We start from the raw sequence: 144,179 nt of genomic DNA, 5'->3' as shown, positions 1-144,179 counted from the left end.
ATTAAAATTTCCTTAATTTGTATTTTTAAATTTCTTTCACTGCTGCAAATGGATACCTGGTTTTCCTGGTGACTCAGTGTGAGGTTAGGTGTGTTTCTCCCTTGTTGGCAAGTGAGACTAAGATGCTCACAGAGTTTGAGAAAGCACTGTCTGTGAGCTAAATACTTACACAGTCACTATTTTTCACAACACAAATATATCTTCCTAAGAATTTAGAGTATTTACTGTCATGAAAGTCTGTGGTATTCATGAAACTTGAGGATAAAAATGGAATAACAAAGGAAAAAGAAAAACACAACAAACTGAGCATTACTCTTAGTATGACAGGTGATAAGCAGATCACAAATATAATCCTTATTCATAACATGTTTGCAAAAGGTACTGCTAAATCATATACAAATGAGGACTGCTTTATATAGTATGCAATTATTTACAGGGTACATTATTAAACCATAGATTGAATATAAACATAGATACCTAAACGATTTTACTGAATCTCCTAATGATAGAACACAAGCATGTGAAAAATGAAGTGTTAAGTCAAAGTCAACAAGAGTTAAAGTTTGTCCACCATATCACTCTTTTGATGAGATAATTCCTTGCTACTGAATCTGCTCTGTATAACATAGGATGCTCAACAGTATGCCTCTCTCCCTGGTGGTGGCTTAGTTGGTAAAAATATGCCAACAGGTTCAGTCCATGGGTAAGGAAGATCCCTTGAAGAAGGGAATTGCAACCCACATCAGTATTCTTGCCTGGAGAATTCCATGGACAGAGGAGCCTGGAGGGTCAGTGGGGTCACAAAGAGCCAGACACAATTGAGCAACTAACACTAATACCACTAGGCCACTACATGCCAGTAGCAATTCTCTAAAAGTATGCCTTTACAATTAAAAACTTTTTTAAAAAATAAGTGTTCAAAATAAAGATATGCTTGGAAAGTGTCACAATATTTTATTTTACTTGTAAAATATTTAATTCTCTTATAAAATATCACACTCCTACAAGGGAAGTAAAACAATCATGGTTGATGGAGTTTTTATCAACAAATGTTGCAAGAAATTTTATTCTTGATAAACATTTTATAGTAGATTTTTTGATATATTGACATATAGATTTGTCTTATTATTGCAGAGCTTATTAGTGATGACCCTGTGCCAGAAACATTTCAAGGGCATCTGTTGTTGACACTTCTCTTTATGGTTTATAGGGTCAATGCCAATAATGTTCATGTGGAAATAGATATCTTTGTCCTCCTGCTGGCATGCCTTTCCCATTCTTTCCATTTTTCTAGTTCACATTAAAAACAGCATAAACATTATCCAGCAAACTAATCCATAAAGTATATAAAAATTATATATAAATGAAGAATAAAGATAGAACTAAAGTTATCTCAAAAAAAAAATCTTTGGCATGAATAACCTATTTTACAAAGTTCCCATTTAGTTTTCATCCAAATCGTAGAAAAAAAGTTAGTGAAAATTCAATGATGATTCCTGTTTTCACTTTTCCTTCCAATATTTCCCTCTAGTACACGTCCCATTGTTGAAAGTCGCTGAATTTGTCATTCATGAGGATTAGAAAAATGACCTAGACTGATGTTGCTAGGGACATTTCTGTTACTGGGTTTTTATCATGATGACACCTCTGGGGAAAAATGTATCCTCCTAAGGTGTTTTCTGCTCTTGCTGCAGATTTGTTTGGCCCTCGTAAATAATGAATACCCAATGTGAAAAATTTCAAGTTAGCCTGGTTTTTATGCATAATATTACTAGATTTTTAAACATTTTAGATACATTATTTCATTTGAAAATGTTATGAAATGTATTATATAGCATTAATTCATAAGCAGTAACGATATTGAAAAGAAAGTTATTGCTCTTTTTACTTCATTAATTATACTTTAAACATTATATTTGTCTTTAGATGTTAAAAATACCTCATTTAAAAATAACAAATATTTCTTTCCTTGCATTCCTCTAATGTGTTAATTAAAACATTTTTCAGAACAGACATCTTGAAATAATTTTCTACATGGGTGTACCTACAGCTGATTCTTGTTGATGTTTGAGAGAAAACCACAAAATTCTATAAAGCAATTATCCTTCAATTAAAAAAATAAAGTGACAAAAACTTTTCAAAACATATATACATTAGCATTTATGGTTTCAGAACATGAGAGTACCAAACTCTTATCTAGTTTTGTTATGCTTACTGCAGATTGAAATAATAAACAATATAAATAAAAAGAATCTTGATGTTTCATTATATTTAATTTTGTCATTTTATGAAATGTCAAAATATACTTTGATTCAAATTGCTTTTATCCCATATAAATTCATACAAGAATTGAATTTAACACTAAATTTACTCCAGTAACTGGAAGATATTATGGCTATGTATAGAGATATTTCAGTTAAAGGCTTTTAGTTAAATAACCTGAATTAAGCTGACTTAAAGTTATCTATTCAGGATTAATTATGCTGCTAATGAATATAAATTTGAATTCATCAATGCCACTCCTATTTATTAACTATTCTGATAATTATCAATTTTCTAAAATACATTCATCATCATTGCTATATCATTATTGATACTATGTTGTTTTGATAAATCCCATCATGTCTCTTTTTCAAAGAGAATATTACAAAGTTAAAATCATGTTAAAGGTAAAATACAATCTTCTAATGTATGCTTCATTAATTCAAAATTTTGTACTTTACATAGTAATGCAGGGCACATTAATTATATTTCTTTTTCAAAGTGAATTCATTTCATGATTATCTATACCTTAAATAGTCCATACAGTTTTTCATATGCTTTTAAGTGGACTTACTGGTGGCTCTCCAGAATCAAAATAACTACTTCTCAATTTAATCTTTTCCACATAGATCAAATCTACTTATTTAGTTGGCACTATTTCAATTCTCCCACTTCCTATGTCCATATATATTTTGCTAACCATTTCTTCAACTACTTGTTTTTCTTAAATCACTTCAAGACTTAATTTGGTCAGTTCTAATCATTGTATTTAAATTCCAATACTTTGGCCACCTCATGCGAAGAGTTAACTCATTGGAAAAGACCCTGATGCTGGGAGGGGTTGGGGGCAGGAAGAGAAAGGGATGACAGAGGATGAGATGGCTGGATGGCATCACCGACTCAATGGACATGAGTTTGAGTAAATTCCAGGAGTTGGTGATGGACAGGGAGGCCTGGCGTTCTGCGATTCACGGGGTCGCAAAGAGTCGGACACGACTGAGCAACTGAACTGAACTGAACTGAACTGAATCATTATATTGTATATAATTCTAAGACATTCTTGAATCAATGACAACAAATCACCTTTTTTAATAAATGATATATAAAACTGATTCCCAATATATTAGAGGAGACAGTAATAATGATTTAAAAACATCTCATTAGTAACAACATCTCCTAATAAAGACAATGATTCTTGAGGAAATATGTGACATAAGAGGGAGAAATAGAAATTAAATTTTTTTCTCATTAAAATAGAGTGTAAAAGAGCAAATGTGATGTGAAAACAATGCTTAATTTTAAACATAATGCTGAGTGCAAATTTTAATCAACTATAACCAGGGGATAAACATTTAAACTGTGCCCCAATGTCCTCTAGCTATACCATCTGGAATCTTTATCTGCCCAGTAAGGAAGGAAAACACTAGATAGTTTTAACTGACAAATAAATTGGTCCAGAACTGATACCCATCATTTTCCTAAAACCAGATACAGTTCTGCCTAACTTCCAGGGGTCAAACAAGCATAATACTCCAGTTTTCCTGGAAAAAAAGGAGAACCAGATGTGGATAAACAATAAAACTTCCTACCAATGAAAGTTTCTGCGATAAAAACCAAGATATAAATGCACAAATCACAGAGCAAATCAGGAGGGATCACATCCATGTTTAAGAGAATCCTAGCTGTTATTTTGAGGAGTCTGCTCTATGATAGAATCCTTGGGTGATATTTCAGGCTCAACCATCGGTAATCACAGTTTGAAGCTGCCCACCTCACGTGAGATTTGGTGCACAACAATGCCTTGTGGTTTTCTGCAGGGCATTAGAGTTGAGATTCAGTACCTTACTCCAACCCCAGACCAGCCATACCCAAGCACTTGATCCTGGAACCTCTATTCAGAGGCTGTATCAGAGGAACTGGCTAATGGATTTTTCCATATTTTGATTCACTAGCGTTCTATTCCTAGCCTTTCCAAGACAAACAGGTCCATAAGCAGGTAATCACCCTTTTGGGGGCTCCCTGGCAAAAAGAAGATACCCCATATCTGTGTTGCATCCACATGACCCTTACCTGGTGCCACTCTGTGAGGGGAAATTGAACATTGGGCAGCTGGCCCCTTGCTTTTTTTTCCTTCTTGCTTACACTGTTGTAGTAAGTGAATAAAGGCCTGATTGTTACTTTCACATTGACTCATTGCTCTAGCTGACCAACTTGACACCTGGGTGTTTGGCATTTTGAATAGCAGAAAAAGTCTTGTGAATCTTGGGAAAGAACTAGAGGTCTCTTTGGAGAAAGACGTACTCTGAGATTGCAGATCTGAAAAAGAAAAATTGAGCTGCAGATGTGGAATGTTAGGAAGTAACACTCTAAGTGAAGTGTTGCCTTCTCCTGATGGTAAACATTACTTTAAAAAATGTGGATGATAGAAAGTGGCTAGTTTGATTTTTAATTTATGAGCATGAATTGAGAATTGCTTCTATAAGATTACATGTATTTACACCGCTTTCCTTTACTTTTTAAATGTTCACCCTTATTTAGTGCAGAATATGTTCTTGAAATACATGAACATTTTTTTAAAACAACTAAACATTTAGAAAAACAACTGTTTTTCTAACCATAGGAGGACCAGTTATATAAACCATACACCACTAATAGCAAATAAGGAATTTGACTGCCTCTCTCACTTGTAAGTATTAAAATAATCGTGTATTTTTCTGGACAGAAAGGAAATTTGAAGTTTTTTTCATGTTCTATAGCAGTTCATAGGGTATGGTGAACTCAGTTCTAATGAATTTAAATACATATGGCCATTTAAAAATTAAACTATGTTTCAACTTAAGCTTCTGTAAATTGTTATCAACTTTTTTCTACTGTGCATTTTCTTATCTCCCAAAAATTAAACAATGTCAATGGTAGAACATATTACTTTCTGAATTTTAAAATTTATGCAAATATTAATTTTACATATTTTAAAATAAATAATAAAGAGATCACATAAACTTATCTACTCTAAGAATTAGAAACGTTCAGAATCTGCAACATTTCTATGACTGCTTTGGTAAGATGGCTGGGAGCTTATCAAGATTCATTCTCTACCACTTTCCTGGTTAGAGTTGCAGCAGGGATGGGTTGACGGGCTGTGAATTTTCCAGCTCTTATGAAAGCTAAGTGTAGATATTTGATTTAGTTCTTCCCAATGTTAGATGAGAAGAGATGTATACTTCTACACTAGGCCTAAAAAACAAAAAAACCCCAATATTTTCACATTTGTTCTTTCTCTTTCCACAAACTAGAACATGGAAGTACCCACAAAACAGCTTCATACATAAAAATGAAACATTGAGAAGCTGGTGGAAAGACAGATGAGATTTTGGTCCATAAATAAACACGTGAACCAGAGCCACATGCCATTTGAAATGTCACATATTAGAGAAATAAGTGTTTATTTTTCATTAAGCCTATGAATTATTATATTTGATTGTTACAGTTGAATTTTACAAAGCCAGCACAAATACACAAATGACTAATGTCATGGGATATAAATACTAAATAGGCGTTATGACTAAAATAAGTTTAAAGAATTAGCACAACACAAATGATCCCCTGAATTCTCATTATCCCACAAATAGATACACTAGGTTGGGCATAGCTAGACAATTACTCAACAGCATCATCAATCTGGTGCTTGGTACTCAATTAAAAAAATACTATATTTATATTTATTGCTCATTTCATTTGGTATATTCCCTATTAATTTCATCTCTTTTATTAAGTTCTATGTGCTTATTAATTATTTTGTTTTATATTTTGATTTGTTAAGTTGAAGTTTTTTTTAATTTGACATTACATTTTCAATAAAAACATCTAAATAGCTACACATATTTTAACGGTATACTGAAGAGCCGACTCATTTGAAAAGACCCTGATGCTGGGAATGATTGAGGGCAGGAAGAGAAGGGGATGACAGAGAATGAGATGGTTGGATGGCATCACCGACTCGATGCACATGGGTTTGGGTGGACTCCTGGAGTTGGTGATGGACAGGGAGGCCTGGTGTGCTGCGGTTCATGGGGCCGCAAAGAGTCGGACACGACTGAGCAACTGAACTGAACTGAAAGTATTTAAGAAGTATTATTCTTATTATTTCTAGATAATATATGATTTCAGTTTTAAGTTTCTTAAAAATTATTCTTAAGTAGTCTTATTTGACTTTTATTCTCTACATATTTAGTGCAAAATGTAGGTACAATTTCAAAGATATAGGAAAAGCACCAAATTGGTTGAATATAAGGATAAAGAATATTATTTTTTCTACTTCACTTTTTTTCCTGCTAAACTTGTTTTCATCATATTTTGTTCTGAAAGAATTTTTTGCCTTCTGTATTTTACTGTTTCTATTTTACAAAACCATTGTAATTTTATTTTCCTTGCTTTATAATGCTTTTAGCCTTAATTTCTACTTTTTTCCCCCCAGAATGCTGGAATTTTTATTTATTTATTTATTTTAATTTTTGTTTATTTTCTGTGGTGGGTCTTAGTTGTGTCATGGAGGATCTTTCATTGTGGCACACAGGCTTCGCTGCCCCATGGCACGTGGAGTCTTCCCAGACTGGTGATAGAACTCTGCATTGCAAGGCGGATTCTTGATCAACAGACCATCAGGGAAGTCCTTAACTTCTACTCTGATATTAATGTTTTAGGCACAATTTGTATCTTTATATTATATTGGAATACATTTTATTTTATTGGAATACAAACAACATTATCTGACAAGACTTTCTTCTCATTTAACTTACTTTGACTGTCTGTAGAAATTATATTTACCAGTTCACCTTTACAAGATGCCAACACAACATCACCCTGTCACTGTCGTAAATTCTCTTCTGTTGGGATCTTTTCTCTAGTTCAGGAATGTCAGAGTATTGACCTCAGACAATGCACAAGAGGTACAGCAACTTAACCCCACTTGAAGAGAAGTTCTGGAATGCTTCTCATTTTGAGTGCCATTTGATCAAAAAGTTCACAATATCATCAGCATTTCTGCTCCATTTCCTAGCAGTAAACTCAATTTTGATTTTTGTAGTGTGCTTCAATTCTGAGTCATCTTTGCTGGCAAAAACAGACATGTTATTTAATTTAGAGAAATGTAGACTGTCTGTACTACATCTCCTATTAAGGAGCAAAGTAACATTTTTTAAATACTATGCCTTGTTCAAAATATTTGTTTCTTTAACTCAAAATGTTTTAAACATCTATCCCTAGAACTATATGTGTGAGTAGGGTGATGCTATGCCCTAGTAAAAACACAGTCTTCCTGTGAATTTCTCTGACTACTAAAGCACAATAAGGAGGGGGGTGATTCTGCCAATGAAATTAAGGATATTATTGGTAGAAGAAAGGAGGCATTAAGTAATGATGGGCAATCTCTATTCATTACAGTAGGCAGATAACAGGATAATCTCCTCTTCTTGCCTAAAAGCTTTTTATAATACAGTTTATTCTTGGATATTGTTGATTATATTTTATCCTTGAACTATTAAGAGTGTGACATGGGTCTATATATGAGCCATTAAAAAATCAAAATGATAAGTTGTTTAAAAGAAACATGATATTTTAGCTGGTATTCTGAAGCATTTAAGAAAATATTTTAAAGCATGTGTGAACACTAAGTAGTATCAAAATAAGGACACATCTCTTTTCACAGTTTCCTCCTTTTTGCACCATGTCTCTGTCAATAAAATGTATAAAACATACTAAGATCTGTATATAGCCAAACACTTTATAGGACATTATATTACAAAATATATCAGAGATGAGATTTCTGGGTCCTATTAAAAAGTCATTCAATACCCAAATTTTATAATATTTCTTGTTACATTATTTCAAGGAAAATTATTATTCCAACTGAAATTTGTCCTAACGATTGAATAAGAACTTGATTCTCTAAGGAACACAATTGGTTTCTATATCTGAACTGAAAAACAAATGGTCTATTGACATATAATAAAAGAAATATATTAGTTCAGAAATGGCAGATGATATAAAGAGTAGGATGAATTACTAAAGTCTTTTTGTTCTTTTCAATTCTTAATATCGATGGTAAGGTGACTACCACTTAATATTTTATCATTATCTCAGATTGTGCTTATTAACAAACTTCAAGGTTGGGAAAAAAGTAATATGCTAGGGAAGATATGTGATTTTATTATGACTTTTTAATATTCAATTCTGGTTGGTTTAAATATTTATGGGTAACAAATTAATGAACAAAAGAATAAAGACAAATATAGAATTATAAAACTGTAAAAATAAAAAAAAAGAATAGCTTATACTTCAGTCTTATTTTTTAAATACAAATTATACTAAAATAATTGAACTATTTTTGCATGAAATTTGCCATCTAAATGCAAATGTAAACTTGTATTTTCTGTGTGAAATTAGAATAAAAATAATACAATTATCATGGCTTATAAAACATATATAATTGCAAAACCATGTCTATTACAATTCCAAATGCTTTGGTTAATCATGAAAGATTCATGGGAAATAGAAGATTTACATCACACAGATGGCAGACTGATACCATTCATCATGATTTTAAGCTTCACATTTTGGCAGTTGTCAAATATTTCACCTCATACAAATACATACTAATGTTTTTACATAATTAATCTTATAACATTAAAAATTCTAACATATATTTACCTCAAATTTTGCCTTATCTAGGTTGTTAGTGTTGCCTTGTTTTCAGATTTTCTTAGATGATCTTCATCTTTTACTAAAATTCTTTACATATTAAAAATAAGTTATAGATTTAATGCTTATTTTACCTAGAATATGAGAAAATAGAGAAACTTTGCAGTATGATGCATCTGGATAATTTTTCTGCTGTTGCAATGTTTCACGGTCTTTTCCTTGGAGAAGCCTGGTGCTCCTCAGAGAATTAGGCTCTTATTTGATTTTTATGACAAATTTAAGTTGGAATAATAACTTTTTTTGAAATAATATAAAAATTAATATTCTCAAAGTTGGGTATTGGTAGTACATGACCACTTTTTAAAGGGCCCAGAAATTTAATCTCTGACATATTTTGTAATGCAATGTACTTATTAAATTTTGACTATATATAGATCTGCTTATAGAACCTACAAAATATGTCTGTCATAACCAAATAATGAAATGTTTATTTTTCTTTGTTAGAATGATTATATTATTTAACAGGACAGTAAACTATTTAAAATAATGAAATAAAGCTTTATCACTGATAATACTTTACCAGTATTAACTCCTATCATCTTAATAATATTATTGTAAAATTCAAACATTATAAATCTAAAGAAATAACCATACATATCATGGATTGGAATACAGGTATCCCTGAAGCATGTCTAGCACTCAATTGACTACTATGTTTTAATAATTAATCTGATTAATTCAAAAGATACAAATATTGTATCCTTTAGTCATTTACTTGAATTTACATAATTGTAAATCAGTTAATCTTCACATGAGTTTATAATTTATTATTTTAATCACATGATTGGTGAATAATTTTCAGTATATTCACACTAGGTTTCAACTGGAAAGAAGTTCTGTATTATTTTATTATTTATTATAGTTATCCCTTTTTAAAAATAAAAGTGTAGTTGATTTACACTGTTGTGTTTGGTTCAGTTGTACAGAAAATTGGTTCACTTATATATATGTTTATTTACATATATTTATATACTTGTTCAATTTATATATGTGTATGCATATATATGCATATATATATTTTTTTCAGATCCTTTTCCATTATAGGTTATCACAAAATATTCAATATACTTTCCTGGGCTATAAAGTAGGTCCTTATTGGTTATCGATTTTGTATATAGTAGTGTGTGCTAATTCCAAACTTCTAATTTATTCCTTACATTCCCCTTTGGTAACCATAAAATTGTTTTTTATGTTTGTGAGTCTATTTCTGTTCTGTAAGTGTTCATTTGCATCATTTTTTTAGATTTCACATGTAAGTGATGTCATATGATATTTATTTTTCCTTGTTTAGCTTTCTTCTCTTAGTATGATAATCTCTGGGTCCAAGTATGCTGCTGCAAATGGCATTATTTCATTCTTTTATATATGGCTGAGTAATATTCCATTGCATATATATATCATATTCTCTTTATCTATTCACCCAAAACCCATTGACAGATAAATGGATACTCATTGCATTTAAATCAGATATAATTATCATATATTACTTTATATGGCAGAAAGTAAATACTGAATTCACAAGTTAACAGATTGCTAATAAATGTAGAAAAATGTTTTATCTAATAATTTATGTCTCAAAATTTTTACTCTCTGAACATGTTTCCTTTTATATCATTAAAAAATCTACAACCAATAAGTGCTGCAGAGGGTGTGGAGAAAAGGGACCCCCTTGCACTGTTGGTAGGAATGTAAACTGATACAGCCATTATGGAGAACAGTATGAAGGTTCCTTGAAATCCTAGGAATAAAACTATGTTATGACCCAACAATCTTACTATTGGACATATACCTAGAGGAAATAATAATTGAAAAAGACACTTGTAGCCCAATGTTCATTGAAGTACCATTTACACTAGCTAGGATATGGAAGTAACCTAGATGTCCATCAAAAAATGAACAGATAAAGAAATTGTGGTACATGTATTCAATGGAATATTACTCAGACATAAAAAGGAACACACTGAGTCATTCTAATGAGGTAGATGAACTTAGAGTCTGTTATGCAAAATAAAGTAAGTCAGAAAGAGAAAAACAAATATCACATATTAATGGAATGTATATGGAATCTAGAAAGATGGTACTAATCAATCTATTTGCAGAGTAGCAATGAAGACACAGACTTAGAGAACAGAGTTGTGAATGCAGTGGGGGAAGGAGAGGGTGGGATAAATTGAGAGAGTAACATTGAAACATACACATTAATACATGTAAAATAGATAGCCAGTGGGAATTTGCTGTGTGATGCAGGGAGCTCAAGCCCCATGCTCTGTGACAACGTAGGGGGATGGGATAAGGTGGGAAGTGGGAGGTAGGTTCAAGAGGGAGGAGACACATGTATTCCTATGGCTGATTCATGTTGATGTATAGCAGAAACCAATAAAAAAATTTAAGAAAAGAAAATAATGTGGTATTTCACCCAAGAATTTGTAAAGATCAAGAAAGAAATAAGAAATAGTCACTCAGTCGTGTCCAACTCTTTGTGATCCATGGACTAGTCCATGGAATTCTCCAGGCCAGAATACTGGAGTGGGTAGCCTTTCCCTTCTCTAGGGATCTTCCCAACCCAGGGATCGAACCTGGGTCTCCTGCACTGCAGGCGGATTCTTTACCAGCTGAGCCACAAGAGAAGCAGAAATCAAAGACACCATCAAAAATATAACAAATATATTTTCCAAGGAAAGCCTATTCAATTGATTCCATCATGGTTAGATAGAAGATACCATGACCAACATTATTTAGTCTGCATTTTATTAATAACTGATGCTTTAAATAATTTGAGGATTGTCAGGTGGGAAAAAATGTATATATATTAAAAAAAACACACTGTTGAATTCTACTGGACTATTAAGGGCTTCCCTGGTAACTCAGTTGGTAAAGAATCTGCCTGCAGTGCAGGAGACTCTGGCTGGATTCCTGGGTTGGGAAGATCCCTTGGAGAAGGGATAGGCTACCCACTCCAGTACTCCTGGGCTTCGCTGGTGGCTTAGATGGTAAAGAATCTGCCTGCAGTGCAGGAGACCTGGGTTCCATCCCTGGGTTGGGAAGATCGCCTGGAGGAGGGCATGACAACCCACTCCAGTATTCTTGCCTGGAGAATGCCCATGAAGAGAGGAGCCTGGCAGGTTAAAGTCCACGGGTCCACAAAGAGTCAGACACGACAAAGAGTCAGACTGAGCGACTATGCCCAGCACTATTAAATTGTATATTTATATATGCACGATGGGCATGAGTGTGAGTGAACTCCCAGAGTTGGTGATGGACAGGGAGGCCTGGTGTGCTGCGGTTCATGGGGTCACAGACAGTCGGACATGACTTAGTGACTGAACTGAACTGATATATATATATAGAATGGACTCTAAATATATAAATATATATATAAGTGGGCTATTAAATGTATATATTTGAATATTATTTAAACGACTGCTATGATGTGCTGTATGCTGCTATATTATCAAATAATTTAAGATATATACTTTTAATTTTATTATAAATGAAAAAGTAATGCAAGGAGATTGTATGCTTTGCTTAGAATGAGATAGTCCAGTGTAGAGTTCAGCTACGCACTGAGTTTACAGCAAAGGGATAGGCTTATAGAGCAGCATAACTTCAGACAGACATTTTATGGGAAATTCATTAGATGAAGGAATATTATCAAAGTATGATATCAGGAAGACCCAATCGATATTTGACATTTATGAGAAATAGGAACATATGAATCAATGTGGTTATAAAATTTGCATTACTTTGTATGCATTGCAGTCTATATTTCTTCAAAGAAGAGAATATAGAGACAAATTTTCTTCTGACTACAAAATCATACTAGGTAACATTTCCTCATGTAAACCCAATTTAGAAGTTTCATATATTATCCATGAATGTTATTAATTTAAATACTGCACTAACTGAGAAAACTGGCAGTAGTTCTTCCAAACCTGTTATAGCTCATTGAGTGGCAAATTGGGCAAAGGCAGTTCTTAATTAAATTCATATGTGGTGGCTCTTTGCTAAATTAGCAACGAATGAGGATACTCAAGATTTTCTCTTTGTTTTGAAAAATAAATAAATAAATAGCAATTTCTCTAAGTATTGTTTCTCTTATGAGAATAATTTTAATAATACAAGTCTGTCTATATCACAGAGCACATTTGATAATGAAATCCACAAAAAGGAATCAAAAAAGTACAAATTCTTCATAGTACTTTACTCATTAAAGGACTCAAGTGGGCACCACTCCAACCTTTTCTCATTAAAATAATGATTACAAGGTAATGTTGTCTACACAGCTTTATATTAAAATGAATAAAAGAATAGTCAAGTTTTAAAGCTATTCAAGTATATTTTCTTTTAATTGACTTTTTATTTTGTAGAAAAGACTGATTTTTAATGTATTATATAAATTGTAGCTTGTCTTTGAATTTAGCCACATGTGATGACAATAATGCAGAATAATTTTATACTCATTATAGATGATATATTTACTATCTCTATTTCTTCAGAAATGATCAATAATATAAACTCCATCAGGGAAGATCAGTATTTTATTCTTCCTCTCTATACCCAGAGCTTAAAATGAAGCTTCACATCTAACTGGTATTTAACGAGTGTTTTCTGAATGAAGGCACAAGGGATATTACCATTCATTTATTGCTCCTTTGTGCCAAGTACTTTCCTAGGAGTGGGATAGAACAGTCAAAAGTTACAGGGAATCTTCCTATCATGGCTTTTACATTTTTAAAGAGATAGAGAAGAAACAAATTCATGGAGATTCTCAATATATCACTAGGAGACTAAACCTCATTAATACTATAATAAAGATTAAAGCAGTATAATGGGATAGACAGTGAAAATAGATTAATTTCCATAACATATAAAATAATTTTATTATTTTAATTACACTGTACATCTCCAAGTGAAAAAATATATAATGTAGCATGTCATCATGAATGGTTTTTATTTTTGCTTTCAAAGAACTTTTTAAACTGGTGTTTAATAGAACATACATTGGATATGTCACCACAGTCATCTTTATGAATTGTACCCTATAAGAGAAAGCATCTCTTTCTTATAAACTGTCACCATAAATATTCCATTGCAATATTGCTAAAAATGTGAAAAGTGAAAGTCACTTAGTACTCTTGGACTCTGCGAATTCTCCAAGCCAGAATACTGGAGTGGGTAGACTTTCTCTTCTCTAGAGGATCTTCCCAACCCAGGGATTGAACCCAGGTCTATCCTCATTACAGGCAGATTCTTTACCAGCTGAGCCACAAGGAAAGCCCAAGAATACTGGAGTGGTTAGCCTATTCCTTCTCCAGCAGATCTTCCCGACCCAGGAATCAAACTGAGGTCTCCTGCATTGCAGGTAGATTCTTTACCAACTGAGCTATCAGGGAAGCCCCCAATATTACTGAACTGACTTTTGCGTATTATTACTTATAGTGTTATTTATTATTATTTTATATATTACTATATTGACATTTATTATAGGCTTTACAAAAATTACAATATTTTGGGCACAGCACTAAATACTAGGAATGCAATATTAAATAACATATACTCTCCTAAAAGAGTTCAGTTCTTACTAACATTTTCTCAGAACCGAAAATTCAGTATGGTTTAGAAAGAAAGTAAAATCTCTATGTAGTCAAAACACAAAAACAAGGTTCCACTTCTACTAATGACTAAGTTCCTACAGAACTGTTTTCTCTGAGGAAAACAATTATAAAACCTAGACATAAGGAAAACCTGGAGGATCTAGAGAGTAAAACACAGCAAGCAAATTCTTGTTGAGCATACACACTCAGAGGAGCAAATCTTACTCAGTGAGTTCTTGCTTTCACAGTTTTTAGCCTTTTGCCAGTCACACTCTAGTGTGACATCTGGGGTGTTTGTACTGGTGGAAAATATGCATTTATTCATGCCTGAGGAATCAGAAACTTGAGCTGAGAGAAACTTCTGGGTAAGTAGCTAGGGAATCTCAGGTAGAAAAAAGCCATAGAAAAGATCCCCAAATTCTCCATACATTTTGGCGAATATGAAGGAAGCATATGTTAAACAGAGTCAAAGCAGCTCAGTTAAAAATACCATATCTGACAAGACTGAAATATTTGATCCTGAAATCAACTTTGGAGAGTGATGTCAGCATGATGGAGGAATAGGAAGCCCTACCTCACCCTCTTCCACTAAAACAATGACACTGATTCTAAAGCACCTTGAAGAGAAGTTCAGTATACGGCTAAGGCGCAGACCTCCGGAGGAGCACAAACAGCCGTCCAATTTCAGCGGGTACAAAGAACTATTGCACTTTCTCCCTGACAGTCCCTTCCTCAGATCTGCTTTGTTCTGAGAAGAGGTTCCTCTGTGATGTGATCTGCGGGGAACGTGAGGTTCTGGACTGAGTCCTGGCCTCTCGGGGCATCCTACATGGGGCCAGGTTCTACATCACCTTATCTGGAGTCCTGAGCGACCTGCTCTCCAGGCCACTGCTCTCACCGACGGGGAGGAACAAAGGGAAGGGAAGGGAACTCCCCGACAGCCAAGTACAGCTCTGTGAGGCTGGGGACAGGGACAGAACAGAGGTTATTTTTCTTCAGCTAGAGCTAGAAGGAGTTGAAGAGCCATATCCCAGCATTTTAGAGCACTCTCCATGGAGCCCATATTTTCTTGCTTCATACCAAACAATGAACAACCTACAGAAGACAGTCACCTGGAAGTTAGCAATAAAGACAAGGTGCAAACATCCACTCTGCTCTGCATCATTGGGATAAAAGCACAGAGCTGAGACTTTTCCTATGTAAAATTATATATATATATATATATATATATATATATATATATATATATAGAGAGAGAGAGAGAGAGAGGTATATGAGCATTTACACAACATCACTAATCATCATGAAAATACAAATTAAAACCACAATGAAATATCACCTCTACCTCTTAGAAGATTATCATAAAAAAATAAAAAGATACAATTGTTGGTAAAGATATGATGAAAAAAACCCTATTGTACTGTTGGTGGGTCTGAAAACTATAACAGCCATTATGGAAAACATTATGGAATTTCCTAAAAAATGAACAATATGATCCATCAACCTACTTCTAAGTAGACAGGAAATAAAATCAGTATATCAAAGACATATCTACACTCATAAGTTCATTACTGCATTATTTACATTAGCCAAGATATGAAAACATGCATTCAGAGAAAGATTTATAAATAAGAAACATTTTATTATATTATTGCTTTTAATAGAGTTTCATACAGGTCAAATATCCATCACAGGTAAATTAAAAGATAGTGTTATATCTACACTATGTTCCTGTGTTTATCAATTTACAGAGTAGACTACTTATGAACTAAACATGGATAATCATCGAAAACTGACATGTGAAACACCAGAAGTACATACTGTATAATTTGATGCCTATAAAATCTAGGAAAGGAAAATTAGTAATTGAAACAGAACTGTGGTTGCCAGAGCAGAAAGCTGGGGGGGAGCTCAACTTGAAAAGCATAGGAGAAAATTAAACTTGATGTAAATATTCTATATTTTGATTGTCATGGTGTTTACATGACTGTAGAAATGCCAAAATTCATTAAACTGTATATTTAAAATAGGCGAGTTTTATTTTATATAAATTATACATCAGTAAAATCAAGGGAAATACAATAGTTGATTAAGCAGAATGTAAACACAGAGAAGACAAGAAATATATCTAATTTAAACCTCAATCCCTCACTGTACCTGGAATATAAATGATAATCAATAAACAATAACTAGACAATTAAAAGTAGCCATGAATTATATCCTTGCCTGTCTCTATAAAATATATACAATGATTTACTATTTGTACATATTCTTTTACAAACTTTTGAAGTCTGAATATATTTGAGGTCAAATAAGATTTAATTTCCTACAAAGAGAATATGTGAAATTAATTATGTAATTTAATAATGGAAATTACAAAACTGATAGTGGAAATTACAAAACTGTGAAAAATTCTTAAAGAGATGGGCATACCAGACCACCTACCTGCCTCCTGAGAAATCTGTATGCAGGTCAAGAAGCAACAGTTAGAACTGGACATAGAACAACAGACTGGTTCCAAATAGGAAAAGGAGTACGTCAAGGCTGTATATTGTCAACCCTGCTTATTTAACTTATATGCAGAGTACATCATGTGAAATGCCAGGCTGAATGAAGCACAAGCTGGAATCAAGATTACCGGGAGAAATATCAATAACCTCAGATACGCAGATGACACCAGCCGTATGGCAGAAAGCAAAGAAGAACTAAAGAGCCTCTTGATGAGATAGAGGACAGTGAAAAAGGTGGCTTAAAGCTCAAGATTCAGAAAACTAAGATCAAGGCATCCGGTCCCATCACTTCATGGCAAATAGATGGGGAAACAGTGACAGACTTTTCTTTTGGGATCCAAAATCACTGCAGATGGTGATTGCCGCCATGAAATTAAAAGACGCTTGCTCCTTGGAAGAAAAACTATAACCAACCTAGACAGCATATAAAAAGCAGAGACATTACTTTGCCAACAATGTCCAGTTAGTCAAAACTATGGTTTTTCCAGGAGTCATGTATGGATGTGGGAGTTGGACATTTAGCTCTCATAAAGAGAGCTGAGAGTTGAAGAATTGAAGCTTTTGAACTGTGGTGTTAGAGAAGACGCTTGAGTGTCCCTTGGACTTCAAGGAGATCCAATCAGTCCATCCAAAAGAAATCAGTCCTGAATATTCATTGGAAGGACTGATGCTGAAGCTGAAACTCCAACACTTTGGCCACCTGATGTGAAGAACTGACTCATTTGAAAAGACCCTGATGCTGGGAAAGATTGAAGGCAGGAGGAGAAGGGGACAAAAGAGGAGGAGATGGTTGGATGGCATCACTGACTTGATGCACATGAGTTTGACTAAGCTCCAGGAGTTGGTGATGCACAGGGAAGCCTGGCGTGCTGCAGTCCATGGAGTCACAAAGAGTTGGACACTGAACTGAATTTGATAATAGATTCTTACAGTTTGTCATTTTGACTTCTTGCCTTGTGACTCTTCTTAGAGTCAATGGTTTACTGATTTGTAAATAAAAGAGTGAAATAACAGTTCACTGCAATCGTGGTGGAAACAGATTGCTACAATAGAACAATAACCAAAAGCTTTTTTTTTTTTTTTTTTTTTACTGTGCTTGTTTCTCCCCTAATCCCTTGCTTTTTTCAGGACTTATTTTTTCCCTATCCACAGTAAATCAAAGCCAATGATTCATAGAAAACACAGATCTTAGTGTAACAAAAAGTCTGACTTGTAGAAGAAATATTTCATCTTTAAGTGTCTGAAAGGGAGAGGAAAGAGAGAAGCAAGGTGCTGGGATACACTGTGGAAGAGAAGTATTTAGTTTATTGGAGCCAGCTACCACAGAGTACCTCAGAGACAGCGGAGGGACTGTGAGGATAAAGTACCATTGGGTATGCATGCACCTCTTGTTTTATCTGTGGGCTGCCTATACTGTCACAGTGAAAGACATTTCTAAGCATATCCCCTGCCCTGTTCCAAACCAAAGGAAGAAAGGGGCTTTGTACACCCTGTGTGTGGTGGTGGCCTGAAAGGAAAACCTTATCCACTAACCAGGGAAGAAATCAACAGAACCACAGGAGAAACTTCTCATGAACATGGGCAGCGCATGCCATGTACAACTGTTATTCTTCTTGTAGAAATAAAGAAGAGCCTCTCCAGTCTAATCAGATCCACTTAATGTGGTTCGCCAGAAAGAATGAGATTCATGCCCAAAGAGGCAAGTTGAAATACTTGGTTTGACATCCAGATGCCTCATTTCAATGAATCAACACTAGTCATCTTGTGACTTCATCAGGAGAAAAAAAAAATCTCTTTCCCATTATATCCATATGCTACTCAGAAGTTTCTTGCCTGTCCAAAATTATTTTTGAACATTTCAGCTTCCCCAGCAATAATTTGGCAGGGTTAGCAACCTCCACTAAGTCATTGCTGAAAAAGAACAATTCATCTGTGCTGGCTTGGGCATCATTTTAATTTGTTTGCCACTGTTATTTCTGTTTTCAACATCTATGCCTTGGTGAATTCAGCTGTGTGTTGGTGCATCCTGATACTATTTCTCCTGCCTTCATTTAAAAAGAAAAATACCAGCTGTTCAGATGTTGTGCTCTACATCTGTCTTCTTATCCTGCTCTGCTCTCTAAATTCTCAATTCTATCAAGATCATTGCTATTCTTTCCAATCACTCTGGATCACAATTTTAGCATTACTTTTTTACTCCTATCACTGCTTCACCTCCAATCAGATTACTTATCAAATTTTCTTTGTTACTGGATTCATTTTTTTCTATTTGACTTGTTAGAGCAAGATTCTCCCATCTCTCTTTCTTTTGCATTTGCCATACAGATGACTTTTACGCTGTTTCCATATTAACACTCCATTTAATATTGCTTTCAGCACTTATTCTCTTGGTCAGAAACTTTTGCTCCTTTGAATTGTCCAGCATATTGGACACAAATGGCTTGACCTCGCACCTAATTTTTTCTTGCTGTCCTTCACCCTGCTTCCCATGCTTTCTTGTATTTCTAAATGTATAGTCCTTTCTTGACTGTGAAGTCTTACCTAAGAGAGATGTGTCTTCTCACCACATACATACTTAAGTCACAAATTTTGTTTTCATGGTGATATATAGCAAGTCTCCTCATTTGTGGGATTTGTGTTCTGTAAATTTGCTGTGAACACTGAATTACCGAATGTTGGAGCATTACTCCCAGGAGAAATAATATAACCATATCTATATACCTATATCTGTACATACTTGTCTCACACAGATTATAATCTTAAACCTTAAAAATAATTTGTCCTGGTAGTGTACATATACATACACTAATTTTACCAAAGAGGAAACAAGGTTTAGACACTTTAAGGGACTTGCCTAAGGCTAAGTCTTAGGCTTGTGGCCTTTGAAGGCCAAGAAGGCCAAGCATTTCTTGTACTCCATGCCCCCACTGTTGTGGACACAACAGTGACAACTGTTTGTGATCCCATGGACAGTAGTCAGCCAGGCTCCTCTGTCTATGCGACTCTCCAGGCAAGAACACTGGAGTGGATTGCCATGCCCTTCTCCAGAGGATCTTCCCAACTCAGGGAATCGAACCCAGGTCTCCTGCACTTCAGGCAGATTCTTTACCATTTGAGCTATAGGGGAGACACTTACACGAGCTTAGGGTGACCAAAATTTTTTGCTACTCTACATATACCTGCAAATGTCCTTGAAAACACCGTGAATATTAATTTTTGAGTTACAAATACCTTGCATACAGTAGGAATTCATTAATGCTGCTGCTGCTGCTGCTAAGTCATTTCAGTCATGTCTGATTCTGTGGGACCCCATAGACGGCAGCCCACCAGGCTCCCCCGTCCCTGGGATTCTCCAGGCAAAAACACTGCAGTGGGTTGCCATTTCCTTCTCCAATGAATGAAAGGGAAAAGTGAAAGTGAAGTCACTCAGTCGTGTCTGACTCCTAGCGACCCCATGGACTGCAGCCTACCAGGCTCCTCTGCCCATGGGATTTTCCAGGTGAGAGGACTGGAGTGGGCACCATTGCCTTCTCTGAATTCATTAATAATTATGATCAACTGAACATGTCTCCTCTGTGAGCTCATAATTTAATATCTGCAGCAGCAGAAAAAAATATGAATTCTCTCCAATTCTGTTGTATTTTTATCTCACCACATTTTTTAGCAGTTAAGTTAACGGCCATATAATGTGTGTGTGTGTGTTTCAAAGAGTGCTAAGCAGTGGTAAGAATACAGTAGATACATCTATTAAGCACCACTATATAACCAGCTGTACATTGTTGTCATAAGCCTTTTCAAAACGCTCATTGGCCAGACTTTAATACAAAACTATTCATCTTGTAGTCATAGAATGTAATTCTTAGGGTAGCTCTTGTAGAAGTTTTCATTTAAAACCTCTGCAGATGACCTTTATGACATTTGTGTTAGTAATGATAATGACTTCAAGTGTTTAATGTATATCTACTCTTTGACTGAGGTATTATCCACAGTGCTTTATATACAGTAGATTTTTTAAACTCTCATCAATGTGACCTAAGTCCTTTCAAGTTTTTTATGTCAAATACTTGGAAAAGGAAGGGCAGGCTACTAGTGCAGGTTTTCCTAATTGTAGAAAACATCTGAAGTGCATGTCTTTGCATACAGATATCTCAAAATCCTCTGCTGATAATCTCTGTAAAACTTGACAATGTGTTGTTAACAAAAGTCTTTTAATACTAGAAAAGTATTCTGAATAATTTTTAAGATTAAATTTGAATGTGCTGATTGAACAAAATCAAAAGTCTCCAAGGGATATATGGTTTTAGCTTGTAGATATAGAGTGCTTGAAAGGGTGTCACTGTGTTGCTCCACATAATAAGGAAAAAGATGCACAAACTTCCCCTGAAGTCATCAGACAACTGAAGTCACAAGCAAAAAAAAAAACAACAAAAAAAAAACAAAAATAAACTTTAAATTTGGAGAAATATAAGCACCTGCAGGGAGAATAAAAAACTTGAGAATGTGAGAACCTGCTGCCTGGAACAGATTCTACTGGATGTTACACAGGTAGTATTCAACTAGAAATGTTCTTTGTTGTTGTTCAGTCAGTCATGTCTGACTCTGTGAATCCATGACTGCAGCACGCCAGCCTTCCCTGTCCTTCACTAGTCCCTGGAGTTTGCTCAAACTCTATCCAGTGAGTCAGTGATGCCATCTAACCATGTCATCCTCTGTGATCCCCTTGTCCTTCTGAGCTCTATTTTCCCCAGCATCATGGTCTTTTCCAATAAGTCGGCTCTTCGCATCAGGTGGCCAAAGTATTTGAGCTTCACCTTCAGCATCAGTCCTTACAATGATATTCAGGATTGATTTCCTTTGGATTGACTGGTTGGATCTCCTTGCAGTCCAAGGGACTCTCAAGAGTCTTCTCCAATGCCACAGTTCAAAAGCATCAATTCTTCAGTGCTCAGCCTTCTTTATGGTACAACTCTCACATCCATACATGACTACTGGAAAAACCATAACTTTGACTATATGGACCCTTGTCAGCAAAATGATGTCTTTGCTTTTTAATACACTGATTAGGTTTGTCATAGCTTTTCTTGCAAAGAGCAAGCACCTTTTAATTTCATGGCTGCAGTCACCGTCTGCAGTGATTTGGGAATCCAAGAAAATAAAGTCTGTCACTCTTTCCTCATCTATTTGCCATGAAGTGATAGGATTGGATGTCATGATCTTAGTTTTTTGAATGTTGAGTTTTAAGCCAGGGTTTTCACTCTTCTCTTTCATCTTCAACAAGAAATGTCTTTAAAAGGTGTTAAAGACTGATTGTGGACTAGCTGGGTACATGAAGCTCCTGGGAATCACAGAAATAGGGAAATTTTCACTACCTTAAAAACTTTTCTTCAAGAACCCCAAGGGATTCACAGAAAATATGGGTGAGAATCTTGAAAAAGTTTTCCCTGTGGTGCTGTGGACAGAAATAACAGCTACTGCCAAAATAAACCTAGATCCATTTTCCTTCTTTCCCATATGGAACAGCAGACTTTGCTTATAGGGAGACTGCCAAGGGAGAAAGTAGCCTGGGACACTGGTGGATACCCACTGGAGTTGGGGAGCAGAATAGCAGAGACCACTGAAAATATGTCTTTATCTATCTTCTCTGCCCTAGAGAACAAAGAGTTTTACAGTGCAGGGAAAATGGAAACAACATAATAAGTTGGAACAAAAGTATAAATCCATTGCAGCAGGAGGGAGGGGAATAGGAATCAAACTAAACAAAGAAAGATAAAGAAGTAAGGAAGGAAGCGACGAAGGCGAAAACATTATACTCGAAGGGTCAGTTATATCCTCTATGCCCAGGGTTACTTCTGGAGAATGGATAGGAACACCAATTGGTGAAGTCCAAAACTCACAATGCCTTCTTAGGACTGAGGCTTACTCAGAATTACAGAGACTGACATTCCTACCTCATACCTGTCATCATGCTAAGGAGCATCAAGTGAAAACAAAAGCAGAATACATTTGGGGAAGCTGCAAGTGATGGAGTTTCTCTGTTAAGAACCACAAATAGAAAATCTAGAATCAGATGAGAAGATGTAAAGTCAATTAAGCAAAAAACATTTAATCCCAGCTCAATTTCTGACTACATGAACACTAAAACCCCCACCAAAGGCTAATCAGGAGGACAGCATACTCATCTTTATGCATAAAATAATATTTATCTTAGTTTCTATATATCCCATACAATATGGCTGACTTTCAACTAAAATTTATATGATGTAAAAAAAAAGTAAGAAAATCACAGTCAGAAAATAAAAAGGAATAAAAAGACCCAGACTCAGATATTACAGAGATCTTAGAACTATGAGACAGAGAGTTTAAATGAAGTAAATACATATATAAAGGCTATAATGGCCATGGAAGACAGCATGCAAGATCATACAGGTAATTTCAGCAGAAGTAAAAGTCATTAGAAAATATCAAAGAGAAATGTTAGAAACCAGAGACATATTAACATACCTTTGATGAGCTTACCAGTAGGTTCAAAGAAGGAATTGGTAAGTTGAAAAATAGGTTATTAGAAGTTATTGAGTCTGAAATGCAAAGAGAAATGGGGTGGGCAGAGGTAGAGTGCCTCCAACAACTGTGTGACCGTAGCAAGAGGTCCACAAACTGAAGCCTCACAAAGAGAAAACAGAAAAATGGGGAGAATAAATGTGAAGAAATCATGGCTGACAGTTCTTTTAGTGACAGATACCTATTTATAAAACCAAGAAGCTCAGAGAACATCAAGCAGAATCAAAAGAAACAAACAAACTCTAAACCATACATGTCATTCTAACTAACATAACATACATATTACCTAAAAAGGAGTAAGTGTAAGAACTATAGAAAACTTCTTATCAGAAACTATGCAAGCAAAAAGATGAGTGATACCATTAAAGTAAAAACAATATTCAAAACAGCTCTTAGAACTGAGCATGCTAATACCCAGTGGAAATATTGGTCAGAAATGGGGTTTTTGAAGACCTGTTCTATAATAAATATTAAAATAATATCTTCAGGCAGAAATGATACAATGTGGTCAGAAAGATTGATCTACACAGAGAAATGAAGAGTACCAAACATGGAATAAGTAAAGGTTAAACATCATTTTTCCTTACTTTTTGTTACTGTAAAAGATAGCTGATTGGTTAAACCAATATGAGAAATGATGCAGCATGTGTATGTAATATATACAAGACCAAAATATATGAATAACAGGGCACAAAGATGGAAGGTAGAAATACCAATTTTTGTAAAGTTTTTCAGGAAATAGAAGAGAGAATACTTTCTTGTTTATTTTATGAGGTCTGCATTGTTCTAATACCAAACACATTACCATAACAGAGAATTAGAGAACAATATCATTTATAAATGTAAAAGCAAAAGCCCTTGACAAAATATTAGCAATTTGAATCCAGCAATATATTAAGAAGATAACATAGCATAACAAGATGGAATTCACTCAAATAATGCAAAGTTGACTCAATATTTGAAAATCGGTTGATGTTATTTCACCATGTTAACAGACTGAATAAGAAACTCATAGTTTAATCAGTTAATACAAAAGTAAGGTTCAATAAAATTCAAGATTTATTTATGATAAAAAAATTCTCTTCTAAGTAGGAATAGATGATAAATTTTGTAATCTAGTAAAAGACATCTACAAGACAATATAAAAAGACATAAAGAATGGTGAGAAACTAGATGTTTTCTCCCTAAGATCAAGAGCAAGGAAGGAACACTTGCAGCACTTCAATTTTACTAGAAAGATTGGCGATTTTCATAAATCAAGAAAAAGAAATGAAATGCCCAATCAGAGAGGTAGAAATAAAACTACTTCCTTCTTCATAGGAATCATAACTATCTGTGTAGGAACCCCCCTCCCCCCGATCTATAAACTTTAAGAATAAACTGTATTTTTAAATAGTCTCAAAGTATCATTTTAAAAATATTCATTAATATTTGTGGTGGTTTTACCATATATTTACAGATATTCTACATTTTCCTCTCCAGGAGGTAGAGCTTAATTACCTTTCCTTGAATATACGCTGGAGTTAGTTATTTGCTCCCAATGAATCGAATATGAAAACTGAAATATAGCTACTTTAAAGTAGAGAAACCTGAAGAACACAACCTTACTTAAGAGATGAAGATTAATATCTTCAGCAATAAGTTATGCTGATATCATGTACCCTCTACTATAATATAAGAGAAAGGGCACGTCTCTCTGGGTATTTCAAATTGAATTTGAGAGATAGTCCACAAAATACTTAACTAATATTCCATAAAGTACCAAGGTCAGGAAAAACAAGGAAAGATAGAGAAACTCTCACAGATTAAGACTATGGAGATGTGATGACTGAAAACAATGTCATATCCTAGACTGAATTCTAGGACATAAAGAGGATATTTGTAAAACATCTGGTATAAGACTCAAGTCTGTGGTTTGGTTAGTAGGACTGCAGAAGCATAAATGCTAGTTTTATTAGATATAAAATAATTGTGTATGATGTGAATGGGGCTTCCATGGTGACTCAGTGGTAAAGAATCCACCTGCCAATGTAGGAGATGCAGTTTAACCCCTGGGTCAGGAAGATAACCTGGGAAAAGAAATGGCAACCCAATTCAATTATTTTGCCTGGGAAATCCCATGGACAGAGGAGCCTGGCAGGCTACAGTTCAAGGGGCCACAAAGAGTTGAACACAACTTAGTGAATAAACAACAACAACATACTGTGAATACTAAGGGAAACTGGGGGAAGGGTATACAGGAGCACTGTTCTGCACTTTAGTCTCTAAATCTAAAATTATTTTCCCAAGAAAGTTTTTAGAAAGTCATGGAAAAGGAAAATGTGCATTATGTCTTTACTAATAATCATGGCTAAATTCATGAATTCTCCATATCCACCACAGTTTAAGAACTCATCAGAAGCATTTAGTACACTGGCATTCTAGCATTCAGGTGACTATAATGAACAAGTAAAGAGACTTTTGACTCTAAGGCCCCAAATCAAGGTATGATTACCTTGTGCCTCTTCAGAAGAGAGCAGAAATTTAGTTAAATAGCAAGAATAATTAAGTTTAATGGTAGAATCAAAAGACTATTACTGAGTCCTACACAATTTTGAGTTTTAAAAATTCTTTTTATAAGAAGTTTTTATGTAAATGTACATAATTAACTTGTATATAATTTTAATACTGGAGTAATTTTGAAAATCACTTAAATGTCTTAAATATAACAAAAATCTGAGACTCTATGCCCTGAGAAACAATATTCTGATTAATAGTCTAAATTTCTTTCTTTCTTTCTTTCTTTACAGTATATCCCTTAGTGACAGCATTACATAGTGATTTCAATCATAAACTACTTCAGTAAAACAGACTAGTTCAGTTCCAAATTCCACCATGCTAATGATGAATAAATTTGTATATGTTTCTTAGCATATTTTGATCACTTTTTTCATTTCTTATTAGATGATAATGATGATGGAGATGAGGGTATTTTCTCCACAGAGATAGAAAGTTGAAAGACAAAATATGTAAATCACTTAGAAGAATGTTGCATGAAGTTTAGTTGCCATAATTAAGTAACATTCCTAAATGCTATGGACTGAACTGTGTTCCCCTACAATCCATATGTTGAACTCCTGACTCCCACTGTGACTGTATTTGGAGAGAGGGCCTAAAGGAGATAGTTAAATAAAGTCATAAGCATGGGACTCTGACCTGATAGGAATAGCATCCTTCTAAGAAGAAACACAAGAATGCTTGCTCACTCTCTCCCTCTCCACATGCACTCACCAGGAAAAGCCGTCAGAGGACCCAGAAAGAAGGTGGCTATTTCTGCAGGCCAGGGATAAAAACCTCATCAGGAACTGAAGCATGCTCAAACCTTGGTCTTGGACTTCCCAGCCTCAGAACCATGAGAAAATAAATTTCTGTTGTTTACGTCACACAGTCCGTCATCTTCTGTTAAGGCATCCCAGCCAGATGCACCAAAGATACTAATTAGTCTCCAGGAACGGCTTCTTGACATTCCCACACTGTTTACGTTCTGTCTTTGGTTTGACCCCAAGCATTGTGATGAGTGCATCATTATGAAAAGCATAATGCCTAAATGTGCTCATGGATAACACTCAACCCAACAGTATCAACTAAAAAAATACAGGACAGTAGCCTGCCAGGCTCCTCTGTCAATGGGCTTCTCCAGGCAAGAACACTGGAGTGGGTTACCATTCCCTTCTCCAGGTGATCCTCCTGACCCAGGGGTTGAATTTGGGTCTTGCTCATTGCAGGTGGATTCCTTACCATCTGAGCCACCAGGGAAGCCCTTCTATAGGCCACCTATTATAATTACTGCATTTCTGCAGCAGTCATAATTTTTCACATCATTACATAGAGCTTCCCTGGTGACTCAGTGGTAAAGAATCCTGGCAGCGCAGAAGACGCAGGAGACTCTGGGTTGAATCATGTGTTGGGCAGATCCCCCGGAAAAGGAAATGACACACCACTCCAGTATTGTTGTCTGGGAAGTCACATGGATAGAGGAGCCTGGTGGAATACAGCCCATGGGAGTCACAAAACCATCAGACACAACTTAGCAACTAAACAACGTGTGCATGAAGAGCAAATTCAATCACTTACAATAATTTTATTCTCAATTTTTAAAGATTTATAGTATTCTATTTGTTACTTCAGTGTGATTTGCATACTAACATAATAGTTTTGTTTTGAATTCAGTATTATTTTAAACATTAAAATTTTCTCAGTTGAACTTTTATGCAAATTTACAGGATAAAACTATTAAGGGATAAAAACGGCAATGCATTTAGAAGTTGGGACAGTTTTGTTTGCTTTCTTTGGTGCATAAATAAGTAATAGTTTGTTACAGTATAAACTCACTTCAATTATATGCAATCCAAGTCTTCTCCAGCACCACAATTCAAAAGCATCAATTCTCAGGCACTCAGGTATCTTTATTGTCCAACTCTTACATCAATACAAGACCACTGAAAAAAATCATAGCTTTGACTATATGCACCCTTGTTGGCAAAGTGATGTCTCAGCTTTTTAATACATTGTCTAGCTTTGTTGGACTGACGTTGAAGATGAAACTCCAGTGCTTTGGCCACCTGATGTGAAGAGCTGACTCATTTGAAAAGACCCTGATTCTGGGAAACATTGAAGGCAGGAGGAGAAGGGGGCTACACAGGATGAGATGGTTGGATGGCATCACCGACTCAATGGATATGGCTTTGGGTGGACTCCGGGAGTTGGTGATGGACAGGGAGGCTTGGCGTGCTGCGGTTCATGGGGTCGCAAAGAGTGGGACACGACTGAGCGACTGAACTAAACTGAACTGAACTGAACTAGGTTTGTCATAGATTTTCTTCCAAGGAGCAAGTGTCTTAATTTTGTGACTGTAGTCAATGTTCACAGTGATTTTCGAGCCCAAGAAAACAAAATCTGAAAGCAGGTCGGTGGGTGTCCAATATACTACTCGGGAAGACAGAGAAATAATTACAGAAAGAATGAAGAACCTGGGCCAAAGTGGGAATGATGCCCGATTGTGATTGTATCTGGTAGTGAAAGTAAAGTCCAATGCTGTAAAGAACAATATTGCACTGGAACCTGGAATGTTAGGTCCATGAATCAAGGTAAGTTGGAAGTGGTCAAACAGGAGATGGCAGGAGTGAACATTGATATTTTTGGAATCAGTGAACTAAAATGGATCAGAATGGGCGAATTTAATTCAGATGACTATTATTACTGTGGACAAGAATTCCTTAGACGGAATGGAGTAGCCCTCACAGTCAACAAGAGTCCAAATGGCAGTACTTAGTTGTAATCCCAAAAATGACAGAATGATCTCTGTTCATTTCCAAGGCAAACCATTCAATATCACAGTAGTCCAAGTCTATTTCCCAACCACTAATGCTGAAGAAGTTGATGTTGAACAGTTCTATGAAGAGCTACAAGATCTCCTAGAACACCAAAAAGTGATGTCCTTTTCGTCACAGAGAACTAGAATGAAAAAGTAGGAAGTCAAGAGATACCTGGAATAACAGGCAAGTTTGCCCTTGTAGTACAAAATGAAGCAGAGTAAAGGCTAACAGAGTTTTGCCAAGGGAATGCACTGGTCATAGCAAACACTTTCTTCCAATAACACAAGAGATGACTATACACATGGCCATCACCAGATGGTCAGTACCAAAATCAGATTGATTATACTCTTTGCAGCCAAAGTGGAAAAGTTCTATATAGTCAGCAAAAACAACTGTAATTAGGCATTTAAATTCAACTATGATTAAATATAGTCATTCAAATTGTTCAACATGTTCTTTTCATTTTCAAAATGATATAACTGTTGATGGCTGTGGTTTAATCTTTTTAAGTCATGTTCAACTCCTGGGACCCCATGGACTGTAACCCGTGAGGCTCCTTGGTCCATGGGATTGCCCAAATAAGAATACTGGAGTGGCTTGTCATTTCTTTCTTTAGGGGACGTTCCCAACCCAGGGATCAAACCCACGTCTCCTGCATTGCAGGTGTGTTCTTTACTGACAGAGCTATGAGGGAAGATTCCCATAACCGTTGATAGAAATCTTTTCTTAATATTTCAAAAGTCTTATTTTGAAAACTCTTTTCTAAATATTTGGTAGTTTTACCTTGGACTACTCAGGTTCTGAATGTGGAAATTGGGAATATTGAAGACAAATGAGCACTGTACCTCTGAAGATTCCTAACAGAGGATAAACAGTATTTTGCATACCTAAATATCTGACCATCTGTTCTCTGTAACTCTTCAAGAGAAAGTGTTTGTTTTAAAATGTTTCTTTATTATGAGATTAAAGATAAAATTAGTAATATATTAATAAGTACAATATTAAATCTAAGTCATATTTACTATTTCTTCATGGTATGTTGAGAATAAATGCATCATCCCACACAGAAGTAATTTTCTTTTTAATAAAGTCTGAACTTTGGGCCTGGAATATGATCTATGTTGTCCTCATAAACGTGTCTGGCATAACCCATGTGGAATGTTAACCTAGCTTAATTTATTGGACATTTTGTTGAATGGAATAACTCAGGGATCTGCATTATTCAGGTGATTCTGAAGAAAAAAACATTAGACAAGATATATCCATTTGTTCATTTTATCAAGTCTTTGTTAAGAACTTTATGTACAATTTGCTGTTCTTGGTTATAAGGACAGAGCAGTAAAAACAAAGTTCTATAATGGGCAATATCTCTGACAGTTCAATGTTAATAACGTTTAAATATATAAGGCTTCCTTATATTATATGTAAGAATAATGCATTCATAAAGACAATCATAGAAATTAATTCTTAGTTACTTGGATAAAGGTAAGATGGTAATATAAATCTACAAAAAGACAAATTGAGAGAAAACCCTAATTACCAGAGTGGAACAAAATCCATGTGTAATTCATGGTACATTCCATTTTTCTCACTGTAACTGACTCACTAGAATTCTACATAAAAGGGGGAAATTAATTAGTGGTATTTATTTATTTTTATTTTTTTAATTAGTGCTATTTAATATGCTTATTTGTAATTTCAATAGAAGCCCATTAAGGTTTATTTTTCTTCTTATCTTTTTCAACATCAGTATCATCACTGCATCATTACCATTGACAGTGTCATTATCATCATCATCTTCATAAGCATTTTTATCATTCTTCATTAAACATATATTGAATTTTACTGTGTGGTTAAGATATTTTGTGCTAAAGGCATAGTAGGAAAGGTCTCCCTACAAATTGATATCAGTAAATAATTCCCCAATTCATCTTACTGATCAAAGTAGTTTTAATATGTTTGATTCCTCATTATTATTATATCTTGTATCAAAAAGTGAGAGAGAAGTTGCTCATTTGTGTCCAACTCTTTATGACCCAATGGACTCTAGCCTGCCAGGCTCCTCCATCCATGGGATTTTCCAGGCAGGAATACTGGAGTGGGTTGCCATCTTCTTCTCCAGGGGATCTCCCCCACCCAGTGATCCAACTAGCATTGCCCACATTACAGCCAGACTCTTTACCATCTGAGCCACTAGGGAATCCCAAAATAAAGCATCTTGCATCAAATCCATCAGGAAGTTCTGTCTCTTTTGCTACCAAAATGAAACTGAACTTTCTTCTCACTATAACCTGTCCTACCCAAGTTCAAACGCCCATGACCTCTCCCCTGAACTACTGAAATACCTACCTAACTTTTCTGCTTCCACTCTTGTTGCCTACATGTCATCCTCCACAGTAGCTGAATACCTTTCTTAAAGTGTTAATCAGATAAGGTCATATTCCTCTCTGGACTCACCAAAGTCATCTTCACCATATTGTATTTGGTTTATGCTGTTGCTGTAAAAAAAAATAAGAAAAAAATACTATGTGCTTAGTATCTTAACACAGTGTGGATTTACGATGTTAAGTTTGGGAGTTGAGGAGTCTGAAACAGGTCTCAACGTGGGGGCAATTGTGTGCTTGTTGTGGGGGCTCGAGGGAAAATCTGCTTCTTTGGCTCTTCCAGCTTCTAAAGGCTGTTTTTAGAAGCTTCTGAAAGCTTCTAGGGCTTTCCTTGTAGCTCAGTTGGTAAAGAGTCTGCCTGCAATGCAGGAGACCTGGGTTCGATCCCTGGGTTGGAAATATCCTCTGGAGAAGGAAATGGCTACCCACTCCAGTATTCTTCCCTGGAGAATGCCATGGACAGAGGAGCCTGGCAGGCTACAGCTCACTGGGTCACAAAGAGTCTGGCACAACTTAGCGATCAAACCACCACCAAAGGCTGCTCATATCCTTGGCTTTATGTCCTCCTTCCATCTCCAAAGCCAGCGATGGCTGGTCAAGTCTTTTTCATGCTACAGCACCCTGACCCTGACTCTTCTGCCTTCTTCTTCCATATTTAAAGACCATTGTCATTATATTGAGTCCAACTTAGAAAATTCAGCTTGAGGTCATCTGATCAGCAAATTTAATACTATTTTAATGATTAATTTCCCCATAGCATATAACAAAATATCCACGATTCTGGGGATTGGGATGTGGATGTTCTTGAGGACTATTACTCCACCTACCACACACATTTATTATAAATTCATATAATCCACTCTTGGTGGACTTTCTACTTTTCATGTCATATTATTCTGTGCCTTCCTTGATACACTTAAGTTGATATAATCTCCTTTTTGTTCTTTGAAAAATGTGGATTTCATTCATTGGCAGGGACCTTATATCATTTCTTTCTTCCTTGAGGAAAATTGTTCTCAAAGATGCGTGCTTCATATTCTCCTTTGTGTTATTTCATTTGTTCAAATGTCCTGCTTTCAAAAAGTCCTTCACTACCCAACCTATGTAATACAATATTCTCCAAACTATCATTTCCTTACCCTGCTTTACTTTCTTCATAAAATATTTGTACTTATTTCTTTTATTACTGTCTGAGTCCCACATAAGAATTTAAGCACCATCGGGGTAGAGATTCAATATGTTTTGATTTACCTCACTGTGCTTATTAGCATCTAAAAAGTGACTGTTAGACAACAAGCACTCAAATATTTGTTATATAAATGGAGAGGTATACAAATGCTTGCTTTTCATGCTCAGATCTAAGGTAGGTATTTCACATTTGATATATCACTTGATCTTTGTGGCTTTCTGATGAAGTCATTTATCATTCATATTTTTAAGCCCAGATAACCACTGTTCATAGAAATGATTTCATCTGAGTCTCCACAGTAGCAAAACTGGGACACTTACTCATATATGTCTGATTTCATATTCCATATTGTTCCACAACAAAGTCTATGCTGTTCCACTACGCTATGCTACTTTGTAGAGATGAATATGCTGATCCATGCCTTCCAAGTGACTACAATTTTATTGGAGATGTTAGATATTTAATTTAAAGGATAGATATCAAGGTATAAAAATTAGACTATGGAAGAAATAGTAGAATATTTGTTGCATAGTATGTTTCCATACACTTTTATTGAATACTTGCTGAAGAAAAGTCAAGTGTTTAAGATTCCAGAGAAACTACAAAGGCACTAAAAGTTTGAGCTAACTGTGACATCTTCAGAAAGGAGGTACATTTGAACAGCATAAGAACATACAGTTCATGCACTTTGCCTCACCACTCTCACTTATGAGTTATCTGATGATATCATTGGTAAGTGAATTTACCGGTATTGAGCATCCTGATAGAGAACGGAGAGACCCTGGTCATGATTCATTTAGGATATTTTATAGTACAGTGATTCTCCACTCTGGCTTCACATTATAATCATATAATTACAAATACTTCCCCAAAGTAACTCCCCACATAAAAAGATTTAATTGGTACCAGAATCTTCAAAATTTCCTCAAGTGATTTAAGCCTGGGAACCAATGCAATAGTATATGTGCCATGAGAATACTTGATAAAGGCCAGAGTCTGCATTCAGTAAAAGAAATGCTCAGACTTAACAGGTTAATGGTTGCCTTAAACTATGATTTGTTGAAGAGAGAAGATTTAATAAGAACCATTGTACTGTATTAAATCTAATTTTTGTATGTAATAAATGAATACATAATTTAATCTACATATCCAATAACTGAGTCATGAAAAACCTATATATATATATATATATATATATATATATATATATATATATATATCTTCCCATTACTAATGAATATACATTAATGGGTTTTATGTATAAAATGATCTTTTCATGCCTTCAAAATAAGGTATGACTTCCTTCAAACTTTTAACTGGTATAAAATTCCCAGAAGCAATAATTTCTTTTGTTTTTCCTGGGTAGAAGTTTTAACATATGTATCTCACAGAAGTAGTTCAGTTCAGTTCAGTTCAGTTCAGTTCAGTTCAGTTCAGTCGCTCAGTCATGTCTGACTCTTTGCGACCCCATGAACCACAGCACGCCAGGCCTCCCTGTCCATCACCAACTCCCAGAGGTTACCCAAACTCAAGTCCATTGAGTCAGTGATGCTATCCAACCATCTCATCCTCTCTTGTCCCCTTCTCCTCCTGCCTTCAATCTTTCCCAGCATAAGGGTCTTTTCCAATGAGTCAGCTCTTCGAATCAGGTGGCCAAAGTATTGGAGTTTCAGCTTCAACATCAGTCCTTCCAATGAACACCCAGGACTGATTTCCTTTAGGATGGACTGGTTGCATCCCCTTGCAGTCCAAGGGACTCTCAAGAGTCTTCTTCAACACCACACTTCAAAAGCATCAGTTCTTCAGCACTGAGCTTTCTTTATAGTTCCACTCTCACATCCATACTGGAGAAGGAGATGGCAACCCACTTCAGTATTCTTGCCTGGAGAATCCCAGGGACAAAGGAGCCTGGTGGGCTGCCGTCTATGGGGTTGCACAGAATCAGACATGACTGAAGCGACTTAGCAGCAACAGCAGCACATCCATACATGACCACTGGAGAAACCATAGCTTTGACTAGATGGACCTTTGTTGACAAAGAAATGTCTCTGCTTTTTAATATGCTGTCTAGGTTGGTCATAACTTTCCTTCCAAAGAGTAAGCGTCTTTTAATTTCATGGCTGCAGTCACCATCTGCAGTGGTTTTGGAGCCCCCAAAAATAAAGTCAGCCACCGTTTTCACTGTTTCCCCATCTATTTGCCATGAAGTGATGGGACTGAATGCCATGATCTTAGTTTTCTGAATGTTGAGCTTTAAGCCAACTTTTTCACTCTCCTCTTTCACTTTCATCAAGAGGCTCTTTAGTTCTTCTTTACCTTCTTCCATAAGGGTGGTGTCATCTGCATATCTGAGGTTATTGATATTTCTCCCAGCAATCTTGATTCCAGCTTGTGCTTCCTCCAGCCCAGCATTTCTCATGATGTACTCTGTGTATAAGTTAAATAAGCAGGGTGACAGTATACAGCCTTGACATACTCCTTTTCCTATTTGGAACCAGTCTGTTTTTCCATGTCCAGTTCTAAGTGTTGCTTCCTGACTTGCATACAGGTTTCTCAAGAGGTAGGTCAGGTGGTCTGGTAATTTTCAGCAGTAATTTCATTAGAAATGACACATGGGATACTGATGTAGAAATCTGAACAACTGCGGGCAGACATCTTAAAAGTCTTATGTCATTCTACTGGTTCCACTTACTATCCTTGAGAGAATGCTTCCTCTAAAACCTCTGTAAATAAGGTATGAATGCAAGCTATTTTCACTATTTTTGCCTTTTTAAAATAATAATCATTTTCCTGTAAAGCCAGATATACTGAATGGCAGAATACAAATTAGCTTTAATAAAAAAAACTATTATATTTTAATACTTTAAAATGCTATTGTAATTATTATCTCCCCAGTCAAAGCGGTACTTAGTTACCTTAGTTAAAAAAAAAAAAAAAAGGATTGCTTAATTAAATAGAGTAAATTGAAGGTTATACAAAGAAAAGAAATCAAAACTTTTCATGTAATATAACTGAATGTCTGAATATGGTCACTATTTATATTTATAAATAATTACTACATAAAATAGCAAATAGCTCTAAATTAATATAAATTCCTATTTCTGCTGTATGGTAAAACACTATTTAAATTCGTGATTTGCTTAATAAATAATTTTCATTTCTTTCAAATTTTACATATTTGCCTTTCCTATTATATTAAGGCCCCTCATTTGTCTTCATGTTCTGTCACTGTTCCTCAAATGAGCAGTCTTTAACATCAATGAATGGGTGTCTGTTGACGAAGCACAATTGAATGCATAATCAAAAACCATGAAGAAAAAACTCATTCAAAATGAAGACTAAAGTCAGGCAGGGCAACAGCATGACCTATTTCAGGGTTTTTAAAACCATAGGTTCTCGGTGAACTTTTCAGTTTAATTTTCTGCAAGTGACTTACTTAAGCAGCAGACTTTTACATATAACATCCTTGCAAAAAAGCATAAATGAGAGTATGCTTGAAATTATCACCTAAAAGTTGAAATCAAATGGCAGTACCTATGACTGAAAAGTGAGAAACAGTGAGAAGAAAAGGTAGAGTTATAGATTTGGATTATGATTAACCAGTTATCAAGGTAGAAAAATACTTCATTGCTATAGCAAAGGGGCAGCAAAATGGACATTTTGAGATTAACTCAGCAGGTGCAGAAACCAGTCAATGCCTTCAAGCAGCTGCTCTGTACATGTCATTGGGAATAAATGTGGACTTGACAAACACATCTGAAAGAGCAGTCCAGCCAACTGAATGAATACTTGACCTCTTACTTACTCAGTTGTTTCTTTTCTCCCATTGTCTTTTAGATATAAGTAAACTACTCACAGAAGCATTTTAGGCTACATTGTTTAATTCTCTGTTACTCAGCTGGGACCTCACCAGGTACTTGTTATGAATAATAATGACTGTGGTATTGTTCTGAAAAAAAAAAAAAAAATTCTAACATGGTCTTTCTTGCTTGGATTACATTTTCCAATAATGAAAGGTGAGCTGCAGTTTCATTATCAAACTCAACCTTAAGGTTATCATAAAAACTTAGAAAATAATTTAACAGATTAATAAGAACTGAAATGGAGATAAATTTAGTAAGTTTTACTTGAAACACTGCATTTTTTCCCATTTTTTCTTCCTCTTTTCTTCTTTTAGCCCTACTACTCTTCTCTCATCGCCTTTTTTTTTCTTTCTTTCTTTATCAATTCCTGCTCTCCCAACTATTTCAAGTCCTTTTTCTCTCACAGTGGTGAGGTTGACTGTGGTCAAAGAAAGCACAGCTGAGCCTTGGCTATGGGCTAGGGAACGGCCAGGGAAGTGACGGCCATCTTAAGATCGAGATGGCTGCCTGGCCAGGCTGTGCGTATTCTCCAACAACTGGAAGCATTAGACATGCTCAAAGTGCTGACCTGAATACTTGTGTGTTAAAAGAAACCTTAGCATTTACATTGAGAAAATTCAAATAGAATTAGAAAAGACAGAAAATAAAGGTAGTATGACAATGAAAGATTTCATTAATAGAATAAGTTTTATAAAAAGTCTGACACAACTAACTTAGCATAACTGTGACTAACATATGCAATTTAATTATGTTTTTCTGGTTCAGCTCATCAGTCTTAGATATAGACCTAAGTACTGAAAGATATGAAAATAAATACTTTATTGCAATTTGAATAATTATCCTCAATTTTAAAAGAAAATACATTCTTTCATATTATTTCCTTGGTAACAACATTAAACCAAAATATTAAAGGTTATATTTAGCATTTCCTTGTAAGGGGCATAATGCAATTATTTTCCTAAAATTACTATTGATTATATATAAAATCAATTTCTAAAAGGTCATTTTAAATTGGTCATTCTTATTATTCAAAAGCTTATTATTCTGATTTGAATTGAAAAAGAACTGAACATTTCTTATTGTGGCATATATAGAATGTTACATTATGTATCATTAAAATCTCAATTTTTGTATTCAAGAAATACAAAAAATAATTTGGGTAAGTTTAAAAAGAATTTTTTCAAATATATTAATCTAATCTTGCTTCCCAACACTTTCAAATGATTTTTATCCATGGGCATTTGAAACATTCTTTATGTGGAAAATATGACAGAGATTGCACATTATCTATTGACAGTTCTTTCCTTTTACTTCAGTAACAAAAACTGTAATGATAGATACAAGAATATATGAATAAATTCAGCAATAAAAAAAAGTCCTTCATTTCTTGACTTTCCTTTGAAAAAACGAGTAGTCAGAACATATACTGCAAAGTCAATGGATGGGACTTTGACGAAGAGCTGCCTCATTCCTTTTCACTCCCCTTCACTTATTTTTCCCTGAGTATAATTAGGAATTAGTGCTTAAGACTATAGTATTGATCTTGTTGAGTAGAAAGAAACTTGAATACTAAAGATGGGTTCGACAGAGGACAGTGACATTGTTGAGACACACAACTAGTTCTGAGCTTCCTGCTTAAAAATTTAGTTCTATTTTAAAGCACTTTTATTTCAGGTGCATTTCTCTAGAAGCAAACACTATTAATCACTGATACACTACAAACATTTTAATTCCAACTACAGTTCCAGGTGCTTCTTTTACATTTGTATTCTGAGGGACAAAAATTCAGTAAATTTGACTGTTTATGGCGTGCTGATGACTCTGTTCTACCACTACCTAGACCAGTGAGTATTTTCAGATTTTCATGTGGGTAACATAAGTAAGAGGTTATGGAAATTTCAGTGACCGAACAAGGAGGCAGGAAAGTTAGAGTCTTGATGTTTATTGATTTAAACCTGAAATTAAAATATGAATTAGTAAATAAAAGTTTAACATGCAGACAAATAATCACATTAAGATGATTTTTTTTTAAAGATTTAAAGAACTATTTCTCTGGAGAGGTTTGTTTTTTTTCATAAACATTTCAGTATTCTTCATTGTACCTCATGAGTTTTTCCCCTAAAAGTTTGTTATGTTTCTTTCTACCATGTTAATTTCTATGGAAAAAAAAAAAATAGATGTATACTTTGATAATCTTAAATGTTATTCTCTTAGGTTTAATGGTATATTTTTATAGGACAAACCATTGTGTTCATATGTTATTCACACAGAAAAATATAAGAAACAAGAATGAGATAAGAAATCTGTATGTATTTGAGAATTGACTATTATACCAGAAAACATATTTTCAAATATCAGCATCATCTATAACTGTCATTTTTATAATTTATGGTAATAATATGATGATTGCAAGGTTTTACAGAGATGAATGCATTAGTTTTTACAGGAATGAAATAACATAATAAATGATTTGTCGTTCATTTTTGCCCTGTCACGTCCAACTCGGCGACTCCATGGACTGCAGCACATCAGGCCTCCCTGTCCCTTACCATCTCCCAGAGTTTGCCCAAGTTCATGTTTATCGCATCAGTGATGCCACCATGCTCTCAAATTATTCACATAAGTAGTAGTGAATAAACAATGTTACAAAATCTTAATAATTATTTAACCTAAATCATGGTTATATGGGATTTATTAAACTGTATTATTTTCAAATATGTTTTTAAAATTTTCTTTTTAATTAAAAAATTAGATTGAATTGGAAATAATGATAAAATCCAAGTATCAGCAGATCATTGGAGATAGTTTCTTAAATTAAAAATATATGAGCCAAACACCATAATTTTGATGCTCTACAATTTTAATATCTTTCTTATGTCACTTATGTTTCTTATATTTAACGTCATCTTATGACTCAGAGAATTTTACACAATATTGTATATGTAACCTGAGAAGTAAAATGAAGCTGGCCAGAGGCATAATATAATAAGCATCCTGTTTTCTGTGCTGTATTTCTATTAAAGGAGTCAAAAGCTATCATAGCAAGTTCACACATTCCTCATGCTAATAATTCATAGTATAGTTTAATCAATTATTTATTGTAAGATATATAAGAAAATAAGATAAGATGGAGTCTGATGCTGAACAATTTAGTTTCCATTTCCACAAGGACCATTTAGATGATGCCTTGTGCTGTAAGTTCTTTATTTCTAAACCCATTGCTTAATTGTTTCTGCAATAGCCCACTCTTCCAGACTGTTAGGTTATTTTTGATTCTAATATTTCCATCAAAATAATTTCCTGTTGTTCCTAACTCCTTTAGTTCTGAAAAATCTGTTAATGTGACTCTTAGGGTTTCATCCAAGTTTCATATAAGGATATATAAGCATGAAGTGTGCTACATTCTATTTAAATGTAAGACATTACTATTACTAATAAAAACAACAAGATCACTGGGAATGAAGACCTGGCCAACAAAAAAGCTATTTAAATTCACAATGGATTATCAAGCAGTGTCTCTAAAATATCATGAACTATGTAATAAAGTGTTGTTGTTTAGTCATTAAGTCATGTCTGACTCATTTGCAACCCCTTGAACTGTAGTACCCCAGGACCCTTTGTCCATGGGATTTCCCAGACAGGAATAGTGGAGTGGGTTGCCATTTCCTTCTCCAGGGGGTCTTCCCAACCCAGGGATTGAACCCACATCTCTTGTGTCTCCTGCATTGGCAGGCAGATTCTTTACCACAGAGCCGCTAACACAGATATAGATAAATGAAATAAGTATAAATAATGAAAGCTTCTGCTTGGTCCTTTTGTTTTTGTTTCCACTCTATCCACATATAGTTTCTATAATTTCCATGAATTTCTTCTGTTTTTTACTACCACCTTTCTGTATTCCTAAACTTATACTAACTTTACATATATACATAAATATACACACATCAACATATACAGTATATATATACATATATATATGTATATATATACTGTGTGCTGTGCTTAGCTGTTCAGTCATGTCTGACTCTTTGCGACCTCAAGGACTATAGCCCTCCAGGCTCCTCTGTCCTTGGGATTCTCCAGGCAAGAATACTGGAGTGGATTACCATGCCCACCTCCAGGGGGTCTTCCCAACCCAGGGATCAAACCCAGATCTTGCACATTGCAGGTGGATTCTTTACCATCTATATATATTTTCTGTGTTTTAATAGTCATATGCTTGATTGTAATTTATATATTCTCTTAATGTTTACTGTTAAAGTATTCCCTACATTTAATATGTAACAGCAATAACTTTTTCTCACCAAAGCTGATGGTCTACTATTCATACTGAGCATTGTCTTACCAACAGCAAAGGTTAATGCCATGGTCTTTTAAGGAGGCCAATCAACGTCTTTGTGACAAGCTGATGAAAGTGCATCCCTTCCACCCTGAAAATAGCAGCATTTCACCCTAATTGTGTTTGTATACATCACAGTTATAAGTTTGCCTCTCCTGAACACAGATTTCACCCAGCATCACTGTCAGAGGCTCGCAGAAGCCTCGTTTACTATATTGTGATTCCGCTTAGCATCCCTCAGACTCGAGCAGTCTATTTTATGGAGAATGTGGTGCTGCGGTGGGTACAGTACCAGGAACACACTGGTCCCAGCAAATGCTGTACTATTCAGAGTTTTCATCCTGAAAAAGCAATGGGAGAGCCTCTCTATAATGTAGCAAAAGCACCAGCTTGAACATTATATTACATGAGACTGGTGTATTATTTTTCATGGTACCGAATATTCCTTAAATCAATGGACATTTTACAGTTCTATCATTCCAACAGGTAAAATAAATGGGCCTGGGAACAAGGCATTGAAGGAGGAGTTGCCCTGCTTTCAAAGACTGAATCACCATCAGTGACCTACTTGGAAAACTGAAGTTTTCACAATCTTAGTCTTTGTGAGTGGAGTGTTATAAGAGGGACTTGAATGAAGACCATGATGAAGAAACATATTCCAGACAGAGGGAATAGCAAGTACAAAGTGCACATGTGTCTTAAGCAGTGTGAGCCAGACAGAGTATCAGTGTTCACGGGATTCTTCTGATAGGTTCATACCCAAAATGAAAAGTAGAAAATCCTGATTTTTTCCTAGTTGTGATACAATATCTTTTTTCCTTATTTGACCCTTTATCTGTGATTGTGTTCTCTCAATCAAATTTCTATATTTACATTTTCCACAACCATTAAGATTTCTAAGATTTCCCATATTCAAATTCTCTCCAATAAATCCAGTGATCACATGACACATCTAAACTTTAATCTTTAAATTATATAGAACTGTGAATTGCATATTGTTAACCATCCAATCCTTGAAATTCGTGTTAACTTCTACAATAAAGTGGTCTCCTGTCATTCAATAAAAGGAGCAATGTGGTTAGAAAGAACTAGCCTGGGGCAGATTTATTACTCCGTAATTTAGCAGCTTCACAGGGATGATTCTAGTTCTATCTTTGCTAGGCATATTAACCACTGACAGAATGGTTTACTTTATCCAGATGCTGGCCTAAACACGCATGATCTCTTAAGAATATGATCTTAAACACTCCTGCCCAAAGTGGCTGCTCTTCCTCACTGAACCATTTAGTCTCTTGGAATTAGTTTCAAATAATGGTTGTGTGAATACATTATTATTATTTACAGCATTCCTTTTTTTTTAACTCTCAGCCTGAAGTTTGTTCATATATTTATAAATCATTGTCTTCTTCCTACTGTTTTCCTATGTACATAATCTTATACTATTATTTAATTAAATCTAATAATCTCTCCTGGCTTTCATGATCTGGCATAATATGATTTTGCTATACTTGAGCGATGATATTTTCCACTATTTTTCAGGCACCTAAAGCAAGCTCCAGTGCAGTACATTTTTACCAGGATCGTTCCCAGGATTTTAATCACCTATTCACAGTTTTTGTTTTTGAATGACCACCAAGTATCATCCTCTTTTACAAAGCTTTTTCCAGTTAAGGCCACACATTTTTCTTCTCTGAAGTATAAATCATTTAAAAAAATAACATGCTTTCAGTTATTTCTTGTCAATATTTTATTATTTTCTAATTCCTAAGTCAATTCAAATAGAATACACCTTTTTAGGCTTTAAAGTGATTCCCAAAAAAGTATACAAATGTATTTGAGAGTATAATACTTATATAAAGTTGATTATAGGAGTCCATAAGCAAAGTAAGTCAAGGAAAGTATAAAAGTGTGTTCATAGTTAATTGTTAAATACACAGCATGGGATAGCAGTTAACTATGAACGAGATGCTGAATGTCTTAATCAACTTGATATGCCTTTGGTATCCCATTTAGAGTACATCTTTTTTTAATGCATTATGTTTTGTCTCAATACAACTCATGGCACTCAACATAAGACATGAAGAAATCAAAGCACAAAAATTTTCATAGATGCCTATGGGTTTTTGTTAGGGAAACATTTGGAAAATAAGTATATGCAATAAGTTAATGCTAAAAGCAATAGCTGTATTTTATTCTGAAATAGAGTTATCTGAATGGCATAGCGTTATAGGTAATTATAAAATATTCTAAATATCTAGGATCTCCAGCATTCCTAGGGAAGATCTGTTGGTTGTTGGCAAGCAATATTACAAGTGAAAGATCTATAAATTGAAAAAAAAAGCACACACACACAAAATGACTAGCCTTAACTACAAAATTAAGAAAACTGTCTAAAGGGAAACAACAACTTAATGGAAAAGTGCTAAATGAGACATCAAAATGAAATAAAAATTATAGTAGGTAAAAAGTCATAAATGTCAGAAGAGCTTATAGAATTGATTATAATAAAAATTAATCAAAAAAAGAAAATACAGGCATATAAGTAGAAAGAAAAAGTAAAACTTTCATTATTCCATTATGAAATGATCTTGCATGTAGAAAATCTAATCTTAAGGGATCCCCTAGTAAACTATTATAATTAATAAGTGAGTTCAGTAAGTTTCAGGATACAAAATTAACACAAAAATCCCTTGTGTTTCTAACCTGACAGTGAATAATTTGAAAAAAAAAATAAGAAAAGCTATATTCACAAGAGTATTAAAAACATAAAATTATTAGGAATAAATTTAACAAAAACAATGTAAATCATATAATCAGAAAACTACAAAATATTGTTGAAAAAATTAAGAACTAAATAATGAAAAAATTCCCATGTTAATGGACTGGAAAATTTAACACTGTTAAAATGGCAATACTCCCCAGTCCCTCAGAATATGGTTTTTACTTCCATTGATTTAATAAAAAGCCTTGCCAATTGACGTACACACACACACACACACACACACACACACACTTGGTACATGATTAGCACAATCAAAACACATTCATCAGCTCTCATACTTAACTCTGTGTGTGTGCATGCGAGTGTGTGTGTGTGTGTGTGTGTGTGTGTCGAGTGCGCAAGGCATACTCTCCCAGCAAATTTCAAGTACATAATACAACATTATTACTTGTATGCTGACATTAGATTTAGAGAGTTTATTCATAGTATAATAGAAGACAGAATTATAAAAGTTAAAAGAAGTTTAACTTTCAGCAAATATCCTTCAGCTCTCTTAAAAGTAAGGTATGAGCATGGTGGGTTGAAATGGCAGCTGCTGAAACGAAACCCTTAGGAGTTTCAGTGTAGAGTGAAGAGTGGTCTTACAGGAAAAGAGGAAGGCGTGGTCAGTAAGACTTTTATTTGAAACTATGAGGAGGTTAAAAAAAATGGGAATTATATATATAAGTAGATATATATATTCATGTGTATGTATATATATATATCTATATATATCTATATATATATATACATCCATAAGACTTTTATTGGAAACTATGTGGGATGTAAAGAAGCAATGATTAAATATATATATACATAGATAGATAGATGTGTGTGAGTATATCTATATCTGTATATATATATATACATATATATACACACATGTGTGTGTGTGTGTGTGTGTGTGTGTGTGTATCTTGGTTCCCAGATGGCACTAGTGTTAGAAAACCTGGCTGCCAACAGGAGACTTAGAGATGCAGGTTTGATCCCTGGGTTGGGAAGATCCTCTGGAGGAAGGCATGGTAACTTACTCCAGTATTCTTGCCTAGAAAATCCCACAGACAGTGGAGCCTGGTGGACTACAATCCATAGGGTTGGAAAGAGTGAGACACGACTGACTGAAAAGAATTAGCACAAGCAGATATGTGTATGTGTGTATATATATGTGTGTACATATATGTGTGTGTATATATGTGTGTGTGTATTTATATATAGTTTTATATTATTGTTTTATATATTATATATATTTGTTTATATATTATATATATATTTGTTTTATATAATTTATATATATTGTGTTTGTTTGTTTTATATATTTTATAGACAGAATTTTATATATTTGTTAGGGCCAAGGCTAACAGAGTTTTGTCAAAGGAACACAGTGGTAATAGCAAACACCATCTTCCAACAACACAAGAGACAACTCTACACATGGACATCACCAGATGGCCAATACTGACATCAGATTGATTATATTCTTTGTAGCTGAAGATGGAGAAGCTCTACACAGTCAGCAGAAACAAGACTGGGAGATGACCATATCTCAGATCATCAACTCCTTATTGCCAAATTCAGACTTAAAATGAAGAAAGTAGGGAAAATCACTAGATCATTCAGGGATGATCTAAATCAAATCCCTTATGATTATACAGTGGAAGTGACAAATAGGTTCAAGGGATTACATCTGATAGACAGAGTGCCTGAAGAACTATGGATGGAGTTTCAACACTGTACAAGAGGCAGTGATCAACATCATTGACAAGAAAAAGAAATGCAAAAAGTCAAAATGGTTGTCCAAGGAGGCCTTACTAACAGATGAGAAAAGAGAAGCAGAAGGCAAAGGAGAAAAGGGAAGATATATTCATCTTAATGCAGAGTTCTAAAGAATAGCAAGGAAAGATAAGAAAGCCTTCCTCAGTGATCAGTGCAAAGAAATAGAGGAAAACAATAGAATGGGAAAGACTAGAGATCTCTTCAAGAAAATTAGAGATATCAAGGGAAGATTTTATGCAAGATGGGCACAATAAAGGACAGAAACGGTATGGAAAGAACAAAAGCAAAAAATATTAAGAAGAGGTGGCAAGAATACACAGGAGAACTATACAAAAAAGATCTTCATGACCCAGATAATCACCTAGAGCCAGACATTCTGGAATGCAAACTCAAGTGGGCCTTAGGAAGCACCACTATGAACAAAGCTAGTGGAGGTCATGGAATTCCAATTCTATATCAAATCCTAAAAGATGATGCTGCGAAAGGGCTGCACTCAATGTGCCAGCAAATTTGGAAAACTCAACAGTGGCCATAGGACTGGAAAAGGTCAGTTTTCATTCCAATCTCAAAGAAAGGCAATGCCAAAGAATGTTCAAACTACCACACAATTGCATTCATCTCACGTACTAGTAAAGTAATGCTCAAAATTCACAAGCCAGGCTCCAACTGTACATGAACCAAAAACTTCCAGATGTTCAAGCTGGATTTAGAAGAGGCAAGGAACCAGAGATCAAATTGCCAACATCTGTTGGATCATTGAAAATGTAAGAGGATTCCAGAAAAAAACATCTACTTCTGCTTTGTTAACTATGCCAAAGCCATTGATGGTGAGGGTCACAGCAAATGGTGGAAAATTCTTCAAGAGATGGGTATACCAGACCACTTGACCTGCCTCCTGAGAAATCTGTATGCAAGTCAAGAAGCAATAGTTAGAACCAGACTTGGAACAATTGACTGGTTCCAAATTGGGAAAGGAGTACGTCAAGGCTCTATTTTTTCACTCTGCTTATTTAACTTATATGCAGAGTTACATCGTGTGAAATGTTGGGAGGATGAAGCACAAGCTGGAATCACAATTGCCGGGAGAAAAATCAATAACCTCAGATATGCAGATGTAGAAAGAAATGGCAACCCACTCCAGCATTCTTGCCTAGGAAATCCTGTGGACAGAGAATCCTGGTGGGCTGTTGTTCATAGGGTCACACAGAGTCAGACATGCATGAAGCGACTTGGCATGCATGCATGCATTGGAGAAGAAAATGGTAACCCACTCCAATATTCTTGCCTGGAGAATCCCAGGGACAGAGGAGCCTGGTGGGCTGCCACCTATGGGGTTGCACAGAGTCGGACACGACTGAAGCAACTTCCCAGCAGCAAGAGGAGATATGCAGATGACACCACCCTTATGGCAGAAAGCAAAGAAGAACTAAAGAGCCTCTTGATGAAAGTGAAAGAGGAGAAGGAAAAAGCTGACTTAAAACTCAATATTCAAAAAGTGAAGTTTATGGCATCCGGTCCCATCAATTCATGGCAAATAGATAGGGAAACAATGGAAACCGTGACAGATTTTATTTTCTGGTACTCCAAAATCACTGCAGATGGTGACTACAGCCATGAAATCCAAAGACACTTGCTCCTTGGAAGAAAAGCCATGACAGACATAGAAGGCATGTTAAAAAGTAGAGCTATTACTTTGCTGACAAGGGTTTGTCTAGTCCAAGCTATGGTTTTTCCAATAGTCATGTATGGATGTGAGAGTTGGATCATAAAGAAAGTTGAGTGCTGAAGAACTGATGCTTTTGAACTGTGGTGTTGGAGAAGACTCTTGAGAGTCCTTTGGACTGCAATGAGATCCAACCAGTTCATCCTAAAGGAGATTCAGTCCTGAATATTCATTGGAATAACTCATGCTGAAGGTGAAACTCCAATACTTTGGCAACCTGAATGCAAAGATCTGACTACTGGAAAAGACCCTGATGCTGGGAAAGATTGAAGGCAGGAGGAGAAGGGGACAACAGAAGATGAGATGGTTGGATGGCATCACCGACTTGATGGACATGAGTTTGAGCAATCTCTGGGAGTTGGTGATGGACAGGGAAGCCTGGCGTGCTGCAGTCCATGGGGTCGCAAAGAGCCGAACACGACTAAGAGACTGAACATATATATATATATATACACATATATCATGTATTGATATTGATATATGTATATTTCAAACATTTATTTGTAGACATATGCAAACTTTCCATAATTAATAACAGGTCACATGGCAGAGTAATGTGACTGTTTCAAGAAGAAGCTTTCAAAAGTCAATTCGAACTAAGAATAGTTATTTTAGATAACTCTCTTTACCTCATTAGATCAGATTAACACTAATTCAAGCCCTGCTGTCTTACCGATAAGAACAAACAGTTTATAAACTTGATTTGTAAGTCATGTGATAATCAACAATGAACTTTGGTTTTCTATGCTATGGTAATAAGTGTGTTTTGAATTTAGAAATTTCTAGTACAGACACAAAGGCTGATGAGGTGACAATTTGCCACAGTTATAAATCATTATGTTTTTACTCTAGAAGTAGTTTTTTCAGTTCTTTGTTGTGATAGAGTTACTTGGCTTATGTCTCTTGTTTATGTTTGTATCATTATCTTATTTTTATGGAGACAAATTAAAGCAGTTGTGTTTTCTTGAGACTGACAGATTAAATTCTCTTTTAAGAAAAAGTTTAGCTACTTTTATAGGCTTTTGCTTTGCAAATATGTTTTGCAAGTAGTGATTAACTAGGTATAGTTATTCCTCAATTGTATAACACATCTACAATTGTATAAAATGGCACAAAGTTTTGCCTCTCCCTTCAACCTCTTTACCAAATGTACAAGAGTTTCTATTTTTGATGTTTATGCCTCAAAGATAAATGTATTATTTATTTACAGCAGCCACAGATCAGCTTAAACAATGCACATGAAACTCATTATTAAGTATTACTTCTTTGACCAAATTTGCTCTTTCTCAGCCTAAACTGACAGTAGAATTTTTGACTTCTTAAGCATCCTTATTGCTTAAAAATATGCTTTTTTGTATATTTTCTATTGGTTTATTTTATGGAGAAGTGCAAGATCAAGCATAAATGTTTTCAAAAAGTTCTTTTTAGCAGTGGGTTAAAACATTCATATCTTTATATTTGTGACAATTGGGGAAAATTTTAAGTCTACAAATTTTTCTGTGCTCAGAAGCTAATCAGATAGCATTTTCTCTTAACGATTTCTAATCAAGGAGTTTTTATTATTTATGAATTTAAGAATTAGGCATATTTGGAAATAACTTGCAGAAGGGAAAACTTCTCTTTGAAATAACATCATTGTCACTTGATATTCCATGAATGCTTACAAGGTGTTGGGATTTGTCCAGGCACTTTAAGTGTGTATCTTAAGTTCCACTGTTTTTCTCTCAAAAATAAGCTTATTATCAAATTCAGCTGAGAGAGAGAGAGTTTAAGTAAGTTCCACAAGATCACACAGCTACTAAATGGCATAATAAGAACTCAAACTCACACATTGGTACAGCAAAGCTTGAGCTCCTTACCACGGTCCTTAACCACCTCCCAAGGGAACAGCAAGTGAAAAGGAATCATGTGTTATCAATAACACTGATGAAGCTCAGAAATACATTCCTTTAAGGTGGCACTGAATACATTTTTAAAGTGATGAAACTTGCTGAAATGGCTTATGAAAGTTTCATAACAGGAATTTAAAGCATATGATAATAAACAGATACTTTATTGAGGAGTATATATGACACTTGGTGTTTGGACTTGATTTTTAAGTATTTTTAAAGAATTTTTAAAGAATTCAGAATTTTTAAAGAATTCAGAAATACAGGTAGATTTGTAAGAATGAGCATAAAAAAAATACAGTGTTAGATCTCTGTGGTGCCATATCTGAAGTCCAAAACAGACTACTTCTTTCCAGTGTAACATACAACCTTGAAATGTATGCAATACCTTTATCATTTTATTCTACATTTGCATTGCTATTTGCCTGCACTTAGAAATCCAAATATAGAATAATCTCATGAATTTATTAATAACAAGGTTTTGAAGTTGAGTCTTTTGGTGCCACCTTCTGGCATAAATTATTGCATAAAATGTTCCAAATTTCAACAGTTTCTAACAGTTAAATAAGTTAAAGTATATGATTTTATGTCTATCAGGTATATAAGTTTCTACTTCAAGGTAAATTTACTTGTACTGAGGTCAATATAGAAAAGCAAAGTGTGAAAGTGACTTGAACTATACAAAGGCAATATTCAGGCTCCAGTATACGATTTATCACGTACACAGGGGAAAAAACTAACAGGAAAAGTAGCGACATTACATAACACCACTTTATAGATTTTTTATTATCTTTATTAACTGAAGGCTGCCAGTGAATTTAAATTTTTTCTAAACAACTAAATATAAAACTCAGTACCATTAATTGTTCTTTTAATTAATTGCATTTGACCCAGTACTTTAACTTTTACAAACTACTTTATAACTATCAGCTTACTTTTGTTTTATTAGTATGTCATTTATTGCATAAAACTTATTATTATTCTTTCTTTATTTACTATACATTCCTCTGATTAAAAACAATTTCTGAAAGGTAAGGGAAAGGTAAAGTAAGAAAGTTTTATATAATGATGATGACCTGTTTTCCAGGAAACCATTAATATCTGATACCATTACAGTTAGAATTTAAAAACAAACTCAGTGTACCCTAATAAATACACATTTGGGTCATTCCAGTCTTATTATTGTGCATAATTTACAGTGAATTTAACCATTCACTAGGAAACCAAAATGGAAACTTCTACGTACAAGCAATTTTTTTTCTTTTTGCTTTTTATCATTAACTCCTGTCATTATTGCTATTAGCAACAGCAATATTTGTATAGCTTTTAAAATATACCAATTTTATACACTTGAAAAAAAAGTTTTTCAGTGTTTTCTTTTAAATTTAGAACACCATATAATCTGGATTCCCTACATATGCCTTCTAAAATAGTGTGCCAGTTATTTTCCTCTATCTATAGTTTATTTATTTTCTTCCTATTTAGCTTTTATTGTGATTACAATTAAAAATCTCTTTCTTCCTTGCCACCTACTTTCTTCCTTCTTTCCTTTTTCTCTTCCTTTCAGAATCCAACCACATATTATAAAGATCATACATCATGGTCAAGTGGACCTTGTTTCAGGGATGCAAGGATTCTTCAATATTTGCAAATCAATCAATATGATACATCATATTAATTTCATTGAATTGAAAGATAAAAACAATATGATTAATTCCACAGATGCAGAGAAAGTCTTTGACAAAATTCAACACCTATTTATGATAAAAATTCTCCAGGAAGTAGGCATAGAAGGAACATACCTCAACATAACAAAAGCCATATATGATATAGCAAACATTATCCTCAACGGTGAGAAACTGAAAGTATTTCCTCTAAAATCAGGACAAGATAAGGGTGCCCACCCTCACCATTACTATTCAACATAGTTTTGGAAGTCCTAGCCACAGCAATCAGAGAAGAAAAATAAATAAAAGGAATCAAGATTTGAAAAGAGGTAAAACTCTCACTGCCTGCAAATTGCATGAAACTCTACCTAGAAAATCCTGAAGATGCCACCAGAAAATTACTAGAGCTAATCATGAATATAGTAAAGTCATAGGATATAAAATTAATACACAGAAATCCCTTCCAATCCTGTAGGATGATGTTGGAAAATCAGAAAGAGAACTTAAGGAAACAATCCTGTTCACCATTGCAGCAACAGAAATAAAATACTCAGGAATAAATTTACCTACAGAAAGAAAAGAATTGTATACAGAAAACTATTTTTCTCTTTTTCTTTTATTTTCTTTGTAATTTTTTGGTTTAAAGATTTATTTTTCTTTATATACTCATAAATTCCCTTTCATTTTCTTAGAAAGCACTGCCCAGGAGATTTGGTCCAATAATCTCAATATAGAATTCAACTATCTATATTTATGTGTCTATATCTGTATCTATATGTATGCATGTGTCTATCTCTTTATGTATCATATGCCCTTGACATGATATTTTCAAACTGATCAAATAATTTCAGTACATGGTTCTCTAGTTAGATTTTGTCAATAATGTGCTTTTTAAGATTTATATAATTAGAGAGCCAAGTCACAAGAGTATCTAAATTACAGTACCCCAGGAGATAATGCATCTAAAATATTTAACACAATGCTTAGCTCATAGTAAAAAACAAGTTAATTATTATCATAAGGAAATGGCACTCCAGTACTCTTGCCTGGAAAATCCCATGGACGGAGGAACCTGAGAGGCTGCAGTCCATGGGGTCGCAGTCAGACACGAGTGAGCAACTTCACTTTCACTTTCATTAATACTTTATTTACATAGAGAATTTTTAATATTTCTACATATATTAGCTTAGATTATTTTTATAATTAATCTAAACTTATTTTTATTAATCTCAAATTTATTAACAAATGGCTCAACTTCATTTGAACATATGTTTTGTACCTCTATATTATGTAGTCACCAGCTTTCTTCCTAAATTTAGTTTAGGTGTTGTTGCTGAACTTAAGTCAATATCAAAAGAGGCCTTTCTGGCTAAAAAATCTGGAATGCATAATTTATGAAGACATAAAGGAAAATTTTGAATACCAAGGTTAAATAAGGAAATTTTTAATAGTAGACTAAATATTTAACTAAATATATACAAGTGGGAAACTCTTTTTTCAAGATACTGTCAGATATCTTTAGATAAAACATGGCACTATGGTACAGTCACTTTTAGAAAACAGTACTGAGGAAACAAAAAATTAAAAATAGAGCTATCATATAATCCAGAAATTCCACTTCTGGGAATATATATAAAGAAACAAAAATGATAACTCAAAAGATATCTGCGTCCACATTTTCATAGCAGTATTATTTACAATGGTCAAGACATGGAAACTTGTCCACCAAAGGATGAATGGACAAAGAATTTGTGATATATATATAATACAATAGAATAATATTATATTGTGTGTATGTATGTGTACACACAAGGGCCTCCCAGGTGGCATAGTGGTAAGGAATCTGCCTGCCAATGCAGGAGTAGCAAGAGATGCAGGTTCAATCCCCGGGGTGGGAAGATCCTGCAGAGGAAGAAATGGCCACCCACTGCAATATTCTTGCCGGGATAACGTCATGGACAGAGGAGCCTGGTGGGCTACAAAACATGGAATCAGAAAGAGGCAGACGCAACTGGGAGACTGAGCTTTCATGTGTATATACATACAAACACACACACAACAGAATATCACCCAGCCGTAGAAGAATGAGAAGCACCTACCATTTGTGACAACATGGGTGGGACTTGAAGGCATTATGCTAAGTGAAATACGAAAGACAAATGCTATATGATCTCACTTACATATGGAACCTAAAGTAACAAACAAAAAAACCTAAGTCACAAAAAGAAATCCAATTTGTGGTTACTAGCAGTAAAGGGTGAGGTGAGCGGAAATTGGAGGAAGATGGCTAAAAATAAAAAATTTCAGTTATAAGATAAATAAGTACTAGGTACTGATGGATGAAAAACAGGAAAGTTGTTAGAGTAAATCCTGAGTTCGTATCACAAATAATTTTCTTTTTTCTTATTCCCTTTACTGTATGTATGTGAAAAGATGGATTTTATATGATCCTATTATAATTATTTACCATATGTATGTTTTTTATGCATACATATGTAAATCAAACCTTCTTGTTGTACACCTGAAAATTATATAAAATATGTAAATTAATTCTCAATAAAACTGGGGAAAAAACCTACTATCTAGAAACTTTCCATTTATAATAAAATCACATAAAAGCCCCAAGGAATTATTTGTTCACTCTTTGCTCTTAACATTGGTTTACTTATATTGCACTCAGTATCTTTATCTTGAAAATACAACCACATGCTGTTAAAGCCAAAAATGCGAAGACATGATAACCAACCATAGTTATCAGGTTGCCAGGTATGATGCGTATGCTGTTAAAATGTTAATGTCTTTGATGCAGATGGAACAGAACAGAAATGTGAACTTTGTTCTATTTCACTTTAAAGCTAATAAAACAAATAAGCAAACAAAGCAAGAGCTAATTTAAATTTCTGTTCATTATTTCTGCATTTAGCCTTCCATAAACTCAGTGAATCCTGGAAATGAATTTGAACATGCCACATACAACAGCATAGATTCTTTTTCAATAAAAGGCAATTTAAATTCTGGAGCTCTTTTCCCTATTATTAAGACTTCACTTTAGTTTGACTTCTCTTAATAATTTAATTACATAAACCACTGACAATTTGTTTTGAATAATTTACTTAACAATATGCTGTAGATTGAATGAATATAAGAAAAATATTTCACTGAAAATTTCTAGTACTAACTTCTTGTGTGGCCATGAAAATACTTTTATCTTCTCTAAGGCTTTGTTTCTTCATGTGGGGGCGGGGTAAAAAAAGGAGTTTGGAGTCAATAATCCTTTCAATCTTATCAGCTCTGAAATTCTCTGAGCATATTCTTCTGCCAACCAGAGGAATATGAATGTAACTGGACACTTTATTGTATGCACTTACTTTGTTCTGGTGGCCGGAGGAAAATCTCAGGATAACTAAATAAGTAGAATGGACAAACCTCTGTGTATGGTATGGTCTTCATGTGTTTCATAGTTGTACCAGTGAATTCTAAGCTTCAGAATCTCAAAGAGAACTTAATAGCATCCTATATATTATCCTTATCCAAGACTTTATGTGGAAGCCTTTACCACTAATAGACATTCATCAGAGTAGAGAGGAAGAGGATGTACATGTTGATACTTTGTTTAATGAATTTCTCTAAGATGAGATTCAAGAGTGAGTGGCTTTCATGATTAGTCCTAACATCTTAAATGCAGGACCTTTCGCCAGTGTGCAGTGTGTGTGTGTGTCTTGAAAGGCTTATTAATGAGAATTCATGGGAAACAAAAAACTTCTCTTGCCCAATGCTTACACAGAGGAATAGAGCTGCTTAAATGCTCATATAGATTATGGGCATTTGGAATAACAGGAGTCACAACCATTACAGTTTGCTACAGAAGTTAGAGTCCATTTCTTACATTTTATATGCTGGATAGAGTTTCTAATATTATTGTACTTTTGAAGAAAAAAGAAATATTTTTTCATAAAGATTGTTACTGTGTGAATTGTGTGTGTGTGTGTGTGTGTCTTATGTTAACTGCTCAGTTATGTCTGACTCTTTGCAACTCCATGGACTGTGGCCCACCAGGCTCCTCTGTCCATGCAATTCTCCAGGCAAGAATACTGGAGTGGATTGCCATGAACTTCTCCAGGGGACCTTCCAGATCTAGGGCTCGAACTTAGGTCTCCTGCATTGTAGGCAGATTCCTTCTAAATTGTATTCCTCCCAAATTAATATTTTGAAGCCTTAACCCCCATGAAACCAATGAGATGGGGACTTGAAGGAGGCAAAGTTAACTGAGGTCATAATGGTGGTGCTTCAATCCCACAGGACTGATGTCCTCACAATAGAGGAGACACCAGAGGGCTCTCTTCACAAACACAGAGTATCCGGCAGTGACAAGGAGGCCAAAACAGGAAGAGCAGTTTCCCAGAAGTCAACCCTACTGACACCTTGATCTTGGACTTTCAACCTCCAGAACTGTGTGAAAATAAATGTTTATTGTTTAAGCCTCCCATTCTGTTATGGCAACCTGAACTAACTAATATAAAGACTAATTTCTGAATTCAATCAGACTAATCATCAGGGGTTCTAAATTTTATTAAGAAATCCCATACTTGTCCATGGAGTAACATTTCAATTCATTTCTCTAACAAGTACTTTGAACAGTGTTTGACCTTAAGCAGAGATGAATAATAATAAAATGTTATTCTCTTCCTCTCTGTAAGTAAGGTATTTTAATTTTCCTCCGAATTCTTCTAAGTTTGTTTTTTTTTTTTTTCTGTCTTTGGTTTCCTTTAGTTTAAATATGTTACACCTAGTTGTATATAGTCTCTGGCATTTTTCCTGCTTGGTGTGTTGTCTGAACATCTGGATCTATAGTTTGGTGTCTGTAATTGTGTAAAATTCTCAGCTACTATTTTCTTTTTATTTCAAATTCTTGCCTCTTTCTGTTCTTTCTCTCTCCCTTTCTTTCTCTCTCCCTTCCTTTCGTTCTTCTGCTTCTGATATTCCAATTACACAAAAGTGACATATTTGTAATTGTCACAAAATTCTTGGATATTACGTTTTGCCTTTTCATTCCTTCTTCTCCCTGTTTTTCAATTTAGAGCACTCTATTCATGTATTTCACTGGCAGATTCTTTAACACTGAGCCATAGGGAAGCCATTCTTGACTATAGGCTTACCTAAGGACATATTTTATTTAAAAAGAAAATGAAGGGATTTTTTTTTCGTTTTATACCCAATGATTTGTAGATAACATTTTTAAAGCAAAGGCCATGAAAGTAATATGTGTAACTGTTATTACTAGTAGTAATTATATTATTACTATTTTAACTATATTATTAAAAGAGTTTCCTAAATGACTTATAAAACAGAGGTTGTTTTGAAAATGCTCAGAGCCAGTTGTGGTTAAGAAATACCCATTAAATGTTTGACTTAATTACTGGAGTTTAGATCTAGAATAGAATTTCACCTTCTCAAATATGATTACTTGAGAACTTTTTTTTATTAAAAGTATCTTATTAGAGAAGCTAGTCAGATTGCTTTCTGAAACATTCACTGCATTTCAAGTCAGGGAAGGCACCTTTCTGTCAAAGAGAGAGAAAGTCTCTGATTAAAAAAATAATACTTAGCTAAGATGCCATTCATTCAATGACCATCATTTACCAAATTTTACTCAAATTTCACTTAGCATCTACCTACAGATGGGAAAATAGCTGAGGGGAAAAGATCAAGCACAATGCTAGGTAAGTGATTTCATGCCAAACCACAGGGCATGCGTGCACATATGAAGAATAAAGCATCAAAGAACACAAGAAATGCACCGATCCTTAAATGTTATATATAGGTTCATTGCTTCCGAAGGTTTTTTTTATTTTAATGTTGAAACCCTATTCCCTTGAAATCTGAGAAATACAGAATTTGTATTCAAATGTGTTTGGAAATATTTTGAGCCGTATGTTCTACCTCACTCATTTGCTTAGTCTAGGTTCAAAAATGTTTCACACTAACTTCATTTAACTCATGCATTACCAATGAAAGCTATATCAACCCCCAAGGGATGGATGTCGGTTCATGGGGCTGAAAAACTATTCAATAAAACAATAGTTTATGGCTCTCTCAAGCAAATTCTATTGGACAACACGAATATATATTTGTTTATGGTACTAAAATTCCATGGATGGGGAGCGGGATTAAAAAATATCTGAAAGCTTCCTTAATGAAGAAAATAGATTGTAAAACATTTTAAAGCATTTTCCCTTAAAAATTTAATGTATGGCACTTCTATAAAAATGAATAACATAAAAATTATATATCTTTCCTTTGTATATATATTAAGGACCTTCTTATAAACAGTATTATTTATTTAGATAGCCATTGGAATTTTAGGTGATCTTTTGAGAAAAAATGAAGTATACTCAGTTAACATCATAAGCCCTGAAATTTCCTAAGTTTTAAAAGAATAAATATTTAGATATTAACAGGCTTACTTTTCAAGCAAATGAGTAAGTGGAAAATAGATAAAAATCAAAACAGAGATGCTTACTCTGACTGCAAAATCTATTCTAATATACTGAATTTTCTCCAAGAATTTGATTCTGCTTCTTTTTTTTTTTTTTTTAATTATTATTATTATTATTTTTTTCCAGTGGGTTTTGTCATACATTGATATGAATCAGCCATGGATTTACATGTATTCCCAATCCCGATCCCCCCTCCCACCTCCCTCTCCACCCGATCCCTCCGGGTCTTCCCAGTGCACCAGGCCGGCAAAGAAGCAGATGTGGTCCCATGGGTGATTCATGTCAATGTATGGCAAAATCCACCACAATATTATAAAGTAATTAGCCTCCACTTAAATAAATTAATTTTTTTAAAAAAGAAGAAGAAGCACCGAAGGCTTTTCCCTCCCTAAGTAAACTACTGGTCTTTCTTCACAGGAACAAACAGGTCGCCCACTGGAGTGTGCTCCACGGCACTGACGAGGCCGTGACTTCCTCCCTTGGTTTTTGCCTCTATTGGCTTCCATTCTTTACATGTTGTCTTCTACAAATTCACTGAATTATCTTCACTGATGAACACATTCTTCTTCACATAGTTCCTTTATTTTTTCAAACCACTATTCTAACTTCACTAATGTTTCAAAAGAGACAAGACAAAATGCTTCTCTCAGTCTTCCAATGGGTAAACCTCTCGTGAAGTGTTAAATAATAGACAAAATGTTTTATTTTATCCAAGCAATCTGTATTTTTACCAATAGTTACCCTATCTAAGTGAGCCTTAATTTCTCAGTGTTGAGCAGGATTTTCCTGCTGGCAGCTCTGAATGTGGAGAATTTGAGGCAGAAGTGGTGTACTTGCAATGCTTCTGACTTGTTTTAGATCACAAATCCACAAAAATTAGCCTTAGCTTGTCCTTCTTTTTCATAATTTTATATGGTTTTACCAAATCAGAAACTATATGCACCTCTAAAAAATGGCTGAAGGTTTTTAGACATTTCAAAAAATTCAATTAAAAGTTAATATATTTATATACTAAAATATTATCTTTATTTACATAGAATTCATAATATTAAAGTTCAAAGAAAATTAGAATCTTATAAAACAAATGGGAATGCATTTACATCAACATATATACAAATTTCAGTAAAAATGTTTTTAATTAAAGACAATTTGGTGGAGCAAAATTGAATGCATATATATGTATGTAATGAAAGTGCACATATAATTGAACATATATACATATCATGTATTTATATTTTATTCTATATTTTATTCAGTATGAGGTGTTTCCTACAGATATTATTAGCAAGAGTGTTTCATATAAAAAAAATTATGCATGGATGTAAAGTATGATACTTTTAACATGCAATACCATAAAATCAAATTCAGTATAAGAACAAATTACGTAGTAAACAGACTGTTTTTTTTTTTAAAGCAAAGTCTTTGAAAATCTGCTGTTACTGAATAATCACTTTAGAATAAATTATGAGTGTTTTGAAATATCAATTATGTGTTATTGAAAATAGTAAGGAAAGGCAACATTTTCAACACCTCATTTGTATCCATGCCTTTATGATGACTTCATTAAAAATGTGTTAATTGAACAGAATGTATATTCATTGAGAAAGCTAACTCTGTTATAGTATGTATGGTTCATACTATTAACATGTGAACTTAAACACACAAAAAATATCTGTTGCTTAAATGATATGAGGGAAATTAGGTAAAATTATTTTGGAGCTATCATGAAAGCATGGGTTACCATATTTTAAGAACAGAAATTAATTTTAAGTTTTTATTATTTATTATTATTTTATTATTAAGTTTTTATTATTTATTATTTACTATTAATGTATTTATTAAGTTTTTAAGTTTTAATTATTATTATTTATTATTATTATTACTTATTTTATTATTTTAAGTTTTATTATTCATTGTTTATGGGAAAAGTATATGTTTTCAGTGACACCCAAACATATAAATAATTTATTACTAGCCTTTACGTAACAGTTCAGTTCAGTCGCTCAGTCGTGTCCGACTCTGCGATCCCATGAACCACAGCACACCAGGCCTCCCTGTCCATCACCAACTCCCAGAGCTTACTCAAACTCATATCCATTCAGTTGGTGCTGCCATCCAGCCATCTCATCCTCTGTCGTCCCCTTCTCCTCCTGCCCCCAATCCTTCCTGGCATCAGGGTCTTTTCCAGTGAGTCAACTCTTTGCCTCAGGTGGCCAAAGTATTAGAGTTTCAGCTTCAACATCAGTCCTTCCGATGAACACCCAGGGCTGATTTCCTTTAGGATTGACTGGTTGGATCTCCTTGCAGTCCAGGGGACTCTCAAGAGTCTTCTCCAACACCACAGTTCAAAAGCATCAATTCTTTGGCGCTCAGCTTTCTTTATAGTCCAACTCTCACATCCATACATGACCACTGGAAAAACCATAGCCTGGACTAGATGGACCTTTGTTGATAAAACAATGTCTCTGCTTTTTAATATGCTATCTAGGTTGGTCATAACTTTCCTTCCAAGAAGTAAGTGTCTTTTAATTTCATGGCTGCAATCACCATCTGCAGTGATTTTGGAGCCCCCAAAAATAAAGTCAGCCACTGTTTCCCCTTCTATTTGCCATGAAGTGATGGGACCGGATACCATGATCTCAGTTTTCTGAATGTTGAGATTTAAGCCAACTTTTTCACTCTCCTCTCACTTTCACCAAGAGGCTCTTTAGTTCTTCTTTGCTTTCTGCCATAAGGGTGGTGTCATCTGCATGTCTGAGGTTATTCATATTTCTCCTGCCTATCTTGATTCCAGCTTGTGCTTCATCCAGCCCAGCATTTCTCATGATATACTCTGTGTATAAGTTAAATAAGCAGGGTGACAATATACAGCCTTGACATACTCCTTTTCCTATTTGGAACCAGTCTGTTGTTCTATTTCCAGTTTTAACTCTTGCTTTCTGACCTGCAGGAAGATTTCTCAAGAGGTAGGTCAGGTGGTCTGGTGTTCCCACCTCTTTCAGAATTTTCCACAGTTTAACAGTAAGACACTGTATAAGGACTCTATAATGCTAGTGAGAATTATAGAGTGACAGTGTTCCATATATAACTGATAAGTGTTGGACTCCACCTAAGAAAATTGCATTAAAAAGACATGTGGCACACTTTGGTAATAGGCTAGTTTCATCTATGTTGAAATCATAAAACATTCAACACATGAAAGCATTTTAGCACAGAAAAATAGAAACCAATTTTTAAAGTAGAGTATGACACTTTTGATAGTGTTCCTTTGTGGAATTTTTCAATATAAATTCTCTCAAAATAATTTTCCAATGTTTCTCATTTTAGCTTGAAAAATATCCCTATCTACAAACAAAGTATTTTTTGGACCCACCTGTTTTGTTTTCTACACTCACTCTCTTCACAAGTGTTGTTATGAGGCTTCAAAGAATAACTGAAACTTGCAACTCCCAAACGTTGTCTTCAGTCTGGATTTTTTTTCCATGACCTTTGGACCATAAATTCAATTCCATATTTACCACCTCTACTTGGATGCCCAACAAGCGATTTAAGCTTAAAATGTTGAGTTTGCTCTATCAGAGCCTTTCTAATCTCAAGTATTGCCAGCCTCTTCCTTTGATTGCTCAAGTCCAAAATATTGGAAACATCCTTGACATTTATTTATAACAATCAGAAAATCCCCTTGCTTCTACAGCTTGCCACCATTTCCACTGCTCTGTCACTATGGTCCAAACTACTGTCATCTGTGGGCTCTGCTGTTATATGTCCACTTCTATTCTTGCCTCTTGTAGATTATTAATAACATTTAAATAGAGTTCTTCTATGATGCTGTGAATTATACTATATTATATCCTCTCAAAACCATTCAAATTGCAAACTGCATCAAATCAGTTGCCTCTAGAATCAAAAACTTACCTTTCTGGCTTCATTTTCTTCTGTTCTTTTATACTTGGCTCCAGCCACCCCCTTGTTTTGTTTTGTTTTTTTTTCTCATTCATATTAAAAAAACATGTCCATCTTAGGTCTTTGGCATTTGCTTTTTCCTCTTATGGAATATTTCTCTCCCAGATGTCTAAATATCTAGCTGCTTGAACTCCATCCTTTTTTTTTTCCCCTAAAATGTCATCCCCTTCTAGATAATTTTTATTTATTATCTCAATGAAGTTGCAAATTACCATCCTATTCCATGAACTTCTTAATTTCTTAATATCTGTTCTGCTTTGCTTATCATCTGTTTCACCGCACTAGATTGTGAGGTTTATGAAATCATTACTTCCCTCCTAGTTGTATAGTCTCTGGCATTGGTTGCTTGCTGCTGCTGCTGCTGCTGAGTTGCTTCAGTTGCGTCCAACTCTGCACGACCCCATAGATGGGAGCCCACCAGGCTCCCCCATCCCTGGGATTCTCCAAGCAAGGACACGCTTAAGTGAGGTTAAATTTTAAAAAAAATTCACCTGGACCAAATAGATTACTTAACTGGAAGAAATACTTCTATAGGTTTTCAGGTAGTAACCACACAGTTAGTGGTGTGAGACTGTAGGAATCTTAAATTACCCAGAGAAGGGAAAAAAACTTGAGGATTCATGCCTTTCTTTCTTTATGAAAAGAAAAGAGGTCCTAAAAATCACTCTGTTTGCAGTATGAAACGTTAATTCCCCAGATGTCCTCGGTCTCCTGATGGGCGTACAACATTTTAGCAGCAAGTGTATTCTTCTTCCAATAAGGGTCAATAAAGTTCATGATTTAGTTAAACATGTCATCATCTTCTTCAGGAATAAAGATGGAGGCTGAGCCCGTGGTGTAATATCTAGATCTTCAAAAGTCTGGCCTCAGCCAGAATATCCAGTTAGAGCCCAGAAATAGGAATAGCCTTTCTTAACATGAGTCAAGGTGACTTCATGTCACGAGTCTAAGATATACCTCCCCTAGGATTTACTGGGCTTCCCTGGCGGCTCCATGGTAAAGAATCCACTTGCAGTGCAGGAGATGCCGGTTTGATGGAGACGTGGGTTTGATCCCTGGGTCAGGAAGACTCCCTGGAGAAGGAAATAGCAACCCACTCGAGTATTCATGCCTGGGGAAATCCATGGACAGAGGAGCCTGCCAGGCTACAGTCCATGGGCCAAGAGTCAGACATGACTTACAGACTAAACTGTCATCAGGCTTTATCACTGCCATCAAATGGCCGAGAGGTTTTCACTGTGGATTCAATCTTCCCCAAACTCCTAGACTCCACTGATACCACAATGTTTACACCCAGTATTTTGAATGTACTATAACTATTTTTATTCTATCTTTTCTGTGTTTTAATTATTCACCATGAGAAAATCCCAGACTCCCAGACCATCATTTACTACTACACTCTAAACTCCAGAGCTCTGCACAGCCACTAGGTAGCATCTACTGGCTTTTCAATTCCACTATTGATGGATACTGGGCTGTTTTCAGATTTTGATTTTTATTATTACTAGCATTGTTAGAAACATCACTGTACATGTCTCCTTAAATCTGAATTTTAGATAAACAAGTATTTTTTTTATTATAAATATGCCCAAAGTTTCTCCCAACTCTACTGTCTTGAATTTACAGTTCATGTTTAGCAAAATCACTGATATTATCTACTTTTTTTTCTGAATTGTCCCTTTACTTTCAAGTAGTGACTGCTTTCTTTCTCTGAGAATCCTTACACCCCCATGACTGGAGGTTGGTGGGCATCTTCTTTGATCTTTATTGTTAATTTCAAATCATTCTCCTTCCTTCCTCCTTTAAATCCCTAGTTCTGAAACACAAGTTATCAGATTATATTTTCCAGTATTGCTCACTTAAAGTCTAATTAATTAAGCAATCTCTTTAGTATAACCACCCCCCCCCACCCCTCCTAAGAGTTTAACTCCTAGCTTTTTATGATTTCCTCTGAGGACAATCACATTTTAATCTTTGGAGATTTCAGTAATTATATGACTGATACCTTCAACATTGTGGCTCCCTCAAGTCCTTGAAGTCTTCTCCTCCAGTAACCTCAGCTACCCATTCCTATGATCACACCTCACACGTGGTTATTACTGACAATGGCAGCTCTGTTGGTTTTCATCATGTCTTTTGGATGATTACATCTCATGTTCTTTTTCTGGATACTTCTGGCTCCTTCTGGCTCCTTCTCTTTTCCCAGACATGACTGTCAGGATGCTCAGTACTTGGCAACTTTCTTTGGCATGGTGCCTTCTCTTTGGGGTGCTGCCAGCCTTATACCTTTAATTAGCATTCATATTATGATTAAAATCTACATTTACATTATTTATATACTAAACTTAAACATCAGTTCTAAATTCTTAGGTCATATATCCTCTTTAATAACTACAAACATCTCAAACTTTATATTTAAAACAGATCTCTTCATATTCACCTAAACTTGCTCTACTTGCACCTTTCTCTTCATAATTTAAAACAACTGCTTTCATGCAATTACTAAGGCAAGAAATTATGAGTAATCTTTGAGTTTTCTTTTTTTCATATTAACATCTATTTTAGCAGGAAGTCCTCCTACTTCTATTGTCAAACTAGACTCAGAATCTGATCACTTCTCATCATCTCAGTTGCTGTAGCGCTGGTTCAATTTGCCATCCTTTCTCACTCAAGATTATGGGAATAGCCTACCAACATATTTTCTTAATTCGACCCTTGGCCAGTTAAGTCTGTTTCCTACATTCCAGCCAGAGATGTACAATCAAGACATATTTCAGACTATGCTAATTTTCTCCTGAAAATTCTTAAGTGGCTCCCATCATACTCAGTCTAAAAGCAAAGTCTTTAAAATGGCCTGTAATTCCTTAGACATTTTGGCCCCCAGTTATATCTGACTTCATTTTCAATCTCCATTCCCTCACTTTTCTCTAGCCACACTGTCATCTTTGCTAGGCCATGACTCCACCAGGCAGATGCCTCCCTTAGGCCTTTGCAATGGATTTTTCCTTGGCCTGGCACACTCTTGCCCAACTTACAGGCAGACCAATTTCCTCATATATTTTGTCTTTTCTCAATTATCATATCCTCAGTGCCTGACCACTATGTATAAACTCCATAAACTCCTGTCTTATTATTGCCAATTTTCTACACTCTGTGCTCTTTAACATTAATGCTATATATATGTCATCAATTAATCTATTACAGTTGTTATTTAACTACTTCCTCTCTTTGTAATATAAAGTTGAATAGAGAGATAAGTGTGGGGTGCCTGGCACATAGTGTATGCTCCATACATATTTTTTATATTAATAAAGTAAATATCCCATTGAGTAAACTAAGGATCTTTTTAAAGCACAACAGTTATGTAATCCCAATCTTGTCGATAGTTACTAAACATAATTTTCTTATCGTAACTAAATACTGTTATTAATTCATGTCCACTGACATGTAGAGACAGTTTGTTGAGAGTAGTACTTATAGCTTCAAGTTCAGAAACTAACTGATTGCACAAAATTATATCCAAAGCAGGAGTATTTCTCTCGTCCCTTCTCATTCCCTCTTCAATGAGCTAATTACACTTCAAATTTAGCGTTCCTTCAAAAGAAAAGATGTCCCTGTACCCTCTAATTATATAAAGTTATTCATACCATTGTAACCTCTTTATCATGCTTTACTTCACTCTAATAATAATTTTAATAATTGTAATTAAATAATTGCTTCATTCCCTGTCTCTTCCCAATAAATGTAAGTTCCATGAAAACCAGGATTAGCCATATTGTATTTCTTAAATGTCCATTTATAACTTGTCAAGTTATCCCTAATAAATACTGAGTTTTAAAAAATATACCCAATAATTATTTGTTGAATGAACAATTTTTATAGAAAAATATCAATGACATTTTAATAAGCACTACTTTATTTCTTGACATATAATCAATCATTATCTTTTTGCTGATGACTGTTACAAAGCATCCTTGATAATACTGATTACTAAGAATTATATCCCATGTCATCTAAATTTGAACTGGACAAAATTTGTAATATATTATGTATTGTACGCATTTACATAAACATAAAAATTACATTTCTTAAGTGTTCAATAAATGGAACATTCACTTGTTAAATGATTGGTTTAACCTAATATGAATATTAAAATTGTACATTCCAGTTTTACTTATAAAAAAGATCTATCTAGAAACTGAGTGGCTTAGACAAGTTATATATCGTTCAGAATGTACTCCAGTTATATTTATTTTTTCAACTTCAAAATATGAAATGTTTAGCCTTACATTATCATTTACTCTGATGTTTTTATAAAGTTCATAATTTTTGATATAGGATATATCCTATTTTAGTAGAAATCACATATTACTAATTCATAATATTGTCATTCAAAGTAAGTTATTTTCTTCAATCACACATGGAAAAAATTTCCCCAGGGATTCCCAAAGACAATCTCTAAAATTAAAAATAAATAGACTTATGAATTAGTTTAGCTTCTAAAAAAGACAGTAAAATATATGGCCTTATCATCACAAGAAAGTATAAAATATATAATGAAAACAATACTATTATGCAATTGATACATTCAATAATCTACTATAGAGTGCAACACTTATCTCTTTAGGAATACTTATTTTTATCAATCAAGAATAATAAACAGGAATGACTTTTTAATCAGTCTCACCCAGAGCAGTTACACCTTTCTAGTTTGAAAATCTGCTATAAAATATATCCTTGGCTATCAAATCTCTGTGCTAAGCAGAGCTGAAAATGCTAGCTTAAATTAGTTTGGGAGAGGGCAAATGGCTCTATTTGGTCCTGAATGAATTTTAAAAGATTTAGTTAGATTATAAAATTGGGTAAAAGCTTACTGTCTCTAAATTCTACATTTAATAATCTTCTTAAATTTTATGGTGAAAAAAACATGTTCTATACATTCCATTCAAGTATTCATGAGAGGTAAATACAAAGTGATTATGATTTGTGATGTTTAATATTTTTAATTTCTTTATATTACAAATGTAGCAAACATAGGACACCAGAAGAGAAATAATATGCTTTGTAATTTGCAAGAAGGAATCATATTAATACCATTTGATGTTGGAAAATCTTGTTAGAAAATTTTATTTACTGGTAGCCTTTTTGCATTGACTAAAGAACATGATTTAGCATACATATAAAAATATGAAATAGAGAGCCTGTTATTCAGGACCCAGATTTGCTTGAAACATATTGATTTCACATTTTAAATTACAATTTTAATGAATCTACTATCACTATCATTTGATTTTTAAGCTGTTATATTAATTTACATTTTGAAACAAAGCTTACAATTTACATTAATCTATTTTTTTAATTCAGTTTCCAAAAAGGACCTGTAAGTTTTAACAAAAGTAAAATGTACAGAAGATAAACAATGAAACGTTCTACTGAAATATTAATAAGGTCTAGAGATTGTTTCTAGAATATACAGGAAAAATTCATATAATACTTTTCCCTATTTACATATTCACAGAAAAGTCTGAGGAAATGATGTAGTCCAATTCCCGAACAGAAGATAAATATAAACTAAATGACTGCTCTGCGGTCACATGAACCAGATGACAGCAATAATGGATGAGGACCATGTTGCCTGACAGCCAATATTCTACATGTACAACTTAATTAATTTTACATCATAAAAATAATATATACTAGTTACAAAGAATATGAATTAGTAAAATATTAGGAAATCCTCCTGTAATCCACCTAACTATTACTAGTCTCCTGCTTTTCTCAAACACACTAAGCAGGCTGCTGGACTTGGCTGTAGTTTTGATATCCATCATTACAGACTCTGGGACTTCCCTGGTGACCCAGACAGCAAAGAATCTGCCTGTAACTCAGGGGATGTGCGTTCAATCCCTAGGTCAGGGAGATCCCCTGGAAGATAACATGGCAACCCATTCCAGTATTCTTGCCTGGGAAATCCTACGTGTCAGGAAGCATTTAACAAGAGGCTTCCTTGTGTGCTGTTTTGGATCTGTCAGGAACCCTCTGGCCCTTATTGATTCCTGAATATTCAGGAATTAAGAGGAGAGGCACGCCTTTCCCGGGGCTGAGGAATCCAGGCATTTCTCATTACGGTGATAAGTACCCTCTTCCTTCTTATGGGTAAAAGGTGATTGTTTGCAACTCTCTCTTTGATAGGGATCATCTTATGTTTTGTAAGTCTGGAATTTTAATCTTTATCTTTGCTGAGAATAACTACAGTATATATGCCCATGCCATGTTGATTAAAACACCTTTGCTCCATCAGAGCTTTGGTCCCCGTGTCTTTCTTTCTTTCTTTCTTTTCTCTCTCTCTCTCTATTTCTGGCTAATTCCTTGGAGCGCGGAGGCCGGCTGAGCTCACTTTCTTGCCCGGGCTTCTAAGACCCTCTGGAGAAGGCGCGCTCTGCCTTCACCCACTCGAGAGGGCGCCCGGTGCCCACGTGCAGCAGCGCAGCCCTGAGAACAGGGCTCTATTGGCTTTCCGCGTAAACCAGGGGATAGCAGCCTCTTTCTCTCTCTTACTCTCCAGACCACCAGGTTCCGGTCCACTAAAGGACCAACACTATGGACAGAGGAGCCTGGCAGGCTACAGTCCATGGTGTTACAAAGAACCAGACACAACTGAAGCAATGGTGCATGGCTCACACACAGCATACTCTTTGCACACTCTCCTTAAGGCAGAGTTACATGATTCACTCCCTTTCTTCAAACCACACTGGCTCAGATTCCCTTAACATGGTTCTTTCCTGGCTGCTTGATATTAAAATGGAAACTCTCTCATGCCCCCATCACTATATGTGTACTATGCTCTTTTCTTTTATAGTTTTTTCATCACTAAATATATTACATATTTATTTACTGTATGTCTCCTCTCACTATATTCCAATCTCAATAAAACTTTGCCTACTTGATTCACCACTTTATCTCAATTCCTTGACAGATTCCTGGCAAGTGGTAGATATCTATATCTATATATCTATATCTATATGTATATCTATATAGATAGGTAGGTAGGGAGACAGATACATAGATAGATTAACATAGACAGATACATAGATAGATTAACATAACATTCATGTATCTATCTATATCACTAATCTGCACCATTCCCCCTGCAAAAATTGAACTTTAAATGTTTTTTCCCCTCATGATCTGGGCAACAAAATTAAGACCATGAAGAGCAAGAGGGGGGAGAAATGTCTAGAACCAGAGAAAGAGTGTATTGTGTGGAGAGAACTGGACTACAGATGAAACCTCAGCCTCAGGATGCAGCTAGGAACATACAGAGAAGCCATACAATGAACAACAAATGGATTGTCAATGTAAGGAGAGTAAATAAGGAGCAGTTACACATACTGACGTGAAATCTACAGAAGAGGCAGAAATAGGTATTCTTTAAAAATACTTAAGAATAAGTTACCAAAATACGCTCAAATAAAATTTGGCAGAATGTCATGTTTTACCACTGAAATAAGAAATAGAGTTTAAAAGGAAGTTTTCTTAGAGAAAACACAATTGACAATATAGAAGGAAAAGACAAGAAAAACTAAAGAATAATGTCTTTGCCTAAAAACAAAATCCAACAAAATGCAAAATATTTTAGGGGCAGTTCAGTTCAGTTCATCGCTCGTCGCGTCTGACTCTTTGCGACCCCATGAACTGCAGCATGCCAGGCCTCCCTGTCCATCACCAACTCTCGGAGTTTACCCAAACTCATGTCCACTGAGTCAGTGATACCATCCAATCATCTCATCCTCTGTTGTCCCCTTCACTTCCTGCCCTCAATGTTTCCCAGCATCAGGGTCTTTTCCAATGAGTCAGCCCTTCGCATCAGGTGGCCAAAGTGTTGGAGTTTCAGCTTCAGCTTGAGCCCTTCCAGTGAATACCCAGGACCAATCTCCTTTAGCATGGACTGCTTGGATCTCCTTGTAGTCCAAGGGACTCTCAAGACTCTTCTCCAACACCACGGTTCAAAAGCATCAATTCTTCGGCACTCAGCTTTCTTGACAGTGCAATTCTCACATCCATACATGACCACTGGAAAAATCATAGCCTTGACTAGACAGACTTTGTTGGCAAAGCAATGTCTCTGCTTTTTAATATTCTGTCTAGGTTGGTCATAACTTTCCTTCGAAGGAGTAAGCATCTTTTAATTTCAGGGCTGCAATCACCATCTGCAGTGATTTTGGTGCCCAGAAAAACAAAGTCAGCCACTGTTTCCCCATATATTTGCCATGAAGTAATGGGACTAGCTGCTATGATCTTAGTTTTCTGAATGTTGAGCTTTAAGCCAACTTTTTCACTCTCCTCTTTCATTTTCATCAAGAGGCTCTTTAGTTCTTCTTCACTTTCTGCCATAAAGGTGGTAAAATCTGCATATCTGAGGTTACTGATATTTCTCCCAGCAATCTTGATTCCAGCTTGTGCTTCATCCAGCCCAGCATTTCTCATGATCTACTCTGTGTATAAGTTAAAAAAGCAGGGTGACAACATACAACCTTAATGTACTCCTTTTCCTATTTGGAACCAGTCTGTTTTTCCATGTCCAGTTCTAACTGTTGCTTCCTGACCTGCATACAGATTTCTCAAGAGGCAGGTCAGGTGGTCTGGTATTCTCATCTCTTTCAGAATTTTCCACAGTTTATTGTGATCCACAAAGTCAAAGGCTTTGGCATAGTCAATAAAGCAGAAATAGATGTTTTTCTGGAACTCTCTTGCTTTTTTGATGATCCAGTGGATGTTGGCAATGATCTCTGGTTCCTCTGCCTTTTCTAAAACCAGCTTGAACATCTGGAAGTTCACGGTTCATATATTGCTGAAGCCTGGCTTGGAGAATTTTGAGCATTACTTTACTAGCAAGTGAGATGAGTGCAATTGTGCAGTAGTTTGAGCATTCTTTGGCATTGCCTTTCTTTGGGGTTGGAATGAAAACTGACCTTTTCCAGGCCTGTGGCCACTGCTGAGTTTTCCGAATTTGCTGACATATTGAGAGCAGCATTTCACAGCATCATCTTTTAGGATTTGAAATAGCTCAACTGGAATTCCATCACCTCCACCAGCTTTGTTCATAGTGATGCTTCCTAAGGCCCACTTGACTTCACATTTCAGAATGCCTGGTTCTAGGTGAGTTACCACACCGTCGTGACTAACTGGGTTGTGACGATCTTTTTTTTATAGTTCTTTGTATTCTTGCCACCTCCTCTTAATATCTTCTGCTTCTGTTAGGTCCATACCATTTCTGTCCTTTTTTGAGCCCATCTTTGCATGAAATGTTCCCTTGATAGCTCTAATTTTCTTGAAGAGATCTCTAGTCTTTCCCATCCTATTATTTTTCTCTATTTCTTTGCACTGATCACTGAGGAAGGCTTTCTTAATTCTCCTTGCTATTCTTTGTAACTCTGTATTCAAATGGGCATATCTTTCCTTTTCTGCTTTGTTTTTGGCTTCTCTTCTTTTCACAGCTATTTGTAAGGCCTCCTCAGACAGCCATTTTTCTTTTTTGCATTTCTTTTTCTTTGGGATGGTCTTGATCCCTGTCTCCTGTACAATGTTGAACCTCTCTCCATAGTTCTTCAGGCACTCTATCAGATCTAGTCCCTTAAATCTATTTCTCACTTCCACTCTATAATCATAAGGGATTTGATTTAGGTCATACCTGAATGGTTTAGTTGTTTTCCCCACTTTCTTCAATTTAAGTCTGAATTTGGCAATAAGGAGTTCATGATCTGAGCCACAGTCAGCTCCCGGTCTTGTTTTTGCTGACCATATAGAGCTTCTCCATCTTTGGCTGCAAAGAATATAATCAATCTGATTTCAGTGTTGGCCATCTGGTGATGCCCACGTGTAGAGTCTTCTCTTGAGTTGTTGGGAGAGGGTATTTGCTATGACCAATGTGTTCTATTGGCAAAACTTTATTAGCCTTTGCCCTGCTTCATTCTGTACTCCAAGGTCAAATTTCCCTGTTACTCCAGGTGTTCCTTGACTTCCTACTTTTGCATTCCAGTCCCCTATAATGAAAAGGACATCTTTTTTGGATGTTAGTTCTGAAAGGTCTTGTAGGTCTCCATAGAACCGTCCATCTTCAGCTTCTCCAGCATTACTGGTTGGGGCATAGACTTGGATTACTCTTATAGTGAATGGTTTGCCATGGAAACAAACAGACATTATTCTGTCATTTTTGAGATTGCATCCAAATACCGCATCTCGGACTCTTTTGTTGACAATGATGGCTACTCCATTTCTTCTAAGGGATTCCCGTCCACAGTAGTAGATATAATCATCATCTGAGTTAAACTCACCCATTCCAGTCCATTTTAGTTCGCTGATTCCTAGAATGTGGACGTTCACTCTTGCTGTCTCCTGTTTGACCACTTACAGTTTGCCTTGATTCATGGACCTAACATTCCAGATTCCTATGCAATGTTGCTCCTTACAGCATTGGACCTTGCTTCCATCACCAGTCATATCCACAACTGGGGGTTGTTTTTTCTTTGGCTTTATCCCTAATAAAGGCCGGCTAATCATCTGAGCCTTTTCTTCCCTTTGTCCACAATATGCCACAGCTACTGTGGTCATTATACTTCAACTAGTATACACTTTAATTTTTCTCAACGTGTCCAAGAATCAGCTCAGAGTGTGTCAGCTGCCAAGGTTTTAAATCCTATGGAACATGGATATGTTCCCAAATCAACACGTTTTCTGTTATACAACTTTTTTTTTTTTTTTCCTTATCCCCTTGAATTTAGTTTCATACAGCGTCTCCAGCTGGTAGGTTCTATAACTTCTTGGGGTACAGGCCCTTTTCTCCATGAGAAGACTCTGATCCCCTAGTGAAATTAAGTAATGATTTAGTCCTAGTTATTGGTTTACTGACAGGAGAGGAATTATGGTCCTATTCTCAGGGGGATATGTGTTGACTTATAAGCGGTGGTTTCTGCATCAATATCATCAAGCAAGAGGGTGGAAAACACTACTACTTAACAACATGAAATGCTACCACTGAAAACTAAAAATGTTTTGGGGAATCTGGGTTGACTCAAAGCAGATGTCATCATCACACATTTCAAAGTCCAATGATCTTGATATAGTGGACCTGCTATGGCTGAAATTTCACCATTCTCTCAACATCTGCTACAATAACATAAATTAAGTCCTGAGCACAACCTGCATGCACACTTCTTCCAGCTCAACCTGAGTTTGTTATATAGGATACAAAAATCTATTTATATGTTGTCAGAAAAGCTCTCTGGCTTTCAGTTGGCGATTAATCACACTCAGACTTTCTTCCCATTTCTCCAACCATATCATCTATTTCCAGAAGTAGCCATCTGATATCACTGTCTTCATAATTACTATCTCTCCCACATTTCTCAAGCTCCAGATACAAGGCACTTATTCATTTCCTTTCAGGATTATCTCATCCCATGTCATCACTAATTGAAGTTTAACAATTGCATTCTAATTTCATGTCAAAATCTTTCTGACCTCCAACAATTCACCAGTAATTGGGCGCTAAATGACTAGTGCTAATACAAGTGTAAAATCCCATACTAAAATCTGTGTTTTTTTTTTTTTTTTTGAGACTTATTATAATTTACTTTTGGCTTTTTTGGCTTCAATACCTACAGGTTAAGAAGAAGATAGTATTAATAGGTGGGGAAGTTGGTTTGCAATACTTCACAGCAGAAGATATAGCTAATCCAAAGGGAAATCTGGAATTTTAATGACCCTTCAAAGTTGTCCCGAATTTGGAGAAGGAGGCTAGGCTCTTTAATACCAATGTTGACCAGTACTCCTGCCCTAGAAAGAAGACATTTCCTTGTGAGATCACCTTTGACCACAAGCAATCACCAAAGGATAGCTTGATTGTGAACTTTCAGTCACCAGGACTCTCAGCATCTGGAGGAAGGAGTGCTTTATTACTGCTTTTATTATATATGCATTAAAATATTTATTCATGCACATTCATACACATTTTTCATTCTTACGGTTTGTACTCTGAAGACACCTTCTTTTCTTTTATTTAAATAACATGATCAAATAATATGCTAAATTTCTTTCTGTTTCAGTATCTTTAAATGAGATACATGATTTTCTTTTTTGAGCTCTACATTGTACAGGGTTAAAAAATAAACAGGTAGATAGCTGTTATGTTACTATTCATTAAGTCATTTTATTTGTTTTCTGATCAAGTCTTATTCTGACTTGAAACAGATTTTAAGCATTTTGTATTGTTCACTGATTTTTAAAAATACACTTTTGCACCTCCCATTAGCAAGAGCAATAGTTATCATAGTCAATACTCATCATTTAATTCTGAAAGTGCCTTAAATGCTCTCAGTAGCATGCTTTAAATAATGCATTTTATTAAACAAAATATTAATGTCTTCTTTTGAAAAATATTTTGTTTTATCTTTTCCCCACAAGATTAAACATTTTATGTCAGGGGTTTTAAACATGAAATTAACTGGAAAAGGATTAATTTAAGTCCTGTATTCCTTTCTGGTTTAGTTATATTAGATATGACTTCACCAATTTAATTAAATAGGATAAATTTTTAAATATCAGTCAAAATCATTCTCTGATCTTATTGGAATTTTTAAAAATTCACATGCCATTTTATTCAATGACATTAAAGAAGTCAGTTAATATAGTAGAGGCTCATTATAGTTTAGAATTGTAATCACTGTATTCTGACAATAGTCTAACATTAGTTCTTTGAGTACATAAAAGAATGGTATCTTCCAACCATCTAACCCATCCTCTTGTAAGAGCCATGTACTAACTGGCTACTATACGGAAGTCATGAAATAACCTGACTGCTTGTTATATCACCATTGCAGACACTGCCATCATCCTATGAGACTTCACTAAAACATTATAAATTCTGATACATTAAGAATTATGTTCAGTTCATTACTTCTTAATCTCCAATGAAATTTTCTCCTGTACCTCCTTAAATATGGGTCATATTCCATCAATGGGAAAATTTCCATATGCCAAAAGCACTAACACTAGAATCAAATCCTTAACCATAAAATCCTTTCTTTACAGTACAACTTCTAAACTCATCATAACACTAAATCCACTGATGTTAATAATATATTACCCTATTTAATTTCTTCAGCTTCCATCATCTATCATTATTCTCACCTTTTGATAGGCACCATCAATTCACACAAAATGCTGGGCTGGATGAAGCACAAGCTGGAATCAAGATTGCCAGGAGAAATATCAATAACATAAGATACACAGATGATACCACCCTTATGACAGAAAGCAAAGAGCTAAACAGCCTCTTGATGAAAGTGAAAGAGGAGAGTGAAAAACCTGGCTTAAAACTCAACATTCAAAAAACAAAGTTCATGGCATCTGGTCCCATCACTTAATGACAGACAGATAGGGAAACAATGGAAACAGTGAGAGACTTTATTTTGGGGGGCTCCAAAATCAGTGCAGATGGTGACTGCAGCCATGAAATTAAAAGACGCTTGCTCCTTGGAAGAAAGGTTATGACCAACCTAGACAGCATATTAAAAAGCAGAGACATGACTTTGCCGGTAAAGGTCCATCTGGTCAAAGCTATGGTTTTTCCAATAGTCATGTATGGAAGTGAGGGTTGGACTATAAACAAAGTTGAACGCTGTAGAATTGATGCTTTTGAACTGTGGTGTTGGAGAAGACTCTTGAGAGTTCCTTGGACAGCATGGAGAGCCAACCAGTCCATCCTAAAGGAAATCAGTCCTGAATATTCATTGGAAGGAATGATGCTGAAGCTGAAACTCCAATACTTTGGCTACCTGAGGCAAAGAACTGACTCATTGGAAAATACCCTGATGCTGGGAAAGATTGAAGGCAGGAGGAGAAGGGGACGACAGAGGATGAGATGGTTGGATGGCATCACTGACTCGATGGACATGAGTTTGAGTAAGCTCTGAGAGCTGGTGATGGACAAGGAGGCCTGGCAAGCTGCAGTACATGAGGTTGCAAAGAGTCGGACACGACCGAGCAAGTGAACTGAATTGAATCAATTTGCCTTTACCTTTAAATCTTTCTCTTTTTCTTCCACCTGCCTGGCAAGATTTTATCCTCCAATGAAACATGTATACTATTTCAAGTCTCACACTGCCAAAGTTTAGTCGCTCAGTCATATCCGACTCTTTGTGACCCCAAAGACTGTAGCCTGCCAGGCTCCTCTGTTCATGGAATTCTCCAGGCAAGAATATTGGAGTGGGTTGCCATTCCTTTCTCCAGGGAATTTTCCTGACCCAGGGATTGAACCCAGGTCTCCTGCATTGCAGGCAGATTCTTTACTATCTGAGCCACATCTAAGCATAATTGGAGGAAATCAAGTCCCCAAGATGACTGAGGTTAACTAGATTTTAAAGATTACCAAACTCAATAGCTCTTCATATCAATGATTTCATAATTAAATCTCTTCTCAAACTTCTCACTTTTCCATATGTCCAAGTTATTAATACTATTCCAATTACTCACCAACTACTCTGTTTTATTTAAAAAATAGAACACAGACTGTAACTCTCTTTCTCTCTTTCTTTTATGGACATACATGTACGTCTTTGAGAACTCGTTTCTCTCAGCTTATTACAATAAAGAACCCTTCCTTTCAAAATTCAATTTTTCCTCAACAGTTCATCATTTGATATCCAAAGTTTACTATACTACTTAACATCTCTTCCCATTAGCTCAATCACTTAATCATTTCTATCTCTCACAAATATAATTTAGGTATTCCCATTAAAATACACAAGTGCGTACACACACACAGTCAAAGCAAACAGTGAACTACATCTCTTGGCCCTGCAGATGCTGCTGCTGCTGCTAAGTCGCTTCAGTCATGTCCGACTCTGTGCGACCCCATAGACGGCAGCCCACCAGGCTCCGCCATCCCTGGGATTCTCCCGGCAAGAACACTGGAGTGGGTGTCATTTCCTTCTCCATCTCTTGGTCCTCCTACTCCTCAAATCTGCTGGTCTCTGTACACCTTCACTTTAAGAAATGATGCAAATATTTTATGGGTCAAATTCTTATCTTCCATTCATTTTTAACCTTACTACAATGTGCTCCCCTCTTGTCCCAAACTAATAAAAGTACATTATAAATTCACCCATACACAGTGCAAAATACAGTAGATGCCTTTCAATCTTTATGATATCTCTCATTAGCAATTAACTTACTTGATAACTGCTTTCCTTTATACATATTCTCTTACATTCTATGCATTACAGGTTCTATTTTTTTCCCTACATTCCTAGCCATTGTTTCTCATATGTTTCTGCAGGCTTCTTCTTTCTCACAGTGCATTATGTGTTTTAGTTTAGTGCATTCATGTTTTAAAGTAAAACAAATGTTAATAATAATAATATCTTAAAATCATCATAATAAATTAATAAAATCAAAATAAACCAAAATAAAATGATAAAATAATAACACTGATAAATGTTTATCAAGTACTTATTTTGTGCAAAGAACTTTGCTAAGTTATTTTATATGGATTATCTTACTTGTAACAACCCTATTATATAGACAACAGAGTCATTATATTTGGAGATGATGAAACTAAAGAGAGAGCATGACTGGTCAAGGTGAAACAATGCAGTTCCTCTCTTTCTTCTCATTCCCTGTAATCTCAACCATACCTGTAACTCTAAATGGCATCTCCAGGTCACAACTCCAAAAATTTATATCTTTTGTTAAGACTTCTCTATTAAATCCAACATGTACATTCAGATGCTTCTTAGGCCTCTCTTAATGAACACTGCAAGTCTAAACTGTTGTTCACTCCATTTCTCAAGAGCATCTGCTTAGAATATCGAAGAGTATATGTAGATGCTCTAAACTGAATGGTGCATGTACTCAAGCCTAAAATACTGAGCATTATTCCGAGCCAAAGGTCCCTCACATTTATGGATACAAATCTGACTCCCTTACCTCCCTGACTCAGAGAAGAGATCCACGCAGGTTTTGAAAGGAGGCAAGAAGCTATCCTTGGTGGCTCAGATGGTAAAGTGTCTGCCTAAAATGCGGGAGACCCGGGTTTGATCCCTGGGTCAGGAAGATCCCCTGGAGAAGACAATGGCATCCCACTCCAGTACCCTTGCCTGGCAAGTCCCATGGACAGAAGAGCCTCATAGGCTACAGTCCATGTGGTCACAGAGTTGGACAAGACTGAATGACTTCACTTCACTTTAGGAAGCTGTCTGTTCAGGGAATTCTGCAGTTGAGGTCCTAGAGCATGTCTGGGTGTGGGGACACAGGAACATCTTGCTCCTGGGGATTTCTTCCTACTGTTATAGCACTTCCACTAACAACTGAGAAACTGTCCTGGAGCAGGTCTACAATACAGCCATGAAAGGGAGGGATGCAGTTTCATGACTTTATCGTTCCAAAATGCCAATCCATTCCTGAGCTGGTTTGTGAAGGCCTGTATGTGGGCCTTATTGCATTCCTTCCAGCCCAGGAGTATGTGGGCAAATGCAGTCTGAGTATCAACCACAGCATGTGTGGGAGTGGAAAGAGCAACTAGTGACTGAGCAATCTAATAATTTCCTGCTTCAGATATGAGTAAAGCAGGGGAAAAAATCAAGGGACTTACTATCCCATGACAAGTTTTGCCTAGATTTGTAGACATAATAATCTGTTCCTTGGTTGTAAAAATACTTATGAGGCCATAATAATTTTTCATATTTTCCACTGTAATTTTTTTGATGTTTTAAAGGACTCAGACCTAATTCCATATGCATTTTATTTTTTAAATGGTACATGTTTAATATTTTGTTGCAAGTGTTTCAAGAGGATATAATTCAAAACCAAATTCTTAGCAAAAGTAATGCTGCTGGAGTAAATTTTCTTTTTACAGGTATATTATTCCTATACACCATTAATAATGTTTACTTGCCAAAATGCTAAGTGTCTTGCAGGATTTACATGTTTTTAATAGGAGACACTGAGTCATAAAGACTTTGGCTCATCGTTATTTTCAAAATGAATGAAACATCTAATAGTATTAATAATTACTTTGTGTAAAATTTAGTACTAAAATAGTTCTTTGTCATGATAAAAATTAAGCATTTTTGCTCTTTTATTTTTTGTAAAAATAATTTCCACAAACAAACTTATTGCTAACAGGGTAATACTGAATATGGAGATAACAGATAGAAAGATATAAATATACTTAGGCAAAGTAAGCGGCAGTAGGGACCAAGTATCCTGCAGTTTCACCACTATGAAAACTTTTCTCTTTTTTTAATTCAGAGAAGCATTAATTTTGTCAGTATTGCTCCAAAAAAAGCTTAAAATAACATAAAATGAAAAGCTATAAATATATATATATTATCTTTCTAAATAATAATTTCTCAAACTAATCCTGTGATTTGTATAGATAGAAAATAGCTTCAGTTTGAATTTCCATATTTAAAAATACTTATGAAGCCATAATAATTTTATATATTTTCTACTGCCATTTTTTGATGTTTTAAAGGACTCAGACCTAATTCCATATATATTTTATTTTTTAAGTGGTATACATTTAATATTTTGTTGCAAGTGTTTCAAGAGGATATCATTCAAAACCAAATTCTTAGCCAAAAGTAATGCTGCTGGAGTAAAATTTTCTTTTACAGGTATATTATTCCTATACACCATTAATCATCACATTCTGATAACTAGAAATATATTTAAATTATTTTATAAAAATCATATTAAAATGGAATTTAACCATAAGCTGAATATATTTTATATCATTTAGGCTTACTCTGGGCTATATCTTTGTTGTGTCCTTTTAAATCTCCAACTGTGTGAGTCAGAGAGCTTGGATATCAATTTGATGTTAGCGTAAACACACGATGGCCTTACTACGAAAGAAAAGGTCCTTCTCACACAAAAAGAGATAAAACCCAAAATTCCCAGAGTCATTCATCATTTTGGGGTCTGACTTAACAAAAAAAAAAAAAAATGAGCTCTTATTTCATGGAAAACAATTTCCTCTCACTATTGTGTTGTAAGAAGGAGAATCTGCTGAAAGCGAAATTGATGCTGTAACATGCCCTGCCTATAGCTGGTATTCAAATCTTGGGAACTCAAAGCTGGTATTCGGAGTACTGTGTCAGCAAGAAAATACCTCCTGTAGATGTAAGATTGAAGATGCTAACTTGGCTTAACGGTATGTCTTCAAACATCTGTATGACTTTGTGATTTTTGTCTCCAACATACAAAAGTACAATAAACATTTTTTATTTAAATTTTGATATAGATAAAATCCCTTTGTGATGGTAAACCAGATTATTATAGCCTTAGGATTTAATGAAATATTTAAATTTTACAAAATTTTTTCTTGAAAATAAAAGGTGATAGCATTTAACAATACATTACTGGGTTAAATTGGAAAAACAATAAGGATAATAGCGACAAAAACGCTGGACAAAATAGGAAGTTCACTTTTCCACTAAAGCTATTACTACCTGCAATACAAAGATAAACTAGCATAATGTTAAATCATAGAAGATAAATGAAAAAGTAAGTGAAACAGACAACTTCTTGTCCTGTTTTAAAGGTTATTTTCTTTTTTGAGAAAAGATTGTTTTTTAAAACAATCTTAAGCAATTATTATTTAAAATTTCTTGATCAATAATTGGAAAAAATGTAGCAAATTCAAGCAGATTATGAGCCGTCTTCTGTGAGTAGCTCTTTCAGTTCCTCTTAAAGGAAAGCTCAGTCATATGTAAGCCCTGTCAGCAAACTGACATAAAATCCCACTTACTAATAAAATATATTTTTGCAAAAATTTGTCAGTAACTGAATCCCATGGTTACTAAGAAAATCTGGCACAGTCAACAACAGTCATATTTTTAACATGAAATTCTTACTTCTAACACTATCATAACAATTCAAAATGAATTTAATGTGCTCTCATTCACGCATTTTGTAAAGTTAAATACTGCATGCATATAAAGAAGAAGAAAAAAGAATAAGAGGTGTATTTGACAGAAAGTCATGATTTCCATATTTATTCCTAATCCATCCCTCTTTGAACAACCTTCTTAATCTTTTGAAGCACATTTTACTAATCTCTAAAATGTATGTTTTTCCAATCTATAAGAAATTTCCAAACTCTAGTTTTACGTTTTTGTGAGAAGCCTGATAAATGACAACTAATAAAACATAAAAGTAGAAAACAAAATAATTCATCAAACCATAGAATTATTATCATTTGTATTTTAAAAGTTTTCTAAGACCTGGTATGCTTAAATTGAATTAAATTAATTGAAATGAGACTAGGAGGGCTTTGTCCTGCTTTGATACCTAATTATCAACTCTAATGCATGTTACCATGGCATCCCAAGGACTTTCAATGTGCTTGCTCAATGTAGTTTTTTTTTTTAATTACAAGAGCCATTGGCTTTATTTTTTTTAAATTTTGATTATTAATGTTTTAACATAAGCATTTAATTTTTTCTAAGATTTGTATTTTGTGTGCTATTTGTATACTGTTTTATTTATCCATTTCTGTTTTTGTTTAATGGCCACTATTTTGTTGTTTTAATCTTCTTACATCATTCAGTTTTAAGTATTTCTTGAGTATCAAGAAATCAAACTAATGTCAAATATGCACTGGGGTCTATTTCTTGTCCTGAAACTAGATTTTTTTAAAATGTGCTCTCTTCAAAGTAAGCATACCTTTCTCAATTTTGTTTCATAAATATTATATTTGGTTTTATCATTTATTTTTTGATTTCTTTTTAGTTCTATTTTATTTCTGTATGCTATCATTTGCTGAACTATATAAACTTTGTAGGTCCCCGTTATCTATACAATGAACTTCTCAGATATACAACTTTCTTTAAAGTAGATTAAAATTTACCTCAACATTTTAAACCACACATTCACCAGAGACATTCTTAAAAATATATTCAACCTACAGTTGAACTTCCTATCAGAACAATTTTTGTTTCTTCCTTCTGGAGCATATTTTATATTCCAAATTCATCTCTTCTTTCAAATCCCTCCATTAAAGACAATACTAATTTCTCTTATGAGTAAACAATTAGGCCATCTAAAAATGTGCCAGGGTTGGAGTATGCCTGTACTCTTGGCAGGTGGCACCAAACTGTTAGCTAGAGCTAGTTAAAGTTTTGATGGTTTCACTGCTTCATTAGTCAATATATCTCCTCGACAAGCACATTAGTTTTATAGCACCTTCCCAGAAATTATGGATACAAAAATAAACCGAATAAAGAAAACTAGCATGAATTTTTTGAATCTTAATTTTTTCCAGAATCACTTCCATAGTTTTCATTTGGTCTACTACTATTGTAGAGTGAGAGTATCTGTACATTCTCATGATATAAAAAAATATATCCAGTAAGGCTTCTCTTGATGTCATTAAATTCACCTTCAAAACAAATCCATTATTTTACTTCCCCAATTTAGCTAATACAGTTAAAATATATAAAAATGGAGTTTAAATAAAAATAATTGTAAAATAAAGTTAAATAATTATGAATGTTTATATATTCTCAGATTTTTATACAACTTTGGGTTACCACTGACAAGCTAATCTTAAAATATCAAACATCACAATGGAACCTACTGCACATGGTAAGTACATAGCTTGCTAAACATTCATTTTGCGTACGTCTGACAGAACTCTTTGGATGTTTAACGTTTTCTGAGATAGGCTGATTGATAATGCACTTGCACGTAGCAGCCATGCCAAAATTCTGAAAACTTTTCTAATTATGTTTTCTCAGTTTCTGAATTTTTCTAGTCCTGGATGGGTAATGAATAGTTGGGCAAGCAGCACTGATCTGCAGGATATACATTTAGTAATAATGTCTTAATCATAACCTTGGTATCTCAAAAACATATCCCTTAACCAAGGAATTCATATAATTACCAAAAAGTGGGTTATCAGTTCATATGCAAGAAATCACGGGTCTTAATGTGCTCCATCACCCAGAAGCAGTTCACCTGGTAAAACTGCAACACAGCCTACTTCAGAATGATTTATGATGTCAAGAAGCAAAGCAAATTCCCTGCAAACATAGAGAACTGCTCTAGAGCATTCACTCTTTGCCTTTAATAGGGGTGATTATGTAACATTATGAAAGCCAAGATGTTTTCAGAGGGAAAAGAGCAACCACTCAAAGTCTTAATATGATAATAAACAAAAGGTGTGACCTGGTACCGCCTGCAGAACATAGGGAGCCACAGTCACTGTGAGCCAATATTCAGTGTGATCTCTTCCACAGAAAGGAAGCAAAGGCCCAGAGCCATGGTGGGGGTGGTTAAGAATGCCCCTCTCTACTATTATATCTAATAACCCACTTAAAACATTTTTGCATTCAACTTCTGTGATCCTTCAGTTCAGTTCAGTTCAGTCACTCAGTCGCATGAGACTCTTTGCGACCCCATGCACTGCGGCACTCCAGGCCTCCCTGTCCATCACCAACTCCCAGAGCTTACTCAAACTTCTGTCCATTGATTGGTGATGTCATCCAACCATCTCATCCTCTGTGTTCTCCTCCTCTGGCCTTCAATCTTTCCCAGCACCAGGGTCTTTTCAAATGAGTCAGTTCTTTGCCTCAGGTGGCCAAAGTATTGGAGTTTCAGCTTCAACATCAGTCCTTTCAATGAATATTCAGGACTGATCTCCTTTAGGATGGACTGGTTGGATCTCCTTGCAGTCCAAGGGACTCTCAAGAGTCTTCTCCAACACCACAGTTCAAAAGCATCAATAACACAATAATACTGGAAGACTTTAATACCCCACTCACACCTATGGATAGATCAACTAAACAGAAAATTAACAAGGAAACACAAAGTTTAAATGACACAATGGACCAGCTAGACCAAATTGATATCTATAGGACAGTTCACCCCAAAACAATCAATTTCACCTTTTTCTCAAGTGCACATGGAACCTTCTCCAGAATAGATCACATCCTGGGCCATAAATCTAGCCTTGGTAAATTCAAAAAAATTGAAATCATTCCAGTCATCTTTTCTGACCACAATGCAGTAAGACTAGATCTCAATTGCAGAAAAAAAAAAAAAATTAAAAATTCAAACATATGGAGGCTAAATAACATGCTTCTGAATAACCAAAAGCATCAATTTTTCGGCGCTCAGCTTTCTTGACAGTCCAACTCTCACATCCATACATGACTATTGGAAAAACCATAGCCTTGACTAGACGGACCTTTGTTAGCAAAGTAATGTCTCTGCTTTTTAATATGCTGTCTAGATTGGTCATAACTTTTCTTCCAAGGAGTAAGTGCTTTTAATTTCATGGCTGCAATCACCATCTGCAGTGATTTTGGAGACCCCCAAAATAAATTCTACCACTGTTTCCACTGTTTCTCCATCTATTTGCCATGAAGTGATGGGACTGGAGGCCATGATCTTAGTTTTCTGAATGTTGAGTTTTAAGTCAACTTTTTCACTCTCCTCTTTCACTTTTATCAAGGGGCTCTTTAGTTCTTTTTCACTTTCTGCCATAAGGGTGGTGTCATCTGCATATCTGAGGTTACTGATATTTCTCCCAGCAATCTTGATTCCAACTTGTGCTTCCTCCAGCCCAGCATTTCTCATGATGTACTCTGCATATAAGTTAAATAAGCAGGGTGACAGTATACAACCTTGACGTACACTTTTTCCTATTTGGAACCAGGCTGTTGTTCCATGTCCAGTTCAAACTGTTGCTTCCTGACTTAAAATATTTTTGCATTCAACTTCTGTGATCCTTAGTATTACTCTATTAATTCTCTAGGACTCCCAAAAAATGCTTTCACCAGGAAGCATAATTATGGGTTTATTATATTGAAACCTAAGAGGTCCACTTCCTTTTTGAAGCTTTGCTACTAAACTGAGAGGAGTTTATGTACTGGACAAAGGGATTGATGCTTATTACTAATGAAAAAAAAATAAGCTTCTCTTCCACAACTGTGTCAAGAACACATATATTATTCTAATCATAAAGTGGGGAAGTTCTCTTAAGTGCCTCCTATTTCCCATAGGAGATAACAGTGGTCACCCTGGTAAACACAGGTGCATGGAAAATGTGTGTCTCAGGGGAATGAAGATTTGCATTATGTTTACCCTCCACATAAAAAATCTCCAACCAGTTAATACACTTATAGAAGGTAAGAAAACATGTAATAAATGATATAAGAAGGAAAACTAAATTGCTACATAAAAGCAACTCTGCTTTATATTAATTTGTCATTTCCATTATTCTTCCATGTTATATGTCTTCCATCCAAAACATCTAAGTTGACACTAAGGGGGAAGGGGAAAAAGAAGTAGATTGTACAAGTTATTCCCTATTTGTCTCTCCAGCTTCACTATTCCATCTACTTTATGTTGCTACAAACACTGAACATCTGTCTTCTAAGGCTAACAACCAACAAAGCTGTTATTTCCATCTTCCAGGAGAGTTATCCAATAGAGAGCAATGGAAGGCATTCAAGGGCAGTTGGAGAGAAAAGTCAGGGTATTTATTACCTTGGTTCATTTGATTTGTTTGGTTGCACTCTGGCAGTGGTTGCTCACCACTATTTCTTTATTATTGTTATTTTAAATAGGTACAGCCATCAGATGTAACAACCACTAGCTCTAAATCCCTACCAGCCTAGGGGTGATAACAGATGACTGCTATTGCTAGTCCTGTGGTGATTTACCATCCCTTATTAGTTTTCTTTAACCTTGTCTTTACATCCATAGATAATGTTTCATGAAACCCTCTTCATTTTTACTTTTTTGAGATTGCCATCTGTTTTATTTTAGAATTCTGACCAAACGGACATTTTATGCTGTGATTGCTGTGATTAAAAAAATATATTTATCTATACTAATTATAGTTTCTGCTATACAGAGGATAATTACTGGTAGTAAAGATACAAGAAGGTGGAATCTAAATTTTAAAATAAAAGATAACTTTGATAGAAACAAATGAAAAATTATTTTCTACTTTATATCTGTATCTAGGTTAAAGTTATAAAGACAAACATATATATATACACACATACATTTATATATATTGATATACAGCTGGAAATTTTTGATTCACGCACACACACACACAAAAAAACAAACCCATAATCTGCTTAGGAATAAAGACCTGAGGATACAGTTTAGCAAAATGTAAATGGAGAAAAGAGGACAGATAAATTGCTCTGCACATGAAAGAGTGTTTTTAAAGTAGGGATAAATAGAGAAGAGAGAAGATGGGTTGTAAATCAAAAGGAGGAGGGAGTGATTAAGCAATGATGTAGAAAGCTAGAAATTATAAAAATTCCTTGAGGGGGTTGTCAGCTAACTTTTCATTAATTTCAGAGATATGTTATATTCACTTTGGGTTGTTTGTCTTGTTACATAATAAAGCTGATTCGTCTACTCAAACATTAAGTAAAATCTGATTACGTCCAGGAAAGCCTCAAATTATGGTACTGGGTGCAAAAATATCATAAAGAAGTGCTATTCACCTCCAATATTCACACCTCTGCTTCAGCTACATTGGGGAGGCCAGCACTGGGAAGGGTGGTACGTTTTTCAGATCCTTCCTGCCATGATAGCAAGCAGAGTGAACTCTGCAAATGGGAATGGCACAGAGAAGCAGCCACATCTTAGAATCACCCGAGGAAATGATAAAGACTAATTCTTCTTTTCCCAAATACTCTAGGGAAAAGAAGAGACTGATGATCAGGTAAGTTTTAAAAAAATTAAAGTCTATAATATAAAATTGCATAAATCAGAAAACATGTTTAACGGCTGAAAAGTGAAAGTGAAGTCACTCGTCATGTATAACCCTTTGTGACCCCATGGACTATCAGGCTCCTTTGTCCATGGGATTTTCCAGGCAAGAATACTGGAGTGGGGTGCCATTTCCTTCTCCAGGAGATCTTCCCGACCCAGGGATTGAGCTCAAGTCTCCCACGTTGCAGGCAGACGCTTTACCATCTGAGCCACCATGGCTGAATAGGCATCATACGTTCCTAATACATATGCTAATTTCAAATAAACTAGACTGCATAAGAGTCCATAAAGTATTTTATAGTATTAGCATATACAGGTTTAAAGCATTTTGAATAAACTAGATGCTATAAGATAAACATTTTAAGTTTATTCATTATCTTTTCAACCTTTCCCTTTGAATAAAATTGCATACGCATATGTTTGTTTTCTCACTTCCTTGCTCTACATGTCGTTTCTGATTTTTGTCTTAGCCCCTTCCCTATGACAGGGGCAGCTTCAGGACAGCAGTGAAGACACAGTGAAGGTTTAGGTTTACAGACACCAGTCTCATATGTATATAAATACACACACACACACACACACACACACACACACACAGTGGATTCAAAATTTCTGCCTGTTTCCATTAGGCAGTATTTCTGTGGGTTTTATAGAGAATTCCATTGTGGGGCAGCTCTCTGAGAAGTTAGTGATGCCTCTTCTAACTGGGTGCTCTTCTACAGCCTTAGGGTGGTACGGTGCTATGTACCCTAGCCGCTGCCTGCATTTCTACTGGACAGAGATGGGTCTGGGTGACTCAACCAATTTTACAGAAAATTACATGCATCCTTACCTAGTCCATTTTTGGGACAGCCAACTATCCATGCTCTGCTGCTAAACGGTAGCAACTCTAGTAATTACTGTTCATCCTAGAGTTGGACAGATGGATTCAGGTATCCCCTGGACTCTGGTGAACACATGGCAAGTTTTCCCAATGATTATCTTGAAGTCCTTCAGAGTCTTGATATATATATACATATGTGTGTGTGTGCATATATATATATGCATTTTCTTACATTCCCCTTGACATGGGAGAGAGAATACAAAATATACCAATAGCTCGATATAATTTAAACCTTCCTTGGTCACATAAATAATTCATATATACATCTTAACTAAACAAATGACCTAGTTTAATCCCCTCAGGCTTATCTTTACTTTTTCTTATGAAGCATGGGGGTCATAGGTAATATGCTGTTTCTGAGAGTACCCTTTAATTTCCATTTAGTGTATTCTGTAAAGGTGAATCTAAACGAGGATTTTGCATTGCAAATATATTTTTAAATTTTTCAGTGATATTAACTCAAGCTCTTTATTTTTTTTCCATGTTATTTTTCACACCTTCTTCTCCAGTTCTCATTCAAGCACTTAGGACTTTTGGAGCTCATTTTCCCAGGGGAAGGATGAAACCAAAAACAATTTTAAAATTTTTTTAAAAAGTTATTTTTAATGCTTTGGTTTCCAAGAACTCAAGCAATTTTGAAAGACTCTATTCATAAGCAAAATGTCTGATAGATGTTCAAAATTTATATAGTAATGGATCTGAGAAATAAACAGACTTTTTCTGAAGACTAGAAAATATTCTCCTTGGAAAAGGCAAAAAAAGGGCAAATAGTAGAACAGTCTGTTCCAAAGTAGTCTGCATCTTGTAATTTGAAAGAAAGAGGTGTTCTGTAAGAAGTTTGAAAAACAGAGATTGTGAACCTAGTCATTTTGGACTGTAAAGAGCTTGTCAGCAATTTTCTTACCTCGGTATGATGGAAAAGCAGCAAAGTTAATCTTAACTATAGCATGAGATGATTGGGGAAAGCTGCTGGACCCAAGAGTCTTTATTAGAGACAAGAGTAAAGAACATTCTCACAACATTTACAAATCGAAAACAAACAGATGGAATGATGCATCTCAATGGGTCAGTTGACATGTATACAGACACATGATTCAAGGATTACATAGCCTTCCCTGGAGACTCAGATGGTAAAGAATCTGCCTGCAATGCAGGAAGGGACAGGCTACCCACTCCTCTTGCCTGGAGAATTCCATGGATAAAGAAGCCTGGAAGACTACAGCCCACGGGGTACGACTGAGAGACTAACACTTTCATTTTCATGCTCCCAACTACTTGTCAGTGAAAAGTCCTTCCAGAATTTTTACTGAACCTTGAAAACAGGAGATAAGTGGCAGGTTAAGATTAATTTTCTCCTATCTTGATTGAAAAGTAATTCAAAATAAAAATTAACCTGAGTTACAGAAAAATAAAGATGAACCAACAATGCACATCAGATTTGTCTGAAAACTAAAATGTGCATCTATGTGTGAGAAAGAATATGCATTAAATAAGTACAACTATTTGCAAAAATAGTATTCATATATCACAATTTACTTGCTTATATAGTCAGGATTAGTGGTAAATAAATTGAAAGTTTTCATAAATAATGTAAATCTAAGTTATAATAAACAATCTGTGTTGTTTCACAACATAGAGCATTTTCTAAAACCTGCAAAGGGCAGGGTGATGTTTTTCATTATCACTTTGAGTTAAAGTTCACTGCATGCAGTGCCTTAGGTGTTATAAATTACTCAATTCTGCAAACATTATTTATGTCACCAGATGCTATATTTTCATAAAAATCAATTTCCCGTACTTTCCAAAATGATTAAATTATAAGTAAAATATCGTAAGAATGCATATAAAAGAAGTTAACCTCAGAAATACTTTAATGTCTAATTATTTTCAAGTCTGTCCCTTATGGAAGAAATAAAATGAATGACAGAATTTAAGTGAGAGAATATTAAGCAGCCTTTTAAAAATACTGGTTAATTTGCCTTTTGAGTATAATCTGTACAATGTGCATATCTCCTCCTAAAACCAACAGATCATCCACCCAATCCTCTCTAATTGCAAAGCTGTCAGGCTCCGTAGCTTGGCAGGCAGTGCCCTGTTACAATGGCTGTTCAAAAAGTCAGTGCTGATGAGAACACTTGTGCCAGAAACTGTAAGCAATTAATTTCCACGTTGGCCTCTGGAACTCATCCAGACTTTTCAAAACTGAAAAGAGCCTCCCACACTGTCACTCAGTAAATGTATTTCCAGCTAGACTGCCTGATAACTTTGCTGGGAAAAGCTGGGATTAACTGAGTCTAGTATTAAATTATGTGGCTCCTATTTTTATGTACGATGTGTAATGCATGTTTTCATTAGTGAAAAAAATATTTTTAAAAACAAACAAATGAACAAGTCTAGTTGTTAAAGCATAGTTTGGATTAGGAAAAATAATCTTAATTTCAACATGGATAAAAATGAAACATGGCAATTGGCACCTTGGGTTTATCCTTCCTCAAAAGATTAATTTATCTCACATCCCATATTCACTTTGTCTGGAAATTCTTATGGCTCTAATTTCCTAGTATATATTAGTACCTAAATATCTCCAGCCATTCCCCACACCTCTTTAGCCCATTTCACCAATATCTCACCCAGTAGTACCTGTAGTACTACTTCTAAACCTACTTTCCTAATACATGTTTTCCACATATTTGCCAAAGTCATTGTATTAGTTTTCTAGGGCTGCCATAACAAAATACCATACGCTCGGTAGCTTATGAAAAAGAAATTTATTTTCTCACAATTTTGGAAGCTAAAGTTCCAAGATCAATGTGTCAGCAGGATTGGTGTCTTCCAAATCTTCTCTCCACGCCTGTTGATGCCTGCCTTCTCACTGTCCTCACAGGGTCCTTCCTCTGTGCGCATGCATCCTGGGCGTCTCTCTGCATGTCCAAATTTCCTCTTCCTATCAGTCATACTGAATTAGGGCCAATCCATATGAACTCATTTTACTTCAATTATCTCTTTGCAGGCTCTGTCTTCAAATGCACTCACTCTCTGAGGTACCAAGATTTAGGACTTTAATTTATGAATTTTGGAGGAACATAATACAGTCTATAACAGTCATCATTTTCAAGCAAAAGCAATATCCTGTCAAACCTCTGCTCAGAATTCTACCCTAAATGACAACCCTACATCTAAAATGAAAACAGTATCTAGCTCTTCCTCTTTCCTATGGCTTTCCTCTTCACTTACTCTGCCTCAGGCAAATTGGCTCTTCCCTTTCCATGATATAGAAACCAAGCTAGAGCACCAGAGACATTCCACTGGTGGTCAATCTGGAAGAACCGTCTTCCAGATATTACTAAGAAGTACTACTTCCACGCATTCAAGTCTTTGCCTTACATTTCCTCTGATACTCACTGAGGCATCCTTTATCTGATTTCCTTTTGTTGTTTTTATTACTACTCCCAAATATTTATTTAAATATCTATTAAGTATATGTTAATCTGTTACTGGCACTAGGATATAGTTCCATGAGGCCAAGGAAAACTCAGTTTCTAGAACAGCACGTGATGCATGGTACAAAGTCATTTGTTAGAGTGAGTGAATGAATCAACTGATAAGAAGTGTTCCTGATATGTTTCAATCATTAAATCTCTTTTTGAAAAAGCTATATATTTAGGCATTTAACATTGTTTTTACATTTTCCAGGTCAGTCAGTGTTCTCTCTATATGCTTTTTTATATAGAACTCAATGACTTCCCACAGATTCTGTATTAATGATCCACTCTACTGTCTCTGAGAAGTATCTTAGCTTTAGGTTTCTGTTTATAGAAATACATTTTAAAACCTATTATTTTTGTAGTTTTAGTCAGACATTGGATTCTTCTAGCTAGTTTCCATGGTAGATATGATCTAATAAACATATTTCAAATAAAACATATTTCAAATAAATATGATCTAATAAACATATTTCAAATAAAACATATTTCAAATAAAATATTATTCATATTCAAATAATAACTATTTTACACCTACTATATATTCACCTATTTCCAGCTTAACAACCTCAAATAATATTGAGTGGTAAAATTTCAGATATCAAAAATAGGATGGTTTTGTCAGATTCTGGGTTCTGTTCTTCCAAGACTGGTTGAAACAGAATTTCAAGGAGAAGTCCATCTACACTTCTTGTAAGTATAAACCTCATTTCTCATGTTTTAATTCCTACCCATTGAGACCTGCACTTTTTCTCAATGAAACATTGTTTTCTTCACTATTAGCTTATAGTCTGATCTTTCTCTGAGTAGGGTGTTTATCTACCTAGAAGGTCTTCTGTCCTATTGATATTTTCTCCCATATTTTATCTTGGGAAAAGGTTACATTTATTTCCTGTAGCTGCCATAACAAAGTATCACAAACTTGGTAGCTTAAAACAACCGATACTTATTTACTAAGTCCTGGAGACTTGAAGTCCAAAATTAAGATTCTGAGCAAAGTCACGCTACCTCCAAAGACTCAACTGGAGAATCTGTTCCTTTCTCCTAGCTTCGGATGGTCGCCCCAGGATCCCTATGCTTAAGGCCTCTTACTACAATCTCTGCTTCTATCTTCAGATCATTTTCTCCTCTGTGTCCTGATCTCTTTCTAAAGGTGCTTGTGACAGCATTTAGCACTATGACAGACAGCTGATTTAATACAGGATTACATCTCAGAAACTAACTTAATAGTCTTCAAGAATCCATTTACAAATAAATATTGATAACATTCACAGGTTCAAAGATTTAATGTGGATATCTTTTGGGGATCCATTTTTCTATTACCATAGAAATAATAGAGGGAATTTTTCAGCATGACAAAGGAAATGTCTACCTTCCAAACTGAATGGTTCTTTTCAATGCAATTGAGATGAATGAAAAAAAAAGAAAAATTGCATTGCACAGAATGTAGGACTGAGGTTCCAGGTTTCTTGCCAGCTGGTGGCTGGAGGTCACTTCAGATCCTAGAGACATCATTCAGCTCATAGAAACCTCCCATAATATCTTGCCATGGACACTCACATCATCAAACCAGCAAAACAAAGTTTTAAAGAGACTCTATGAGCAATATAGAGTCCTAGCTAACGAAACACTACCACAGAAATGACATCCCATTAATTTTGCTATAATCTATTAGTTTGAGACTTATTAGTTCTATATCCATTTCAGGGAATGGATTATACTTGATCCCAGGAAACAGGCATCATAATGAGCCATCCTAGAGTTTGGCTGCCACACTGTGTTACTGTAGTGAAATATATTTGCACAATTCAAAAAGTATACATACTTTTAATGGATTAAAACTTACTAAATCAACCTACACATGAAGCATGGAAGGCAAGAGTTATAAAAGAGAGATATAACAGGCAAAACTTCAGCAATACAACACAGCTTAGAGAAATGACTCTAGAATTCTGAGAGCACTCACCTTGAATAATTATGCTATATCCATGTCATTCATGAATTTTTTTGTCTTTGCTGATACTGGTATATGATGAAAAATTATCAGCACATTTGTTATATGCTATTATAAAAATCTCACAAGATGAAAGATTAATTCTCTCATCAAATTTAAAATGAACACTGAAGAGATCAGTCAATCCTGCTCATGGCACAGTCCTTAGCCAACACAAACAAATGCAAGATTATGGAAATGTGCAACAGACAGCACACCACATTCACTCAGGCCCAGTAATCTGTTGATAAATAAAATCAAGAGAGTCTAAGAAAAGTCTTTTAACTTTGCTTCCACTCCTAACACCTCTAGTAATGAAGCTAAAGATGAGTCATGTGATTATCTTTACAGATAACTGAAAATCAATCACAACACCACAACAATGTACTATATGTATGTATTACAATGTAATATAATGTACTATGAATTATGCCCTACTTAAAATTTTAAAATAAAGAATACACCTGTTTTCAACTTTGCTATTTGCTCTTATGACCTCCCTGGTGCTCAGTGATAAAAGAATCTCCCTGTCAATGCAGGTGACCGAGTTTGATACCTGTGTTGAAACAATCCAATGGAGAAGGGAATGGCAACCCATTCCAGTATCCTTGCATGGAAAGTCCTATGGGCAGAGGAGCCTGGCGGGCTACAGTCCATAGGCTTGCAAAGAGTTGGACACAACTTAGTGACTGAACAATAAGGATACCCAACATGAGAAATTCCTTGTTAACCTACAGATTAACTTGCAGATTATAAAGGAAAAACAAAACAAAACAATTAAGTTAACTAGTTTTGTACTAACCTAGCATTTTTAAACAATTTTTGTGCTCTTTGAATGAATTTCACCATTTTACTGGTGCCTGCGTGCAAGCTAAGTCGCTTTAGTTGTGTCTGACTCTTCTGGATGTTATGTACTGTAGTCTGCCAGACTCCCCTGTCCATGGGATTCTTCAGGCAAGAATACTGAAGCAGGTTGCCATGCCTTTCTTCAGGGGATGTTCCTGACCCAGGGATCAGGCCCAGGCCTCCTGCATTGACAGGTGGGCCCTTTACACTAGTGCCATCCGAGAAGCCCTAGCTGGTGCCCGGTTAATGGCTTTCGTAGTTTTGTTTCTTTGCCTTTGGCTCCATATTCATTGATATTTGTATGAATATTACATTTTAATTTAAATTGTATACTTTGACATACACTTTGTCTCAAATTATGGCCTTCCAAGATTTCTTTCAGCCTTATATGTGTCTGATGAATCTTCATCATTTCATTTATTTTAACCTTGATGTTCCTCTGGCTTAAATGTCCATTTTTCTATTCATTGAAGAATTTAATAAGCTTACATTTATGGTCATAACAAACTTTAGTGGTCTTATACCGTCACCTTGCTTTATGCTTTTATTATTTTCTTTGTATCGTTGATTTTCTTTTATACAAGCCAATTTTGAACTTTTATGGAAAAATGTAACTTTTGCAAGCTTCTTAATTGAAAGAAGACACATTACAGTTTAGAGATTATGGGAGCATCATTAGTCTAAATGTTTTACACATATCATATAATTATTGTGATATGTCTGTAATTGCTATACTGAAAATTTTATTCATAGAAATATATTCAAATGAGTGGTGATATTATTAAGGATCTCTTTTCTGATTTCAGCCAGAAAATGTTTAAAGGGTACATTTTGGTTTTTGCCAACTCTTTTTAAAATCTCAAAATCTTAGTATCTAAATTTGTATGGGCTGTATGGTTCCACCACTTCACGGCAAATAGTTGGAGAAACAATGGAAAGTGACAGACTTTATTTTTTGGGCTCCAAAATCACTGCAGATGGTGACTGCAGCCATGAAATTAAAATATGCTTGCTTACTCCTTAGAAGAAAAGTTATGACCAACCTAGACAGCATATTAAAAAGCAGAGACATTACTTGGCCAACAAAGGTCCGTCTAGTCAAAGCTATGGTTTTTCCAGTAGTCATGTATAGATGTGAGGGTTGGACTATAAGCAAAGCTGAGTGCCAAAGAATTGATGCTTTTGAACTGTGGTGTTGGAGAAGACTCTTGAGAGTCCCTTGGACTTCAAGGAGATCAAACTAGTTCATCCGAAGGGAAATCAGTCCTGAATATTCATTGGAAGGAATGATGCTGAAGCTGAAACTCCAATACTTTGGTAACCTGATGCAAAGAACTGACTCATTGGAAAAGACCCTGATGCTGGGAAAGACTGAAGGCAGGATGAGAAGGGGACAACAGAGGATGAGATGGTTGGATGGCATCACTGACTCAATGGACATGAGTTTGAGTAAGCTCAGGGAGTTCATGATGGACAGGGAGGCCTGGTGTGCTGAAGTCCATGGGGTCACAAAGAGTTGAACATGACTGAGAGATTGAACTGAACTGTACTGAAAAAATATATATTCATTATTTAATGTATTTCAGAATAGTAGCATATTTAATTGATAAAGCCTAAATGTATAGAAGTTAGATATTTTAAAATGAAAGCAGAATTTTATTATGCTCTCTACAGGGATATTTGAATCTTCTTTGTGATTTATTTTGTCATTTTAGATGAAAAAAATATTCATTAATTAGTTACAGGTACTAAATTTGATTTATACATTTGAATTGTTTTTTTTTTTTACTTTAAAATTACAATAATCATTCAACTATAATCTACTTCTGATACTACCCCATAAAGACTTTCTATATAAAATACTGAACAGTCTGACAATTATTTCTTTCTTTCTTAACTTTCAACATTGAGGATAACTGAAGAACAGCTTTTTATTTTTTATTTTTTTCTTTGCTTTAAACAACAGAATTTATTTTCTCACAGTTCTGGAGGTCAGGCTTTCTATGATCAAGGCAGCTATTAGGGTTGATTTCTTTTTTTTTTTTTTTTAATTTTTTTTATTAGTTGGAGGCTAATTACTTCACAACATTTCAGTGGGTGTTGTCATACATTGATATGAACAGCTTTTTAACATCAGTATAATTTATTTGTTATCCCTCAGGGAACAAAAATATACATTGCCACATATACTGCAATTGCACTCACAACTGCACTCATCTCACATGCTAGTAGAGTAATGCTCAAAATTCTCCAAGCCAGGCTTCAAAAGTACATGAACCATGAACTTCAAGATGTTCAAGCGGGATTTAAAGGCAGAGATCAAACTGCCAACATCTGTTGGATCATCAAAAAAGCGGGAGAGTTCCAGAAAAACATCTACTTCTGCCTTATTGACTATGCCAAAGCCTTTGACTGTGTGGGCCACAACAAACTCTGGAAAATTCTTAAAGAGATAAGAATATGAGACCATCTGACCTGCCTCTTGAGATATCTGCATGCAGGTCGGGAAGCAACAGTTAGAACTGGACATGGAAAAACAGACTGGTTCCAAATAGGGAAAGGAGTACGTCAAGGCTATATTTTGTCACCCTGCTTATTTAACATATATGCAGAGTATATCATGAGAAACGCTGGGCTGGATGAAGCATGAGCTAGAATCAAGATTGCTGGGAGAAATATCAATAACCTCAGATATGCAGATGAAACCACCTTTATGGGAGAAAGTGAAGAAGAATTAAACAGCCTCATGATGAAAGTGAAAGAAGAGGAGTGAAAAAGTTGCATGAGAACTCAACATGCAGAAAACTAAGATCATGGTATCCACTCCCATAAGTTCATGGCAAATAGATGGAGAAACAATGGAAACAGTGAGATACCTTATTTTTTGGCTCCAAAATCACTGCAGGTGGTGACTGCAGCCATGGCATTAAAAGATGCTTGCTCCTTGGAAGAAAAGCTATGACCAACCTAGACAGCATATTAAAAAGCAGAGACATTACTTTGCTAACAATGTTCCATCTGGTCAAAGCTATGGTTTTTCCAGTGGTCATGTATGGATGTGAGAGTTGGACTATAAGCAAAGCTGAGCACCAAAGAATTGATGCTTTTGAACTGTGGAGTTGTAGAAGACTCTTGAGAGTCCCTTGGACTGCAAGGAGATCCAACCAGTCCATCCTAAAGGAGATCAGTCCTGAATATTCTTTGGAAGGACTGATGTTGAAGCTGAAACTCCAATATTTTGGCCATCTGATGTGAAGAATTGACTCATTTGAAAAGACCCTGATGCGGGAAAGATTGAAGTCAGGAGGAGAAGGAGATGACAAAGGATGAGATGGTTGGATGGCATCACTGACTTGATGGACATGAGTTTGAGTAAACTCCAGGAGTTGGTGATGGACAGGGCAGCCTGGCATGCTACAGTCCATGGGGTCGCAAGGCATCGGACACTGAGCTACTGAACTGAACTGACATACACTGCCTTTCCAGAACATGTTGTTATGAATGAGACTAAGTAGGAGATATACAATTTTACACAGGATTTTCTTAATAAATATGTATCACACAAGGATGTTTCTGTATGTCTTTGTCTGTGGGGAAGGTAGAGAGGGTCAGGGCAGGAGCTGGCAGTCTCAGCCAACTGTCAAAGGGCTGCTTGCAGCTATTGAGAATCATATCATCATCTTAATATTCCCAGACACTTTAATGAGTTTTCACTCTACCTAAATGTGTGACTTGCAGAGATCATGGGTGCCAGATTGCTGTGACTGGCAACAAGCTTTCTTTGTGCAGTAAGATTTTACATCACCTAAACACCTCCATTTTCTGGTAGTTTCATTGTAGATGAAGTCGGAGTATATGTCAATTAAATAACTTACATTAAATTGTGAAAAAAAAAAAACACCAAGAACAGTATTTAATTAAAACCTTTAGGGAAGCAAGTGTAAACAGATCAGAGGAAATAGTAATACAACTATATCAACCAGGCAGGAAAACTGATGGGAAAAGTGAAGTCATCAAAGTTCAGCATTAACATTTCATGCTGGAATGCCAAACTGTTTCTTAGAGTCAACCATGGTGTGGCTCCATGTTACTTCCATCTCTTGGTAGTGATTCATTAACAGAATTTTTTTTTTCTGGCAATAAGGTTAAAGGATGCATTTTGCATTATATGGTAACTTAGGTTAGAAGTCACTTTTAAAGCATCTTTTAAATCCACTGGAAAAATCACACATTTTTAACCATAGAACACCTAAAATATATCTAGTTATTTTTAAACTTTAGATTACTTTTTTATACTTCACCCATTTAAAATTATTCTGGTATGGCCTATGTTAAAATAATTTATCAGTTGTTTTCTAGATATTGATATTTTGTTAAAGATAGCCAAGTAGGTGCACATTTATCACAGGTTATCTAAGGAGGCACTTTAAAGTGCCATGCAATAGATATCATGTTATCATATTTCTGCCCAAATGCCAATCCATTTTTAGCTTCTCTCCTAATCAGGAAGATATACGTGAGAAGAAGGATAAAATGTTCCCCATTGCTTTAATGTGCTTCAAAAAAAAAAGTGAAAAAAATAAAAGAAATAAAGAATCCACAGAGAAGAATATAGGTCATGAAGGCACAGTATTTAGGTCAGCAATCTGTGGAGAGAGCCAGTACCAGGTTATAATGCAACAGGCTACGATACTTTTGCAGAATGTATCAGAGGGAACAAATGTTTCAGGAAGACAATTGAAAAAGACTGAATTTAAAATGAACTTTGACCCACCTCATAACAGATAGATATATTTTTTTCAAAGAAAAATAAGAATATCATGCCCAAGCACCACGTTAAACTGGGTCAGTAATATTCAGACAAGGATCAGCAAAAGATAATCCTTGTTAAAAGAAAAGAGAGATTTTTAGAAAAGCAACATTCATTATATAAGAGCTACATTATAGTTCATCATAAATAATTACATAGAAGTTAACTGTACGCTATTACTGCTTAGTTTTACTTAATAATAAGGACTGACATTTTCTAAAGGAATCATTTACCAGATTACCTTTTTTTTTTCTATTTCTTGATGTGACACAATGATAACCTCTGTCCTTAGTGTTGATTTTCATCTAATCTGGTTGTAGGGTCTTTTACTGCAATAATTGCATTTATCTTATAGGATATTCATTCTGAAGAAAGAAAGGAGACAACACAAGCTGTTGTACATGGAGAAATGCCATGGCCTCTCTGTAGAATTGCCCTCTCTGTAGAAAAAGGGAGAAAGAGCTATCTTTCCATATCTGACCACAGGAATTAAAAAGGTGGGGTGATTAATGCTGTTAGGTTGTGCAAACATTCCAGTGGGATGGAAAAGGGAAAATGAAAGAAGAAAGAGCAGGAGAGAAGGAACTTTCATCTACTCTTCATGGCTGAATCCTGTTCAAAAGTGCCGATCAGAAGGCTTATGTTCTTTCTGGTAATGATTTCTTTACTTAGGTTTTGGGTAAGGATAAACAATAAAGGACAATGCTATATTTTAAAGAATTCATAGTACAATCTATGCTTCTCATTTTCCTTCTTTTTCTCCTTCTCCATATATTAAATCAGGTAATCAGAATCTCTGAAGGAATAGACTTGTATTCAGATTTAATTCTCACTGAATGTATGTAACTGAGAAGATTCGAAACACTGGTGGTAAAAGCAGATGCCCATTATTCACCATCTACTAAGTTTCAGACACTGTTCTGAGTGCTTTGTAAGTCCCTGGAAGCATGCATCATTTTGCCAATTTTATTAAATAGAAAGGTTGCTCAGAGCATCCAAGTTTACATAGCTGGAATGGAAATTGAATTGAAATTTCATTAACTGCAAAGCCCTTTCTGCTAACATCACACAAACACGCGCATGTGCGCACGTGCACGTGTACACACACACACACACACACACACACACACAGAGACACCCAAGACTCTCATAACACATCGGATTTGAAGCTGCCTCTGCCCTGGTGGATTTGGAGCATTATTTTTAAGATCAAATATTTTTCTCAAGTAGCATACATTATAAAATTTTACGGTGGACTGTACAATTCCTCCCAAATATAAAAATCCCTGAATCTGTTCTTGCTGAATTCCCCAATTTCATCCATATTAGCAAACAGAAAGGCCATCTTTTCTGTCCTTTGTCCTAATACTAAATAAATAGTCCCAAACGTATGCTACTACTGCAATTTCTCTCCTTCTTAAATCTTTTTTTCCCTCAGCTCCTGGGATTCCACGTCTTCTGGATGTTTCTCCTACTTCCTGGGACCTCCCTTTTATTCAGTTTTTTTGCTAGCAAACTCCATATTTTTCTGGAAGCTCTATCCTTGGCCTTATACCTTGACAACTAGATAGTCAATCCCTGATCAACAGTATTTATTTTTCTGGCCTCATCTAATGATCTTGATGTCTCATCAAGCTGTGACACAATTATACATCATATTCATTCAAAATGATTTCATTCATTCTCCAAAGAAGACATACAGATGGCTAACAAACACATGAAAAGATGCTCAACATCACTCATTATTAGAGAAATGCAAATCAAAACCACAATGAGGTACCATTACACGCCAGTCAGGATGGCTGCTATCCAAAAGTCTACAAGCAATAAATGCTGGAGAGGGTGTGGAGAAAAGGGAACCCTCTTACACTGTTGGTGGGAATGCAAACTAGTACAACCGCTATGGAAAACAGTGTGGAGATTTCTTAAAAAACTGGAAATAGAACTGCCATATGACCCAGCAATCCCACTTCTGGGCATACACACTGAGGAAACCAGATCTGAAAGAGACACGTGCACCCCAATATTCATCGCAGCACTGTTTATAATAGCCAGGACATGGAAGCAACCTAGATGCCCATCAGCAGATGAATGGATAAGGAAGCTGTGGTACATATACACCATGGAATATTACTGAGCCATTAAGAAGAATTCATTTGAACCAGTCCTAATGAGATGGATGAAGCTGGAGCCCCTTATACAGAGTGAAGTAAGCCAGAAAGATAAAGAACATTACAACATACTGACACATGTATATGGAATTTAGAAAGATGGTAACGATAACCCTATATGCAGAACAGAAAAAGAGACACAGAAATACAGAACAGACTTTTGAACTCTGTGGGAGAATGTGAGGGTGGGATATTTCAAAAGAACAGCATGTATACTATCTATGGTGAAACAGATCACCAGCCCAGGTGGGATGCATGAGACAAGTGCTCCGGCCTGGTGCACTGGGAAGACCCAGAGGAATCGGGTGGAGAGGGAGGTGGGAGGGGGGATCGGGATGGGGAATACGTGTAAATCCATGGCTGATTCATATCAATGTATGACAAAACCCACTGAAATGTTATGAAGTGATTGGCTTCCAACTAATAAAAAAAAAAAAAAAAACCTTTCAGGAAGATACTAAGCTGTTGGTGGTGCTAGTGGTAAAGAACCGCCTGCCAATGCAGGAGATGTAAGAGATGCAGGTTCAATCCCTGGGTCGGGAAGATTCCCTGGAGGAGGGCATGGTAATTCACTCCAGTATTCTTGCCTGGAGAATCCCATGGACAAAGGAGCCTGGCGGGCTACAGTCCATAGAGTCACACAGAGTTGGACACAACAGAAGGACTTAGCATGGATGAAGGCATTGTAGGCACAGTTGGTGACTCTGGGGATACAGAGCCAAGCGCCTCTCTCAAGAAGTTTGGATGATCCATTGATATCTCGAATTAATTATGTCCAAATCAGATTTTGCCATGTCCTCAAAAATATTTTTCTCTTATAGTATCTAAACAATAACTAACTTGTCATTCATTCTTAAGTCTGAATTTTCAGGTTAGTGTATCATTTAATTGACATTCGATCATGTCAGTAAGTCTGCAGGCTCTATCCGTCATTATAGCACAACCCCCATCTCCCCACAGCTACAGTTCAGACTCTCACGGATTCTCATGTGGATTCATCAGGAAAAGCCTCCTGACTACTTCCCCAATCTCTCAGGTGGCTCCTGTGTAATCTGTTTCCCACCCTAATTCTGGAATGACCTTTCTAAAAAGCAAATTGGATCAAGACATTTCCCTGCTCAAGAGCCTTGCCAAAGTGCTCAGTATAAAGTTCAAACAGCTCAGTGTATAAAGCTTTGTCTTATTTTCTCTCTTCAGACTGAGTTTCTCCTTATAAATACAATCTTATATGCATCCTTGCATGCTATACACAATTGCATAGTGCAATTTTTCAGTGCTTCGTATTTGTTCATTATGTCTTTCTAAATAAAACTTTCTCTGAGCCCATCTTGATACATTAGAGAAATCTCTGGCATGTCTCCTTTCACATTCAACTCATCTGTAAAATCACTTTTGCATTGCAATTTAATTAATTTTTTGATTATTTTACAGTTTGAATTATGAGTGTGTTGAATACATTTAAGATTTAGGAACCGTAGTTTAGGAACTTTATTTGTATTTCTAAACCTATTACACTTCCTTGGGCCATGACATCCACTCAACAGGTACTAAATAAAGTAATGTAAGGAATAACTGCACTCCTGATGCATGCTCTGGAATTAGTCCAAGGCTTCACGTAAGAGTGGAATAAACTTGTAAGTAAGTACACATGCTGTTTCAGTTGGTGTTGAAGAGAAAAGCTTTTGAATAAAACAGTGTCATGTAAAAAGGGACAGACACACATATAAAATACAAAGTAACGTATAAAATATAAAGTAAATACACTAACCTACTGAGAGATTGTGTCTGTAGCTCGATAACTTGAAATGTGCAATGGGGCTGACAGATGAGATCAGATGAGATCAAATGTCATGAAAAACTCTGGAGACTGCTTTTTCTTTGTTTTCTTCTTCCACCCTCCCTCTTCCTTCCTTCCTTTTCTTTCTTTCCTTTAGTTGTTTCTATTAATTCCCTTTTTCCTTTTCTTTTTTTTCTTTTCATTTTCTAAAGACACAAAAAAGAAGCCCTCAAAGTGCAATGCTTTTCTATTCCTTGAGATCAAAGCTTTTCCATATTTATGCAATCTTTTCTCTTTTGCATGTTTCCTTTCCATTAGATCATGTGCAAAAATTTACTTACTTTCTCATCTGATTCACACAACATAAATAATTACATAGAAGCTAAAATGGGGGGGCATGCTGTTTATCCTGTCTGGTCCTGTTCTACTGTTAACATATTATGAATCAAACCTTGAATTCAGACTTTATGGTCTTCTGTTTTATTTTCTTCCTCTTTTCTGTTATGTGGATTATAAATTAAACTTGTGCTTCAGAGGTTCTTGGCTTGATTTTCAAAAGCGTATTTTGAGGCTGCTGTATACTGGACTAATACCTAGTCTCTTCCCCAAGATTATGTTTTCTTCTATTTCCTCTCCTCCATAACACTACCTTATAGAACATAGAAATCGAATGCAGCATGATACCTAAGGACACAGTCTATGGAACAAGACTTTCTTGGTTGAAATAACAGTTCTGATCCTTACATGCTCTGTGACACTGTGCAAATTAGTTAACATGTCTGTGCAGTAGCAATAAAGTAGAAATGACAATGTGACCCTCATAAGGAAGTCACAAGGTTTAAAATATTTGATATGTATAACATACTTAGAATGACTTTAGAAATACAATAAGAACTAAGAAGATGTATATGATAATATTCTTTAAAATCATCACCTCTTGCTAATGACAAAAAGATATATATATATATATATATATATTTTTTTTTTTAAACATGTGAGGTTTATTTAAACACTTAGAATGCTGTTCATGGCTTGGTTGTTCTATGCTTTCTTCTTTTTACATAGGTTACAAATGTTTTAGCATTCTTCTTAAAAGAAGAAGAAGAAAAAAATCAACTTTATTGCTCATTAGTTGATTGCCAGTGCCATAGCATTTTCTTTCCATCATCATGAGTGACAAGATGTCAAAAGGAGGCATTTCAATACTAATTAAAATGGTCAATTATGTATCTTGATGGTTAATGAACCCCTAGGCAACAGTGCTAGAAGGTTTATGTGCATTCTACTGACATTCATCAGCATCTCTGACATCCCAATATGATTAAGGTATATCTCTATGCTTACAGATATAGATAGATGGATCATTAAAACAATTATTACTGGCAGGGAAATAAAATTCTCATAAGTTTGAATCTATATTTCTTGCAGAGTAAACAGGTTCTAGCTTTCTTTTTTCCTGAATACCTCATTTGAGATATTATGTTGTAAGAACTTAGTGATATTTTAATACCTTCTATTTGAAGCAACTTTTTCTTAACCAAGAAGGGCCATTGATAGTAAGCATTATAATGTCAATAATCACATTAAATGTAAATGGTCTAAATGTTCCAGTTTATTATGTAAATTGTTATAACTTGCAAAGAATATTTTGACCTGGGAAATAAACACTTTCACCCAAGATTTACAAAGCAGAGCAAAAGTGCAATACTATATTGTGCTGTTTTTAATTGACACATCTGAAAATTAAGAATATCAAAAAAAAAAAAAAAAAAAAAAACAAGAAGGATAGAGTAGAATTCAGGACAAAGAATTCCTGGGTACATATACAAAAAAAAAAAAAAACACACACTAATTTGAAAACATACATGCAGCTTAATGTTCATAGTATTATTTGCAGTTTCCAAGATATTGAAGCACCTTAAGTGTTCATCAACAGACAAATGGATAAAGAAAATGTTCTCTGCAAGTTATAGCAATTTACATAACAAACTGGAACTTATATAATACAGTCAGCCATAAAAAAGGATGAAATTTGGCCATTTGCAATAACATGGATGAACTTAGAATGTATTATGCTAAGAGAATTAAATCAGACAGAGAAAGATAAGTACTGTATGATATAACTTCTATACGGAATCTAAAAAATAAAACCAACTAGTAAATATAACAAAAAAGAGACTCACAGATACAGAGAACAAACTAGTGGTTACCAGTGGGAAGAGGGAAAGAGGGGAAGGGCAGGAAAAGGGTAGGGGATTAAGACATATGGACTATCATGTATAAAATAATTAAGCTACAACGATATAGTGTACAACACAGGTATTATAGCCAACAATTTATGAAAATATAAATGGAGTATAATTTTTTTTTTATTTAAATCTTTTTTTTTTTTTATTAGTTGGAGGCCAATCACTTCACAACATTTCAGTGGGTTTTGTCATACATTGATATGAATCAGCCATGGATTTACACGTATTCCCCATCCCGATCCCCGCTCCCACCTCCCTCTCCACCCGATTCCTCTGGGTCTTCCCAGTGCACCAGGCCCGAGCACTTGTCTCATGCATCCCACCTGGGCTGGTGATCTGTTTCACCATAGATAGTATACATGCTGTTCTTTTGAAATATCCCACCCTCACATTCTCCCACAGAGTTCAAAAGTCTGTTCTGTATTTCTGTGTCTCTTTTTCTGTTTTGCATATAGGGTTATCGTTACCATCTTTCTAAATTCCATATATATGTGATAGTATGCTGTAATGTTCTTTATCTTTCTGGCTTACTTCACTCTGTATAAGGGGCTCCAGCTTCATCCATCTCATTAGGACTGGTTCAAATATAAATTTTTAAAATTATGAATCACTATATTGTACACCTGAAACTTATGTCACACTGTTCAATTATACTTCAATAAAATTATACAGAATAATTGGAAGAACTTATTTGCCATTAAAAAAATTTCAGTGCAAAGAAAAGTCAAAGGCTAGCTTGGATAGACACAAAACTTGCTAGAACTTCTCAAATTAATTTGTATTTTTGTTTTTTAAAATTTGATATTATGTAAAAATACGAGTTTATTTTCACTTTCCTTTTCTCTTATGAGTTATTTCTTTAAATAATTTGTATAATAAAATTATCCTCAGCTATTATTCATTGCATTTATATTTTAGATATAAATATGTAATAGTCATATAATCATATATATCATGTAGTCATGGATATCAAAAATATTTCTTTTTCTTTGCCATTGGTATAATATTTGGACCATAGTTTTAGTGTTTTCATGGCTATGTGGTTTATTTGCTATTTACTCACTAAGTCATATCCAACTCCTTTGCGACCCCATGGACTGTAGCCTACCAGACTTGTCTGTTATGGAATTTCCCAGGCAAAAATACTTGAGTGGGTTGCCATTTCCTTCTCCAGGGGATCTTCCCGATCCAGACACTGAATCTCCATCTCCTGCCTGGCAGGTGGATTCTTTACCACTGAAAGTGAAAGTCGCTCAGTCATTTCCGACTCTTTGCAACCCCATAGACAGTCGATGGAATTCTCCAGGCCAGAAAACTGGAGTAGATATCCTTTCTCTTCTTCAGGGGAGCTTCCCAACCCAGGGATCAAACCCAGGTCTCCCTCACTGCAGGTGGATTCTTTACCAGCTGAGCCACGAGGGAAGCCCAAGAATACTGGAGTTTGCAGCCTATCCCTTCTCCAGGGGATCTTCCCAACCCCGGAATTGAACCAGGGTCTCCTGCATTGCACAGCAGATTCTTTACCAACTGAGCTATCAGGGAAGCCCTTTTACCACTGAACCTCCAGGGAAATTTATGATTAAATCATATAAATTTATTTCTATTTATAATAAAATACATGCTCAGGTTTAATTTTATTGTTTTCCACAAGTGGAAAGATTGTCATATCAATTTCATATATTGAAACCTATCATTCCCTGGTGACTCAGATGGTAAAGAATCTGCCTGCAGTGCAGGAGACCTGAGTTCAAACCCAGGGTCGGTAAGATACCCCATAGAAATAAATGACAACCTACTCCTGTATTCTTGCCTGAAGAATTCCTGGACAGAGGTGTCTGATGAGCTACAGTCTGCGGGGTCACAAAGAGTCAAGACATGATTGAGATACTAATACAACCTATGTATATATGTCTGTATATAACATATATTATAACATTATACTAATTATTAAGTATTAATACACATCAATATTTATTGACATTGTGTACTACAATCTGTTTCTAAAAGTTTTATATCTATTATTTCCTTATGGTCATTTCAATACCAATATCACTTTTCTGTTAATTTTTAACAGTTTTATTGAGGTTAATTGATATACAAAAAATTGCATGTGTTTAATGTATACAATTTGAGGAGTGCCAACATATGCATACACTCCATATGCATATGATACTATCACCAAAATTAATGTAATATAAGCATATTTCTCACCTCCCAGAGTTTCCTTGTGTCCCTTTGCTTTTGTTTTTGTGGTAAGAATGTTTAACATGAGATGTACTCTTTTAACAAATTTTTAGGTAAACAACATCTTATTGTTAACTACAGCCACTGTGTTGTACAATGGATCTCTAGGACTTATTCATCTTGTATAATTGTAATTCTATACCCAATGAACAAAAGCTCCCCATTTCTCTCTTCCTCCATCTCTAGGCAATGACCATTTTATTCTATACTTCTATAAGTCAGGTTATACATCATCTCATACCTGTTGGGTGGTTATGATAAAAAATAACATAAAAATGACAAGTGTGATTGAGAACATACAGAAATTGGTACACTTGCACACTGTTGGTAGGAAAAAATATGGAGTTTCCCCCACATTAAAAATAGACTACCATATGATCCAACCGTTCTGCTACTGGGAATTTATCCAAAACAAGGGAAACCAGGACTCTGAAAGGATATTTGCACTCTCCTGTTTACTGCAGCATAATTCACAAAAAAAGATATGGAGACACCTCAAATCCCCATCAACAAATGGATGAAGAAAACATGACATTTATCTTCATGTTTATCTCTCTCTACCTCCATCTATATACCATGAACTGTTAAACATAAAAAAGGAAGCCTACCATTGAAAACAACATGGATGTATCTGAAAGACATTATGCTAAAGAAATATGTTAGTTACAAAAGGACAAATACAACATAATTCCACACTTCTGTGATTTTTATAGCACATATAAATTGATGCTGTATTTCAAATTAATTACATTTGTCACATTCAATCGTTCATTTGCTGCGAATTACTTCACAGTATATTATTCTTACCAAAACTGCTTTGCATTCTTTTACTTCTTTTTTCATTTTTCCTTGGTATATCCTTGAATATTAATTTATTTAATTTTTAACAGAACACTTTGGCATGCTGCATTTTCCCAAGACGACCATAGTATCTTCTCTCAGCTAATATGCCTTTCTAGAATCTCACTAATTTTCCTCACAAATTACTGTATAATCTTCTCCCTTTGAATCTGAATGAGTTTTTTAAATCATTTAAAACCATCAGAATGTGTCAGAAATTATTCAGTACAACTTCCAAGGATGGGAAGTGAAAGACAGTGAAACTTCTGACTTTTTACCTGAAATATCGGGATACTCATGTTTTGAAACTTCAAGTGCCATGTACATATTCCAACTGGCATATCATCATGCTCTTAAGAAGATCAAATTAGCATTCCATGGAGAAAGACCAGCCGGACTAACCACTAGCTCATCCAGCACCCAGACCTCACCAACACTCCAGTCTTAGTCACAGTTAGACTAGATCTACATAAAACCTCAGGACATAGCCATTCTGGTGAACATTTCCTGAATCCATTATTCACAAAAACCATGAGAGATGATAAAATACTTATTTTGCTTTATGTCAGTGAATTTTGAGGAGATTTGTTAGTTATCAACAGCTAGCTGGAATGAAATATGATAATTGGAATTAGGAATCTGATAAAAGAGAAATTAAAAATTGTATCATTGAGCTTGAAACTGGATGGTTGATGAAAATTAGAAAAAAACTGAGGAGGCTATTGATGAAGACTACAGATTAGTGAAGAAAATTTATGGGACACTGGATAAGATGAGACCTAAAAAATACTTTGAGCTTCCCCCTAAATTATCAATCATTGTGCAAGAATTTGATATCCTATCTCTGATTATAAGAAATGGATGGTACCATACATATAGCTAGAGTAACTTTATTTTTAAATAGCTTTTTTGAGATGTAATTTATATACTGTAAAATTAACTCAAGTACACAATGTAATACTTTTAGTGTATTTACCAACAAAATTTACAAAATCTAATTTTAGACATTTTCACCCCAGAATAAACCCTATGCCTACTAGCACTCACTCCTCATTAATCTACATTTTATATAGGCAGGTTTGACTATATTAAACATTTCATATAAATAGAATAATAAAAGATGTGGTATTTTTTTTTTTTTACTTAGAGCTTTTCAATGTTCATCCATGTCAAACTATGTATCAGTTCATTCTTTTTTTAACACCAAAACAATTCATTTTATGGATCTACCACATTCTCTTTATCCATTCTTCAACTGAGAGGCATTTTGATTGTTTCCACTTTGAGGCTATTACATTAATAAATAAAATTGCCTTTGTGTACAAGTTTGGGTGAACATCTATGTTTATTTATTATAGGTAAATAGCTAGGAGTGGCTCAGATGTTAAAGAATCCACCAGCAATACAGGAGATCTGAGTTCAGTCCCTGAGTTGGGAAGATTCCCCTGGAGGAGGGCATAATCCACTCCAGTATTCTTGCCAGGAGAATCCCCATGAACAGAAGAGCCTGGAGGGCTACAATCCTTGGGGTTGCAAAGAGTTGATAATGACTGAGCGAATAAGCACACATATAGCTAGGAGTGGAACTGTAGGGTTGGATAGTAATTCTATGCTTATCATTCTGAGGAACTGAATTTTTCTGAAGTGGCTACTCCATTTTACAGTATCAGCAGCAATGTATAAAAGTTCCAATTTCTATATTTCTTCACTAAGTCAAGAATTATGAGCCCTCCAACTTGTTTTTTTTTTCCAGACTTCCTTTAAATAGTCTGGGTCTACTGTGTTTCCAAATAAATTTGAGTGTCAGCTGTTGATATCTGCCAAACATTTTAAAAATAAAATATGAAGGAAGACAATAAAGAAGGGAAAATGGTTTTATAGGGATTGAATCTGTAGATCCACTTGGGTAGTGGTGAAATTTTAGAAATAGGTCCTTCAAGCTATGAGTATGGGGTGTCTTCCAGCCCTCAGAAGCAGGATGAAAAAACAGGGAAATGGAAGTGGCATTTTCCCACTTTAAGCATATATTCTGGAAGTGGCTGTTCTGAGCTGCCAGTGCTTTTCAGAGCTTGGCTACTTGGCCTCACCTACTACAAGGAAGACTGGGAAATGCAGGCTTGTGTTTGGTCTGTGTTACTTGCTTTCTATCAAGATAAATGCTGGGCTTCTGTGACTAAAGTAGAAGAATATATATTCATACTATACTTTAAGATTCTCTGCCTCCTTCCGAGTACTGCTGTTTCAAGGAATCAGACAAGGAAATCAGAATCATCTTCCTTCAGATTATTTTCAAGAAAAGCTACCATAATGTGATATTACTCAGGCATGTTTGGAAGGAGTAACTATTGCAAGCCATTATTAAACTACTCTTTCCCACCTTTTATTCCATTTTCTGAATGTATCCATTCTAAGGAATGTATCCTTAGAATACATTGAAGGATTTACATGTTGTTTGGAAATATTTAACATTGCCTTCATGCTTTTCTAGCAAAATAACTTGTTTTAATGATTTTTATGAAATATTAATAATCAAATATAGTTGCCTCTTTAGCTTCATAGTATACTTAAGATAGCTATGATTTTTATTTGCAAATATATAGAGAGAATAAGTAAAATAAATCATAATTATTTTCTAATTATATTACAAAGCATTTCATTGAAAAAATAGAAAATGTGGAGTTTCCATAGCTGTGCATTGGAGTGAAACATGAAAATGAAAGATTTATTTTTGGTTATGCTGAGCTTGAGATATTGATCATACATTTATTTGGAAATGTCCTATAGACAGAACAAATATTTGAAATAGAAAATTGAGGCTTGAAATAAATGAGATTTTTGAAAAGCAGATAGCTGCTCTAAATGATTTTAAATCTTTTGATCTCTGTGAATTATATCTTAAGATACTAAAAGAACTGACAGTTGAGCCTGATAACCTTTTAAAATATAGGCAATATGTTATTAAACTGGAAGTACCACCAGTTCATGTGAAGTAAATAAGGTTGTGGTTCCACAAAGGAGAAAAACAGTTACACAACAATCTATCCCAGGGAAGAGTATCAAGTACATGGCTTTAAAGATCAATTTCTCATCTCTCAAAATGTAATTAGAATCTTGAACCTTAAAAAGAAAAAAATAAGTGATTATCATAGGAACAATAAGTCATAACAGTACGTTATTTCGGGGTAGACTCCCAAGGGAAGCGAAACACTAGCAACATTGGCACTGAGGATGGTTGATGCAGCAAATCATGAGAAATACCCTGGGTCTTGGATGCAACTATGAGGTAAAACAGCAGCTGACTGAAGCACCTTGAGAAAAGCTTTTCTTACTAGTCACTAAACATGGTTCGGCTTAATGGAAATAACATGCCTTTGCTTGTTGGCATGTGCTGTTTCTTGTGTAATAAATCCCAGTTTTCACTCAGCAAATTCCAAAACATCCTTTGGAAGAACTCAGGGACTGTTTCCTCCATTAAGGATTATTTAACCTCAGCCTAAGAGAACACTGTTACCACTTTCACAGCACCACATTTTGGCTTTTTTGAGAATTTCCCATTTGCTTGGGATGTTTGTTTATTTTGATCACACTCACTTGTAGTTCCTAGATTTAGAGGGCAATGAGTTCTGACTCTTAATTTTTTGTCAGTAGCTTAGAAAAGTACTTTGATGCTATGCTGATGAGGCGCACGGAAGTGAAAGATTTAGCAATATTTTAGATTAAAAAAATTCAAAGGACTTTGAAAAGTAAGAACTGGATATATCATGATTAAATGAAATACCAACAATTTAAATTCATATGCATAAATACACAAAATACCAAGAACACAAGAACTGAATAGGAAATATAGTCCTTAATAGTAGTGCTTATGAAAAAGTAAAGAATATTTAACTGATTTTAATCTCAATATACTTCAACTGTGTAAAATAAATATTGCAATTGTCTGAAGTGTTATAGAAACATGTCCATTAAAACTGTCTAATTCATCAAAATACCATACTTTGGTCAGTACATCTAAATTGTTTACATTTCATTTATATTTTGAAGTATTATTACATTTATTTAGTATAAAAGGATGTCAGCATTGAAAAGATTTCCTGAATCACAATCCCTCAACTTCTCAGTCTCTATCCTTCCCAAACTCTTCCTTGAGTTTTCTTAAGATATACAAGAAAATATTATTATAGATTATCAACACCACTATTTTGTTTATACACACCTTGCCTAATTAAAATATATACTTTATAAATATTTAATTAAAATACATTTTATAAATATTTAAAATCTTTAATTTTAATTAAAATATATTTTATAAATATTTCCATATTAATATAAAATCTTCATTACTTTTACTGATGAGATGGCTGGATGGCATCACCCACTTGATGAACATGAGTTTGGGTAAACTCCAAGAGTTGGTGATGGACAGGGAGGCCTGGCGTGCTGCGATTCATGGGGTCGCAAAGAGTCGGACACGACTGAGCGACTGAACTGAACTGAATATTTTATTGGATAGATGGCCTGAATTTTATCCAGTGCCATACTGATGAACATTTTTATTCAATTATTCAAAGTTGTAAATGGCAATTAAGTAAAAATATATTGGAAATACTATGGTTCACATAATCATATGTGTGAAGTCACATAATCATTTAGGATATTCTTAGATGTAGAGTATCTGGTCACAGTGTGTATGGGAGCGTTTGCAATTGTAACACATTATCAAACTGCCATCTTACTATCTCATATTTTAAATATATTTTGCTATAATGCACATATCTTTGTATATTATTCTACTAGGTTATTGGTCATTTATAATCATTCTGTAGAAGCTTCTAGCTCTTAGAGAAAGTAATAATTTTTGTGCTATCAGTTGTCAAGTTTTTGCCTTTTGCTATTTGCATTTTTAATGGTATATACATATATATATATATATATATATACATATATATATATATATTTCAGCTAGTCAAAAATTTAATTAATTTTGGTAGTTGTGGTCTGCTTTTCAATCTTTTCATATCTGCTTCTAGACTGTGTCATAGCTTTAAAATAAAATTTTCTGTACTTAGAAAAACCTGTTCCTCTAGTGTTTTTTACTCCATTGTTTCTATTAAGATTTTTGATCTATTTGGAATTAATTATCCTGTTGTATAGTTTGAGTTCTATATCCAACATTTTCCTCACAATCACTACTCCATTTTTCCAGTAATATTTAGTCAGTTGTCCCTGCATCTTCAGTGTTTGTAGATGTTACCTCTGGCAGAGACAGTTGACACTCACTAGATAGTTCAAATGTTTCTCTGTATATTTCTGTCAGCTTTGCTATTTGGTAGGGCCATATGTGTCTTTGTGTCCAAAGAGCAATAATTAGTTATATTATCACTTCTCAGTAGGAGGTAGTTGAAAGCTGGTATAACTCACCCATCTTTCCCTTCTCATTTCATTCAGACTCCAAGTACCACATGTTTCAAATTTCATTTCCAAGCTAGTCAAGCCTCCCCATCTACCTAGAAATCTGAGTAAGGAGGCATAAAATAATTCTACCAAAAAAAAAAAAGAATTCTACCAATCCAAGCTAGCCATGTAGTGTAAGCAAGAGACACACCACTGAAGTTTGGAGGTTAATAATAGCAACACAATCTCTCCTATCTGGAACATTAAGCCCAATTTATCATATACTAAAAGCCCATGGATATTTGGACTTATCTCTGGATGTCTGTAACTTTCTACTATTCTGTGAGCAAAGAGATAGCAAAATAGATCTGGAGATGCCTCTACTTCTCCCTTTTTAACTGGCTTAGCAGAAAACTTCGGGGTAGGTTAAAGTAGGAAAATGGCAATAGCACAGAATTCTGAGTATTTTCAACACAAAACAATTTTTTTCTTCAATCAGAGAGCTAGAATTTGGAAGGTGTTAGGTATTTATCAACTTCCTTTTGTATACCAAGATGTTTTTGAAAAATAATATTTGGTTAAACTGATGATGTTAGTGCCCAAGCCTGTAAAAGTATATTCTTTATAATAAAACACTGCATTTGAGGTTTAAGACCACCATCATTAATGTAAACCTTGAGTATCTTTTTATATTGAGTTGTTCTAAATAAATCAGTGGTTAACATTTATTCTTTAATACATGGTTATAATGAGTTGATTTAAGCAATATTGGACAGTTCTTGCATTCATACCCAAAATTCATACTTAAAATTGTGCAGAGTGCTTTAAAATATGAATCTGCATATAAATTTGGTCTACTAATAATCTGTTCTCCTAACCAAAAAAAAAAAAAGAAACAGTGAAACAAGGTAAATTTCTTTAAATCTGTAACTTCAGAGTACTTGTCTTTACCTGATTTATGTTGTGAAAACCTTTAACAATTAAATGTAAGTTAGGTCAATTTCCAAAGAGAGGCGGAAAAAAACACAACTAAAAAAAATTGTACAATATTTCACAGAGTTCATTGTTCATAGGATTTCCCAGGTAAGAATACTGAACTGGGTCACCATTTCCTTCTGCAAGGGATCTTCCCAACCCAGGGGTCAAACCCACCTCCTGCGTCTCCTGTATTGGCAGGTGGATTCTTTACCACTGAGCCACCTGGGAAACCCCAGAGTTCACAGACCCTATTAAGTCCATAAAAGAGGCTCAACCTGTAAAGTTAGGATAGCCACAGATAGTTCTTGCAAATGTTTTGAAATGTACATGACACACAAAAAAATGTTTGAAATAAATGTAATTTTATAGGTACTTTAAAAGCTGGGATTAAGTCAAATAACAATTACATAAACCCTTTCAAAGAAAATCTCTGGGACATAAATGCCAATAATTATGATTGCTATATTTAACAGTAAAATTTTCATAGACAGCGTATATGAACTGAAATGCATTTATAGTATAAGCACAAGTCTAATATGATAGCTTTAAGTTTTTAGATGTAATACAGGTATATACTTTAAAATGTATTCAAAAGTTGAAAGGTATAAAAAAACGTCAATTTTTATTACTTCTCTAAGTTTTGGTTGTTGTGTTCTATGATGCTCAATATTGAGAAATTAACATTTAATGTATAAATCCGTTCACATTGTTCAGATTGTTCAGTTTTCCTTCACCCTCAAAACATCTGTTAACAGTGATTTCATTCAAAACCAAGTAACAGACTGGCCATCTTTCTAGTCTCTAGCACAAACCTTTGTACTGGGGAACATGGGAGACAAGAAGAGAGAAATCAAGTTCCAGCTTTTAGAAGGGTTAGGCAATGATTTGGAGGCCATAAAAAGCTTTGCATCACTTGTTCTAAGGCTACTGATTGAGAACCAGTTATAAAAATAAAGTGTGAAACTGTTCATACACTGGTTTTATGTTTGTTTTTGAATTATATTAGGTGTGAATGGTTTATAATTGATAAGATATTCTTTATATATTCTTCCAAAATAGTGATTTATAATGACAGTTAATACTATTAAGAGAAAAATAAATCATATTCCAACTTGTTGATGTCTGTGTTTGTCCTGCTTTTTATGCAGCTATTGCTGTCCATTCCAAAATTTGGCCATTGCCAGCATTTTTAGTTTGATTTGATTTACAGTACCTTCTGCAGTTATATAATTCTGTACTCTTGCCAACCATTATAAGATTCATCTTGTGCCTGTACTCTTAATTTGTTCTGGAAATTAGTTGGCATGAATTTCTCTTCTCTGTTCTTATTTGATAATTTTCCAGATTTATCAACTAAACTTTCGCCTGAGTTTTGCTAAGTCCATTTGACATTTTTCTTTTGATCTTCATGAACTTTATAACTTTCCTGTGAAATGTTCTACATATAATTCTACTTAATTATCTGGAAGAAATTCAAAATGTGAAAGATTATAAATTTGAATGTTGCTTCCATTGAAGGCTAACGATCATGTTTTAAAATTTTGATTTGATTTCATAGGTGATTTAGTTTACAATATTTTATGCATCTTATATATTGCATTTTAAAAATCAGTATAAAATATATATCTTGTATGTAATATATATTTCATTTTCACCTATCTATAAATTTCTTGTCAATCACTATTTAATGTTAATGTAATACTTTTGCTTACTGTCTCAAACTTTTTTCCAGAGCATAATTGCAAATCTTTAATATGCTGTATTCCATCTTCCTCAATTTATATTTAATATCTCTGAGTTATTTATAAACTCAGATTAATAGCTTACTGATTATTCACTGATTTTTTCCAGGATCAAAAATGTCACACATATTCTAACTCTGTGAACACATACAAATGGAAGTTATTTATGTTAAATTGATATACAAAATACTATCATAGCATCACTCTTTTCTATTATTCCTTTTCTCATTCACCAATAGTTGTTATTATTTTCTCATAGCGACAAACTTTCACCCTATATTCCTATTTTGATATTGACCTCGAATTAGTCACTAATTACAGTGAAAATATAACTGTCAAAGTGACTATTATTTTGTGTGTAATTGTAGACGGTAACAAAGTATAAGCAAAACTTACTTTATTAACTAATTAGAAGAAATCACTTTTGAATGAAAAAAATCAAAACTGTATATTATTTTTGAATTTTTCCTCATGAGTCAGATCTACTTAAAACAAACAGGCAGTAGATGGCAGAAGTTAAAACTGCACAGCCTTGTGTAATAAAGGCTTCCTTTTAAACTTCAGGAAGATTCTCATTCTTCAGCAGTGCAATCACTCTTTATCTTAATTTTCTTCCCAACAAAAAAAGGGACAGTAATAGAATCCCATCAGGGTGATTGCAAGAACAAACTGAAGCAACACATGTGAAATGTTGATATTGGTACCTGGTACCTAGTTAGTATTCAGGAAATCATGCTATGTCTATAAAATTGTTACTAATAAATTGTTACTATTCCTTGGATGGCATTAGAACGAGAGAGATTACCTGGTCCAAATATTAAATGACTACAAATTCTGACAGTCTAATCAATAACCACACAATAGAAATGTAGGTATTACTGAGGGGACTGTTAGTTTTAAATTATCATAATTTCTTCCCTAGTGATGATCCATAAATATTCAAGTTCTGATGGTTTTAGTGTTCCTGGGTATCTTGTCTAGTATATAGATAGACACTGCCCAAACTTCTTTGAATCAATGTTTCCTATTCTTGTCTCCCATGACTTTAAAACTTCATCAAACATTTATTTCTTGAATGGATAAATTCACTCACATTCATATTCTAGCCAAACTTTGCTGACCTGAGAACTACTCTGTCTCTTTTGACATATATCTTATCAGATATATTATTTCAATTATCAGATTTTACAGTCTAGATCTGAGAGGAAATCTCACTTTTCTATCAAGTTTTTCCAGCATTCCCACTAAGTTAAGGGACCACATTTATGGTACTATCTACCTGTGCAGGTCATTTATCTCTGTAATACATTATACAGATCTGGAAATCCAAATGTGGTAACATCAAATACATTCTTTCTGGGCATAATTATTGATAATACCAATTGTAGGTAATATTTTGCTAGTTAAACCAATCCAAGCTAACTTTCTTCTATTGGAGCTATCATTAGGCAATTTGGTTTTATTTCTCCATTTAGATGCTCATTTTCCTGATTTTCTACTTAGTTAGGCATTTCATATATCTTGATCTACCCTTCTGAAACATGACATTTATATCCATTTTCCTCTGAGTGATCTGTCATACAATGTGTTGTTGTGGTTGGTGTTTGTGATTCTCTTTTATTTTCCAATTTCCTGGCATACATTATATGTGAAAAGTTTTCTTTAGTTATGAAGCTATTCATTCCCCATACTTGAATTTATCAGTTTCTTTTAAAGATGTAGCAGGCAGTATGACAAAAGGAATTTTTCATGCTGTTTACTTTGTGTACCCATATATGAACAGCTAATAAAGCATCTCAATGCCCCTTCAAAGTAGCTTATGTGTATTTCTGAACAGGCAGATGTCCTGATCTCATGGACATCTGGTTCTATGGCCTTTAACCTAATTTCAGGAAGTGAGGAGACTTTGACTATAAGTCTTATTTCTTGTAAAACAGTAATTCAAGGAATTTAGACTTGACCTTAAATATAAATCCAGATTAGTTCACGGGGAACCAGATTAAGTTACCAGAGTAGAAAGGTGGGAAAGGCAAAATATCTTCAGAGATGGTAGCTTTCCCAAATTGAAGTGGTCTAAACTCATTTACTTTTGCGTCTTTTGACCGCTTACTGCTGAGGTCTGAAATAACCCAGTCTGGCTTCAAAACCCAGTCTCTTAAACACTTGGTTATATCCTTCTCTAATGAGATCTTACAGATCTTTGGAAAAATTCTATAAAGTATGCATTAATAAATGACTTCCAGTCTCTGTGGTGAACTAAATGGGAAGGAAATCTATAAAAAGAGGGGACACATGTGCAGATGTAACTGATTCAGTTTGCTGCATAAGCAGAAATACATTGTAAAACAACTAAACTCCAATAAACATTTTAAAAGTTAATAAATTACTCCCCAAAGTCACTTATTCAGAACGTTAACAGGATGAAGATTATAACAAAGATGACATTAAAACTTATATCCAAATTACATCTTTGATTATAAATTTTAGTCACTGAATTTTTCCAGAAAACCATCAATGTCCTTTAACATTGTACTCATTTTGCTATGTAATTGAATTTATGTTTTTTCTTTTAACAAAATTATCATTTTTTTAATTTCTACACCCATGGTTATATCTTTTTTACTCATTTCTAAGTTAACCTAATTTAGTTAGCTTCCTCTCCCTTGTATCTTTGACCTCTGCAATCTATCTTTATTTTATTTATGGTTTACTTAAACAAATATACAACAAGTTATTTATTTATTTACTTTTAAAAAAGCTAGTTTGGGATTCTCTCATCATTTCTATATATTAGGTTTTTTAACATCTCATTTTGTCAGCTTTTAGATTTAGTAATTTACATTTCTAGAAAGTTTCAAGTTTAACTTGTTATTTTTCTAACATTTTTAAAGTATAGTTTCTTTTCTTTTTTCTTAAATAATAAAGTCACTGAAAGCTAAATTTTTTCTCTGAGCAAAATTTCCATAGGCTTTCACTGAAATCTTTCTTTTTTCATTGGTTTGTGGAGAGAATATAATTTCACTTTGAATTTCTTCTGTGACAAAAGGATTATCTAAACATGTATTTCTTAATTCCTAAGTATATAAAATTCAATAATTTTTATTAACACCTAATTTCACTGGCTTATAGAATGTGAAATTTTAAATGTATAACTTTAAATACTTTAAAGAAAACCACAAAAACAAAAAAACAACAACAAAAAAATAAAGAAAACCAGTACACTATTGTAAAGTAATTAGCCTCCAACTAATAAAAATAAATGAAAAAAAAAAAAAAAAGATTTTCCTTGAAGTCAACTACAAGCATTTTTTCTGAAAATATCTCTAAGACATTCCAATTACACATCTCACTTTATATTTAAATTTAAGAGAAGTATTACTGTTTTGCTTTGCTGTTTTTAATTTTCTCTTGGATTCCTTTTTATTTCTGACATTCTATCAATATAACATAATAAGTGTATTCACTTCAATGCCAAGATTGTGCAGAGATAATTGAAGGGCTTCTATTTCCATGCTATATATTAATTTATTACTAATATTTTTCTCTATTTTAAGAATGTTTAATAACCATGAAATTAAAAGACACTTACTCCTTGGAAGGAAAGTTATGACCAACCTAGACAGCATATTAAAAAGCAGACACATGACTTTGCTAACAAAGGTCCGTCTGGTCAAGGCTATGGTTTTTCCAGTGGTCACGTATGGATGTGAAAGTTGGACTGTGAGGAAAGCTGAGCACCAAAATATTGATGCTTTGAACTATGGTGTTGGAGAAGACTCTTGAGAGTCCCTTGGACTGCAAGGAGGTCCAACCAGTCCATCCTAAAGGAGACCAGTCCTGGGTGTTCATTGGAAGGACTGACGCTGAAGCTGAAACTCCAATACTTTGGCCACCTCATGAGAAGAAGAATAGACCCTGATGCTGGGAAGGATTGAGGGCAGGAGGAGAAGGGGATGACTGAGGATGAGATGGTTGGATGGCATCACCGACTCGATGGACATAGGTTTGGGTGAGCTCCGGGAGTTGGTGATGGACAGGGAGGCCTGGTGTGCTGCAGTCCATGGGGTCGCAAAGAGTCGGACACCACTGAGCGACTGAACTGAAGTGAACTGAATAACCATGGATAACTAATTATCATACATCTGAATTATTTTAAATATATGTAAATACTTATATTAAAAGATTGGTTTTTCATTGTAAATAACTTAAAATTACTTAATCTGACTTTAACATCTCTATAGTTTCCTTTCCTTTCTTGACTTATTTCTTGAATATTTCTATAATATATTCCTCAAATTGACATGCATGGGTATTACCATAGTTAAAGGTAGGTTCATTTTTGTTTGCTCTTTAGATTTTTTTCTTTCTACTATTCCTTCACTTCTCAGTCTTCATTCCTACTGACTTACCTTTAGGCCTCAAAATCTACACTCTGATTTACTTTAGCAAGTTTTTTTCCCCCCCCTTATTTTAATCTTGACCTAATACATATAACAAGTATTTAAGATTTATCACATTTGTATCCTTTTTTTTTTTTATTCAACCAATGTTTATTGAGAGTCTAATGTCAAGACTTGAGTGAAGCAGTAGAAGAGATTGTTTAGGAAGTAGAAATGTTATCCAAAGCTTCTTGTTCTTATTGGAGATCAAATTACTTCTCACTAACAAGCATAGAAGGGCAGACAAAAATGACAGTGCATAATTCTTCAATGATGCCAATCTAAGTAATAACCCTTTCTTATTTTAGAGCTTCATGTAGCAGAAGTACTTTCCTTAAAATATGCTTTTATTATTATCACATTTTGTATTAACAAAATTATATCAACATTTTGAAAGTTGACTATTTATAATAAAGCCATATTCATGGAACTATACAATTATGTTAATCAGTTTGAATCTAATTTACATTAAATTGAAAACTCTTGCTCAGTTCAGTCGCTCAGTCATGTCCAACCCCATGGACTGCAGCATGCCAGGCCTCTCTGTCCATTGCCAGCTATCGGAGTTTACTCAAACTCATCTCCATTGAGTCAGTGATGAAATTGTTGCTAAAATACATGAAAATGTTTCCTGGAGGGGTCCATGAAATCAGCCTTTTTGAAGCAGTTGTAATAATTATTTAGACCCACCTGAGATAGCTGGAAGCTGAATTAGAGAATAGAGATCATAAAATCCTTGTGCTTATCTAGAATATGGCTATTCTATTTCCATATGAAAGGAATTTATAAATACACTTTCAGTGTAAATAAAATATTTACTGGTTCATTAAATCATTTTGGCCTTATATAAGCCACATGTCACAGAAAACAGAGGAGAAAACATCAAGTTTGCACTGGCAACATGAAGTCCTAACAAGCCTTTTAAAGTGGACACAATTTCAAGCACAAATTCAAAATCAAGTATTAAACTTAAATCCCTAAATATGCCACCTTTACAAATTCAAAAGTAGGAACAACTCTTTCCTGTTCATTTTCTTCCAATTGATTTCCATATTGACCATCTGCCATTTGTTGGAACGTGTTTTTTTTTTTCTCTTGGTAACGGCTTTGTTGAGGTATCCATACAACCGACCCAATTTAAAGTGCACAAATCAATGGCTTTCAAAAATTCATCCATTTACGTGTACAAGTCAACATTTGTATAGATATTCAAGAGTTGGGTAACAATTTCCACAGTATATTTTAGGATATTTTCATCACCTCAAAAAGAAAATATGAAAAAAAACATGAAGGAAAATATGTACCACTTAACTATCACTGGATAATTACCCTAAGACTCAAAGTCTTAAGCAAATATTAATCTCCTTTCTGATTCTATAGAGGTTTGTTTCAGACATTTAATATAAATTGAATCATATAAAATATCTTTTGTAACTTTTCACTTAACAGGATGTTTTCAAGTTTCCTCCATGTTGTACTGTAGTATCTACCAGAAGGTCATCATTTTTCATGACTGAATAATATTACTTTATGTCTACATATCACATTTTGTTTATCTGTTCATCAGTTGATAGATATTTGGGTTGTTGCTACCTTTAAGTTTTGCAGAAAAATTTTCACATAAACATTCTGCATCTTAAACAAAATTGTGATTCTTCAGTTTTAAATTATGTTTGCATGATGTAGATCTTTTTTTTCTATTTTGTTATTCCATCTATTTGTATCTTTGAATCTAAAGTGTGTGTCAAGGAGATGCCATATGCGAACACTATTTATTAAAATCTTTTGATCTCTCTGTTTTGATAGAATTGTTTAGTCAATTTACACTTAAAGTTATTATTAATACAATTTAATTTGTCTACAATTTTACCTCTATTTTTTGTCTCTGTGTGTTTTTATAACTCTCTCTTTTACTGCTTTACTTGCAATAAGAGGTTATTTTCTAATTTAACATTTTAAATTCTTCTATCATTTTCCATTATTTAGTTTTGAGTTAGTGATTTCTCTAGGATTACCACACAAATCATAATGGAATCTGTTTCAGATTTATTCCAGTGTGATATGAAATGGAAGTATTAATGTACATATTTCATCTATATATATAACCCACTCAGTGTATTTTTGATTATTATTTGTAAAATTTGTGCAATTCTACATATTTCAGAGAACAGAGTAAAAGAATGGAGAGTAAGTACATATTTATAGCTTTTGTAATATTAACTATTTGCTAATTTTGTTTCCCTTCATTTTTTCCAGTGGGTTTCAGTTACAATCTGGAGTAATTTACTTAGCCCAATACTGCCTTGCTTTCATCTGCCTCTTTTGTGCTAGTATTGAAAAAATATATGTTTTTATATGCTATATGCTCAGCAATATTATGTACATATTGTTTAATGTAATTGGCTTTTAAATCAGCTAAGAGAAGAAAGGAGACGAGATATACATTTACACTGTCTTTCATAATTGCATAGTTGTCTTTACTGGTGCTTTTTGCTTTTTCATATGAGTTTGAATTACTGTCTGGAATAATTTACAGAAAGCCTGAAAAACTTCCTGAAAAAATTCCTCTGGCTTATTTTATAAAAGTGGGTTTAGTAACTACTGCAAACTCAGTTTTTGCTTTTCTTATACTCTCTTTGTTTCATCTTTGCTAAGATGGCTCTTCGGGGGATATTGAATTATTTGTGAATTATTATTGAATTATTGTTATTTTTTCTCTTTTCATAGTGTGAGTATGTTATCCTACTGCCATCTGGCCTTGATTGTTTCTTGATGGCTCCCCAGGTGTGCCAGTGGTAAAGAACCTGCCTGCCAATGTTGGAGGCGTAGGAGACGTGGGTTGTTCCTGGGTAGGGAAGATGCCCTGGAGTAGGAAAGGGCAACCCACTCCAGTATTCATACCTGAAGGCTCCCACGGACAGAGGAGCCAGGCGGGCTACAGTCCACGGGGCTGCAAAGAGTCGGACACAACTGAAGCGTCGTAGCAGACAGCACAGAAGCAGTCATCTTCCCTTGCCATCTTCCAAATTTCTCCCTGTCTTCGGTTTGTGTTATTTTTACTGTGTTAAGTCCGTGCATGGTTCTGTGTTTATCCTACTTAGATACCAGTAAGCTTCTTGATTGTGTCTGCAACATTTTCATGAAGTTTTAAGATGCTCATCACGCATTTTTCACTCTTCTCCTTCTGGCATGCCCATTACACACACACCGTTGCCTTTAAGGTTCTCAGCATTTCTCTGAGGCTCTGTTTGTTCTTTTTTATGTAATTTTCTTTCTTTATTTATTGGCTGCGCTGCGTCTTCCCTGCTGCATGGGCTCTTCTTCAGTTGTGGTGAGTGGGAGATACTCTAGTTGCGGTGCACAGGCTTCTCATTGCAGGGGCTTCTCTTATTGCTGAGCGCAGGGTCTAGGGTTCAGGCCTCAGTAGTTGCGGTTCCTGAGCTCCAGAGCACAGGCTCAAGAGCTGTTATGCGCAAGTTTAGTTGCTCCCTGGCATATGGGATACTTCCGGCCCATGGATCGAACTTGGGTCTCTTGCATTGGCAAGCAGATTCTTTACCACTGAATCGCCAGGGAAGCCACTGTTCATTCTTCATAATTCTTTCTCTTTCTTCTTCAGATTGCATAATCTCTACTAAAGTATCTTTATGTTAGCTGATATTTCCCTGCTGTTTAAAAACTACTGTTGAATCAATCTAGTGAATTTCTAATTTCATTTATTAAATTTTCATTCATTCCATTTTTATAATTTTTATCTCCTTATCTGTATTCTCTATTTGATAAGATATTATCATATCTTCCTTTACTTCTTATATTTATTGTTTATTAAGTATAGTTGATTTATAATGTTGGGTTAGTTTCTGTTGTACAGAAAGTGATACAGTTTTTTATATATATATTCTTCATATTTTTTCCATTATGGTTTATTACACAATATTCAGTACAGTTCTCAGAGCTATACAGTAGGACCTGGTTGTTTATATATTTTGTATATAGTAGTTTGCACCTGCTAATCCCAAACTCCTAATCTATCCCTTCTCCTCCGTTCCACTTTGGTAACTGTAGGTTTGTTTTCATGACTGTGTCTGCTTCTCTTTTGTAGCTAAATTTATTTGTATATTTTAGTTTCCACACATAAGTGATACAGTATGATACTTGTCAATTTATGACTTACTTCACTTAGTATAATATGCTCTAGATCCATCCATGTTGCTGCAAATGGCAGTATTTCATTCTATTTCATGGTTAAGTAGTATTCCATTGTCTATATGTACCATATTGTCTTTATCCATTCATCTGTCAAAGACACTTAGGCTGTTACCATTCTCGGCTATTGTTAATAGTGCTGATATGAACACTGGGGTGCATATATCTTTTTAAATTAGATTTTTCTCCGGATATATGTCCAGGAGTAGGATTCCTAGATCATATGCAACCCTATTTTTAGCTGTTTTTAAGGAACCCTCATACTTTTTTTTTGCAATGGCTGTACCAATTTACATTCCCACCAACAACTTAGGAGGGTAAATTTCTCCATACCCTCTACAGTATTTATTATTTGTAGACATTTGATGGTGGCCACTTTGCCTAGCATAAAGTGACAACTCATTGTAGTTTTGATTTGCATTTCTCTAATAATTAGTGAAGGTGAAAATTTTTTAATATGTCTGTTGACCCTCTGTATATCTTCTTTGAAGAAATGTCTATTCTGCTCTTCTGCTCAGATTTTTAAAATTATTTTAAAAGTTTTTATTGGGGCATATAATTGATTTACAATGTTGCATTAGTTTCAGGTGTACAACAAACAGAATCTGTTACACACATATATCCACTCTATTCAAGATTATTTTCCCACACAGGCTATGACAGAGTATTGAGTAGATGGAGTTCTCTTTATTTTTATGTTTTAAATTAATTCATTTTTATTGAAGGATAATTGCTTTACAGAATTTTGCTGTTTTCTGTCAAACCTCAACATGAATCAGCCATAGGTATACACATATCCCCTCCCTTTTGACCCTCCCTCCCGTCTGCCTCCCCATCCCACCCCTCTAGGTTGATGCGGAGCCCCTGTTTGAGGTTCCTGAGCCATTCAGCAAATTCCATTTGGCCATCTATTTTACACATGGTGATGTAAGTTTCCATGTTACTCTCTCCATATATCTCACCCTCTCCTCCCCTCTCCCCATGGCCAAAAGTCTATTCTCTAAGTCTGTTTCTCCATTGCTGCCCTGTAAATAAATTCTTCCATACCATTTTTCTAGATTTTGTATATATACGTTGTTGAGTGAAGTGAAGTGAAGTCGCTCAGTTGTGTCCGACTGTTTGCGACCCCGTGGACTGTAGCCTACCAGGCTGATCTGTCCATGTGATTCTCCAGGCAAGAATACTGGAGTGGGTTGCCATTTCCTTCTGTAGGGGTTCTTCCCAACCCAGGGATCAAGTCCCTCATTGCAGGCAGATGCTTTACCCACTGAGCCACCAGGGAAGCCCAATATATACATTAGAATATGGTATTTATCTTCCTCTTTCTGACTCATTTCCCTCTGCATCATAGGTTCTAGGTTCATCCACCCAACTAGAACTGACTCAAATGCATTCCTTTTTATGGCTGAATAATATTCCATTGTGTATATGTACCACTACGTCTTTATCCATTTATCTGTCGCTGGACATCTAGGTTGCCTCCATGTTCTAGCTATTGTAAACAGTGTTGCAATGAACAATGGGGTACATGTGTCTTTTTAAATTTTGGTTGCTTTGGGGTATATGGGTAGAAGTGGGATTGCTGGGACATATGGTGCTTTTATTCCTAGTTTTTTTAAGGAATCTTCATACTTTCTTCCACAGTTGCTCTATCAAATTATATTCCCACCAACAGTGTGAGAGCATTCCCTTTTCTCCACACCTCTTCCAGCATTTATTGTTTGTAGTCATTTTTGATTAGGGCCATTCTGACCAGTGTGAGGTGACATCTCATTGTTTTGATTTGCATTTCTCTAATAATGAGCAATGTTGAGCATCTTTTCATGTGTTTATAAGCCATAGTATGTCTTCTTTGGAGAAATGTCCATTTAGGTCTTTTTATGACTTTTTGATTGGGTTGTTTGTCTTTCTGGTATTGAGTTGTATGAGCTGCTTGTCTATTTTGGAAATTAATCCTTCATCAGTGGTTTCATTTGCTATTATTTTCTCCTATTCCAAGGGCTGTCTTTTAACCTTGCTTATAGTTTCCTTTGCTGTGCAAAAACTTTTAAGTTTAATCATGTCCCACTTGTTTACTTTGGTTTTTATTTCTGTTACTCTAGGAGGTGGGTAATAGAGGATCTTGCTTTCATCTATGTCATCAAGTGTTCTGCCAATGTTTTCCTCTAAGAGTTTTATAGTTTCTGGTCTTATGTTTAGGTCTTTAATCCAATTTGAGTTTATCTTTGTATATGGTGTTAGGAAGTGTTCTAATTTCATTCTTTTACATGGAGCTGTTCCGTTTTCCCAGCACCATTTATTGAAGAGGCTATCTTTACCCCATTGTATATTCTTGCCTCCTTTGTAAAAAAATCAGGTACCCATAGGTGCATGGGTTTATTTCTGGGCTTTCTGTCTTGTTCCATTGGTTTATATTTCTGTTTTTGTGCCAGGACCATACTGTCTTGATGACTGTAGCTTTGTAGTATAATCTGAAGTTGGGAAGGTTGTTTCCTCTAACTCCATTCTTCTTTCTCAAGACTGCTTTGGCTATTTGGGGTCATTGTGCTCCCATGCGAATTGTGAAAATGTTTGTTCTAGTCCTGTGAAAAATACCATTGGCAATTTGATAGAGATTGCATTAAATTTGTAGGTTGCATTTGGCAGTATAGTCATTTTCACAATATTGATTCTTCCTACCCAGGAACATGGACTATCTCTCCATCTGTTTATGTCATCTTTGATTTCTTTCATCAGTGTCTTCTAATTTTCTGTGTACAGTTCTTTTGTCTCCTTAGGTAGGTTTATTTCTAGATACTTAATTCTTTTTGTTTCAATGGTGAATGGGATTGATTCCTTAAATTCTTTCTGATATTTCATTGTTAGTGTATAGAAATGTCAGTTATTTTTGTGTATTCATTTTCTATCCTGAAACTTTGCTAAATTCACTGATTAGCTCTAGTAATTTTCTAATACAATCTTTTGTGTTTTCTATGTATAGTATCATGTCATCTGTACACAGTGAGAGCTTTACTTCTTCTCTGATCTGGGTTCCGTGTATTTCCTTTTCTTCTCTGATTGCTCTAGCTAGGACTTCTATAACTATGTTGAATAATAGTGGGGAAAATTGCCCGCCTTGTCTTGTTCCTGATCTTAGGGAGAATGCTTTCAGTTTTTCACCACTTAGAATGTTTGCTGTAGGCTTATCATAAATGGCCTTTACTATGATGAGGTAGGTTCCTTCTATGCCCATTTTTGAAGAGTTTTAATCATAAATGGGTGCTGAGTTTTGTTGAAGGCTTTTTCTGCATCTATTTAGATTATCATATAGTTTTTATCTTTCAGTTTGTTACTATGATGTATCACATTGATTAATTTGCATACATTGAAGAATTCTTGCATCCCTGGAATAAACCAAACTTGATCATGATGTATGAGCTTTTTGATGTTCTGCTGAATTCTGTTAGGTAAAATTGTGTTGAGGATTTTTGCATCTATATTCATCAGTGATATTTGCCTGTAGTTTTCTTTTTGCGTGTTGTCTTTGCCTGGTTTTGGTAGCAGGGTGATGGTGGCCTCGTAGAATGAGTTTTGGGGTGAAATGTCCTATAGATATCAATTAGGTCTAGCTGGTCCATTGTGTCATTTAAGGTTTGTGTTTCCTTGTTAATTTTCTGTTTAATTGATCTATCCATAGTTGTGAGTGGGGTATTAAAGTCTCCCACTATTATTGTGTTACTATTAATTTCCTCTTTCATACTCGTTAGTGTTTGCCGCACATATTGCGGTGCTCCTATGTTGGGTGCATATATATTTATAATTGTTATATCTTCTTCTTGGATTGATCCTTTGATCATTATATAGTGTCCTTCTTTGTCTCTTTTCACATCCTTTATTTGAAAGTCTATTTTATCTGATATGAGTATTGCGACTCCTGCTTTCTTTTGGTCTCCGTTTGCATGAAATATTTTTTTCCAGCCCTTCTCTTTTAGTCTGTATGTGTCTCTTGCTTTGAGGTGGGTCTCTTGTAGACAGCATATATAGGGGTCTTGTTTTTGTATCCATTCAGCCAATCTTTGTCTTTTGGTTGGGGCATTCAACCCATTTACATTTAGGGTAATTATTGATAGGTGTGGTCCCGTTGCCATTTACTTTGTTGTTTTGGGTTCACGTTTATACAACCTTTCTGCATTTCCTGTCTAGAGAAGATCCTTTAGCATTTGTTGAAGAGCTGGTTTGTTGGTGCTGAATTCTCTCAGCTTTTGCTTATCTGTAAAGCTTTTGAATTCTCCTTCATATCTGAATGAGATCCTTGCTGGATACAGTAATCTAGGTTGTAGGTTGTTCTCTTTCATTACTTTCAGTACGTCCTGCCATTCCCTTCTGGCCTGGAGGGTTTCTACTGAGAGATCAGCTGTTATCCTTATGGGGATCCCTTTGTGTGTTATTTGTTGTTTCTCCCTTGCTGCTTTTAATATTTGTTCTTTGTGTTTGATCTTTGTTAATTTGATTAATATGTGTCTTGGGGTGTTTCGCCTTGGGTTTATCCTGTTTGGGACTCTCTGGGCTTCTTGGACTTGGGTGGCTATTTCCTTCCCCATTTTAGGGAAGTTTTCAGCTATTATCTCCTCGAGTATTTTCTCATGGCCTTTCTTTTTGTCTTATTCTTCTGGAAGTCCTATGATTCGAATGCTGGGGCGTTTCACATTGTCCCAGAGGTCCCTGAGGTTGTCCTCATTTCTTTTGATCCGTTTTTCTTTTTTCCTCTCTGCTTCATTTATTTCCACCATTTTATCTTCTATTTCACTTATCCTATCTTCTGCTTCCGTTAGTCTACTCTTGGTTCCCTCCAAAGTGTTTTTGATCTCATTCATTGCATTATTCATTTTTAATTGACTCTTTTTTATTTCTTCTAGGTCTTTATTAAACATTTCTTGTATCTTTTCAATCTTTGTCTCCAGGCTATTTATCTGTAACTCCATTTTGTTTTCAAGATTTTGGATCATTTTTATTATCATTATTCTAAATTCTTTTTCAGGTAGATTCCCTATCTCCTCCTCTTTCGTTTGACTTGGTGGGCATTTTTCATGTTCCTTTACCTGTTGGGTATTTCTTTGCCTCTTCATCTTGTTTAGATTGCTGTGTCTGGAGTGGGCTTTCTGTATTTTGGAGGTCTGTGGTTCCTTTTTATTGTGGAGGATTTACCCCGTGGGTGGGGTTAGACGATTGGCTTGTCAAGGTTTCCTGGTTAGGGAAGCTTGCGTCAGTGTTCTGGTGCGTGGAATTTGATTTCTTCTCTTTGGAGAGCAATGGAGTGCCCAGTAATCAGTTTTGAGATGGGTCTATGTGTTAGGTGTGTCCTTGGGCAGGCTGTATGTTGATGTTCATGGCTATGTTCCTGCGTTGCTGGAGAATTTGCGTGGTATGTCTTGCTCTAAAACTTATTGGCTCTTGGGTGGTGGTTGGTTTCAGTGTAGGTATGGAGGCTTTTGGACGGTCACTTATTACTTAAAGTTTCATGTAGTCAGGAGTTTTCTGGTGTTCTCAGGTTTTGGGCTTAAGTCTCCTGCCTCTGGATTTCAGTTTTATTCTTCCTGTAGTCTCAGGACTTCTCCAACTATACAGCCCTGATAAGAAAACTTCTAGGTTAATGGCGAAAAGATTCTCCCCTGTTAGGGACACCCAGAGAGGTTCACAGAGTTACATGAAGAAGAGGAGAGGGAGGAGGGAGATAGAGATGAGCAGGAGGAGAAAAAGGGGGACTCAAGAGGAGAGAGACAGATCTACGCAGCTGTCTGTTCCCAGAGTGTTCTCCGTAGCCCAGTCACCTACAAAGATTCACAGAATTGGATTGGGAAGAGAAGGGGAAAGGAGGAAATAGAGGTGTTCTGAGGTAGAAAACAGAGAGTCAAGATTGGGAGAGAATAATCTTCGGTTTAAAAATAGGGCTTCTCTTCTTTTTTTTTGTAAGGTTATGGTGTATTGAAAATGAAAATTAAGGAGTAGTAGAGGAGTACTAGAGGACTTTAAAAGAAATAAGAGAAAAAGAAGAATAGAAAATAGAAGAGAAAGAGGAAAGAAAAAAAAGAGAAAAAAAAAAAAGAAAAAGAAAAGAAAAAAAAAAAAAAAGAAAGAAAAAAAAATTTTTTTTTCCCTAATTAAAAAAATCGTAAAAATCTATGGAAATGAAAGTTAAGGAGTAATGGGGGAGTAATAGGGAATTTTAAAGGAAAATAAAAGAGAAAAAATAAAAAAGAAAAATTAAAAAAATAAAAGAATTTTTTTTTTCCTTACTTAAAAAAAAAAAAAGTAAAAATATATCTAGGAGTTTCTCTGGAGCTGTTGCGGTCAGTGTGGGTTCGGCTCAGTTTCAGATAGCTCCTCGTTCCAGCTTACACTTCTCGATATCTATAGGGCCCTTCCGGTGTAGTCAGTGTTTTCTACGGGGATTTTAATCTGTTGCACCAGTCCCTTCTGAAGCGGTTCCCTTTGTTTATTTGGCTTCTGTTTGCCGGTCTCTTCAGAGCCTCATTTCCGCCCTGACACAGGCGGGCAGAGGTGGACTCTTATTCAGGTAGCTAGTTCCATCGCTCTGCGGGGAGGGGCTTGCGCCGCGGGGACGGGCTGGCGCTGCCGGGAGGGGCTGACGCTGCTTTCTCCGTCTGCGCTGCTCAGGCTCCTGGCTGTTCTATATGGAGCGCACCCCGCGCTGCGCGAGGTTCCAGCCCTCGGGTGTTCCACAAAAGCGCGGAACGAAAAGCTGCGCCTGCTCTCTGTGCCTTCCCCTCAGAGCGGTCCAGGCAGCCAGGGGCTCGGTGGGCGCACTCTCCCCAGGTGTGGCGCGCCCACTCCCTTCCGCGGACCCAGTCTCAGTTTCCGCTGGCGCCAGTCGGGTGCCTGCGCCCTCTGCCCTCCGCGTCCCCAGGCCCAGTCCCCGCCCGCGCCGGTCGGGTGCCTGCGCCCTGTGTCTCGCCGCGACCTTCCCCTCCCCCCTGCCTCCTGCCTCCAGCGGGGCTGGGCCGGTCCACAGCCTGCGATCTCTTCTCTGAAATTTCTCGGTCTCTTTGTTCTGCGAACAGCCGGCAGTGTGTTCGGGCCGGTTAATTTACTCTCTCTCCTTTGGTCTCCCACAGTTCAAGTTGGCAACTCACAGAAGCTCCCTCCGATTGTCCTCCGGGCACTCAGGCCCGGACCCTACCCCAAGCAATGCCGCCTAAGACTCCCTTCCCGGGACGGATCTCCGTCCTTAGCTCTTTTGTCTCACTTTTAATCTTTTATATTTTGTCCTACCTCCTTCCGAAGACAATGGGCTGCTTTTCTGGGCGCCTGATGACCTCAGCTAGCGATCAGAAGTTGTTTTGCGAAGTTTGCTCTGCGTTCAGTTATTCTTTTGATGAATTTGTAGGAGAGAAAGTGGTCTGCCCGTCCTACTCCTCCGCCATCTTGGCTCCTCACTCCGATAGAATGAGTTTTGAAGTGTTCCTTCCTCTGCAATTTTTTGAAAGAGTTTTAGAAAAATAGGCATTAGCTCTTCTCTAAATGTTTTCACAGAATTCTCCTGTGAAGCCATCTGGTGCTGGGCTTTTGTTGTTTGGGAGATTTTTTATCACAGTTTCAATTTAAGTGCTTGCAATTGGGTTCTTCATAATTTCTATTTCTTCCTGGTTCAGTCTTGGAAGATTGAACTTTTCTAAGAATCTATCATTTTCTTCCAGGTATCTATTTTATTGCCATAGAGTTGTTCATAATAGTCTCTTAAAATCCCTTGTATTTTTGCATTGTCTGTTGTAACCTCTTTTTCATTTCTAATTTAGTTGATTTGATTCTTATCTCTTTTTTTCTTATCTCTTTTTTATCTTGATAGGCTAGCTAAAGGTTTGTTAATTTTGTTTATCTTCTCAAAGTACTAGCTTTTAGTTTTATTAATCTTTACTATTATTTCTTTTTCATTTATTTCTCTCGGATATTTATGATTTCTTTCCTTCTACTAATTATGGGTTTTTTTTGATCTTCTTATTCCAGTTGTTTTAGGTGTAAAGTTAGGTTGTCTATTTGATGTTTTTCTTGTTTCCTGAGGTAGGATTATATTACTATAAACTTCCCTCTTAGAACTGCTTTTCCTGCATCCCATAGGTTTTGAGTTGACATGTTTTCATTGTCAGTTTTTATAGAAATTTTTTGATTTCCCTTTTGATTTCTTCAGTAACATGTTGGTTATTTAGAAATGGGATGTTTAAGCTCCATGTGTTTGTGTTTCTTACAGTTTTTTTTCTTATAATTGATATTTAGTCTTATAGCATTGTGTTTGGAGAAGATGACTGATATAATTTCAATTTTCTTAAATTTATTGAGGTTTGATTTGTGATTCTCTATCCTGGAGGATGTCCCATGTCCACTTGAGAAGAAGGTGTATTATTCTGCATTTGGATGGAATATTACTGAGATCCATCTCATCTAATGTATCATTTAAGACTTGTGTTTCCTTATTAATTTTATATTTCGATGATCTGTCCATTGCTGTGAGTGGGGTGTTAAAGTCTCCTACTATTATTATTACTGTCAATTTCTCCTTTTATGTCTGTTAGTGTTTGTTTTATGTATTGAGGTGCTCCTATGTTGGGTGCATAGATATTTACAATTGTTATGTCTTCCTCTTAGATTGAACCCTTGATCATTATGTAGTGCCCTTCCTTATCTCTTGTAATATCATTTATTTTAAGGTCTATTTGTCTGTTATGAGGATTGCTACCCCAGGTTTCTCCATCTTCTCACTTTCAGTCTATATTTGTCTTGAGGTCTGAAGTGGGTTTATTGTAGACAGCATATATATGGATCTTATTTTTGTATTCATTCAGCCAGTCTGTGTCTTTTGATTAGCGCATTTAATTCATTTACATTTAAATTATTGATATATATGTTCCTATTGCCATTTTCTAAATTGTTTGGGGTTGATTTTGTAAATCTTTTTCTTCTGTTGCATTTCTTGACTATATAAGTTCCTTTAACATTTGTTTTAAAACTTGTTTACTGGTACTGAATTATCTTAACTTTTGCTTGTCGGAAAAGCTTTTTATTTCTCCATCAGTTCTGAATGAGATCCTTGCCAGGTACAGTAATCTTGGTTATAGATTTTTCCCTTTAAGTATGTTAAATATATCCTGTCATTCCCTTCTGGCCCGCAGAGTTTTTGTTGAAAGATCAGCTGGTAAGCATATGGGGTTTCCCTTGTATGTTACTTGTTGCTTCTCCCTTGCTGCTTTTAATATTCTTTATTCATGTTTAGTCTTTGTTAGCTTGATTAGTATGTGTCTTGGCATGTTTCTCCTTGGATTTATCCTGTATGGGACTCTGTGCCTCTTGGACTGCATTGACTATTTCTTTTTCCATGTTGGGGAGATTTTCAACTGTGATCTCTCCAAAATTTTTCTTGTACCCTTTTTCTCTTCTCCTGGGACCCCTGGAACCCCTATAATTTACATGTTGGTGCATTTGATACTGTCCCAGAGGTCCCTGAGACTCCTCAGCTCTTTTCATTCTTTTTACTTTATTGTGCTCTACAGAAGTTATTTCCATCATTTTATCCTCCAGCTCACTGTTTCATTCTTCTGCTTCAGATATTCTGCTAATGATTCTTTCTATAGTATTTTTAATTTCAGTTATTGTGTTGTTTTTCTCTGTATGTTTATTCTTTAATTCTTTTAGGTCTTTATTAATTGATTCTTGCATTTTCTCCATTTTGTTTTTTCAAGGTTTTTGATCATCTTTACTGTCATTATTCTAAATTCTTTTTCAGGCAGTTTGCCTGTTTCCTCTTCACTTACTTGGACTTCTCTGTTCCTAGTTTCTTCCTTCATTTTTGCAGTGTTTCTCTGCCTTTTCTTTTCTTTTTTTAGGTTATTATGTTTGAGGTCTCCTTTCCCAGGCTTCAAGGAAAGTTGAATTCTTTCCTGGAAGAAGGTTGAATTCTGTCTTCCCTTCAGTTTATGCCCTCCTAAGATTGGTCCAGTGGTTTCTGTGAGCTTCCTATAGGGTGAGATTTTTGCTGAGTTTTTTGTTTGTTTGTTTATCCTCTGATGGGCAAGGCTGAGTGACGTGGTATTCCTTTCTCCTGATGATTGGGTTTGTATTTTTATTTTGTTTGTTGCTTAGTTGAGGCATCCTGCACAGGGTTCTACTGGTGGTTGCGTGATGCTGGGTCTTGTATTCAAGTGGTTTCCACTGTGTGAGTTCTCACCATATGATGCTCCCTAGGGTTAGTTCTCTGGTAGTATAGGGTCCTGAAGTCAGTGCTCCCACTCCAAAAGCTCAGGGCTTGATCTCTGTTCAGGAATGAAGACTCCACAAGTGGTTTGTTAAGTGAGATTTGGTGTTAAGTGAGATTAAAACAAAAACCCAAAATGAGACATTGAAGATGTACCCCAGACAAATGGCAGTTACAAAATCAGGCAAATAATAATTAAAATAATGGAATACCCACATATACATATACACCCATAAGCAAAGTGAAACAATTCAACAAAAATAAAGTACAGTAGATTAACCTGATGAACAAAGGAAATAAAAAATTATATTTACCAGTTAAGAACAAAACTAACTTATGCACAAACGAAAACAGAACTAAAGTAAGATACCAACTGGGCAATAAAGAAATGAAAATAAAACTAACAAATATTTTGAGAGGAAAGGAAAGAAGAAAAGAAAGAAAGAAGAGCTATGTAAAGTTAAATAGAGATAGATGAAGATGATTTATATATATTAAATACTAATGCAAGGGGGAAAGAACAGTGGGAAAGGCAAACAAATGAATAAATGTAGAAAAAATATAATAGGTTTAAAATATTAAGAATTAAAATTATAAAAAAAAAATTTAAAAATGAAAGAAGGAAAGAAAGGAAAACTCCACATAATTTCTAAAGCCCAAAATATAGGCAGAGGTTTATAACAACAAGAGAAATTGTTACTGAATATACACATACACATATAGATCCATAATCAAAATCAAAACAGTCTAACAAAAATAAAGTACAATAAATTGACCCAGCAAACAAAGAAAACCAAAAGTTATATCTACCAGAACAAAACTAATTAAAGCACAAACTAGAAAACAAAACTAATGCAAGATGCCAATTGGGGAATAAAGCAATGAAAATAAAACTAAGAAATATTTGAGAGGAAAGGCGAGAAAGAAAACAAAGAATAGATATGCAAAGTTAAATGCAGGTATATAAACAAGATTTATATGTGTTAAAGATAAACTGCAAGGGGAAAAGAACAGTAGGAAAAGCAAACAAAGTCATAAATATGGAATAAATAATAATAGGTTTAAAATTAAAATTAAAAAAAAAAGAGGAAAAATCCACAGACCTGTAAAATTCCAACATAGAGGCAAAGGTTTATGACAAAAAAAAAAAAAAAGTGACTGACGGGGAAAAAAAAAAATAAAGCCAGCTCAAAAGCTTAAATGGATTTCTTAGTGCCTATAAAATTGATAACTGCAACAGAGGGGGGAATAAAAGGGAAAAAAAAAAAAAAAAGAAAAAAATTCAAAAGAATCTACAGAGCAAGTCAAAAAATAAGAACAATAAATGTTTTTATTATGTTACTGCTGTCAGAGTCCTTTCCCTCGCTGGGAGTCACAGTCCACCTCACCTCCCTAGAATGTCCTCCAACACTGTGCTGATCTCTGGACCTGCTGTGGGGGCAGCTCAGATTCTAATCTGGTCCTACTCCTGTGTGTTCTTGCCTCCAATGTCCACAGCTATCAGAGCCACTGCATTTTCTTTTGTGGGAGCTCTCAATGGCCTTTTATATATGTCATAGACACACAGTCTGCCTAGTTGATCATGTGGATTTAACCTGCAGCTTGTACAGCTGGTGGGAAGGTTTTGGGTCTTCTTCCTTAGCTACACTACCCCTGGGTTTCAATTGTGGTTTTATTTCCACCTCTAAATGTGGGTCGTCTACTGGGACTTGGCTTCTGAGGCTGCCCTGGAGAGCTTGGGTCTGCCCCAGTGAGGGCCAGGTGTGGAAGTGGTGCAGCTGCTTGGGTCGCAGGGGTTCTGGCAGCACCAGGTACTCAGGGGGTTTGGTGGCTAGCACAGCAGGAAATATAGTCTCTAGAAGGGTATGGCAGCCAGTATTGGCCAATATGGTCCAGTATGCTTGCCTGGAGAACCCCCCTCTCTGACAGAGAAGCCTGGCAAGTCACAGTCTACAGGGTCACAAAGAGTCAGACATGATGAAGCGACCCTGCACATATAGACAAAAGACACCTTTTGCTTGTGGCAGCTCTGCCCCAGTGAGAGTTGAGCATGAAGGTGGTGCAGCTGCTTGGTTTGTGCAGATCCTGGCAGCACCAAGCATGCAGGGACGTGGGCTGCCTCCATCACAGGAGTTCTGGCCCTATCAGAGTCTTTTTTTTTTTGAGCCTCTTGTAGCTGGCGATCAGAAGGCCTCTTTGGCTAGTCTCTCTCTGTAGCTCTGCCCATTCAGGCACTTAGAGGGCTCCCTTGCCTGGGGTCCTTCTCTATTGTTCTTGTTCAGCGCGTCAGGCACACAGAGGCGCCCCCTGGCTGGGGTCCTACTCTGTAGATCGGTGCATCAGGCACTTAAAGGGGCACCCTGGGTGGGGTCCTACACTGTAGTTCCATGCGTCAGGCACACAGAGGCGCCCCCTGTGTGGGGTCCTACTCTGTAGATTGGTGCATCAGGCACTTACTTAAATGGGCACCCTGGGTGGGGTCCTACACTGTAGTTCCATGCATCAGGCACACAGAGGCACCCCCCTGGCTGGAGTCCTACTCTGTAGATTGGTGCATCAGGCACTTAAACGGGCACCCTGGGTGGGGTCCTACACTGTAGTTCAGCATGTCAGGCACACAGAGGCGCCCCCTGGCTGGGGTCCTACTCTGTAGATTGGTGCATCAGGCACTTAAACGGGCACCCTGGGTGGGGTCCTACACTGTAGTTCAGCACGTCTGGTGTTTGATGGGCCAGACTCTATTGCTTAGTTGCCAAAGCTGGTGAGTTTTAGGTGGTTCTATACAGTCTTTTCCACGGGTCAGGTACTCTGCTCTCAGCTGGCATTCTGCATGTCCTTCTGTGTCTGAAGGTGTCTTCCTGATGTATCCATGGAGAGAGATATACTCCATGTCCAACTAATCCTCCGCCATATTGTTCTCCCGGATGTCTGCTCAGTTTTTGACTGGATTTTTTTTTTTTAATTGAGTTGTAAGTGCTATTTGTATATATTAGAAATTAAGTCCTCATTGGTCGTATCATTTGCAAATATTTTCTCCCAGTTGGTAAGTTTTCTTTTTATCTTTCATGTTTCCTCTCATCCTATACTGTGCAAAAGCTTATACATTTTATTTTGTCCCATTTGTTTACTTTTACTTTTATTTCTTTTGCCTTGGGAGACTGACCTAAGAAAACATTGCTATGGCTCATGTCAGAGATGTTTTGCCTAAGTTTTCTTCTAGGAGTTTCATGATGTCATTTCTTTAAGTCTTTAAGCCATTTTTTGGTTTACTTTGTGTGTGTGTGTGTGTGTGTATGTGTGTGTGTGTGTGTGTGTGTGTGTGTGTGTGTGTGTGTGTGTGTATGGTGTGAAGGAGTATTCTAATTTCATTGATTTACATGCTACTTTCCAATTCTCTTAACAACATTGGTAAAGAAACTGTCTTTTCTCCATCATGTATTCATACCTCCTTTTGTTGAAGATTAATTAACCACAGGTGTGTAGGTTTATTTCTAGGCTCCCTATTCTGTTACACTGATCCATAAGTCTGTTTCAGTGCCGAAAGCATGATATTTTCATTACTGTAGCTATGTGGTATTGTCTGAAGTCTGGGAGGGTTATGCATCCAGATTCGTTCTTCTTCCTCAGAATAGCTTTGGCAATTTTGTGTCTTTTACATTCCATATAAATTTTAGGATTATTTGTGCTAATACTGTGAAAAATGTCATGGGTAATTTGATAGTGATCACATTGAATCTGTAGATTGCCTTAGGTATTATGAGAATTTTAATAATATTAATTCTTCCAATCCAAGAGCATGAAGTATCTCCCCATTACTTTGAATCATCTTCAATTTCCTTTATCAAGATGTTACAGTTCTCAAGGGGCTTCTCTGGTATCTCAGGGTAAAGAGTCTTCATGCAATTCGGGGGACCTGGATTTGATCCCTAGATAGAGAAGACCCACTGGAGACGGAAACTGTAACCCACTCCAGTATTCATGCCTGGGAAATCCCATGGACAGCCTGGCAGGGTACAGTCCATGGGTTTGCAAACAGTTGAACAAAACTGAGAAGGAGCGCAGCACGACACACAGCCATTATATATGACGGCTACCCTAAAGTATTTGTTTTAAATCCAGTATATGGTTACTCCTTGGCAGTTTCTGCTGTTTGCTATTTCTATCCAACTATGCTCAGATTATTTTGCTTCTGTTTGTATTTTATAATTTTTGTTGTAATCTAGGCATTATGTAATACAATATAGCAATTTTCATTTCTGCCCCAGCTCCCATGGTTTGCTATTGTTATTTGCTGGCTTGTTACTTTACTTCTCTGATGGCTTTCCTGGTAGCTCAGATGGTAAAGAATCTGCCTAACATGTAGGAGACCTGGGTTTGATACCTGGGTTGGGAAGATCCCCTGGAGAAGGCAATAGCTACCCACTCCAGTATTCTGGCCTGGAGAATGCCATGGACAGAAAAGTCTGGCAGGCTACAGTCCATGGGGGTCACTGAGTTGGACATGACTTTGACCTCACTTCTACTATTTAGAAACATTTATCTACTTCTCCCAAGGTCCAGGGTAAGGGATGACGTTGCTAGTATCTTCAGTGTGCAGAGACCAAGGTAGAGTCTCTATCCTGTGAGAGCAAACTGGGCAGAAAGACCCACTTCCAAATCCAAAACACATACAGAGAGGCACACACACAAGCTTTTCTGTCTTTCTCTCTCACCTCTATTGGCCTCACTCAGTCAGGACCTGGCTGCTATGACAGGTAGCTGGAGGAATAATGAAAACTATGGATGGCTTTCCCTGGTGAGAATATATCACAGCCCTTCCACTAGGAGCTGGAGGAAGAGAAACTCTTGTGTTTGGGCTGCACCTATTTTATTTATTTGTTTACCTGTTTGACCTTCCATGCATTGGGTCTGTGAAGGCAGCACACTTTTTTTTTAAGCATCAGAGTTAAACTCAAGAGAATTAGATTTTGTTCTCAAGTCCATAGTTAACTCTGTGAGTTAATTTGGCTTAATCACTTAATAGCTCTTGGCTTGAGTTTTCTAATATTTAAATTGTATGGTTGAGCTAGTTATTTGCTAAGGTGACTTTCTCCTCTAAGTTGTAAGTGATAACTTCTGCTGTAATTGTCACAAATGTCTTTTTTAATATCTGATTTGCTTGCTGCTTAGGCTTACCCATTCATGAGCCATTTCCCCTATCCTCAAGACAAAAGATTTATTCTAACTTCTATTACTCACAGAAAGTAAACTTGACCATTTAGCTTAATTTTAAATAGTCTTGAATTTAACCTTCAGTGTTTTCTGTGTTTGAACAGCTGATAATTACAGAGAACCTAAGAAAAAATGATAATGGATGAAATTTATTCACAGAAGACCAAATGTATCCCATATTTAAGTATCATCCTACCCACAGGCTAGAATATATTGCTTATCTCTTTTCAAACTTCTGTTAGTATATGCTTCCATAACACATGGGTAGTAACATTTTCAACTTGCATACCTAGAATACCACATGTAAAGCACAGTGTCCAGGGATACAATAAAAATTGATCATATAGAAATATTGCTTTCAATTAGTTTACAGTAAAATGCAATCTAAATAGAATATACTATATAAGTGACTGGTAAACAAGGAATATTAAGTGGAAAAATATATATGCTTGAGTAACTGGAAAAAATTTTATTTGCAAGACATATATATATATAATTTCCTTTTATATGATATCTGGATTGATATACAAATACTTGTACTCCATTCTGTATATTCACAGACAGATTTAGGGAAGTGTATTATACATAGATATATATAATATCTATTAAAATTTTAGTATAAATTAATAACATGTAAATGCACAACATATACATGATATATCAATAAACTATCACTGTTTTCATGCTTTTCTTTTACCCTTGGATATTTAACTTACTCTGGTTCTTATGAATTTTTCAGGGTGAAGTTTATATTACTGTGTTGCCCAATGCTTTTCAAATTTTAGAAATTTGAACTTGGACTTCTCCGGGGTACATGACAGTGTATAGAAAATCATCCTCAGAAATACTGGTTCAGTGGGTCTGTAGTGAGGAACAGAATTATGTAATTTTAACTAGTAACTATTGAGGAATGCTGACCTAGATTTTCAAATTCCTTCAAATGGAAATGAGTTTCAATGAAAGGAAACAATAGAAACTCATCTTTCTCTGATTTGAACTGAAGAAACAAACCTATCATTTTTTAAGAATCAAAGAAAACAATGAATAAACTATTTCTTTATTCTATGCTTAAGCTATAATGCCATCATGTATTATTTCTTTTTTTTTTTTTAATTTTCACTGTGAGGTTCTTTTTTTCAGTGAGGGGTGAGGCAGAGACAGTGTATCTACTCTTAAACTCAGTTACTAAAACTTTTTTAGGTGACAATGAAATAATATTTCTGATGAAGGGAATAGAGATTAAAATTCATTTAATTTCATACTTAAAGTAAAACTCTTTAAATTTCCCAATGTTTTTGTTCTTGTTTTGGTCTAATGTCTTAAAAGATACTTTTGCCCTTGTAGCTTTCCAATTTCTCTGTTAAGGTTAATAAAAATGACTTTGGTGATTTCTCTTGATATTTGCCGTTCTCTTAATTCCACTCCATTACTTCCATTTATTCCTTCCTGCACCATAGTAAAGTATCCCTTTCTGCCTCTAATGTTTACATATGTCAAATGCAGATGCATTATTCTAAACTGAAATGGGTACTGTGGCAGCAATAAACAGAAGAGTGATGAAACAAGGCAATAAATAGGCCCTAACTAAGCATATACGAGGATTTACAAATGCAACAGCAAAGATTAAAAGTCACTCAGATAAGAGCACTATAACGTCTTTGGTTGTCCTTTCCTTAATTGGTGGTCATGCTTCAGTGCAAAAACTTTGTTGCAAAAGTGAATATCTAGCAAATCTTTAGTACTTATGTCCCTGGCTATTGTAAATACAATCAGTTATTTGCATTATTTCATATTTAGAAATATATTGTATTGCAACTAAGAGAAAAATCTCCATTCCTTTTTTACATAATTCTTACCTTAGCTTATCTAAATTTAAGGACTTATATATAAACTGCTATAGCTTGACAACTCTCCCACACCCAATTTTTTCCCTTGAAACATTTAAAAATATGTGAATTGATATAGAAACACATATAACATGTTAATTTTACATATCTATAATTGTTCAAAATTAAAACCAATGTGAAATCCTATGTATATTTATTTTCTCATTCAAATATATGTAATCTGGCAATTGCATGATACATATGCTTGGTTAGAATCATTTTGTTTCAATGCTATGTAGAATATTGGGCTTCTCTGAGAACTCAGTTGGTAAAGAATCTGCCTGCAATGCAGGAGACCCCGATTCAATTCCTGGGTTGGGAAGATCTGCTGGAGAAGGGAAAGCTACCTACTCCAGTATTATGGCCTGGATAATTCCATGGACTCTATAGTCCATAGGGTGGCAAAGAGTTGGACACGACTGAGCGACTTTCACTTTCATGATATTTCAAATAACATTACAATTCCTTGGGCTCTTACATATCAATTGGAAACTCCATATACCTTTAGTCCCAGAATTTGAAATTTCTTTTAGAGAAAACTTAAAATTCATTTTCTAATCAATTAAAAATAAACACTGCTGGCAATATTTTTTACAGAAATGTAATTTTGCCTTTTCTGTATCCATGCATATCCATGTTTTCTTTTCCAGTGTGTAACAGAATTCCAATTATATCCAGCGAGGCAATGTCAAGTTACAATAATTTTCTCATCCTTTCTCGCAATTAAGCTTGACTAAACATACTGCAATAGTTAGAAGAGATTCTAGAAAGGCTCCTTAAAAATAGCACAGAGATTTTAAGAATAAAATCCTCAGAAATATGTGCTTATTGTTCCCTTCCTTCATCATCAGTTTTCAGTTAATATCCTCCTGCCAGTGGCTCTATTTTCCCATTCATTTTGCACTTCATCTCTTCTGTGCTCTCATAATAATACACTCAGATAGTAGTAATCTCACCCACTCTCTCATTTTCACTTTTTTATTTTCTTATATTTCTAACAATCCTGAACTCTTCAGTCTAATTAAATTGCTTTCATTTTACCATTGTTCTGTTAGAAATACTTATTACCTCTGCATTGCCATACATATACCTTATTCTCTAAGACTCTCTTCAATCTGGCTGCATCATAACTTTCCATTTCTTTCATCTACTTTACAATATAAATAAGTTGTTCTTATGAGAGTAGTCTATTCAAGATGATCTGTTTTGCAGGTCTTGTACATGGAAATGGGCCTTATCTCATTCTGTATTCAGATCCAATTATTGTCCATTGATTGTTTCCTACTCTAAGTCCTTATCTTCTATGTGACTGGACACACTTGTATACCATGAATTTTCTTCTTTTAAATGTTTATGCAAAATATAATAATATAACACAATATACCTGTTGATGGACACATTCATTTAAAATCGGTTGGATAAACTTTATATTGCCAGAGAATTGAACATGTTCCTTACCTCCTCAAATGCCTCTAAGACAGGAAACATCTCTTACACAATTTGTACACTTTATAGCCCATATTGATAACACCCAACATATCTGTCTCTGAGCACTGCAAAAGGTCATTCCATGTCTTTAAATATCCTTCTCCATAGTTTTCATTTGTTCAATACAGCTACAGATGTTTAATACAGCAGCTCATAACTTTCCTCTTCACCCTCTTTTCACTGTTAGTCATCACAGAATATTCTATTTCTATTAGCCTTAGAATTCTACTTGACTGTTGTGAACCTACACTAACTGTTGTCTTCAACTGTTCTAAAGAGTTTCAAGGTTACTGGGAAATACATATGCATATAAATAATAATTTATTATAATTTAAAAATAAATATTCAAGCAAAGATCTTCCTTTTTTTAATCTAATCATAGTTATGAAATGCATACTCAAAGAAAGCCAGACTGATCAGATTACTTTCCTAGTTTTTTCTAATTGGAGATAATTAGGAATTGTTCCCATTCATTTCTTGCTCAGAAGTTATGAATGTAATCTCAAAGACAGCAGTCACAATAGAGAATGGCAGCAAAGCTACCATGGAGAATGTCAATTCTAAATAATGTAAACAAGCAGAATCCTATGGGGCCTTCCCAGGACAGACTCCTCCTCATGTCCTCCACCTGCTTCTTGTTTGTAGAAAAAGTAGGTTCCTAGGCTTCCCCTGAGTTAAAAAAAAAAAATGCTGGCTCAAGAGTTAATGACTGAAAGAAGGTTAACACGTTAGAAACAAAATACATGGCAGTTGGGATAGGAGGACTGGTAACAATTTCAACAGTAAATCTGCCATATAGCAGTCACGGAATCTTTAGTTCCTCACTAAGGAACATAGATAACAGTGTCTGATGCACAATCCTGAGTTGTTTTCAGTTGTTTTACAAATAAAACTGGAACCAGACAGAAGAAGTTAACTGCATGATAATCCTGAACACATAGTTTCCAGATTGCCCGGCACATAATAATGTTAACCTGTGACTCCATCCAGTGATGTCACCATCAGCCAATCAGAGAAATGTTCATAAGCTGATCACATGCCCAGAAACTCCCCTCCTTTACCTTGAATTTAAAAACTCTTCTCTGAAACACACTGGGGAGTTTGATCTTTTGAGCACTAGCTTCCTGTATTCCCTGCTTGACCCTTAAAATAAATGCTGTACTTTCCTTCACCACAATCAGCTGATATGCTTGTTCAGTAACAGTATGATCCTACAGGTTTTCTCATACCATGTAAAAGTGGGATATAAAGAAACATAGCAAAAATAATTCAATTCCTATCCTACAGACTAAATTACCTGGAACGCTCCTGATTCTTAAAAGTTTTCTTTCCCATAGTATCTTAATAAATTCCTTCTTAACAGCAAGTTGAACTGAATGTCTGCCCAACACAGCTTAGATAGTTCTAA

Source organism: Dama dama, chromosome 17 (genome assembly GCF_033118175.1).
Source record: "Dama dama isolate Ldn47 chromosome 17, ASM3311817v1, whole genome shotgun sequence".
Classification (NCBI taxonomy): domain Eukaryota; kingdom Metazoa; phylum Chordata; class Mammalia; order Artiodactyla; family Cervidae; genus Dama; species Dama dama.
The sequence above is the reverse complement of the archived record's forward strand: the minus strand, read 5'-3'. Positions refer to the sequence as shown.